We start from the raw sequence: 144,179 nt of genomic DNA, 5'->3' as shown, positions 1-144,179 counted from the left end.
GACCGGTGTTGCATGTTTATATCAGCTGCGGACACGCAGCTAAATACTAGTCAAGAACAGCACCAATGGTGCGGAATTTAGCACGGTTTTTGATTCGTAAAATCTGGAGATTTTTGCCACAGAATTTTCCACAAGTTCCTTAAAGAGTTACCAAGATGGTGAGCGGTCTACAAATCATGTCCTATGAGGAACAGTTAAAGGATCTGGGAATGTTTAGCTTGCAAAAAAGTAGGCTGAGAGGAGACTTAATAGCTGTCTTCAAATATCTGAAGGGTTGTCACAGTGCAGAAGGATCAGCCATATTCTTATTTGTACAAGGAAAGACTAGAAACAATGGGATGAAACTGAATGGGAGGAGACACAGATTAGATATTAGACAGTGAGGGTGATCAATGAGTGGTACAGGTTACCACGGGTGGTGATGAGTTCTCCTTCCATGGAAGTGTTCAAACTAAGGCTGAACAGACATCTGTCTGGGATGATTTAGTGTATTCTGCGCTGAGCAGGGGGTTAGACCCGACGACCCTGGAGGTCCCTTCCAACTCTATCATTCTATGATTTGCAGCTTTTCTGCTACATCTGAACACACCCTTAATATTCTTTGTCATGCAGCCCTGGATTGCATCTTTCCCATTCGTGTAGATGTCAGTCTTCACTGTGATGCTGATATTCTATTCAAAAACCAGGATTTTTAGTGCCGTAGTTTCTGCCCTGCTCTACTGCCCATGACGGTATTATTTCATCACCAGTATGTTCATCTCCTGTGATCACAGCTCCATGTCAAACTGTTTTAGATTCAAGCTTACGAATATGAGACTCACAATGCAAGTCTTCTGTGCCGTGTCCATTAGTTGTTTAGAATTGCCACATTCGCTGACACAGAGACAAGTGACAAGTATTTCCTTTCCGCCCACGTCCTGTACCAGTCTCAGATCCTGGCACAGACAGTATGGCATCTCTGCCGTGTGGGTTACTTGCGGTTTGCTCCACTGTCGTGTCATATGGAGGCCTCTCTAATTGATGCTGAAGCTCTATAATGAGCACCTGTCAGTGCAGCATGCCATGTTTACCAGGGCTTAGAAGTAATCTCTTCCTGACACTGGTTTCTGGGCATTAGAGGAACACTGGAGAATTGGGCACAAGAGAAGAAGAGGGCACAAAGAAATTTTTTATCAATTGTATTATTAAATAGTATTAATTTAGCTCCTTGGTCATACATATCTGGGGGTACTAGTGGATTGTAGACTAAACTGGAGTAACCAATGCCAGTCAGCTGCTGCAAAGGCAAATAAAGTCTTGGGGTGCATTAAAGGAGGTATAGGAGCGAAGGACGAGAACATTATCCTTCCATTATATAAGGCACTTGTCAGGCCTAACATGGAATACGGCGTACAATTCTGGTCACCGGTGCTCAGGAAAGATATTACAGTACTGGAGGGGGTTCAAAGACGGGCAACTAAACTAATACATGGAATGATGGACTGGAATACCCAGAGAGGCTATCAAAATTGGGATTATTTACTCTAGAAAAAAGAAGGTTAAGAGGCGACCAAATAACCATGTATAAGTACATGAGGGGACAATACAAGGATCTCTCCCATGATCTGTTTATACCCAGGACTGCGACGGTAACAAGAGGACATCCGCTACGATTAGAGGAAAGTAGGTTTCATCACCAACATAGAAGGGGATTCTTTACTGTAAGAGCAGTGAGACTGTGGAACTCTCTGCCGGAGGAAGTGGTGATGGCAAAATCCATAGAGGAGTTTAAAAGGGGACTTGATGTCTTTCTGGAGAGAAAGGACATTATAGGATACAAGTCTTAGGTTAATTGTCAATCCGGGTATACAGGCAGGTAGGAACTATTAGGAGTTGATCCAGGGAACAGTCTGATTGCCATTAGGGAGTCGGGAAGGAATTTTTTCCCCAAAAGGGCTAAATTGGTTTCTGCTCTTGGGGTTTTTTTGCCTTCCTCTGGATCAACACAGGAGGATAGACAGGCTGGACTAGATGGACATTGTCTTCATTCAGCCTTACATACTATGTTACTATATATCACACCCAGCACCAATCTAACGTATATAAGGTTGCCCTGAGTTTTCAGTAGTGGTTTCAGTTCTGTATGCTTAATTTTGCAGACTTAGTGATTCAAGGGTATGGTTTTGAGGGCATAGCATGGAAGGGTGGTCTCTTAAAAGGGGTGGGATATATGTCTGTAAAAAAATTAGACCATTCGTGATTTTTGGCTCAGTGGTCCAGAAAAATTGCTGACCCAGCAAACCTTGTCTGCAAAAATGAGAGGTGCTGCTCTGGCTTGTAGAGAGGGATTGCGAACAAGGGGCCCCTTCCACAACATCCGTATGTGGTAGGTGGTGGTATAGTAACTCAGGATACGATGCAGCAGATGGGGTAACCAAAATTCACAATAAGCACAGAAGTAAAAATAAAGGATAATGATATGCCAATAATGGTTAAACCACTAAACTTTTCCATTATTGTTGCCTTTGGCTAACTAACTCCTAGGATCAATAATGCTTTGTGCACAATGTAACAGAAGTACCTGAAGAACAATATCAATAAGGCAGCAGAAAGCTCAGTTCTGTAGAACAGAAATAGAAATCACGTAGCATGCCACACAGTTTGTTTTGGTAAGGGTCGACGTTCTGCTGTTATCAATGCGGTCTATTATAAACACAGCTTTCGATCTCCCTGTTGTTCTGTAAGCTCACACCTCTGCAATCCTGTCTCAGCCCGTGACTGGGAGCAATAAAAATTCACTAACAGTCCAAAGTCCTTTGGGACATAGCACCCTCCTATTCAACAGGCCTGTTGATTAAGCAGTTGCATCCCTGATGGTGTATACACCTACTATTTGGGTTTGAGGCTAGCCTCACCTACGGTTCCATTGGATGGGAGTCGTTGCTTCTAGCAGCCTGGGCTTGTCTGGGGTCAGAAATGCAACTCTACTCTATGGTCAGTGAATGGAGACGGAGTGGGAAAAAAACCGTTCTGGCCACCGACCTCCATTCACAGTAACTGGTGTCGTAAGGCTACCGTTTATAGATAAATGTTTGTTCACACGAGTCAACCATTGTTTGATGTTTCTGTCTGCAGAAACTGAACAACAAACATATTATAGTTTGCTTTTCTGCTTTTTCACAGAGCGATCATCTTTCGGATTCTCATGCAATACAGTGAGAACCGAACGATTATTTTTCAGTGTAAATGTATGTCCCGACTGAACGACGAATGAGCATGCAGAAAACGGAACGACGCATCAGCTGTCGTTCACTAACAAACGACTGCTTGCTTACTGTGAATGCTGGCGGGAATGATCCCCAGGCCGCTCCACGTTCATTGTCAGCAATGGTCTTTCCTGTGTAACAGCACAGGAACGATTATCGCTGGATGAGCTGTGGGGCATCTTTTGCCCAACCAGTCGCCCCATATAAAAACACCGTTACACTGAACGCAGAGAATAGATCCCATTCATTTCAATGGGTTCATTCATATGCTCTATTTTGTGCGCATGAAATATTGTGCAAAACTGTGGGAAAAAGAGCACATTTGAACCTCATTAGGCCGAATAGCCTTTTAAATGAGGGTGCGTGCCCTATGACCATGCGAACAGGTCCTGCGTGTGCAAAAAAGTACAGTAAAATACGCAAACACTCATGCAAAAGTGGCTCAGTCATAGCGCAAATACGTTGCGCTGAAGCATGCGCAATTGTGAATACGCCCGTGGGAACAAGCCCTTTAGAATCGGCTGATATTCTCTAAGCAGATTAGTGCTCTCCATGGAGAACAGACATTTCTGTGTTCTGCACATGGGGCACAATGTACATTACATAATGCATGGAATTGATTTGCGCACTGATAATGATGCATAGCGTTTCCACACTATTAGTAAATGTCAAGGATGAAGCAGCATTATGTAGATTCCAGCACAGGAGGGATAATTCTTCACTTAAAATTCCTTGTAGATGTTTCTATGGTTTTCTTCTCTCCTTCTCCCTCCTTATCAGTCTATTAGGCAAGCAGTTAAAACGCTGCTCTCACTCAGAAATATTATGTAGTATGGGCAACTGCAGACTAACAATAATTCTGTGTTCAGTGTAAATGTCACCATACGATTACATCGAGATCATTTTTTTTATTTTTGCCCAATAAAAACACTTTTAAAATAGTTTGTTTTTGTGTCACTGCAATTTTTCAAAAAACTTTGTTGAACTTTTTTCTTTTTTAGTCCCAGTGGAGGAGTTGAATATGTGAAATACATTGCAATGCCTATTATGTTAAACTAACAGGAAGCCTATTAGGTTATGCCTCTTGCAGGGCCTAACAGGCTATTGTACATGAAAAAATATGTGCGGAAAAAAAAGCATATACGTGCCCATGTGAATGAGTCTTAAAGGGGTTGTCTCTCGAAATCAAGTGGAGTTATACACTTCTGTATGGCCATATTAATGCACTTTGTAATGTACACCGTGCATTAAATATGAGCCATACAGAAGTTATTCACTTACCTGCTCCGTTGCTAGCGTCCCCGTCTCCATGGTTCCGTCTAAATTCGCTGGCAGCTTGCTTTTTTAGACGCGCTTGCGCAGTCCGGTCTTCTGCTCTCAGCACGAGCTGCTTCAGCCTGCTAGCCGCTACAGCTCTTCTGCGCATGCGCAGAAGAGCTGTCACTTCTCGGGAGCGCGCTGGAGCGGCCATTCTGTACCATCCTCTCTTAGAGAGGGGTGCAGTAACTTGAGCCGCCCAGCTGTCCCGAGAAGCCGCCCAGCCGCCCAGCTGTCCCGAGAAGCCACCCAGCCGTCCCGAGAAGCCGCCCAGCCGTCCAGCTGTCCCGAGAAGCCGCCCAGCCGTCCCGCCGCCCTGCCGCCCAGGTAAGTGATGGGTCGGGGGTGATGTGTCACTAACAGGCGTGGGCCCCTCTGGGTGTCCTAGCGCTGGGCTCCGGAACCTAGCGCTGGGCTCCGGAACCTACCGCTGTGGCCCAGGACCTTCACCTGTCTTGAGGGGACTGCCGCTGGGCCGAGGGGCCTTCGTCTGTTGTCAGGGTCTAGCGCGGGGGAGCCGGGTCTAGCGTGGGGGAGCCGGGTCTAGCGCGGGGGGGCCGGGGCCTAGCGCCGGTTACCTGCTGCCTGGCGGTGGGTGACTGTGTGCCGTGGTCGGACTCGTTCAATCCCGGGGTCCGGTCGGCGGCTGCGGGGCGTCTGGTTGTTAGGGAGACACAGCTGGTAGCGTCTCGGGAGCGCGCACGTCGGGCTACAGCAAGCGACGGGAAAAGAGCCGGCTGCCATCTTGGGAAAATTTTTATAAGTTGCTGAAACGCTGGAACTGTAAGTAGAAACCGGCTAGAAAAGTCATTTACAGGGGGGCTTAGTAATGTATGCTTAATAAGGGGGACTGGGCAAAAAAAAAAATTCACTGCTTCCTCGAGACAACCCCTTTAAGGCTGGGTCAATGGCCAAAACACTGTGGATGCACTTAACCTACCAACAGTCACATTAAAAGGGTATTCCAGAACTTTTCAAACTTCTAACCATTTACCACAGCCGGCCTCAGTGAAGCATTCAACAATACCATTTGTTTACCTCAAATGAAGGCTTCCATTTCAATCATGGTGTGTCATGTGACCCTTGCTGTCCTAATTTTTAAACTTCCTCTCTGCAGGAGAATGGGGTTCAAATCTTGGCTGAAACCCAACTTACTGATATTGTGTGTATATACAGGGTGGTCCAAAGGTATGGAGGCACCTGAATAAATGGAAAATGGTGCTTGGGAACAACATTAGGTGTTTAGCATGTTGCTAAGGGAAAAGGGACAAACCTGAGAAGGGTAGTGTTCAACATGGTGGCCATTTTGAAAAGCCTTCTTGGAACCAAATCAATATTTTCAGATAGTAAGGGGTCCATGTGACATATGTATCCAGTAGAGAATTTGATGAGGGATCCAAATCTGTACTTAAATTTCATGTATTTATTCTTGCCAATTTTTCCGTGACATAGAACACAACAACAATACACTACAGGATATGCTTGATATGTTCACCGTTATTTTGAATCGTTAAGGCTATCCTCTTCTCCCATTTACAATGCATTGAGAGCAACACCTTAACAGAAATCGTTGCACAGGGGTCCGGGATCTGCTGTTACATGTGCGCCACACTCTGGATTTTCACTGCGTAAATCCTAGACTTAGCATGACCTCACAAATAGAAGTTCAAGAGGATGAGATCCAGTGAGCATAGGGACCACTCCACCAGGCCACGACATTCAATCCAATTCTATCATCACGTCCATAATGTGGGGGGGGGGCACCATTCTACTGGAAGAACACTGGGAATGAGCCATCTTCATTGCACAGTGACAGTAACACTTCCTCACGTAACAATTGCCCATACTTGGCAGCAGTAAGGTTACCATTGATGAAGAATAGGCCCATTATCTTCATACCCCACACACCGCACCCCACCATGAATTTCTGTGCGCCAAGCATCTTGGAAGCATCTGTCTGGTGTGGGTTTGTCTCGGGCCAGTAGCGAAGGTGTAGTTTGTTCACCTCCCCATTCATATAGAAGTTTTCTTTATCACTGAACAGTACCGTCTTTGTAAAATGTGGATCCCATTGCAATTGCTCTGACACCCATGCCACAAATCAACATGGCGATTGGGATTGTCCTTATTGAGATGATGCAGCAACTGGATCTTGTGTGGGTGCCATTTGATTGTAAGCAGTATCCACCCGATGGTGGTTTGACTCGCCCCGCTCTCCTATGACAGCCACTGGGTACTAGGATGTGAGCTATTGCAGAAGGATACCAGGACTGTCATTGTTGTTGCTCGTCCTTTTATCTGTATATACACTCATTGTAAAAAAACAATCCCTCCCCTAGAAGTTGTTGGAATGGAAGGAAACTTTCTGTGTGATTGTAACATTGTTATAAGTAAGAGATTACAATATCAGAACAAAAGGTTTCGTTATTGCAGAAAACTGAACCCTTGATTGGAGGCTCTAATACCCTGTTGTCCCACATCTAGTTTGGATTCAAGATGTGACACGGACGGGGATGGTGTCACGTCATTCTGGGACCTGAACACTCTGCAGAGTCTTACCGGCACATGAACTGCAGAACTGCGAACTGGACATGAAACTCGCACACATGACTGAGAAACAGACATAAACCTTACGCCATTCACATTCATGAACTGGCAAAACCAGACCAAAAAGCAGAACTACGAAACGGACTTCATACTTGCTGACAGACTCAAACCAATGGCTGATATATGATCAAAACACGCAGCAAGCATACCCGCATGTATAAACAGATGGGATTGATAACATACAAGGTATAAGTTTGTATTTTGGCCAAGATACTTAAGATTGCGAGCCCACTTCATGGCTCCTTGTTGTCTCGCGGGTCGTTACACTAATGAGACAACTAACCCCAGGAAACCTGCCTGCAATGCGGGGTGATCGTTCAGACATGGATGACCCCGTGCTGGAACCTAGGGACCTACGTCGTTCTAGATGATAAAGGACCCACAGCAAGACATAGTTCACAGTGAACATCCTGAACGCTACACACACACCTCATTTTCAGCTATATGCACTGACACGCAGGAGCATGGCACTGTTCACACTGAATAAACCGTAAAAAGGCCAGCAGCCTTTAGCAGAGGAGCTGGTATATATGTGCGGCAGACCTGGGGGATGGGTTGGCTGGAGCAATGCACACCCAGCCAGCTTAACCAACACCACCTGTGAAGCTATGCTGCTGAAAACCATGTAGTACAACAGATCCCAGCAGCGAATACTTACAGTACCTTCCGCTGAAAGAGGGGCCTCCGGAGATATAGGCACCCCGAGTCAGCTCAATCAACCCCCACCTGTAGGGCTGAGCTACTGAAAACCCATGTAATACAACAGATCCCAGGAGCGAACCCTAGCACATGGAGGCTCTAGTACCCTGTTTTACCGCTTCTAGCTTAGATGTAAGATGTTTTACAGGTGGGAATGGAGGCTCTAGTACCCTGTTGGGTTGCCTCTAGCTTGGATACAAGATGTGATACAGTTGGCATGGAGGTTCTAGTACCTTGTTGGTTTGCTTCTAGCTTGGATACAAGATATAATACAGTTGAGCATGGAGGCTCTAGTACCCTGTTGTACTGCCTATAGCTTGGATGCAAGATATGATTTGGGCAGGCATGGAGCCTCTAGTATCCTGTTGGGCGGCCTCTAGCATAGATGCAAGATATAATACGGGTGGGCATGAAGGCTCTAGTACCCTGTTGGGCCATCTCTCGCTTGGATACAAGATGTGATACGTGTGGGCATGGAAGCTCTAGTACCCTGTTGGGCTGTCTCTAGCTTAGATTCAAGATGTGATACAGGTGGGCATGGAGGCTCTAGTACCCTTTTCGGCCATCTCTAGCCTGGATACAAGATGTGGTATGGGCAGACATGGAGGTATACACATTTTGTATGTTATCCTGCAGCATATCGCTCCACATTTGCTCTAACAGCTTCTAAATCTTGCAAAGTTGGCATACCAGATGGAGACATTCCTAGGACACCCTTGTGTTTGTGACCAAGCATTATCCTGCTGGAAAATGCCTCTTGGAAGCCGCCATGAGAGAAACACATGTGGCTACAGGATGTCCTGATCATATTGCTGAGCTGTCATTGTCCGTATCACTACTAGCAGTGACTGACTGTCGTATGCGATGGGCCCCACATCATGACACCAGCAGGGGTCATTGTGCCACTCCACAGCAAAGGCAGGATTGAGGCGCTCACCCCAAGGTCTCCAGACACAAACACGGCCGTTGTCACTGCCCAAACTAAAGCTGAATTCGCCACTGAAGACAACCTTTTTTCCACTCCTCAGCATCCAGTTTAGTTGTTCATGATACCACTGCGAACAGAGGTGACGGTGTGTTAGAGAGGCAGGTCATGTAATGGATGCCGTGAGACCAAATGTCTTTTAGCCAGGTACCTGAAAATGGTTCCGACAGACACAGGGTCTGTAATGATGGTGCGATGCATCTCTGGATGGTGCAATGAAACAGTTGGAGTTGCTCGTGCTTATTGGATAATCAGACCTTGTGTGATTGCGCTTATGCATCCACTGGTCCTAACACTTCCTAACAGTCTGATCAGAACAGCGCGCAATTCTTCAATGCGACCATCCAGCTTCTCACATTCCAAACTCTGTTAATTGGGTAAAATTTCTTGGATTGCGTCGTAGAGGCGTCTAGTGGTCAACAAGCTCTACAGAAGTGGAAGAAGAGCTCACTACACACAAGGAGCCTCCGAGAGCCTTATATAAGCCAAGGATTAGCACAGACAATATACGTCCCAAAGTATACCAGTATGCTTCGGGCCTTAGACTGACATAAGTTGTACCAGTCTTAGTCGATTTGGGTCATTGTCTGCTAACACTGGTCTTTAATGAGTGTCGCTCCCCTCACACTTTTATTATAGGCCCCCTGTGAACCACACCTTATTAGTCTGATTCTTATATTTAATGCAAGGCCCCCTGTGTCTTCTATACTCAGCTGCTCTTCCAGTCCAAGCCTTCAATCTTCTTTCAGGTACTACATTGTGTAGACTTGAGGACACACAATGTAAGTGCCCCACAGCACAGAATCTGAACCGCATAACACTTGAATGGTAGACCAACCACAATGTGGTAAAAGGTGACAGATTTACACACCCTAGGTCTGGGGCGACCTATTAAATCCATCAGAGGTTTACATGCCGCTCTTCGTACGTAGTCTACATGATTTGCTGTCCGTGTGGACTATTGTACGTTGGCGAGACAACTACAGAGGTAAAAATCAGAATAACAAATGATAAGAGTACGATCCGTACAAAGAAAATTGATTTACCTGTCACCAAGCACTTTGTGGAGGCAAGCCTTACCGTGAGTCAATTGAGGTACCGTGTGATTGATTCTATTCCAATGGATGTAAGGGGAGGAGCCAGGGAGAGAAAGCTGAAGCTATTAGAACTGAAATGGATTTTTGAGTTAGATACGTTGCACCCTGGGGGACTTAACCTGGAGTACAATGTAGCACCGTTTTTCTAAGGTGGGGTATTAATACAATATTCTGTGAATTTCATATGGGGCTTAGCTATTTATACTGCATTTGATATGCACTGTTTTTAATATAATTTATTAAGGTGTTAATTTATAAGGTGTTGTCTATAATAAAACTAGATTGAGAGGGTGATGTGTAGCGCTACTCCCGCGAGAGGTTTTGTTACTTCCCGAGCATACCCGATGAGTGTGGTGGACGCCGCATCGCTCCATTATGCACTGCAGGCGACAGCCAGTTTAAAGTTTAATCATCTACCTTCAAAACGCATGACAGCATGATGCATACACCCGGGGTCCCTCCTCGATGGCCTATCACAGTTCTCGTATGTGAGTGTGCTTTGTCGTCTGAGGCACTGATTGGTTTTGTGTAACTATTTATTGTGGGCTGATTTGTTATATATTTGAGCTTGAGAAAGGCCTGATGTGGGCTGAAACGTCGCTTTTTAATGGACATAATAAAGAGACATCTAAGGATGTGATGTTTTAATAAGAAGATTCCTGAGTGCTGCTTGTACCTCCTTTAGGGCTCATGCCTACAGCCTTGTCGGGCTCTGCAAGCAGAATACCACAGCGGAGTCTGTCATGCGCCCCCCCAAAGACCCCATACTCACCTCCAGATCCTCCGCGGTGGGCGGGGAAGCGTATTCATGCTATACTTCCGCTGTGCTACAATGGAAGCCAGACGCGTGTATTCCCTCGGCAAATAGGACATTCCGCAGGTAATTTCACGCTGCGGAATTCCGCAGCGTGGACATTGAGCTATTAGGTTCAATAGAACCTAATAGCTGCGGTGTAACGCCGCGGATTTCCGGCCGTGGGCATTAGCCCTTATTCTTTCAGTTGTGTAATATCCATACCAATATCAGCTCTGACAGTATCAGCCATCGTGTCCTTTGGCAGCCAGGTATTCTTTTGCTGCTGATCTGTCCAAGCATTATAGATTTAGCGACTCTAGAAGGGTGAGGCGATGCAGCCCTGTCGAATGCCTTTGGCGATCCCAAACCAATCTGTGTCCACATACTGTGTTCTCACATTGGCTTCTTGATTGGTATAAAGTGATTTCATTAGCTTGACTAGATGTGCCGATACGCCAAGCTGTTGTAGGGCTTGCCATAGCTTGCCATGGTCGACGCAGTCAAAGGTCTTGATTATAGATGAGCGAGTATACTCGCTAAAGGCAATTGCTCGAGCGAGCATTGCCTTTAGCGAGTATCTCCCCCGCTCGAGACGAAAGGTTCGGGTGCCGGCAGCGGGCAGGGAGCTGCGGGGGAGAGCGGGGAGGAACGGAGGGGAGATCTCTCTCTCCCTCTCTCCCCCCTGCTCCCTCCTGCTGACAGCCGCTACTCACTGCTCCCCCGTGCCGGCACCCGAACCTGCAGTCTCGAGCGGGGGAGATACTTGCTAAAGGCAATGCTCGCTCGAGCAATTGCCTTTAGCGAGTATACTCGCTCATCTCTAGTCTTGATGTAATCGATGTAGCACATGTAGATATTCTTTTGGTATTCTTAAGCTTTTTCCATGGTCCATCACAGGTTTGCAATATAGTCACGGGTGTCGCGTCCTCGCTAGAATCCTGCCTGCACATCAGGGAGCGCCGCTTCAACTACTGATCTCAGTTTTCCCTGTATAATTTTGAGAAGGATCTTGCTCGCATGCAGAATGAGTGCTATTGTTCAGTAGTTGGGGAAATTCTGGGAGTCGTCTTACTTTGGTATAGGGATGAACACAGATCTTTTCTGGTCCTGTAGCCATTGTGTGGATGTCCATACTGCCTAGCACAGTGCTGTGATGGTTTTAACTGCTACTGGCAGCAATAGCTCTGCCGGTATGTTATCTATGCCTGGTGCTTTATTTTTGGCTAGTTGCTTCATTGCCATAATCACTTCTGACTCCATAATGGAGGTATCCAAGTCCCCAGGCCTCACCCCATACATGGTCCAGGTATGTGGTTGCAGGCATATAGTTCCTCTGAGTATTTCCCCCACCTGTCCTTGATACTCTGCTTGTCATTCAGTTCCTTCCTATGTTTGCCTTTAAATGTGCCGTTGCTTGCCATGAAAGTTTTTTGGGCTATCTTGACCTGTGAGAATAGGCCACGCATATGACCTTTCATGGCTTCTGCTTCGAGTTGTTTGCAGCGCTCATTCAAGTTCATTTCCTTGTCGTTCCCTGAAAAATCGGCATTTAGTTGACGAACTTCATCTTTAAGGCGGCCTTTGTTGCTCTTCTTTTATCAGCTATTCTGAGGGAGGAAGGTGGGGGATCTGTAAAGGCAATTCAGGCATTACATTAATAAGGGAGCTGGAATAATACCTCCACAGTGCCACCTATTGGAGGGCAGCATTCCTTCAAGCCAAAGCCAGACTCTTTATACAAGTCTTGTAACAATGACTGGAAATTAAAAGCAAAGCTAGACTCCATGTATAGACAGCTGTCACCCTTATTTGCATATTACCCAGAGGAGCGTGAATTTCTATTTGAGTCTCCTCACTCACCGTTTAGGTGCTCTCCCTAAGGAGAAAAGAAGGCATTATGTTGTAATGCTCAGTGGCGCAATTTTGTCTGAGTCTTTCCCTAACCCTCCTTATTTATTCAGGTATGGGACCGGCGTATAGGAATGACTCCTATATGGCTCAGTTTTTATTGGAATAGCAAGAAGCAATATTGTAATAAAATATTACCAGCGCTTTAATAAATAACGCAAGGATCACAGTGACTCTCAGGTCAGCCTGGAGACCACAAAACATGCTGCACCCCTTCCCACCATCTGAAATGAGAGACCCCGGACTCGGCCATCCAGAAGAAGGCAAATAAAACCCCCCGGAGAGTTCTACTTCAGGGGAAAAAATCCTTCCTGACTCCAGATGTGGTGAAGGACATTGCCCTGGATCGAATCTGTCTGTCAGGACTGGGGTCCGGGATACTGGAAGTACCTGAAAGCCCGCAACCCCTGTACCTACCTACTTGACCCCCTGGGCTAAGCGCCAGGGCGACAACTGGGTAGCGGTCCCTACACTCACTAGGGAAACGGGACACGGGGGTAGACGGACACTGGAACAAACAACACAAAGGCAAGTCAGACTATCCGGGTCAGTAACAGGAAGGTACATGGTACAAAAGGGTAAGGCAAAGGCAAGTCAGGTCCAGAAAGTAGAGAGTCAAAGCGGGAGTCAAAACACAAGAGAACATGGGTGCAGCTGGAAGACTTAACTAACACTGGCAAGGATATGAGCACACAGACAAGTTTAAATGCTGTCAGAGGTCCTGTCCCAGCAGCTGATAGGGGCTGGGAGTTTGACAGCCAGAATACAAACAGCCCCCCCAGCCCTGCCGGACAGGCGGAGATCAAGACGCGAGGACACGGCACAGGATGGCACGCGCCGCATCCTTAACGACCTGGCGACGAGGAGGAGCGCAGCGGCCAGGGGAGGTAACCAGCAGCAGGGCTCACCTGCGCCGCATCGCAGCCGCCTGGGTGACAGGTCCGGTGGTGTGGGCACAGAAGGCCCGCGAGCCGCCGGTCCTGACACTGTGCTGCTGCATATTGCTGGATATCTGTATATAACTATTAGCTCAGTATAGCCGAGTCTGTAAAAAAAAGTGACATATTAACCAACCTGCTCCGAGGAGCTTACAGTCTAATATACAGTAGAAACCCTGCTCCTAAGAGTTTAGAAATTTATACATCTGCATGTCCAATTGGGACGTCATATGTTTAGTATGAGTTTTAGGGCCTAGCGCGTGGATTTTCCTTTCCAAGGAGCAAATTTTTATAGCGGTGATGCGCTAATTGCGTCACCTGCGACCTTACTGGTGGGGACCAGAGCCTCTCTCTGAAGCCTCACTGAGGTTATGACAAAATTGCGCCACTGCACATTACAACATAATGCCTGAAGTGCCTTTACAGATCCCCCACCTCCCCAACTGTAGCCGGCAGAAGAGGCCTACAGCACAGCATTTGTCACCCGTACCGGTCTTCTCTTTTCCTTTCTGGTTACCCCTCATGGCTGGGTAGCGGACTGAAGGGGGCAGGGCTTGAATTAGCGGCCACCAGTCACTGTATGCTGCTTTAACCTGTAAGGGGAAACGCTGCACAGCGCCATGCTCTTACACACTGCCATCTTCTCCTACTCCTCTATGAACATAGATGTTCAAGGGAAGGAGAAAAGTGTCTGCTAGATATCTCCAGCGGCCCTTGTCGCCCAGGAAACAAAGGATCGATAGTTGAAAACAACCCAGTTTGATCTTTGTTTCTAAGGACAAGACAAGTTGTGGATCTGTCTGCGGCTGCCGTTACACTGCAGGTTTTTTATGCAGTTTTTGAAGCCAAAATTAAAACCAAAATGAAACCAAAATGGCCACATTGCTTCTCTGAATACCTGATGCACACTGCTTATTAGTATACATCAGTAGTCTAAGACATCACATGCGGCTCTGATTGGCCAGTGCTGCTCACATGAGCAGCATTGGCCAATCAGAGCAGCATGTAGTGACTTAAACTACTGGTGCGTTAAATAGATTTGGGATGGCAATCTTGGTTTGGTTTTTAGGGTTGCACTCTTGGATGTTCTTGATTCTTTGGTTTGAGTGACACCTCCCCTGATGAAACTGCATGTGAGGCGGCGATATACATGTAGTGTTCTTTCCCACTATGGATTTATTCCTTGGAACCTTGTTTTGTATGGATATTTTCTGAACATCACATTTTTAGAAGTATTTACCTTGACTCTGGTTTATCCTTTATCCAGGGTCGCAACCTATTGTATAGTCTTTTGGCTATTATGGCCTTAATCTGCATAAATTCCATATTCTAGGACTTTACAAACTTCTAATCTTTTAGCACAGCCGGCCTCAGTGAAGTATTTAACAATGCCTTTAGTTTACCTGAAATGAATGCTTGTGCTTTAATCAGTGTGCCTCACATGACCCCTGCTGTCCTGATTCTGAGACTTCTCTGATGTAATGACCATGGTCAGGAGCTCCTATCTTCTGATCCTGACCATCCTGTCTCAGCCACATGAATATGTATGAGTTGGGCGGGCAGTCAGGAGCAGAGGACCACCCAGAGTTATGAGTAGGCAGAGTTGTAACCTTAGAAGAGGGCACTGCATGCTCACTAACCCAGCCCAGTGCTGCAGCCTTCTCCCTCTAGCTGTCACCGCTCTGATGGCTGCCATACGTTGGGCAGTAGAATGTTATCTATTCATAGATAGGAGATCATGTTTTATTCATGGACACAATTATAACAATGTGTAAATGAGCAATAAAGATGACATTTCTGGATGTTGTGCATGCAAATACATCTTATTCCACAGCATTGGTATTCACTGGAAAAAAGGATCTGGAAGGCAAATATGTATATTGGACTGTACGGGAAATTTGCAGCTGACAGTGTGTATATGTATCTGTATAATGCTGCCTTCAATACAAGAGACAGGGGTTCCACTCCTGCTGAAACATTCACAGTAGTTTTTCTGGAAGGATATATATTTATACACACATTCAGAACTCGTTAAAAACATTAAAGTATTATGAAATTTTAGCGTGAAATGCAACAATAGTCTTAATTTATGATTTTAACTAAGAAACATATTTCAGGGAACACATCAAGGATAGCTGCTCTGCAGTACAGGAAACAGATCATGGTTTGCAATTGGATACTATTCCTACAGGTGTCTCAACTTTTGAAGATTACTTTCAAACCCTCTGATTCTATATAATAAGTGTTGGAACTGACTGCATTACACCCTTTAGGGCATGATTTGGACAACTTTGCTCTTCAGGACAGAGCACATTGATATTATGATGGCAATAAGAAGACAAATAACCAAATAAGACAGACAATTATAACCTGTAGAAGTGTAGGACTGTCCTACTGAGAAATTGCCAAGAGAGCCAAGGCAGCAGTGGTACTATTGTACCTTGTCACCACCAGAAGCTAGGGGTTTGACAGGGCTTGCATGAAGGAACGCCTCTGTCACACCCCTAGCTCCAGATAAGGCGAATTCTGTAAGGTCCTAGCAGCAGCGTATGTATTGATTTTTGCCTGCCCTGGAGGGTTAGGGTTAGTTTTCCTGTTAGGCTTACAGAGTTAATAATCTAAGCCTAACAGGAAAACAGACCCTAACCCTCCGGGCCTGGCAAAAATGAAAACACACGCTGCAGTAATAAGATTCCCTGGAGCAGCTGTCCCCCTTCCATCTTCCCTGCTCAACCAGTAGCCAGCACCCCTGCTCACTGTGCGATCCTCGCGGCGCTGGAGGAATCCTCCTGCAGTGAGGCAGTGCCTCAGTTCCCTCTGTGCTCTGGCTATGATGCCACCGCTGACTGTGTGTCTCCTGCTGCTGCTGCCGCTGTCATCCTGAATGGAGTGCTGTGTCAGAACGGCACTTGGGGGATTAAACACAGCTGTGCCTCTCCTGCCGCCGCTCCTTCTGGACCTCCTGCTGCCGCCGCTCCGGAGGGAAAGTAGACGGACAGTGGGGAGCAAGGGACAGTGACAGCAGCAGTGGGGAGGTAACATCAGGGCCAGAGAAGACACGGGAAACACACGGACAGCGGGGAACCAGGGAGAGTGACAGAAGCGGGGAGGTGAAATCAGGGCCGGGAGCCAGGACGGGAGAACATTACTGGCCTGCAGGACTGGCATGGGAGGCAGCTCTGCAGCCAATCACGAACAGGGGGCGTCACCGGCTTATCAATGTTGTTTCCATCACTACTTCCAGTGGTGACAAGATACCGGCTGCAGTCAGTACAAATTTCTATACCATCAAAAGGAACTTGAAAACTGGAGGAAACTGAAAGGAAGAGGTCTTGCAGACCAAAGGGCATTACAAAATAAGATGGCAAGTTTTTGAGAGTCAACAGTTTTCTTGATCCGCACCTCTCAGCACAAAATCTTCAAGCACAGCTTAATGCAGCAAAAAAAATAAACACGTTTCCATTTCAACTGTGAAGTTTTGATAGGTAGCTGTATGACAGCTTGTATTTTACTGGATAAGTTCTAGTTTTTATAGAAGCTAGTTTTAGGTATATGTAATGTATTGGATACATTCTATAAAGTTTTTGTTAGGGGACAATGGGAAAAAAGCTATTTCGCCATTGTTTCTTGGGACCTATTTCTATGGCATTCACCATGTGGTGTAAGTGTTGTGTTAAGTCTATTCGACGGGTCATTACAATTATGACAACATTAAATTTATAGGTTTAATTGTTTTCCTACTTTTATGTTCAAAATGTTTTTTTTGAGACAGCAGTTTATCAAATATTAGTTATGAATGCACAATAAACATCATGGAATAGTTACATTACCCATTCTCTATTGGTAAGTGCACATACATGTTCTAAGAGGTACCTCTATTAGAGATGAGCGAGCGTACTCGCTAAGGCAAATTACTCGAGCAAGTATTGCCATTTTCGAGTACATGCCTGCTCGTGCCAAAAGATTCGGGGGCCGCCAGGGGTGAGCGGTGAGTTGCGAGAGTGAGCAGGGGGGAGGGGGGGGTGAGAGAGAGAGAAAGATCTCCCCCCCCCCCATTCCTCCCCGCTTTCCCTCGCCGGCCCCCAAATCTTTTGCTATGAGCGGGCATGTACTCGAAAATGGCAATGCTCGCTCGAGTAATTTGCCTTAGCGAGTACGCTCGCTCATTTCTAACCTCTATTTCTAATTTTGATAATTATAGATAATCAAAAAAGAAAACTTAAAACTAAGCCCAATTAATGGGAGAATTTGGGAATTGGTCCCAGTGTTTTCTACTTTTGCACAATATTGTTACGAAAAGACTTTTTTTGAGTCCTCATATTGCAAGATCACAGCATTTTTATTTTTCTGTCAACAGAACTACACGAGGGTTTGTTTTTATGGGATGACTTGTAATTCTTGTTGGTACCATTTTGAGGTACATACACAACAATTTGATTATTTTTATTCCTTTTTTGGGAAAGCAAGATTGATGGAAAACAGCTATTTTGGTGTTTTCTTCTGTAGTCTTTCTTTACAGAATTTACTGTGGTAGATAAATGTTTTATAATATGAGTTTTAATGGATGTGGCAATACCACATATGTACAGTTTTTTTGTTCTTTCTATTTGTGTAAGAGGAAAAAAATCTTTACAAAATTTCCTGTACAAACATTTAGGCGCCACATTCAGCAATGACTGCAGCATATGCAAGGTTAAACGGTGTAGAGGAGTAATTAGATGAGCGAGTGTTCATCTTTGCACAAGATCCCCATATATGACAATGACAGAGCAAATATACTGTCTGAACAATGGAGGAGTGATGACATTAAGAAAAGTCCATGTCACCTCTCCCCTGTTCCACTGATCTCTGTTACCTGCTTAGCTCCCTCCCCTCTCCTTTTTTCTCTGCACACACTGACTGAAAAGTGACAGCTGTAAATTCAAAATTCCCGGCCCCACTTCATGCAGCTGTAGCATGTTGATAGCTCTGATAGAAACAGAGCTACAGCTGTTTGAATTAGAAGAAGCTCAGTTTATCCAAAACTGTAATGCAAAACAAATAGAGCTTTTCCTAAACTGCAGGAGACAAATAATATGAGACATGTCGGTAGTAAACTGTCCGTAAGGCAAGAATCTAGTGGTCAAAAGAGTGCAAAAATTGGATTACCAAGCAGCGGAAAAACATTACCTGGTCAGATGAATCCAGATTTCTGTTGCACCATGCTGATGGGAGGTCAGAATTTGCCGCAAGCAGCATGAATCGATGACCCCTTCCTGTCAGCTGGTCAGAACACGTCAGCACCTCTATCAAATTTTTGGCAACTACAAGGAGCTTCCACATGGCCGGGTATTCGTACAGAAGGATTTTAATATCTAGTGGGATCTGCACCACAACCAATTGCTGCGGTTCTGAAGGACAAAGAAGGTCCAACATGCAACTAGATGGGGCTCTAATAAAGTGTATATGCAAAAATAGTTATAATGACCAATCCTAAAGGAGTTTGAGAGTATTACTGACCCCCTACTGATATGACCCCCTACTGATGTGTTGCACTGACTGTTAATAAGAAACATATCTCATTTAATTATAATAATTTAGGACTTATACATTCCTGGCTGTGCTCTAAGTCTGCATTGCACCACATCTACAGTAATTGCTCATCTTGGCAGGTAAATATAACCAGAAATAGAAGTCCAGGACTAGTTCAGCAGCAGTAGAGCTGCGGTGCTGTAACACAGGAGTGCTGCATGTAGGTCACTTCTCAGCAGGCCGTTATTACTTTGCTACCAAACATATGGAAATCTTGTTCTTCGTAATGTCCTGGAACTGCTTTATGAGTGCTCTGCAGTACTGCCGTCAATCACTCCACAGTAGAATCATGGGAGCATTTTCCAAGGTACAGGATGCTGCGTGTAACTGCTGGGTTTTAATTATGTTGCTTGTTTTATAATAGCCAGGAAACAGTTGCATCCTGAATGTATGATAAAAGCATCTGAAAACGATTTAAAGCGGTATTCTCAGCATATCCATTTATGTCATTGCAAGAGGGGTAAAGTTTGTTATATGTAAGTGGTCATATGTTTTCTCCAAAATTGTCTTTAATAGAAGGGGGGAATGAATGAGCTGAGAGAAACGGGAAAGTGAGTCAGAAGTTAGAGTGAAGGATTAAATTATTAGATGGGTGCAGTCTTGGAGTTGCCTACTGGTAGACGCTGCAAGTGAGGAAGCCTCAATCTATCAGACGTTGACCCCTGCGGTGATGGAACAGCGAGTCAAAATCATTTGCACAGTGACATTGAGCTACTAAGCGGTAACACCAGACAGCTGCACCACCTCCTTTCTTCTCGCTTAGAATAATAGAATGGTAGAGTTGGAAGGGACCTCCAGAGTCTTCGGGTCCAACCCCCTGCTCAATACAGGATTTACTAAATCACCCTGTCAGAACCAGCAATTCTCGGGGGCCCCGTGCCCACACCACCGGTCCTGCCACCCGGGTTACAGGAGTGCGGCGTAGGGGAGCCCCGGTTCTTGTGATCTCCCCGGGCCGCTGTCAGACTGGTCGCCGCCGGGTTGCTAGGGAGGCAGCAGGTGCTTCTCTAGGCACTTGACTACCAGGCTGGCTTCCCTAGTAACTGTCTGTGCTGCAGACTGGGGGTGTGTCCCCAGCACCTCCCTGATTAGCCCTGCTGCTGTCAGGCTCCCCGCCCCTATCGGCTTCTGGGGCGGGAGCGCTGACAGCATTTAAAAAGGTGTGTTTTCCTTTCAGCCCTTGCCAGTGTGAGTTTGGTCTTCCAGCTGCACCCGCGTATTCTTTTGACTCCTGTTTGTGACCCCGGCTTTCCTGACCTCTGCTTTTGGACCTTGACTACGTTTTTGCCTGACCCCCCTGTACTGCGTACCCTCCTGTTGCCGACCCGGATTGTCTGACCATTCTACCGTTGTTTGTCTTCAGTGTCTGTTTGTCTTCCCGTGTCCCGCTTCCCTAGTGAGGGTAGGGACCGCCGCCCAGTTGTCGCCCTGGGGGTTAGCCCAGGGGGGCAAGTAGGCAGGGACAGGGGTTGCGGGATATCTCAGGGACCCCCATATCCCGGACACTGTCCTGACAGTAACACTGGCCGAACGAAGGTCAGACCCTTGCATCCGCCCGGCAACTCTGAACCCCTCGATGGAGGCCATGGCAGCTTTAGCGAACCAGGTCCAGTTCCTTACGAACCTTGCCCAGGACCTAACAGCCCGCTTGCAGCGACAGGAACAAGCGGCAGCTGCAGGTCCCATGCAGCCCCCTTCCGCTCCAGGAACAATGACAGAACCTCGAGCCACGCTTCCGGATTTTTCTCCGGAGAGAGAAGTCAGTTTTTCGCATTTAGAGAGAGCTGCAAGCTCTACTTTGATCTCCGCCCCCACTCCTCTGGTACTGAATACCAGAAAGTGGGAATTGTAATTACCCGCCTGAGGGGAGAGCCCCAAAATTGGGCTTTCTCATTACCTGCTGGCTCTCCCGCCCGACTATCCCTTGACGCCTTTTTTTCCGCCTTGGGTCAAATTTATGACGAACCCGACCGTGCCGGCTACGCAGTCTCCAAGCTTCTGGCCCTGCGCCAGGGTTGCAAGATGGCGGAGGACTACTGTTCCCAATTCCGCCAGCACTGTACAGAATCCGGGTGGAATGATGCCGCCCTAAAAGACCTATTTTTGACCGGTCTGTCTGAGGGTCTTAAGGACCTACTCGTGGCCCACCCGGAGCCAAGAACCCTGGAGCAAGCCATGTCGCTGGCTATTCGGGCTGACCGACGTTTGAGGGCCAGACACGCCGCTCGGACCACTCCACTCCCCACGCCCACTTCTTCTACTGACCCGACTTTTCCACCTCCCACCACCGAGGCCATGGAGCTGGGAGCCATGAACCCCAAGCAACGACGGGAAAATCGCCTGAAGAAGAACCTCTGCTTCTACTGTGGGGAGCCGGGTCACCGCATTGCAACCTGCGCCAAGAAGCCATGGCAGGGAAAACGTCCGCTCCTAGGCAGTTGTCCGGAGGACTGTCTAGGAGCCAAGGTACTCCCTGTGTTGTCCAAAATGTTATTGCCTTGCACCCTAGAATTCCATTCTTTCCACCGTACTGGGCAAGCCTTCGTTGATTCTGGGGCTGCTGCTAATTTCGTTAACTTTAATTTCGTTGCTCAACTGTCCGGGGTTCTGTTACGTTTAGAGACTCCGATTCTTGTTTCAGGAGTGGACTCCACTCCACTGCAAGCAGGGGTAGTTAATCTGGTTACCCCCGAGGTAAGGTTTACTATAGGAGCCCTACATGTTGAAACCTGCACATTTCTGGTGATGAGAGATTTGTCTGTGGACGTCGTCCTAGGTCTCCCCTGGCTCCGGGAGCACAACCCGGTAGTAAATTGGGACACGTTGGAACTGGTAGAGTGGGGTCCCCGCTGTGCCAACCACCTATGTCCGGTGGAGGTGGGGATCTCCACCTGCGAGGGGATTCCCCTACCAGATTACCTCTCCGAGTTCTCGGATGTCTTCTCCAAGCAATTATCTGAAGTCCTGCCCCCTCATAGGGAATGGGACTGTAAAATCGATTTGATTCCTGGGGCCAAACTTCCTAAGGGCCGCATTTATAATGTTACGGTTCCAGAGAGAGAATCCATGAGGGACTATATCCAGGACAGCTTGGCCAAGGGGCACATCCGGCCCTCAGAATCCCCGGTGGGTGCCGGGTTTTTCTTCGTCGAGAAAAAGGATGGGGGTCTCCGGCCCTGTATTGACTATAGAGAGCTAAATAAGATCACAGTCAGAAACCAGTATGCCCTTCCGCTCATTCCTGACCTCCTCAACCAGGTCGCTGGTGCCCAATGGTTTTCTAAACTTGATCTCAGGGGGGCATACAACCTCATTCGCATTCGGGAGGGGGATGAGTGGAAAACTGCCTTCAATACGCCTCTCGGTCATTTTGAATACCTAGTAATGCCTTTTGGCTTGTGTAACGCCCCCGCCATTTTTCAGGGGTACATGAATTCTGTGTTTCAGGATATCATGGGGGTGTTTGTCGTTGTATATCTAGACGACATTCTGATTTTTTCCTCCGACTTGCCGAGTCACCGTACTCATGTTCAAACCGTGCTAGCTCGACTCAGACATAACAAGCTGTTTGCTAAGCTCGAGAAATGTGTTTTTGGGGTACAAAAGATATCATTCTTGGGGTATATCATCACGCCATGCGACTTCCAGATGGATCCTGGGAAGGTGAAAGCCATCACGGAGTGGGCCCGGCCAGGTACCTTGAAAGCTCTTCAACGCTTCCTCGGCTTCGCCAATTACTATCGCAAGTTCATCAAAGACTTCTCCGTGGTAGCTAAACCTCTAACGGACCTCACCAGAAAGGGAGCAGATGTGAGTACCTGGTCTTCTGAGGCTCTGAGGGCCTTCGATAACCTAAAGGCGGCGTTCTCTTCAGCGCCTGTCCTGGTACAACCGGATCTGTCCTGCCCATTTGTGGTGGAGGTAGATGCCTCAGAGTTTGGTGTGGGAGCGGTACTGTCCCAAGGGCCCTCCACACTCACTAACCTTAGACCGTGTGCCTATTTTTCTAGAAAGTTCTCTTCCACTGAACGGAACTACGATATAGGCAACCGGGAATTGCTGGCTATTAAGTGGGCTTTTGAGGAGTGGAGGCATTTTTTGGAAGGAGCTCGTCACCAGATCACGGTACTCACAGACCATAAAAACCTCACCTATTTAGATTCTGCTAAGAGGGTAAATGCTCGGCAAGCCCGCTGGGCCTTGTTTTTCTCTCGGTTCAATTTTGTTGTTACCTATAGACCCGGTTCTAAAAATGTCAAGGCAGACGCCCTGTCTAGGAGTTTTGGTTCTCCGGAACCTTCCGAGTCTGAGCCTGAGAGCATTCTCTCTCCTGGAGTGGTCCTCGCTGCTGTCTCCTCCGACCTTTCACCTCTCATACACGCTGCTCAACAATCCGCCCCTGAAGCCCTTCCGGAAGGCAAATTTTTTGTTCCGTTGTCACTGAGATTGAAAGTGTTAGAGGAGACACATGCTTCAGTCCTAGCTGGACACCCCGGTATCAGGGGTACACTAGAGTTAGTATCCAGACTCTATTGGTGGCCGCACATGGCCAGGGATGTACGGTTATTTGTGTCCGCGTGCCCGGTTTGCGCAAGGGGGAAGAATCTCAGGAGACGTCCTGAGGGTCCTCTTCTTCCCTTGCCCATTCCGTCCAGGCCATGGTCCCATTTGTCCATGGATTTTATTACTGATCTGCCATCCTCGCTGGGGAATACGGTCATTTGGGTCATAGTTGACCGTTTTTCTAAAATGTCACATTTCGTTCCGCTTTGCAAGTTACCTAACGCCAAACTTCTGTCTGAAATGTTCATCAAGGAGATTGTTCGGCTACATGGGGTCCCCGAGGATATTGTGTCAGATAGAGGGGTACAGTTCGTCGCTCGCTTCTGGCGAGCTTTTTGTAAAAACCTAAATGTCAATTTGTCTTTTTCCTCCGCCTTCCATCCCGAGAGTAACGGACAAACAGAACGGATGAATCAAGAACTTATCCAGTACCTGCGACTTTTTGTCTCTGATAACCAGTTTCAGTGGGCCAACTACCTGCCTCTCGCCGAATTTGCTATTAACAACCATGTTAACTCGTCATCTCAAGTGTCACCTTTTTTTTGTAACTATGGGTTCCATCCCCGATTCTCGCTTTCTACTCCCCTTGTCTCGAACAATCCGGCCGCTGACATATCCTCTGAGGAACTGTGCACAGTTTGGGCCCAGGTTCGTAAGAACCTTCAGGGCTCCCAAGAGAAGCTACGTAAATACTCTGAGAAAAGATGTACTATCTCGGCACCTTTTGTGGTCGGGGAGCAGGTTTTATTGTCATCCAAAAATCTGAGACTTAAGGTTCCCTCCCTGAAACTTGCTCCTCGGTTCATTGGCCCATTTACTGTGTCGCAGGTTATCAACCCGATGTCATATAAGTTGTCACTTCCGGACTCCTGGAAGGTCCACAAGGTTTTTCATAAAAGCTTGCTTAAAAAATACGTGACTCCAGTTCTACCCACCCAGAACCCGCCCCCTCCTTCTTTGGTACAGGGGGAACTGGAGTATGAAGTAGAAAGGCTTGTTGACGCCCGACGGGTTAGAGGTGTACTGCAGTACCTGGTCCACTGGAGTGGATTTGGCCCTGAGGATAGGACGTGGGTCCCTGCCAGGGACGTTCATGCCCCACGCCTAGTCCGATCATTCCACAGGGCCTTCCCGCTCAAGCCCGCTCCTGGCCATGGGGGTCCGGTGTCCCCCCGTAGAAGGGGGGGTACTGTCAGAACCAGCAATTCTCGGGGGCCCCGTGCCCACACCACCGGTCCTGCCACCCGGGTTACAGGAGTGCGGCGTAGGGGAGCCCCGGTTCTTGTGATCTCCCCGGGCCGCTGTCAGACTGGTCGCCGCCGGGTTGCTAGGGAGGCAGCAGGTGCTTCTCTAGGCACTTGACTACCAGGCTGGCTTCCCTAGTAACTGTCTGTGCTGCAGACTGGGGGTGTGTCCCCAGCACCTCCCTGATTAGCCCTGCTGCTGTCAGGCTCCCCGCCCCTATCGGCTTCTGGGGCGGGAGCGCTGACAGCATTTAAAAAGGTGTGTTTTCCTTTCAGCCCTTGCCAGTGTGAGTTTGGTCTTCCAGCTGCACCCGCGTATTCTTTTGACTCCTGTTTGTGACCCCGGCTTTCCTGACCTCTGCTTTTGGACCTTGACTACGTTTTTGCCTGACCCCCCTGTACTGCGTACCCTCCTGTTGCCGACCCGGATTGTCTGACCATTCTACCGTTGTTTGTCTTCAGTGTCTGTTTGTCTTCCCGTGTCCCGCTTCCCTAGTGAGGGTAGGGACCGCCGCCCAGTTGTCGCCCTGGGGGTTAGCCCAGGGGGGCAAGTAGGCAGGGACAGGGGTTGCGGGATATCTCAGGGACCCCCATATCCCGGACACTGTCCTGACACACCCCAGACAGATATTTGTCCAGCCTTTGTTTGAACACTTCCATTGAAGGAGAACTCACCACCTCCCAGGGCAACCTGTTCCACTCATTGATCACCCTCACTGTCAGAAAGTTTTTTCTAATATCTAATCTGTGACTCCTCCCTTTCAGTTTAATCCCATTGCTTCTAGTCGTTCCTTGTACAAATGAGAATAGGGCTGATCCCTCTGCACTGTGACAGCCCTTCAGATATTTGTAGACAGCTATTAAGTCTACTCTCAGCCTTCTTTTTTGCAAGCTAAACATTCCCAGATCCTTTAACTGTTCTTCATAGGACATGATTAATAGTTAGAGAATCTGGGAACGTTTACTCCTTGAAGTAACTTGTTTAATGGGCCCAGAGACTTTGTTTAGCCCAATGCAATGGGCAGGGGACATTGAATTTCCCTGTGTGAACAAGATTGAAAACTTATTTGTTCAGGCGTTGCAAATAAAACTGTTCCTGAGTTCCAGTAATGATGGTCCCACCTGGATATATTAGATTTCCACGGTCTCTCTGATGCTTGCCGAGCTTACTTTAACACCCATCCCTCACCTGAAGTTGTGTGGACAGAATTGAGCCATGAGTCTTTAGTGATACAGCTACAATATTATGTGGACAAAGGGACTTTAGCTAGTCCCAGCTCTCCCCATTCCCCATTCTAGCCAACCGAATACCAACTGGGTTGGCACTGACTCAGATGATCGGGAAAGTACTGGAGACTCAGCCTGCGGCTCCCTACAACATGTCTACAGGATGTACCCTAAAGGCCCCACTTTAGAAGAAAGTGGGTTCTGTGACTTTCCTATAGTCTGAATTGGAGTGGTGTCAGTGCTGCTCTTTTTTTTTAATCTCCCATAGCATTGTAGATTTCTGTTTAGCTGTGTCAGTTGCCTAGTTGTGTCATGACCGTCGCAATTGTGTCTGAGCCTCTGAGCTAGGGGAGCCCATAAGCTTGTTGAGAGCAGGAACCTACAGTCTCACAGCACCAGTCCCTTTCCATGTGCTGGTTGGTTTTTCAGAAAAAGTGGTATTTTTCACCCCATTTTGTGTGGCAAAACCCGCTGGGATCAAATGTTAGTTGTCAGTGAATAGGGAAGTATGAAATAGACTACAAACAGTGCATTTTGATGACTTTTTTTCACTCACTAGTTTTTTTGCAGTCGCAGCATCCTGAAGGTTTGGCATTTTTTCCTTCACTTTTGCACAGGCTTCGCTAAAAGCCGCAGGAAAAAACACATGGCTTATCATAATCCATGTTTTTTACTTCAGTTATTCTAGTGGCTGGAACTAATAACTGTACTGCCAGTGGTTGCTCCAATAGTAATAATGCCCCCAGTTGTAGCCCAAATAGTAGTAGTGCCAATAGTAATGGTCGCAATAATAATAGTGCCCCCAGTAGTGGCGTCAATAGTAATAGTGTCTTCAGTAGTGGCATCAATAGCAATAGTGCCTCCAACCGTGGCTCTAATATAGTAATAGTGTAATTCACAGAGGCAGAGGGATATAGAAGAAAGGCTTTCTCAAAATATTCACTGGGTATATCCCTTAAAATATAACTTTTATTAATCAATAAATATAAAATGATTGGGCCTCACAAAAAACAGACAAACTGGAACTAACAAACACAAAGCAAGAATTTTAAACCCTGGAAAAGGACCAGAGAAAATACATGCAATTGACACCTCTATTACAATGCAGAAGTATCCTGCAACCTGAGACACTCTAATGCACTCTTTTTCAGTCACCATTGGGGATGGATGTCACCCAATAAAGATTAGAGGACCATATTAGGATGCGTCCTTCACAAAAAGATGAAAGGAGGATGGTCGTTCCATCAAGGTAAGTGGTTTACGGAACACCTCCAATGGTGACGTACATTCGGGCTCCTATTGTGTCTCATCAACAAGGATCAAAATTATTAGAGGTGAAATGACAAGAGGCCACCAGGCCTATGTCTTCTTAGTACACAAACCCTCTTAAATAAGAGATAAAATCTGGTTCTTGACCAGGTAACTGCCCTATCTGGATAATAGCACCGGGCTAAAGATGCTGAAACAGTAGGACACCAGCAGCAGCCTATGATAGGTCCTTGTCCGTGATGAAAAAAGAACTGTATATAGTTTCGTTTAGAATGGACAAACCACAAGCAAAGCTTCTGCTGATGCCCCCCGAGAAAAAATACACAAGTGGCTGATAGATTATCAACCACAGGTTATCAATCAATGAAGAATCAAATTCTGCTAGAAATAACCAGAGAACCACCATTAAAGTACTGATGCGTTCTCATGCAGAATATAGCTTCAATAACCATTCAGGACGAGATTCAGAAAAACCTTCTGAGAGAATTATTAATGCAGAAATGGTTCGTACTGGTTCAACGCGTTTCTGTCATACACAGACTCATCAGGAACCGTAATCTATGATGGTGTCATCAAACACGAAATTGTCCTTGGTAGTTAAGAACTTAGCCAAGAGCCTGGAGATTTCACCGGGGGCACGTTGAGCGGTTCCTGGTCACGCGTTCGCCGTTTTCCAATGGATAATGGCGATCACGTAAAAGTTTTTTAAAAAATTGAAGTTTCATCTCCCCTCACTGATGCGATTGGTGAGATGAGATGAAACTTTTTACCGGAGGCCTCCGTATTTGAACCCCGACGCAATCCTCCTTCGTGAACTTACCCGGATTCTGCACATGCGACCACCGGCAAAATGCCGGACACATGCACAGGAGTCGGGGAACCCAGGAAACTTAAAATCTCCTTGCTCTCATCGACCAACGGTCGCAGAGAGCCTGGAGCAGTGAGGGGTGGCCTCGTTGAGTGGTCCCCGGTCACGTAATAAAAAAGTAGCGATATAACATAGGTCGGTCTCACATGACCGGATAGGAATTACAGAATCCGCATGCGTCTGATCCGCGGTATTACGCAGATCAATCGCATTGGATTACACAATTCTGCTCACATTAGTGGGTTGGAAATTGTGTAATCCACTCGCAAAAAAGAGAACACAGCAGGTTCTATTTTACCGCGGCTATCCGCAGCATAGAGCCCATTGTGCTCCATGGTCGTGGATATACCCGCTGCCCATACGCAACTACGTTGTATACGGGCTGCGGGTACCCGTGTCATCGCTAAGCGACGGTGCGGGAAATACAAACCACAAAAAAAATATTGTACTGCGAATGACCGCCTGTGTGAGTAGGCAGTTATGCGCAGTACATTACGCGGCCGTACACAGGGTCACAGCCGGGCTCACAGCTGGGATCCGCTGCGGGCCTCCGCAAGCGGATTCTGCATAAGGCTGCGTGAGCCCGGCGTTATTCAGACCCCTACCTGTAATACGTATTTTACAAGAAGCCCCGGGAACGCTTGCCTACCTGCAGTTCCCGGAGCAGCTTGTTGAGCGTCTTCTGTGCGAGACCGCCGCACATCCGCAAGCTTACGAAGACTCATGAAACGCTACTTTTTACACCCCATACCCGCCACTGAGGTCAAGAAATGACGCCCAAAAAGTATGAGAAGAGGAGGGAGACCTAGTTTTATTGTCCCATGTGCCCATTCCAACCAGCCTTGGTAATTACCCCTGTCTTCGGAAATACCACACAGTTCACAATATTACTTTTATCTAAGATTTGGGGAACGCCGAAAAGGGCGCGGAGGGGGGGGGGAATATTTTTAGGGAGTCAATTTTCATTCCGTACAAATGAGCAATGGGGCCTTGAAATTATTCAGTTGTGCCCTGCAAAGCAACGGGTGTTCCCTCCATTATAGGCCTTGCCATGGGCCCTGTAAGTAGATTAGGGCCACAATGGGTATGTTTCTGAACTCGGGACAAACGGGGATATCCATTTTGGGGTGAACATCTTCATTCCTATGTACACTGTACAAAAAAACTGTTTTTAAATTGAAAAAATTGTCAAAAAAATTGAAAATTGTAATTTTTTCCTTCTGCTTTGCTTAGATTCATTCAAATACTGTGAGGTCAAAAAGCAGTACACCCCTAGATGAATTCGTTAAGGGGTCTAGTTTTTAAAATGTGGTCATTTGAGGGGGTTACTTATCGTTTTGGCCGCCTAATGGCTCTATAAGTGGGCGATGGGGCCTGGAATTTATTCAGTTGTACCCTGAAATCCAACGGGTGTTCCTTTCATTATAGGCCTAGCCATGTGTCCTGTAAGTAGATTAGGGCCACAATGGGTATGTTTCTGAACTTGGGACAAGCGGGGGTATCCATTTTGGGGTGAAAGCCTTCATTCCTATGTACGCTGTACAAAGAAACTGTTTTTAAATTGAAAAAATTCTCCAAAAAATTGAAAATCATAATTTTTTCCTTCTGCTTTGATAAGATTCAGTCTAATACTGTGGGGTCAAAATACACAGTATAACCCTAGATGAATTTGTTAAGGGGCCTAGTTTTCAAAATAGGGGCCATTTGAGGGGGTTCCTTATCATTTTAGCTGCTCAATGGCTCTATAAGTGGGCAATGGGACCTGGAATTTATTCAGTTGTACCCTGAAATCCAACGGGTGTTCCTTTCATTATAGGCCTAGCCATGTGTCCTGTAAGTAGATTAGGGCCACAATGGGTATGTTTCTGAACACGGGACAAACAGGGGTATCCATTTTGGGGTTAAAGTCTTCATTTATATGTGTGCTGTACAAAAAAAACTGTTTTTAAATTGATGCAATTGCCCAAAAAATGAAAATCGTTATTTTTTCCTACTGCTTTGCTTAGGTCTATTCAAAAATTGTACGGTTAAAATACACAGTACACCCCTAGATGAACGCGTTAAGGGGTCTAGTTTTCAAAATGGGGTCATTTGTGGGGGTTCTCTATTGTTTTGGGTGCTCAAGAACTCTACATGTGTGCTATGGGGCATAAAAGGCCTTCAAGCAAAATTTATGTTCTAAAAGCCACCGACTGCTCCTTTCATTTTAGGCCCTGTTGTCCATCCAGACATAAGATTAGGACCAGAATGGGTATATTTCTGAAAACAGCACAAACAGGGGTATCTATTTTGGGGTGCAAGTCTTCATTTATATGTGTGCTGTACAAAAAAAGCTGTTTTTAAAATGACAGAATTGCCAAAAAAATGTTTTCCTTTTGCTTTGCTTGAATTCATTCAAAAACCGTGGGGTCAAAATGGGCAGTACACCCCTAGATAAATTTGTTAAGGGGTCTAGTTTTCAAAATGGGGTAATTTGTGGTAGTTTTCTATGGTTTTGGGTGCTCAAGAACTCTACATGTGTGCTATGGGGCGTAAAAGGACTTCAAACAAAATTTCTGTTCTGAAAGACACTGACTACTCCTTTCATTTTGGGCCCCGTTGTGCACTCCGATATAAGATGAGGGCCACATTGGGTATATTTTTGAACACAGGACAAACAGGGGGATCCATTTTGAGGTGTAAATCCTCATTTTCATGTAAACTATAGAAAAAAATATGTCTTTAAAATGACATATTTGCAAAAATACAAAATTTTAATTTTTCTCTTCTAAATTGAATTAATTCCTGTGCGGTCAAAATACTCATGACTCCCCTCAGTGAATACATTAAGGGGTGTAGTTTTTAAAATAGGGTCTTTTGTGGGGGTATCTATTATTCTGACACCTATGAGCCTTTGCTATCTTGGCTTGGTGCAGGAAAATAAAGTGTTCCTCAAAATGCTGAAAAGTAATGTTAAATTTGTACGTCTCCTAAATGGTTAAAAAAACATAAAAGTTTTTCAAATGTGCATTCAGAATAAAGTAAATAGATGGAAATATATATCTTAGCAGTATGTTTGCACATATTTGATATATTACAATTGAAAATGTGAAAAAACAATATTTTTTTCAAAATTTTCCCAATATTGGCACTTTTAATAAATATACACAAATTATATTGGACTATTTTCACCACCTAAATGAAGTACAACATGTGGCGAAAAAACAATGTCAGAATCACTTGGATATGCAAAACCTTTACGAAGCTATTTTATGTTAAAGTACATGTCAGGTTTCCAAAATTTGGCCTGGTCCTTAAGGTGCAAACAGGCTTGGTCACTAAGGAGTTAACATATAAACCCAAGTAAATCAGAAGAATTTACCCAAGTAGAGCAGAATTGATATCACATGACCAGCCGAGGAGGAGGAGGAGGCCAGGAGTTTCAGATAATTAGGAATAACTAACGAAGGTAACAATAACCGACTTATACATACTAGTGGGCTAGCTACATAATGAACCAAAAAAAATATTCACCAGACTGGCCCTTAAAAAAATTCTAGAAGACCCCTTTAAATTCACTTGATATGAGATGTAAAATGCAGCTAAATATTGGTTATACAGCTGGCAACCTTGATTTAGAAAGCAGCCTGCTTATATTGTATGGTGAAGGCTGTTGTTCACACCTTCATGTATTGCCATTTGTTCAGGTTGTATAGCCTGTGGCATTTGTCTGTTTTATTTCCAAGTCAAGGAGACCTATGGAAAGACGAAAAGCGTAGAGTACTTGAACCTCGCTGTATGAGATGACTGCGGAACGCACGAATGCATACACAGTACATAGAGTATTATGAAAAAGTATGTGCTCCCACTAATTCCTCAATTTCTCTATTGTTATGTACTACTCTGGTTTCTGTTCTTTCTACATAATGTAATAATTGGGTATAGGACAATAGATCAACGCAGTGAACACTTTTTCATACTTTTTTAGTTATGTAATATTTTTTAAAATTTCACTAGTTATTTTCTGATTGCATATTTTTATTTCTCAACCTTCACAAAGATGCTGCAAAACCATTTCAAAAGTTTTCTTTTACAGTTCAAAAAAGTTATCTCTTGACGTCAATGGAAGAATGTATTGAGCATGCTCCATGTATAGTACAGAGGTCACTGTTAAACAATTGTATGAGCCCACCGACTCTGGCAGGCTGCCCTCACTCTGAAGGACTCTGAAGGACTCCCACACTACATATGGTACCTGTACAGAAGGAGACTTTTACCTCTCCCTTTAAGGCTGGGTTCACACGGGTGAGCACAATATCAGGCTTCTGTGAAATCGCGATCCTCATGCATGTGTTTCACAAGCGTGATAGGATCGCAAGTGCTTCCTATTGACTTCAGTGGAAAATAACGCATCACACTAACATGCACATCTCATGGCAATGGCTTTTAAGTTCCCATTGAAAACAATGGTGCGAGGCATTCCGACAGAACGCCCAAAAATGGAATATGCTGCAATGAAAAGATCGCTCATGTGAATAAATCCATTCGAAAGAATAAATTTGATATTCATGCGAGTTTTGTGCACTTAGCATCACACAAAACACGCTTAAGACTATCACTCATGTGAATAAGCCCTTAGTCTGGGTTCACACGGGCATAAGCGAATTTCGATCGCGCAAGTACACCGCACAAATATGGCTATGACCGTGCATGAGCCCAAACAAAATGTCCTCGGGATAAGTAAGAGACAGATGACCAAGATGGAGGCATCACCGCCCCATAAGTTATAATGTTACTCTAGGGACCCACATAAATTAGATCTCTGTAAGGGTGTTTCCACATCAGCGCTAGGCAGTTCCATTTTCCTGTTCTGTTTGGGGAGCATGGAAATGGCGCCTCCTGACCAAACAGTCAACTCTGTTACTAAACCCTGGATTGTCTGACCCCCTGGAATACAATTTAGATTGACTGATTTGTATTCCAGCTATAGTGCTTCTGGTCACCAACTCCCAGCTAATGTTGATTCTGACCCCTGGGTATTACGCTGCTATCTGTTGTGGTTCAGGTCCCAACTCCCAGCTAACGCCCGACTATGATCCTATCCTGAACCCTGGATATTACATCTGGTATCTTTATTACTTCTAGTATGGAATCCCGTCTTGTTTCAGGCAGTACTCCTCTGACCTCTCAAGGTTCTCTGCCAAGTCCATCTCTTGTACGATCTCATTTCTACATACACTTCTGCTTCACCAAACCAACTGCCAAGTTGGCAACTATTCTAGGAGTTGTGACCCGGGGAACCTCTGTAGCCAAGACCTACCTTTCTTGTGGAAGACAACGGTAAAGACCGGAGGATCATATACATTCCACACCAAAGGTTAGTCTGCGCCAAGTTAACTGTGGTTACCTTGTCCTGAACTCAGAAGAGAAGAACATTACATTTGCCTTGTTGTGACTCACACAATTTGATCAGTGGGAGGCATATGCAGGTATAGTATGACTCAATAGAAGTTTATGTGCGCTTCATTACATCTTACTAGAAGTCAGAGGTTGTATGGAACATAATACATTAATGTGCATGAGTCTTAACTTTGTAGTTTGTAATGCACGGTATGTGTCTTTGACCTGACAGCTCCTGATCCAGGACCCAGTAGTACGTGAACATCAATGTTCCAACTTTTGAGTAATCAGCTTTGTGCGCGATCAATACCATCAGCCTGAACTATGACATGGGCTTTGTTAATGTAGGATGGAACATTATTTATGATGACATTTATATAATCTTATGTATTGTGCAAAGCAATTAACCTATAAATTCTGTCATTTGCGCTGTCAGCTGTTCATGAACACGATATACTTGTAATGGCATACTTCTTTATCCCACGATTTAAAAGGCTTCTTCACCAGTAGCTGGCTCCATATTAGAAATGTTTTCTATTTTCCTGCACTTCTTCTGTAGTAATGTAGTTGTGAAGTTTGTGCAAAAGTAGAATGAATGGAACAGGACTTTCAGAAGTGAATTGAGTCCATCAATGGGTTATTGGTGCAGGTACAAAATACAGGGCCCCAACATTCAGCAGAAAAAAAGGGACAGTATAGTATCGATATTGTGAAAAATGCATTTTTAACATACAATGGTCTTTCCTTAGCCATCATGATTTAAAGCCAGACTTGTCATACAATCCTACAGACAGTCCAGTTCTGTGGTGCACATAGATGGGACAAATTTTACCTTGATTCTGATAGCATAGAACAGAAAGTTATCTTATCATACGGAGAAATTGAGCTGAGCTGGAAGAAGAGACAGATATGCTTGGAGCAGGACAGAGGTTGACGCAGGAGTCTCTCCTGGTACACTGCAGTGTTGCAGTTAGAGTCCTGAGAATGGTTCCCTCCGTAAAAAAGAAATACAGCCATTGAAGAGCTTGCAGAGTGGGCAGACAGCAGCTAAACTGTGGTCAGAGCAAGAAGGGAATCTCTCCTGATTTGTACTGCAGGGCTGTAGCAATTGTCTTATGAGCAGTATTCCTCTGGTGATCAGGAGAAGGAGTACTGAATAGTGAAGTCAGTGCTACGTAGCTCCTATGTTCCCTCCCCTCTGACGACGTTGATCCCATGCCAGTGGGGTGGGAAAGGGTCATCCCCAGTTATCTGGCTATAGAGTTATCCCACATTATTATACTTGTTTAGTGAGGGAATTATTGTTTATTGCTGATCCCAGTCAATCAGACTAGAACTCTGATTAACAACCGTTCATAAAGACTCTTGAACTTTATTGACAGACTGGGGTATCCCGGAACAGTGAGTCACAAGTTACCGCTTTCCTGTTTAACAGTTAATAAAGTGTTTGTTCAGCAGTGGCGACTCTTGCACCCTGTGTCCATCAGGCTGACATTGACGAGGAAAACTTGGAAAGCCCCCAACCCGCTGCCTGCGGCCCCTTACAGTGCCCCTCTACAGTACAATGCAGTACTGTTCTTTACCTGTGCCAGGATGAGCTTCTGTGCAGATCATAGGGAGTTATTTGCAGTACCTCTTCGTATTGCCCTTACTGACTTACATATATAGGGATTTACTATATACAGGGAGTTCTGTTCAAACCTCCCAAATTTTTTCACTTCGCAAAGCAGAAAGTATGAATGATAGAAAAATGAAACTACAGGAAATGTAAGAACTCAAATTTGTTTTCACTAGTCACTAATAAACTTCTACATATACTCCATGGGTAGCACAAAAATATATAGCCTGTACTCAATTTCTTGCAACGTTCTCTTCAACATTTCCGCTGTTTCAGTATCCATCATTCTGGTATCCAGTGTGTATAAATATGCATGCCTCTTCAGATCCAATCCATTTAAGCCTGAAGAAGTACCCTGCGTTGGTACGAAAGCTCGCTATTATTACATCATGTATTTTTGTTAGCCATTAAAAGGTATCATATCTACAAGATTACGTTGTTTCTCTTGCTGAGAACAATCACAGTATCCATCATATCACAGATGCGGACTCTCAAATCTGGGAGATCATTCACTCTGTAATCACGAATAAACGGTCCTTCATGTAACCTCAGAGGAAAAAATTCAATGGAGTAAGATCTGGTGAATAGGGTGGCCCCCAAATTAGTCCGCCACGTTCAATCTAGTGATCTAGAAAGGTGTTGTTGAGGGAAGTCTGAACATCCATACTCCAATATTGATGAGCCCCATCTTACTGGAAGATGATGTTAACTTGCAGATTGACTACTTGTGAATACAGGAACTGTTCCAACATGTGAAGGTGTAGGGGGCCAGTTACTGTATGTTCACTGAAAAAAATGAGCAATAACCCTGTCCATTACACTGCACCAAACAGTCTATTTTGGGCTATCTCGGACATGTCCTCTGTAGATATGGAGATTTTAGGTTCCCCATAGATGCACATTATGCCGATTAATTTATCCTGACAAATAAAATGTGGCCTTATCTGAGAACACTATGGGGGGCATTTATTAATTGTGTACGCCAATATTCCTCGTGTAGAAAAGTCACACATTTTTGCACAAGCCCTGCATACATACATACATTCATACAAATGTATGTGGAACAACAAATTGTCAGTTTTTCATAGACTAAAGGGCTTACACCAACTGGCGTTTTTATTTGATTGCGCTGCGAGAGCAAGTGAAAACACTCGCCTCGCAGCGCAAGAAAAACGCGATATCGCCAGTGTTTTCAATTAGGCCAGCGGTAGCAGCACTAGCCCCATTGAAAACATGGAGTATATCATGGACTTCTGCCACAACTGTGACAGCTGTGGCAGAAGTCCAGGATGCTATCCCATTGCTTTCAATTGGGTCGGCGCTGCTGCCGGCCTCATTTAAAGCAGTGGCTTTGTGGCAACCCTCGCAGCATGATTTTTGGGGAAGGGCTTGAAATATAAGCCCTTCCCTGAAAATCATCCACAGCTGGTTAAAAAAAGAAAACAAAATCTTTACTCACCTCTCCGACGCTCAGATGCGTCCTACGGGTGGCTCCCCTGCACTGCTGTCCAGCACTTTCAGCAGGTGGGGATTTAAAAATCCCCGCCTCCTGAAAGGACTGTGCTGATTGGCTGATTGGCTCAGCCAATCTCAGGCAGCGCTTAGCTATTCATCCATGAATGGGGATGAAGGAAACTCCTGCCACAGCTGTGGCAGAAGTCCACAATATTCTCCCTATGTTTTCAATGGGTCTAGCGCTGCTACCGCTGGCCCCATTGAAGACACTGAGCGATATCACACATTTCTTCTCTGCGATGGGAAGCTCTGCTGAAACATTGCAAATGAGTATGAAACCATTGAAAATCATTGGTTTCATATTCATCGCTGTCACATCGCAGGGAAAAAAAATCGCAAGTGGGTGTCCACCCTTATGGTCACAAGTTATAATGCTTTGAACTTACAATAATTGCCCTGGAGCCAATTAATATTGTAACTAGATGAAACACAAAGAAATCCATAAAAGACAAACTATTCATTTATTAAAGTTATGCTATAGTTTCCCATGTGATAAAGTGATGACACATTGTTAAGATATGCTGTCACTGTATGACTGATGGGGTTCAATGTTTGGGACCTCCACCAATCCTGAGAATGAAAGGGCACAGTACTGATCTACTGCTGCATAGTTTTCTCTACACATTGAAACCCTTGACCAGACACTGCAGGAAAAAACTGTGAAGGGGACATAGCGCTAAATCTGCAGTACACCCCTTCTTTCTCAGGATCAGTGGGGTTCCCAGAGGTCAGACACCCATCAATCATAAAGTGATCTTTATGCTGTCATTTAATCAGATGGGAATACCCCTTTAACTAACTTACAAGTCAAAGCCTCCTTAATGCTGTGAACACAGAAAGATTGATGCTATGGACAACAAAAAGAAGGCTAATGTTTTCCCATATCGTTATCAGGCTAATTCACAAAACAATGTATGCAAATTCCAAATGACCTATAATAGGGGGGCCTTGAGTGCATTTCTATAATGACATTTAGTGGCTGGGCGGGCATCAACACCAAACAAACTGGGCAACAGCTAGAGCTCACTTGGCTTGAGGGACCTATGGAGATCTGAGTAAACTTGCTCCCAACTTGTCAAGCCAAGGTTGGGTGAAGAAGATGTTCTCTGGAACTGTAGTAAGCTTAGGGCCCACATACATCTGAAGCCAGTCCATTTTAGAAGTCTTAGCCATGTAAATATATGGGGGATCATCTTGACCTGTTATAGTACATGATTGGACATAACACTCCAAGGACTAGTCATATAATATAGAAGATGGAGACCACAGCAGATTTCTTCTGTTGGTTGTACCCCCTAGGGCTCCATATGTTCATGATTCAGCTCTCCAGAGGATCCAACGTTTTCTGTTACCTCTCTAATCACAACTTCTTGGTTGTCTCTGAATGTAATCGGAACAAATCCTTGTTCATCTTCAGTGAGGATGATCCACTTTGAACCTAAAGAAAACAAGAATATATTTCAGAGAGACCCTGGAAAACATATCAATTTTAATCTTTTAAAGATCTTTGCTTGCTGTTGTTCAATAGGGACGGTCATTATTTACAGTCACAATGGATATAAATCTGCCCTGGTCATGCAATGGACACATGGCTCATTATAATACAGTTATCAGAGCTGCATCTTGTAACGAGATGTGGACTTGTGTGTCCATCACATGACCAGGGTTTAATAGTTACCAATATTTTTGTGGGGCTTTCCCCCTTTAGTGATGTTGTATAAATGCATGTCTACTTATATGTAAGATGTGACCTCAACCTGCATGTATAGTAGAAGAAAAGTATTGCAGCAGAATGACAGTACAGTAGGTGGTGGAAAGGCTGGGATCCATCTAAAGTAATGTTCTACTCACAGCAGTGATAGTACAGGGAGCTGTGCGTTTGCAAGGTAACATCATTGCACCACCACTTGTTCCTGACGTGCATATAAAAAGTCTAAGGCCAGAGCGAAGTGTACAGTACGATGGACGAGCCAACTGAGAAAAGAGTGACCATCAGGACTGAAAGAAGTGACAGTATAGCACAGTGTAGTGAGAGAAACTGGAAGAGTGCACTTGTAGAAACGAAGCCACTCCAAATTGAACATGACCACATCAAGACCAAGGCAGAGGGAACACAGTAAGGATGCCCAGCTTTGTGTGCACACAAAAAGCAACCGGCAATTGAGTGCAATTAATCTCCATCAGTTATTGCCTGCAAAAGGAGAGTGAATAGTGTTGCATGCCTGACTTCAGTACTAAACTTTCCTGCAAAGATAATACAGATAGGGCTTCAGGGAAAATGGAGATTAATAGTTTCCTCTCCTCCTTTCATACTATGGACTTTGCAAATATCCCAATGGACTCTAAGAGAGAGAGAGAGTAGCACATTTGCTTAAAATCTGATACGTACCATGTAAGAATTAAAATGGAGAGTTTTGGTACCAATCTTCCATTTCTTCTAAATAGGCAATAAGACTGTATTACAAGGTCCTCGTTTGAAGTAATCTTAAAATACTTTGTTGCCGATATAAGGCTTACAATAGCAAGGAAGCATGGTTCCAAAGTGAATCTGCAACCTAGGGTACCGAGAGTACTGGTAGATAAAGATTAGAAAAGGGGTTGTTAAAAGGACATAGCTTAACTATGTACGTAATTTTCATCTATGTGTGTTATTGCTGTTCTGCATTAAGAGATAACCGTAGTGCCGAGTTAATGTCATTGGAAAGTTGTTAATTTTTAAATCATTAATTCTCATTAATCCAATTGCTAGTTAAAAGGCAAAAACATACACTGAGAAAATTTTGGTTCAACGACTGTCTGAGCCATATTTCTTGACCTGCTAGCATGTGAAATCTGCTCATACAGGACAGGTCTTTGTACACTGGATGCAAATAATGACAGTCCCTATTGAATTCCAATATTCACCCAAAGTATAGCACTCTGACAGGAAATATGCCAACTTGTTAGCTCTAACAAGAGTAGAACTCACTTGGTGTGATGGAAATGCTGGACGACACTCCCTCACACCATCAATCACAGAAGACCTTAAGATAATCAATCACTAATGATCTTCTCGCTCGGTCCACCTGTCTCAAATGGGCATGCAAACAGGAAAGAGCACTGGTTTTGTCCCAGTGATCCAAATGGTCCCATTTCAGGAATCACAGTGTATAGGAAGAGAAAAATATAAACCGGCGCTCAGTGATGTAAACGATTATAGTAATGAGAGGAGGCAAATAAAAAGGTTAGATTATCACTTACTTCATGGGGGGCAATAGTTCACTCAAACCCTCCATATCAAAGTTTTCTCATCATATATCCATTCAAATCCGGGGGTGGAACATGAGACCCACACTTTCTCAGGGTGAAGAAGCCTTCATTCGGGCATAGTCAAGAAATCAATGTGTTTCAGAAGACTTTACCAGCAAATTGCTTCCTTTTTGGCTTGAAAAAGGAGGAAGTTTGCTGCTAAAATTCCTCGAAACACATTGCTTTCCTGACTATGTCTGAATAAAGTCCAGGCTTCTTCCCCCTGAGAAGGTGTGGGTCTCATGTTCCACCCTCAGATTTGAATGAATAAATTTTGAACAAACTTGGATTTGGGGGGTTTGAGTCAACTATCACCCCCCACAAAGTAAGTGATAATCTAACCTTTTTTTTTTGCCCTCCAACCATTACTGTAATCAGTTACACTCCTGTGTGCTGGTTTATATTTTTTTCTCCTATAGGCTGTAGTTACCGTTCAATGGCAGCAAGCAGAGATCAAGAAAACCACAAGGAACTGATACAGAAATTATTTTGAAATGTTGTATAGCTCTTTGTACTGCAGTGAAGAAGTTTTATTTCTTGAAACTGAAATATTGAGCATAGCTGGAGGGTGTAACAGCTGCACTTGGTAACCCACATTGCTTCAGTATATCACATATACACTGTAAAATGGGGATATCTGCAGGGCCGATTTACTATTTTATACCATATGTATGTACAATGTTACAACCCAAAGTCTAAGCTATAATATATATTAGTATCAGAATCCAGTCCAATTTCCTGGTGACCTGCAATATCCTTAGAATTAACATTTATTGAGACATTTGTCAAACTGGGAAAAAAATAATCCAATGATAAGTAATCAGAAATGTTACCAAATTTCATTTCAATGGTGTTAAAGTGGAAGATCTCCTGTAATGTTCTTAAATGGAGCTTTCCATGGCATAGGAGAACAGCTTTCGCCTCATTTGCTCCATCATTGGATGAGTTCTTGGAAGAAATAAAATGAACAACCATTAAAAACCACTTAATAGTGGATAGGCAGATAGAAACTTTTGGTGGCTAAAAACCCATCCTGATTGAATACACCAACACCCCTCTGGCAGCAGCTTATCTCCTTTGGGATTAAAGGACCGGCATGTTGAAATCCAACATGCACGATCCTTCTGTTACCCAACATCTGCCATCAGTGGACAGTCGGAATACCCCCATACACACCAAAGTTGGCTGGGATCGTCTGATTTTCCTCTCATGTGTATGAGCACCTTTAGCAATGTTGAGAATCACTGGTTTAAGGGCGCGTTCACATGTCGCTGATATGCTGCTGATTATCTGCAGCTGAAAAAATGTGCAGCAAATTAACACCAAAACCTGCATTTGGTGCAGATTTTGGTGTGGATCTGCAACAGATTTCACCACTTCAACTGAAGGGGTGAAATCTACTACGGATCCGTATCAAAATCTGTGTCCAATTCCAAACAGTACAGATTTGCCGCAGATTTTTTTCAACCGCAGAAAATCCACAAAAAATGTGTGAACGCATCCAAAGATAGAATGGCACAAATTTCTCTGATAGCTCAACTTCACTGATACATTGTAACAATGTATATTGTAAGTATCTGTACATTGGTAGAGCTGCTTCCAGAAATTTGTATCACATCCATCTAGTCCTGTCGAGGAAACAGATTCAGAAATGGGACAGCCTAAATGACATGTAGAATAGAGATGAGCGAGAACGCTTGTTAAGGTCAGTTACTCGAGCGAGCCTCACTCATCTCGAGTAACTGCCTTCTCCTCCGAGCGTGCTCGGGGAGGGGGGGGCAGCGGGGGAGAGCAGATGGGAGTGGGCGGAGGGAGGAGAGTGCGAGAGATCTCTCTCTCCCCCCCGCTAACCCCCGCCCCCCCCCCCCCCGAGCACGCTCGGAGGAGAAGGCAGTTACTCGAGATGAGCGAAGCTCGCTCGAGTAACTGACCTTACCAAGCGTGCTCGCTCATCTCTAATGTAGAACACAGAGGGTTTCTGGCTTACTAAATGTCCCAGACAAGACAACTGATGGTGGTAGAAATGTAGGTGAGGCTTAGCATCTTTCCCTGATGTGCCCAGACTGGACCTGCCAAAAAAGCAGAGCACCTGCCCTGAAAAGGGTGACCCCACATTTGGAATCTAAATTGATTCCCCATTCCCTAGGTGTAATATTGAGGAGAGGGAATATATGAGGACAGGGAAAAACAAGCTAGACAAATAAACAAGCCAATGACAGCGGAAATCAGGCAGTTGTAGTCCGAAGTGCTTTATTAAAAGGCACCGAAAGAAACACTTAACAGCACAAAGCAAAACAAAACAAACCATTGAGCAGGACCAGGATACAAATGTATTACCAGAATCCTCTGCAAAGAGGAACCAGAATAAATACCCTTAGCAAGCTACTGACAAGCTGACAAACACGATAGTCAACTCAGCCAGCCTATCAGCTCTAGGGAAGGCAGAAATTTCTCCCTCAGCATCCAGCACTGAATGCCCCTGCACATGCATCAGCAAGCACATTATGTGGCCTGGTGCTGACATGATGATGTCACACTGGACTCGCGCATGCGCCTCATTCTCGTCGGCACCAGCAGCCCCATGACAACCTGATTGACATATCAGAAAAAGAGTCATAGGGAAGGCCCTGGGGAATGAAAGGCCCAAGCTCCACCAGAAGAATCAGTGATAAAGGTCACATGCCAAAACACCTTGGACAGTTTACCATTTTTATGCTGCATTTTTTGTAATTGTGGCAAAATAAAACATTTTGTAAGAAAATCAGCAAAGTTGTCACAATTTTGAGAATCACAACAAACAACATGCAAATGTGTTATGGCGTATGCACTTGTTTAACACTTTCAGTTGAATTCAAATGGGAGAGATGAAATCTGCAGATCTGCAACAAAACCCACAGCAAATCAGCAATGCGTGCCTGGCTTTATATGGACCAACTATCGTCCAAATAGCAGCTTAACAGAGTGAATGTAAGCAACAGTATTTCCGTATAAATCCGGCGGACACCAACTGGGTGAGAAGTGAGAATTCGTTTCCGAATTGCTTTGTTTCAGGACTAGCCAAGAACTTTGCAGGGAGGTGTACAACAGTCCCTCTTTGTAAAAGTGCAGAAGAAACTGTCATTCATACACTTTAATAACTATTTTGAGTGACTCTTCTGCAGATAGTTGCCCATGTAAACCCACCCTTAGATCACAGGAGCAAAACTAAGCCTATTAAGAGATATGTGAACTTGCCGCTGACCTATTTTTGCATAGTCTTTATGAGTAGGGGAAAATAAGTGATGCCGTAAAATGAGGGGGGAGGCACTAAATTATTTGCACTGTGGACATGTCTTTTCTAATTACACCCCTGGATCTGAAGATGCAGTATTTTAATTTGGCAGATTATCATGTCCAAGGGAAATGTTTAAAAGAATAACGGCACTTTTTTCTAAACTTTTGACACATATGAGAGAGACATGTCAAAAGTTTTGATCAGTGGGTTCCCGCTGCTGATCGCTATAATGAGGGAACTGCAGTGCTTTCCCAAGCGCTGTGCCCCTTCAGCTTTTTTCATTGCTTGCCTGCTTTTCTCGGCAACTGAAGACGGATGCATAGTGGTCTATAAATATATTCTGTACACCTCTGTGCATCAGTATTCAGCTGCCGAGAGGAGCCGAAGGCAGCAAAGACAAGCTGAAGAGCACAGCGCTTAGGTAAGCACTGCAGTACCCTTGTTACGGAAATTAGCGGGGTCTCAGTAGCGGGACACCCACTGACCAAAAAACCTTTGAAATGTCGCTCTGACATGTCACAAGTTTATAAATAGTGCAGTTATTCTTTAAATGATAAATTCAGCACCGCCATTTTAGCATATGGGAACTGCAATGTCCAAGATCTCGAGGTAATTTACTGTGACGTCACTCTTTGACCAAGCATAGTGACGTCACTATAGGTTTTAACAAAGTGACAAAGTTGTAGGGTCTTGTCAGTGATAAAAGGACAGCAGAACTCTATTTGTTTAGCTATAAAAGAATTATCACAATGTCATAATATAAGGAATACCTGTTGACTTATAGATATATAAGGTGGATCATCAAAAGATGGGTACGGCAACCCCCTTGAGGACATCTTCCAAGAATCTTTTGTTCCTGAAGGGTGAACTTGAAAATCAGTTGTCACCTCCGTATCATTCTTTCTGACTGTTGGAATATAATTCTCCTTTGTTTCTTGAGAGTCATTGTTAGACTTTTGAGAAAATGTTCTGTACAGTCCTTTGTTAGCTGTACCCCTTACTGGCCTCCGTACTGTAGGTTCAGTCTTAAGGTTCTCTACAGTTATAGGAGATTCTCCTAGAAGCTGACTGTCATCATACTCATCCAGACTTGATGCTGTGCTCTCTCCACTTATCCCACCAACAAGATCTCTAATTTTCCGTCTCATACGTGGAGATTTGTTTCCGATATGGTTTGGCACCCAAAACTCTTTGCCAACACTGAGGTCATCTTCATATGCTTTGAAACCACCGATGTTCAAACCAGATTGGTTAGATATCATATTTTGTCCACAGCTTATCTTGGATGGTATATATTCAAGGGGCATTATTGTCCTAGTCGTTAACTGCAAAGCATACTTTTCAGAAGCCAGTATATGCAGAAACCCAAAATCACTGGACTTTGGTCTACCAACCAAGATTAGTAGCAATGTATCGGTAAGAAAAGTTAGTCCTTTGGCTTTTTCATTCTCCTCAAGACGAATTTGTTGAATGTTAGGCATGCATGATGCAGCAATGGGATAAATCAACACCAGGTTGCAAGTGTTAGACGCTACTGCAACTCTTTCACCACGAGAATCGAGAGCTATGATATCTGGGGAGGAAATGCCCGGTATTGACACTCTTCTTGTGGTTGTTGAGTTCTTCTCGAAAGTGATAAGCAAAAGATTGGAGAATTCAGGTTTGTTTTCACCTATAAGGCTCCTCTGCTTTAAATGAATGAGTGGACTGGGATCAGATTTACGATGTCTGGCAAGGATCTGAGACATTTCTGAAGACATTAACGATGAGACCTTCAACATATCAACTGGCTCTGATTTACCTGAATCTATAGAGACCCTTCTGCTGCTCCTGGATAATTCTTCATCCAACATCAACAGAGAAGATTGTAACATTGATCCTTCAGAATCCTTGTTATGGCTATATGGAGTTTTAGTAGAAATTTCAGAAGTCACAACCACTTGGTAATCCATAACGGGTTGAATTGCAACTATTGTTGCATCAATATTAAATATAGGGCAAAAGGAACAAGGACGTAAAGTCTTTAGGTCATCATTCCATACGTAAGAGTAAAGAGAGTCGTCCATAGCTACCACCACACGGCTTCCATCCTTTGTCCAGCATGCACATCGAATGACACTGCTGCATGTAATGTCCGCTTTAACACTACTATTGTTATTACACACTGTATACAAAACCGAGACATCCCTTTTAGTAAGAACAACTAAGATGTCTTTTTTTGGGTGCCATATGCATCCTTGAGGCAGAACAGGGAAAGGATCTCCATACTCACAAGTCTGGGAAACGACCAGTTTGTTTTTTTCCAGTGGGTTGTAATAGAGCTGCCATATAGTGACATGTTTCTTATGTTGAACGGCTAGCAATGCTGGAAGATCAGTTGCAGGTCCCCAGTATAGTCCATGAACATGTTCAAACTGTCCGATAACCACCGAGCTGCCAAACTCTGCATCATCCTTTTGGAGGTGCACAGCTGTCAGGATGACCTGCTTGCCATCTGTCCAGGCTAAACCATGGATGGTATGAACGGCATGATGAAGGGCATTCGTCCCACATCTCAGGAGCTTTGCTCGTCCCAAGTCCATGTTTTGTTCTCTTAGGAAGATGTTCTCTTAGCAACTTGGCGTCAGTATTCCTTAAGACCAAACACTTCAGTTGCCAGGTGGAAGAACATGTCCCAAGTTGTTTTTGGAATAAGCCACCAGGAATACTGTAGTGTATACCTTCTTCCTAGCATGCTCTGCTGCTCTCTTCATGCTTATCCCTGGAAGACTTAAACCCCGAACATTCAAGGAAGATTTAACTAATTACGTTTTACTTAGGAAGTAAATCTGTCTGGTGGCTTTAAGTACTGACATTCCCTCTCTAAATATAACTTTTTAATACATTAACCCTTTCTTGAAAGACGATTTCTTATGTAAGAGATTATGATATAACCTACTAGCAGAAGTCAAGCGGTAATGTGAGTTTGCCTGTAGATCTTCTTATTTATTTGTTTAAGTACCTATTTATTTTGTATCTATCTATTTATCTCATATCTATCAAATTATCAATCTATCACTTATCTATATATATAAAGACGAAAGCCCTCACTGACTCATTCACTCACTGATTCACTGACTGACTCGCCACTAATTCTCCCACTTCCTGATATCGTAGAAACATGAAATATGGCACAAGCATAGATTATGTCCAAAATAGGAAAAGTAAAGAGGTCCCAACTCGATTATTCAATTCTAGCGCAAAAGAACTAGCGTCTAAATTTTACGTACATAATCTAATTCTCTCACTTCCCGATGTTAAAGAAATTTGAAATTTGGCACGAGCATTGATTATGTCATAAATAGGAAAAGCTAATGGGTCTCAACTCGATTATTCAATCTAGCGCAATAGAATTAGCGCCCAAATTTTTCATAGGAATCTAATTCTCTCACTTCTCAATGTCATAGAAATTTGAAATTTGGCTCGAGCATTGATAATGTCATAAATAGGAAAAGCTAATGGGTCCCAACTCGATTATTCAATTCTAAGCGCAAAAGAATTAGCATCCAAATTTTATGTACGGAATCAAATTCTCTCACTTCCTGATATCATAGAAACTTAAAATTTGGCGTGAGCATTGATTATGTCATAAATAGGAGAAGTTAATGGGTCCCAACTCGATTATTCAATTCTAAGTGCAAAAGAATTAGCGTTTAAATTTTACGTACGGAATCTAAATTCTCTCACTTTCCGGTGTCATAGAAACATGAAATTTGGCACGAGCATGGATTATGTCATAAATAGGAAAAGCTAATGGGTCCCAACTCGATTATTCAATTCTAAGTGCAAAAGAATTAGTGTCCAAATTTTACATACATAATCTAATTCTCTCACATCCCGATGTCATTTTATATGAAGGAAACTTTGCATGGTTACCTCCACATGGTGTTTCCTGGGTAACGCAAAGAACCATGCAAAATGGTGAACATATTTTTTGTCCTCGGTATCTCTAAAGATTTTCCGTGTGAACACCAGATAAACACCAGTACCAAATTAACTTGGGCGAAGCCGGGTATATCAGCTAGTCTATCTATATATCATTTTATCTTAAATCTATAAATTAATTGATCAAAACTATTTATTGATTCATATCTATCTATCTAGCTATCGCATATCTTTCCGTTTGTCTATTCAACTAAATTGGTCACTTTTTGATGCAGATTTTGCAGCAGATTTGATGTAGAATCCATGTGAATTCACTGCAGACTATGCATCAAATCCACAACAAAATCCCCTACTTATATCTTATTTGTAAATATTGCTATAAAGATAGATGGATAAGAGATAGATAGATGGATAAGAGATAGATAGATGGATAAGAGATAGATAGATAGATGTGAGATAGATATGAGATAGATAGATATGAGATAGATAGATGGATAAGAGATAGATAGATAGATAGATAGATAGATAGATAGATAGATAGATAGATAGATAGATAGATAGATAGATAGATAGATATGAGATAGATAGATATGAGATAGATATGAGAGAGATAGATAGATAGATATGTATCCTTTATTTTTACAAGCTGGAGTAAAATATATGATAACCTTTGAATAGTCTCATGAATTATCAAAAATGTAATTCCCTTCTGTATGGCTCCAGAAGGGCTGCCTGTGACTTTCCAATAATCTAATGCATATGAGATGAGAAACCAAATGTCATATCAGAGATATCATAAAAATAAAACATTATTGTGAGATTCTCCTTAAATTTGGATGGAAAATATTTCCGGTTGATTCTGAATTGATCTAGGAAAATGGTTTAGCCTGCATGCGAATAGTAAACATTCAACTTGCTCATGTCTGCCATCATGGGGGATTCCGGTTACCGTACATGTCTGCAATTATTTTGGAATGGAATATATATATATCCAAAATATGGAGCATATCTATCTATCTATATACATATGTATATTGTATATATATGTATGTGTGTATGTGTATATATATATATATATATATATATATATATATATATATATATATATATACAGTATGCAATATGTGTAATGTCACTGAATCATTGCACATGATATATGGGGAGGGGGCTGGTGCAGATTTTTCATCACGGTTCAAGAGCTTCAATCTGCGCCTCCGCTTACATTCTCAACTACCCGTGCTCCCATCCATCAGTCCTGGGGGTTGGGGGGTCATGTCAACACTTCCAAATTGACCCTTGCAATTTATATTTCTGCATAGAGATTTTCCCCTTGAACCTAGATCTTGACCTCCACTTCACCTCAATCCCTTAACATCTTGTAAATGCCCTATTGCCCTTATTATTCCCTGTAGCTCACCTGGACTATTGAGAATCCTGAAGATTTTCCATCTTAACCTTTAGCTTTCGGCCTCTCACCTCATATATGTTCTGCTATCCATGTTATCTCAGGGGTGTTGGACAGGTGCATAAATAATAACTATATCTGTACTTTCCTGGACCTGAGGACCAATTAATGTATCCCGAATCCAGGGAAAAGTGGAGAATGTACATGTAGGCTATGATTAGCCAGGTCGTTATATCTGGGCAACTGGCAGTACAGAGAATCTTATTAAATCCAGCATCAACAAGACCAGAGCGGGAGGTGTAGGATTATCATATATGCTGGATTATTGGAAGGCTTACTTTGTAGGGTAGTGAACCTTCAGGACAATGGCCCACAATGAACTGTCCACTTCTGGGTATCCATGTTCCGTCTACCTTGTGATCTCTGCGTTCAGTCACTGGTGGCAACCGTACCAACACTAAGACCGTGAACTGGACAGGGTAATCACGTTATTGTGCTACCCAGAAGTGAGTGGGGGACCAGAGCAGCGGCGGGAACGAAAGGGGTGAGTATAGGCTGTCTTGATACAAAATTTGGTACTATACTGTAATTGGTTCTCTCTGCTCAGTCTTTCAACTCTGGTCTTATGGAAATCCACATACAGCAGTGCCAGATAATTAAATACCACATTAGAGAAACCTCTCTGTTTATGGTTCATGTCACACAAACATGGCACCAACTATGCAAACTAACAACATGGTCTTCTTCTAAATCCAATTTGCAAGACATTTTTGAGACCCACAACCAATCCACCTAGATATCCTCACAAAACCTCCAGGCAATGCCCATTGTGAGGCATACTAGATAAGCACTGGCCCTTTTTAAAGTCCACTTTGTAGGACAATCATGTGAACATAAGCATGGTTAGGAGGTATAGACTTCTTATCCCTACTTGCTGAATGAAAGCAATACTTGACCATGACCAGGACACGGTGTTAGGATGTGGTTGCTAAGAGTACCATTGGGAGGAACGGGAGACTGAAAATATGGCACCTAGGGATTAGTGGGAACTTGTCTCCCAATCGCCCAGGGTTTGGCGAGACACTCCCAGATTTTTGAGGACTGTCCTACCATCTCAGGAAGTAGGACACCCCTCCCTCAGGGGCTGCTGTGAATGGAATAAAATAAAATACAACCTATACTTACCCACTTCATGCCCCATCTCATGAGGGCCGAATGCAGACAGCCGGGTCAGATTCCGACTATAAGAGTCTCACAGCGGAATGCAACCCTGTGCCCCTGCAGCGACCTCTGGCTTACCTATCTGGTGTCTTCACTTTGCGCTGTGGATGTGCCGGCTGGCACACATGCACAGTGCAGAGCCGGTGCGTCAGTGATGACGCGGCTGTGCGAGACTCTGCGAGGACATGCTGCGATTTCCACCCTATGAGCTGAATATCTCAATAGACTGCGTTTATTTCCTGTTGGTTTTTCTTCATCTGCCCTTCCTGTCGGTATTCTACCCTGTTCCATCTTGGTACGCCAGTCTCCCCTCTCGGTCCCTAGTGAGAGCAGGGACCGCCGCCCAGTTGCCCACCTGAGGGTAGCCAGGAGTGGAGGCAAGTAGGCAGGGACAGTGGTTGCGGGTAAGTTCTAGGGCAACCCGGGCTGGTGTATCATCGGGTAGGAAACCGTAACATAATAACTGGCCTTTAAAATTGCCCTGTGGGTTTTGTTTGCTCTCCAATGGAGACTATGAGTGTCCTTGCTAGTCAGTTGCAGGTTCTAGTGGGCGTGATCCAAGACCTGTCCGGTCATATGGTGGCCCAGGAGCAGGGGGTGTTGGTGCAGGTTCCTGCCTCCCCGTCTATTCCTGAGCCCAAGTGTCCTCTCTTTTCAGCAAACATGTAGACTATATTTCCGGATGCGGCCTGGATCCTCCAGCTCATAGTCCCAGAAGGTGGGATCAGGGGTGTAACTATAGAGGATGCAGGGGATGCGGTTGCACCCGGGCCCAGGAGCCTTAGGGGTCCATAAGGCCTCTCTTCTCCATATAGGGAGCCCAGTACTATGTGTAAAGGATTATAGTTGGGGGCCCCGTTACAGGTTTTGCATTGGGGCCCGGGAGCTTCAAGTTACGCCTCTGGGTAGGATTGATTATGTCCCTACTGCGGGGTGCCTCCCAGACATGGGCCTACTCCTTACCCGAGAGTTCGGCTTGCCTGCAGTCTGTTGATTCGTTTTTTCGGGAACTAGGAGGTATTTTTGATGAGCTGGACCTGGCGGGGTTAGCAGTGTCTTACCTCATGGCTTTGCATCAGGGGCAGCAGTGTGCTGAAGACTATTGCTCTAAGTTTAGACAGTATGCTGGTGAAACCTCCTGGAACGTAGAAGCTCTCAAAGATGTGTTTTTGTTGGGTCTTTCTGATGCTGTCAAGGATATAATTATTTCCCATCCCGCTCCCGCAACACTTAATGAGGCAATGGAATTGGCAGTAAAGACTGACAGGAGACTGAGATCTAGAGAAAAGGAATGTCAGGCCTGTAAAACTAGGGACTTCTGCAGACCCGCTCCCACTTCTCCCATGCCAACTCCTGGGGACGAGCCTATGGAAGTGGACCAGCTAAGTCCCGGGGAACGGCGATTGGTTGACTCACAGTCTTTGCCTCTGCTGTGGGGAAGTCGGACATCGGGTAGCAACCTGTCCACAGAAGCAACGGCAACATCGATCTGAACCGGCGGAAAAACCACAGATCCTAGGTGATTGTTGGGAGGATCGCCTAGGATCACAGGTATTCCCTAAGTTGTTGGTGGCTTGTCAGGCTTCCGGAATTTTATGTGGTCCGGTCAAGCCTTTATTGATTCGGGGGCTGCTGCCAATCTGATTAATTTAAATTTTATCAGACCTCTGATGACTGAATCCTCAGCGTTAAAGGTTCCCATATGCTTCACTAGTATTGATTCTACCCCTCTGTCTGCAGGTGTTGTCCAACGGAGGCCTGCCATTCTACTGTTCATTGTGGGTGCTCTCCATTCTGAGAATCTGTTTTTCCTGGTTATGGAAAAGATGTCTGTTGATGTGGTACTTGGTATGCCCTGGTTGGCACTGCACAACCCCCAATTTGATTAGTCCACCTGGGAATCGACACATTGGGGGTCGTCCTGCCATAATCACTTAACTACTATATCCATGTGCTCAGCAGATACCGTGCTTATCCCGGAGTATTTGTCTGGTTTTCAGGACGTATTCTCAAAGAAACTGTCAGACTTTGCCTCCCCATAGGGAGTGGGACTGTGGTATTGATCTGATTCTTGACAGTTCCATCTCTAAGGGAGCCATTTTCAATTTGTCGGGGTGTGAGTACGTAGCCCTTAAGTCCTATATCTCAGAGTCTCTGGCCAAGGGAGATGAATGGAAGACGGCGTTCAACACCCCGTTAGGGCATTTTGAATGTCTGCTCATGCCCTTCGGACTCTGTAGCGCCCCCGCTGTGTTTCAGGGTTTTATGAACACGGTCTTCCACAACTTCCTGGGATATTTCTGGTCATATATCTTGATGACATTCTGGTGCATTCTCCAGACTGGGATTCACATGTGCGGCACCTGAGGTTGGTTTTGACCTGTTTGTGCGAATATCAACTTTTTGTCTAGTTGGTGAAATGTACATTTGGTACTAAACAAGTATGTTTCCTTGGTTATGTGATTTCACCCACGGAGATTCGGATGGAGTCTGATAAAGTAGCAGCAATCTCCCAATGGGTCAGACCAGACAACCTTAAGGCTCTCCAGCGGTTTTTGGGTTTCGCAAACTTTTACCGTAAATTCATTAAGAATTACTCAGTTATCGCTCAACCCTTGACCGATCTGACTAAGAAGGGGGCTGACTTGGTAAAATGGTCAGCTGCGGCCCTAGAGGCTTTTAGTCATCTAATTCAGCCAGACGCGCGACAACCCTTTTTCATTGCGGTAGATGCGTCTGAGGTGGGGGCAGGGGCTGTATTGTTTAAGGAAGTCAGTGGGTGATCCGGGTATAGTGCATGTGCGTTCTTTTCGCGGAAGTTTAGTTCAGCAGAACGCAACTACAACGTGGGTAACCGTGAGTTACTGGCGATTAAATGGGCTTTAGAAGAGTGGCAACACCATTTTGAGGGGGCTAGAAACCCCATTACCGTGTATACCAATCACAAGAATTTGGTATATCTCGCCAATGCTCAAAGATTCACAGCTCGTCAAGCCAGGTGGGCGTTGTTTTTCGCCAGGTTTAATTTCGTCATGACATATATCCCCGGAGAGAAGAACGTAAAGGCGGATGCTCTGTCACAAAGTTTCGGGGCGTCGGAAAGTGAGACTATGACTCCCGAGAATATCTTGGCACCTGGGGTGGTGGTGGCGGCTGTAGATTCTAACTTCGTCCTTCAACTAAAGAACTGTCAGCAGGACGCTCCTTCAGGGGTGCTGGAGGGCAGATGGTTTGTGCCAGAGACCTTACGTCTCAGAGTCATTGAAGAATCTCATTCGTCGGTTTTCACAGGCCATCCGGGGTTTCAGGGGACCCTGGATCTTTGTTCTAGACACTTCTGGTGGCCAGGCATGTCTCAGGAGATTCGCGACTTTGTTAAGGGATGCTCTATCTGTGCACGCAATAAAAGTCAGCGGCGTCCCCTGAAGGGTCCTCTGAGACCGTTACTGGTACCTTCTCGTCCATGGTTGCAGTTATCGGTAGATTTTATCACTGATCTACCGGAATCCCAGAAGTTCCCACTATCTTAGTGGTTGTCGAGTGGTTCTCAAAGATGGCACATTTTGTGGCGTTAAAGAAGCTAACTTCGGCAATAGAATTTGCCAAGATTTTTGTAAAATAAATCATTCGCCTACATGGGGTTCCCCAAAACATTGTATCTGATCGCAGGGTTCAGTTTTTGGTGCAGTTTTGGCAAGCCTTCTGCAGAAATCTGGGAACGTCGCTTTCCTTCTCGTCAGCATTCCACCAATGGTCAGACTGAGCGGAAGAACCAAGATTTAGTGCAATATTTACGGTTGTTTGCTAGCGAAAAGGCTCATCAGTGGGAAGAATTCCTGCTGTTTGCAGAGTTTGCGCTAAACAACCGCACTTGTTCTTCCACTGGGGTTTCTCCATTCTTTTGTGTATACAGTCAGCATCCTCGCTTCCTTACAGCGATTCCTAGTCCCTCTGTCTGTCCTGCAGTTGACGTCACCATTGATGCACTGCAGGGAGTATGGAGGGACGTGCAGAGGAACTTGGAGGCAACAGGAGCTCGTATGCAGTTGCATAGTGGAAGGAGTCTGTCAGTGTCTGAACCTTACAGGATGGGACAGAAGGTATACCTGTCTTCTAAAAATCTCAAATTAAGCGTCCCGTCCTTGAAGCTGGCGCCGTGTTACGTGGGGCCCTTTGTCATCACACGTGTAGTGAACCCTCTCGCCTATGAACTGGGTTTGCCAGCTACATGGAGGGTTCACAGGGTTTTCCATAAGTCTTTATTGAAACCTTTTGTCCCTTCGGTTTACTGTGAGGGGCTCACTAAGGGGCACTATTGCTGTGAGGGGGTTACTGAGGGGCACTATTACTGTGCAAGAGTTTCTAATAGGCACTGTTACTGTGAAGGGGACACTAAGGGTCACAATTAGTGTGAGGAGGTCACTAAGTGGCACTATTACTGTTCGAGGGTTACTAATGGTATTGTAAGGGGGTCACTGAGAGGCACTATTACTGTGAGGGGGTCACTGAGGGGTGATAATGCTGTGAGGAGGTCATTAAGGGGCACTATTACTGTGCAAGTGTTACTAATGTTACTAATGGCCACTATTACTGTGACAGGGTCATTAAGGAGCATTACTGCTGTGAGAGGGTCACTAACAGGCCCTTTTACTGTAAAGGGACACAAAGAGCATGGCTTACTGTAAAAGGGGCGTGGCCTAATGTAACAAAAGTGCTGCAGTTACACATGTTGCAAGTATTGTTCCTCTTTTCATTGTTCAGTAGTTGGGAGGCAGTGTAGTGTGAAGGTGGTGGAATGGGCAAGTAAATGATTGATTTTTCAACTATCATACTGTACTTCGAAGACTAAGAAGAAGAGCGAGAGGTTGGGGCAGTTGCATTCTGAAGACCCTGTGTAGGGCATCATGGGAGCTCGTCTCCCTCCTGTATGAGGCGGACTGTATTGGAAAACAATGAAAACGCTGCCAGATTTATAGATGATGATCATTAGGATTACAATTAATAGCTAGCGTCCACCGGGCTGCTGCGATGTACAGGTAGCGGAGCGCGGGCCCGATCTAATATTTATACCCCGCAGTAAAGATGAAATGTCAGCGTTCAGCAGGGAAGAGCTGTTTATTTAGAGTATTGATGAAGCCTGTATGCTGTGAATTATAGGGCTGCCCCAGGAGATGACTCAGGTGAGGGGTAGATGTCCATGGGGCGCAGGGACGCACGTATATATGATCTGCAGCCAGCAATTTAATCAGACACCTGAATGCATCAATACAAACATGGTTGGATATATACAGTGCATGATATGAGGATAGATGACATTTATGTACTGTATGTATGCACCTCACAGTAAATTATAAGGAAATTAGAGGTCAATAAGAAGATCTTTGTGTATTATGATGTTCTGCATTGGTTGAGGTATGTATAATGAGGATTTGCAGCAGCTGAAATGTGTATTTCAAGGTTCTGCAGCATATGAGACATGTATTCTGTTGTTCTGCAGCATTTGAGGTGTGTATTAACCCCTTGGGGCTCATGCACACGGGCGGATTTTTGCTGCGGAATCCGCGGTGGGTGTCTGCCCGCAGATTCCACAGCGATGTATATCCATAGCATACAATGGTTAAGTGACTTTTCATGCACATGAGCGGAAACCAGTTGCGGTTTCCGCTTGCAGATGAAAAATGGCGGGATGCACTATTTCAGAGCATTTTCCACACGGACGGCTTCCATTGAAGTCAATGGAAGCCGTCCAATCAGCGGTCCTTCTGCAGTCATCATTGCGGAAAGTCCTCGGAATCCGTGCCATCTCCTAGCGACGTCGCGGGGAAACGTGTACTGTGCATATGCGCTGACGGCCCATCCGCAGTACAGAAGAAAAGAAGAAAGGACAGGTAAGCACGGTCACCGGCAGCAGGCCTGGGCAAATTCCATGCGGGATTCCCCATGCGGAATCCGTGTGTGCCAGTGTGCATGAGCCCTTCGTGATGGCCAATACGCCTTTTTAATGGCCTCACTAATGGGATTTAAACCTGCACATACATCTTTTTAAGGGCTCCTTCACACTGGCGAGGCCGTTATCTCTTGCTCCCCAAACTACCACCTCATCCTGTTCTTGGCAATATATTGTCGTTTTTTTTTCAGAAAGTAGGGCTAAGAAGACCATACCTCCTAACCATTCTTATGTTCACATGATTGCCATCCATGTGAAGCCCGTAGATGCGAGGTGTTTACATGTGAAACAGCCTTGCATCACTGCGGGGCTGAAGGATTCTGCCGCCGGCCCCATTAAAAACAATGGGTGATCTTGTAGAAAGCTAGGACGCTCTGCGATTTTTTTTCGTACATAGCATCGCATCATGGTGCCATGCAGGAAAGCATCGCTAATGTGAATGACCCATTCAATAGAATGTGTTTCATATATGTGCGAGAATTGTGCGTCTTACAACGCACAAATCTCACACAATTTTCTCGCCAGTGTGAAGGTAATGGATTAGCTGACTACTGACAGCCAGGCTCTTGCTCTAACTGCCAGGAGCGTAGAAACCCCAGATCCTGCAAGTTTAACCCTTTACATGCCACAATCAATAGCAACTGCATCATATAAGCAGATGATAGGGGAGGGGGCTTCGTTTGTCACCCACCAGCACCTTGCACATACAATCCCATGGCAGCAGGAAGCCTAACAAAGATCTCCATGCCTGCCATGTGACTCAGTCTACTAGACCACATCTCCGGCAGAATCTAATAGGCTGCTATCATAGGCTTAGTAAAATGCACTACATAAGTATACTATCCTAGCGTTTGAACTATCACATTTTCAAGTCCCCTTGGAGGCTTTAGTACCCCGTTGGGTCGCCACTAGCTTGGATGTAAGATGTGACACAGGCGGGCATGGAAGCTTTAGTACCCTGTTGGGTTGCCACTAGCTTGGATGTAAGACGTGATATGCGTGGGCTTGGAGGCTCTAGTACCCTTTGGACCACCTCTAGCTTGGATACAAGATGTGATACGGGCAGGCATGAAGACTCTAGTACCCTGTTGTACTGCCTCTAGCTTGGATACAAGATGTGATACGGGCGGGCATGGAGGCTCTAGTACCCTGTTGTACCACCTCTAGCTTGGATGCAAGATGTGATATAGGCGGGAATGGAGGCTCTAGTACCTTATTGTACTGCCTCTAGCTTGGATACAAGATGTGATACGGGTGGGCATGGAGGCTCTTGTACCCTGTTTTACCACCTCTAGTTTGGATACAAGATGTGATACAGGCGGGCATGGAGGCTCTTGTACCCTGTTGTACCGCCTCTAGCTTGGATACAAGATGTGACACGGGTGGGCATGGAGGCTCTTGTACCCTGTTTTACCACCTCTAGTTTGGATACAAGATGTGATACAGGCAGGCATGGAGGCTCTAGTACCCTGTTGTACCGTCTCTAGTTTGGATAAAAGTTGCGATATGGGTGGGCATGGAGGTTCTTGCACCTTTGAGGGACTAAAGAATAGTATCAAAAAAAAGTTCAAGATAGTTAAATTTAAAGAAAAAAAATGCAGTTTACAAAAAATGTGCATTTTTGGCAGAATTTCTTTTCCCACCAATCCCCCTAAACAAATATAATAAAAGTAATACAATATATTGTGTGGCAAGTTGGGGTTACTTGCCCGGGATCTCCTACTTATTTTCTCCTGCCCAGGGGTGGCAGCACCGCAATGATGTCCAGAAACAGGGTAAAGTCCAAATGCCAGTTCCCCCAGCGTTTATTTCAGCATAGGTATTCAGTTTACAAACAGTCCAGCATATCATATGCAACTGCACACTGTTGTCCACCACAGTGCTCACAGCAACGCACACCGCTTCTTCTAGTGGACCTTCCAGGAAGGTGACTTCACCCGACAGGCGATGAGCTAGGGGCCGACTACCCCCTATCTGCTCCGTGCTTCCAGGTCCCTCACAGACCAGCACCAGGTCTACGTAGACCTCAGGCCCCACAGGCGTCAATGGACCTAAGCTCCACAGGCTTCAAGGACCCTGAGTTTGTGAGGGAGGGGAAATTTAAACTATGTAGCAGCACCCTTATAGGTGCAGGTTAACTAAATCAAACACAACGACTGTGCTCAGAGGCCCTCTACAGGCCACTCTTGCTACTGCACAATTGTATGTACCAAATGATAATGCCATTAAAAAATACAACTCGTCCTGCAAAAACGGGCCCTCTTACGGCTATGTCGACGGAAAAATTAAACGTTATGCCTCTAAGAATGTGACAATGAAAAAAAATAAATTACTGTCTCATTAAGGTGCAAACAGGCTTTGTCACTAAAGGGTTAATGCACCCAACACGTAACAGACAAAGTCCTACTTTATATCTATACGCACACAGAAAGATCTGCATAATGTTCTCTCCTCCGCATTCAGTGTGCTGGGACCTTATTATATAGAGATGGAAATGCCATTTCCTTCAGCATCCTCTATAGAATAAGCAATGATTAGAAAATCGTATTGACCGAACAGAGAAGATTGCGCCTCCAGCCTCTGGAACGTGAGTGATCTGCTCACCTGCTGTGCTGCGTACATCTCAATGAATAATGCATTTTCCATTACTGATCTTCAGTCGTATAAAATACACAGATTTATTCAACAATAAAATACACCATTCAGAGAATGGCGCTTACATATGATATATCATGCGTGGCCAGCAGTTAAAAGGAACCTAAACCATATACTCGTACACGTAGAGCCAAGCAATGATAGTTGTTCTCGCTATCCCTTTTTATAATCAACATGTAATCTGTTTTTCGTGTGTTCCTGTGTTATATGTAAATTAGGCGGTATTTTTCCACTAAGCATTTCTATCCTGAAGAAGAGTCTAGTGTATTCACAACGCTGCTTGGGTGACCGGTCTCATGACGTCCTCAACAGACCACCAGTAGTGAGGATTGTCTGATCATCCGATGAGCAACAGAAGCTCCAACTGTTTTGTTGTCCATCATCTAGAGTCGGGTGGTGCCATCATTATACCCCCGTGTCTGTCGGAACCATTTCCAGGCACTTGACTAGATGGCATTTGGTCTCATGGCTCCCGTTACATGTACGGCCTTTGGCACCCACTGTCGCCTCCGTTTGCAGTGGTGTCATGAACAACAAAACTGGATGCTATGGAGTGGAACCGGGTTGTCTTCAGCAATAAAGCCAGGTTTCATTTGAGCACTGATAACAGCCATGTTCATGTCTGGAGACCTCAGGGTGAACACCTCAATCCTGCCTTTGCTGTGCAGCAGAACACTGCCCCCTGCTGGTGTGATGGTCTAGGGGTCATCACATACGATAGTCAGTAACCCCTAGTAGTGGTACGGACAATGACAGCTCAGTGATATGTTCAGGACATCCTGCAGCCACGTGTTCCTCTCATAGTGGTTTCCAAGAAGCAGCAGGATAATGCTCGGCCGTACACACAAGGGGGTCACAGGAACCCCCATAATATTGTCACACTTTAATGGCTGCCCGGTCACCAGATTTATCACCAATAGAACATGTATGGAACCATCTTGGACACCTACTTCGACAACCTACGACTTGCACGATCCAGAGACTCAGTTACAGCAAATGTGGACCAATACGCCGCAGGATACTGAACCTGTATGCCTTCATGTCCATCTGTATCACATCTTGCATCCAAGCTAGAGGTGGTACAACAGGGTTGTAGAGCCTCCATGCCCACCGTATCACATCTTGTATCCAAGCTAGAGGTGGTACAACAGGGTTCTAGAGCCTCCATGCCCTCCGTATTACATCTTGTATCCAAGCTAGAGGTGGTACAACAGGGTACTAGAGCCCTCATGCCCTCCGTATCACATCTTACATCAAAGCTAGAGGTGGTACAAGAGGATACTAGAGCCCCCATGGCTGCCAGTATCATATCTTGTATCTAAGCTAGAGGTAGCCCAACAGGATTTAGAGCCTCCATGCCCGCCCATGTCACACCAGATTGTGGATGAGTGGGGACCAGATGGATCACCCCCCTTATGTCCACCCAGCATGATTATCTTCTTTCTTTGTGCGTAGCATCTTGTGGAGCTACATAAATCATCCTCCTCCTGGCTCTGTCTCTTACCCTCTGATGTTCCAAGACACCACTGTCATCCAATCTGCGCCTCCTCAGTAAAATTGCTTAGTTCTGCTACTGTATTCATATTAAATGCTTGTTTCTGTATTTATGTGCTGATCTTGGTTCTGGTGCTGCATTTAGGTGATGAACTGGATTCTAAGCCTGTATTTATGTTATGAGCTTGGTTCTGGGGCTGCATTTAACCCATGAGCTTGGTTCTGTTACTGTACCTATGTACTGAAGCTAGTTCATGCTGTATTTATGTTATGAGTTTGGTTCTGATGCTGTATTTATGTGATGAGCTTGGTTCTGTATTTATGTTATAAACTTGGTTCTGGGGTTTTATTTATTTTATGAGCTTGGTTCTGGTACTGTATTTATGTTATGAGTTTGGTTCTAATGCTGTATTTATGTTATTTGCTTGGCTCTAGTTTTTAATGTATGTTAAATGCTTGGTTCTGGTGATGTATTTATGTTATGAGCATGGTTCTGGCTCTTTATTTATTTTATGAGCTTGATCCTGGTGCTGTGTCTATGTACTGAAGTTAGTTCATGCTGTATTTGTTGAGTTTGGTTCTGTATTTATGTTATAAGCTTGATTCTGGGGTTGTATTTATCTTATGAGATTGGTTCTGATGCTGTATTTATATTAGGAGCTTGGTTCTGGTGCTGTATTTACTGTATGTTATGCACTTGGTTGTATTGCTGTATTTATGTTATGAGCTTGGATCTGGTACAGTATTTATTCATTGAGCTGTTCTGGTGTGGATATGGTGCTAGCTTTTTGCATAAGCAGAATAATTAGCTATGTATAAAAAAAATTCCAACATGTCCTATTCTGGCTCAATAATTTGGATTACAAAAATAATTAATGCGCACACAGATGACATGCGTTGTCTGTTTTCTGGATGCAAGAATATCAGATGACACATGGAAGTTAAAAAAAAAATGGACAAACGCATGGATACGGACACACAGACATACACACGGGTTACAGCTAGTCTGTTTTTTGCAGATTGAATTCAGTGTCTAAACCGGATATAATATCAGTGATTCTATACCGCATCAGCACCTGTTCGCCATCATACAACGCCGACGGCTCTGAAGAACATGCATATAACTAGCAGGCGGATTGTAAAAGCCTCACAACATGTCAACAAGACAATTTCTCAAATCAATATAGCATTTCACAAGCCCGTGTTAGATCAGCTTGGCCCCGAGCTACTGATGACTCACAATCATAATGCGCGAAGAGATTTGTCTTCCTAATGTGAGACCCGGGAGAAGAATAAACACGTCAGTGTCAACAAATGTATAAAATGAAATCCCGCTAATACAGAGGAATAGGGACGCCCTAGGCTACAGACAGAAGCAAATCTGTTGTGAACACCTATCTCACATTGCCAGTCCTGTGAGGTTTTTCGTTATTGCAACCCACTAGTTTCCGTAGACTCCCAAACAAGAGACACCCCCTGCTTTATCTTGCTCTGTTCATATCTGCAGCTCTAAAAAATAAAATCTGCCATTATCTGTTGGACTAATCCAATAAATAGCGGTCTGTATACTTATGGCCCTTTTACACGGAACGATTACCAGAATCGTTCAGTTTCCGGCGCTCCCGTGGGAATGTGGACGATAACCGTCCTGTGCAAACGCATGCAGCGTCTGAACAAAAATTGTTCAGCCATTAGGTTTCTGTATGTAGAAAATTAAACGACATGCCATTCAGTGTAAACAGCAGTCGTTCACTTTCTAACGACTGTCTGTTTACTGTGAATGAAGGTGGGCGGGGGAAGAACGCTCCCCGGCTCTCTCCACCTCCAGGTTGGCAGCGCTGTGAGCATTGCCAACAATATTCGCTACTGTGTAACATAACTAGATAGAGCATCACTGCGACTAGTATCAACATCGTTTGCCTGACAGCTTGTAAAAGGACCATTATCCTTAGGGTGGAGTTGGAGTCATGTCATTGGAGTTGGAGTCCCATTTTGAAGGAGTTGGGAGTTGGTAGAGTCATTTTAAGATCCGCACCACACAGATCTGTAATAAGGCCATGAGCATAAGCTCTTATGATAACCACCCTAGTTACATTAGATACATTTGGAAAATTGATTGTACAGACGTACATCTGTAAATGGAGCCCAAGACGTATATAATGCCACCACAGTTCAAAAGAGTGATTGCAAGCACTTACAGTAACACTAACAGGGCAATTTCTTATTGATGGGCACTTAGTTAGAACAACATTCTAGTTCGTAGGAGTGTCATGGCGGGGATGGGGGCAGAGGGGGGAACCAACGAGCTATCCTAGGTATTTCGATACAAGGCTAGGGCAACAAACACTATTTGCCAAAGTGAAGAAAACCCAAGTTAAGACTTACGGCTTCATACTTTATAGATTATGGTGAGTACAGAATTGTGCTAGAAGACCGAGCACTGAGTGGCCGGGCCCTATATGATAGGCTCTCCTAGAACATTATATATTTACAGCAGCAGACCTGGAGTTTATGGTTTATGGTTATTAATGTTCGGTGACTCATTTGTTGCCAAGAGACAGAGAAAAATAAAACCTTGAAAGTCTTGAAAGGTTGTGGCTCTGCATAAGTTGACTTTTCAGGAATTCACGCTCTGTACAGTGAGTCTTGTAGATATAATAGCTCTTTTCTGTCCTTTGTACCTGGAATTATTTCATTGAAATCCATTGCAAATTGTATAATTGTGGGAAAACTGGGTGAAAAGCATTAGTGCACCTTTGTAGACCTCATAGGACTTGTCGTCTAGCTTTATTGCCTTCCTTTGTACTAATTCGGCAACAATATAAATGGGGAAGGTTGAAAACATAACTAGAGAGTTCTGCTATTAAGTATCTTAACTTGTAGATGCTGTAATGGTGGCCATATTGATTCTTCTCACCCTTCTTTCCCAGAAACAATGACATCTTCTAAGGCCTCACACAATATTAGGCCAGTTTCAGACAAGTGTATTGTAAGACGTAACATGGAGGTGTCACAGATGATGTTACAATCATCAGTACACTCGTTTGATCTGTATTTGCCTCCATATTTGCTGCCATTGGTTTTATTCTGTACTGGGTAAATACTGATCCGTATTTGCCCAATAGAAGATAATACTGTAGCATTTCAGAGTGGGAGAAGCTAGTTTCACGGTGGCTACAGTCCCTAACCTCCCACCTGGCTGCACTACAGTAAATGATGGGGGACTTGATGATATGTGCTGGTCTCTGCTCTTGGGATGGATGTTATATTGTAGCGTGGTAAAGGTCCCCCAGGGTAACGGAGCTCCAGGAGCCAGGAAGGGGTTAACTGGTTAACTGCAAACCAACTCACATTTATGGTAGCTTCCAGAGAAGTACAGGGTGTCCTTCTATACAGTCCATTTCCATACATCCAGCTCAGGAGTTGGTTACTAGAGATACAGTGGTATATCACAAAATACCTGCACTGCTTATCCAGGTTTTTCACTGGGGCCCTGGGAAGAGTCCTACAATCTTGTATCTGGCACCTTCCTCAAGAATGAGGCTGTAGATCACTTTCCTTTAACCAGCTGTCTGCACTTGTTGCTAAACCTCATGTGCTCTCTTCTTTCTGAAGATTCTGGAACTAAACAGGAGTTTTTATAAACTTTAGGGGTCCTCTAGCAGTATACAGCTGAGGGGCTAGACAAATAGAGTAGACAGATGCTGAGTAATACTGAGTTACAGGGGCTACTCTGTCCCTCTGATCTGATCTCCCTGAACCACCAGTCACCAACTCCAATAAAGACATCAATTTGGCCAATACAAAGAGGATATTAAAGAATACCAAACCATCATAACATGGAAACCATTTAAACCACATATATCCTTTTCTATTTTCTCAGAGCAAGATGAATACTTAGTAATGACAACTCTGGGTCACTACATTACCAATGAATGTAAATATGGAGACACAATGTGACTGTTCTCAGTGAGCGAAACCAAGTAATCTTGGAGGTATGATACCTTTTAATGGCTAACAAAAATACATGGTTAGGCTTCATTCCCATGAGCGTATGTCGGCCGCCGTTTTCACGGCCGGCTGATATATGCTACCTCCTGGGGCGTAAAAGCTCTAATGTTTGTGTGCCCGTTCACACGGCATTGGCCCCGGAGCATATATGCCGAGGCTGCCATGCCGTTGAGCCTTCCCTCTCCATCCACCTTGCCGGCTCACCTCTTCTCTCCTCCCCTCTGGCTGATTGCTATGGGAAGGGAGGGGCAGGGCGGGACGGAGCTAAACTCCCGACCGTCTCCGGCAGCTGTCATTGGCTCCCATAGGAGCCCATACAGCGACCAACGTATTCCGGCCCAAAAGATAGTTCCGGGACTATTTTTTGGGCCTGACATAAAAACGCTTGGCCGGCCAGAAGCTTTTATGTCGCGGGAATATGGCCATATGATCTGATGCATTAAAATTCAATGCATTAGATCACAGCGTATATTACGCTCGTGGGAAAGAGCTCTTAAAGTGAGCTTTCGGACCTCTCAGGATCCTTCCTCAGGCATAATGAAACAGATCTGAATGGGGCATATATATATATATATATATATATATATATATATATACACAAATGTACACAGATGACAAGGCACAGACATAGCGAGACTAATTTGCACTTAAAACAATAGCAGACAAGATGAGTAGAAAAGTAAATACTAAATTTGTCTACTAGTAAGCAATTTGACCGTTTTATGATCTCTAAATTGGTGTTAGGGGCTCACAGGCCTGTGTGTTATCTCTCCTTCAAACCTGCAAATAAGGAAGATGGAACAATACCTCTGCACTGCCACCTATTGGAGACAAAAACAGACAAAATTAACAGATGGCCATGAAAAATACATAGCTCTGTATTATGGTCTGCAAGGCATGGATCAAATGCAGATTTCAAATATACTCGTCAGAAAGCGGTCTTAAAGGGGTTTTCTGGGAATATCCTGAGGATCGTTCATCAGCCTCAGATTAATGGGGATAACAAACTGATTTGCTGACTGAAGTAGTCGTAGCGCTTCAGCAAGTGCCATGGTAACAGGGGTCTTACTAAGCATATGCACAATATTGTATGGTTAATGTTTTCTTCCCTTTTGTTTTCTACCAGGGTCCTGGTTACTGGGGGAATGGAAAGAGTTGCAGGCTGTAGAGATACAGGTACAGTATAAAGGTGCACACACAAATGTGTGCACAATAGTGACCCACTACAGATAAAGCCAGTAAGCGGGTAGTTCGATTCAGAACTGAAGCGGCGGATGCAGGAGGAAAATTATACAGGCCTGCCGAAGCGTGCTGGTGTTGTGCAGAGCTGTGGTGAAGACGGGAAAAACTGTGCAAAGTCTTGCATTTCAACTATGGAGACCTATTAAGTGGTGAAGTGACCCTGCCGAGAGCCTGTCCCTCAATTACCAAACCCTGGTGCCGGACTCTCTAAGGTGATGGTGACTGTACTACCGGCGCTGTATCATTGATCTAACTTAGTTTGAAAATTAAAGTTCTTCCCCATCATACCTGCCTTTGTGTCGATATGTAGGCACAACCCCTAACGTCCTCTCTGCATCAGTCCATGGTAAGGCAACCCTGCTTTCGGGACTTCCACTGGCAACATCCTGTTCAAAGCTACAGTGTTATCGCTGAGTCAGGCTTAGTTAGAGACCCTTAAGACCATGTCCTCTTCATTGTTAATCAGGCACAGCACCATACATTTTGTAGTGGCTGTACCTAGTGCTGTGGATCTCCATAGTTGAGTCCAATTCAATAAACTGGAACTGTGCTGCAGTACCAGGCACAACCAATACCAAAGGGACAGCACTGTGTCTCATAAAATATGTAGGTAACATGCCACTCATTGGAACACCATGGCCAGTTCAGCTAACTGATTGGTGGGGGTGCCAGGAGTTGGATTCCTACTTATCTAATATTTATGGCTTATCCTAGAAAGCAGCTTTAAACTGTAATAACACCGTAGCGTTGCACAGAGCACTATTATAACTGCATATGCCTCCAGATTCAAAATTGTTTGTTTTGTTGTGTTCGGGTATAAAATTTCATGGCATGCTCTATCACATGCTGTGCTTCCAAACTATTCTCCCCTAGGAACATTGAACTAGGGTACAATATCTCTGGCACATGGTACCCGATGGAGCAGCATACATGGCCTCATACTTGCTATTGTATTGCAATCCACCATATTTCTTATATGTTAAGCATATAGTAGAAAGACATGAAGGAGGTGCTCAATGATGAGCTGTGGGAGAGTACCATTACCCACTGTTCTCCATGTCCTCCACTTCTCCAGTTTGAGGATCTTATCAAACAACATGTCATGTTTCAACTTCATATTTGGAGTTATTGGAGTTAAAGAGGTCACCCAAGTAAATCAAAGTTTTGGAAAGCCGCTCAAACATAAAAGAAGACATATTTGCTGCACCCTATTCCCCCTGCTGCTACCTTTCCATTGGTACGCCATCTCCCACTACCCTCTGCTTCCCCCTGCAGCAGTGGCGATGATGTGCAGACAAGAGAACATGTGACTGCAGCAGCAGATCACTGGCCGACAAGAGGGCAGTAAAACGGGAGTGACGAGAAATCCTCTATGACTTCTATGAGTCCTGCGATGTTCTTCACTCAATGTCCACTTACTTTTAGTTAGTACCATTTACTTTTCCACCCCTTTGTTGCCTTTGTCCCAACTTATGTGAGATGTGTTGCTGCCATCATTTTCTAAATGAGTTATTTTTTTAATGAAATGGTAAAGTGTCTCACTTCCCCCTTCTGATATGTGTTCTATGGTAAATAAAATATGTTTTTTTTTAAGATTTCCAAATTATGTTACATTTTTACACAGCACCCCAACTTTTTTGGAATTGTGCATAAATGGGCAGGGCATATGCTCCTTTTCAGAATCTCCCTGATGTCCCTTCTCAAAAGTTGGTAAGTACAATGGAATGATAATTTGGCGCGGTCCTGCAAGAATTTCAGCAGAGGTTTTTCTTGTCAGACATAGAAATAACATTAGCTATAATCAACAAAGAATTAATCAGACTCCTAACAACAAGCGTTATACAGCTGCTGAGATTAATTATGTAATAATTGAGTGAATCTAGAATTTTCTCTTAGGCTAGGTGTAGACTAGCTGTAAATGCAAGTTGCACCTGATGGAGTGTAACTCACACCGGACAGCACATGGAACGTAGTCTGTATGCTGTCTCATATACACGGACCCAGTCCATTGACGTGGATTAGCATTTCCTGTTTCTGAAATGGATAGGTAAAGGGCGTGCCATGAATTTTTCACAAGGACCATCAGTCCATTTGAAGAAACATCTATACAAATAGCCTCCTTGGGGTCATGTGCTGTCCATGAATTAACATGGAGAGCCTATGGCCCCAGATACGGTACTGTGCTTATAGACACATAATGGGCATGTCCTTTTGCTGGAAAATGCCCACAGAAGCACCACCTTCGAAGAGATGGAGTGTAGAAGAACCCAGTCACATAAAGCTAGTTTACTAGGTTTGAAACAAGAAGCATTATGGAGTGAACGTATTACTCTAAGCATGTTATCTGACATTGATTCTGTTACATCCACGACCACAGAACTTGTATATGACACAAAGAAATAATACTGAGAAGAAGGAAAATACTCTGCATCGGAGCAGCGTTACTGCACACGCTCCGATGGGAAGGATACGGGCTGCAATGGGATGCACAATCAGCGTCAGATTTCCATCTCAGGAGCCTGTAGGAACAGATTGCCTGGTCTTACTCTCCGCCCATCAAGTAGGCCAAATCTTAAGTCATGTAGGGATTTAAAATGTTTATATGTTCTAAAACAATAAGGGTGCCTACCCACTAGCGATTTTTTTTCTTGCGCTGCGAGAGTGAGTGAAAACACACGCCTCGCAGCGCAAAGAAAACTCTGCGATATCGCTAAATGCTTTCAATGGGGCCGTCAGCAGCAGTGCCAGCCCCATTGAAAACATAGGGAGTATATCGCAGACTTCTGCCACAGCTGTGACAGCTGTGGCAGAAGTCCAGGATGCTATCCCATTGCTTGCAAAGGGGTCCCATTGAAAGCAGTGGGTTGCAGGCAACCCCCACAGCAATGATTTTTCGGGGAAGGGCTTAAAATATAAGCCCTTCCCTGAAAATCATCCCTAGCTGGTGAAAAAAAAATTATATAATCACCTCGGTCCCCGCGGGGATGAAGGGAGCCCCTACCACAGCTGTGACAGCCGTGGCAGAAGTCCGTAATGTACTCCCTATGTTTTCAATGGGGCTAGCGCTGCTGCCACTGGCCTCATTGAAAACACTGAGGTATATCAGCGCTGCGAGGCTGCAGTGAAAAAACGCAAATGAATATGAAACCATTGAAAATCATTGGTTTCATAATCAGCGCTTCCGCATCGTAGGAAAAAATATCGCCAGTGGGTAAGCAGTAGGCACCCTAAAGCAAAGCATTGCAGCCCCCTCTGCAGCCTTCATCTTGTCACTCTCTGGGTGTCCTCCTGTCATTTCCACAGCATTATGGGGTACCTTAATTAACACAAAAATGCACATAGTTTCCATATATGTGTGGATGCACAGTATGCAGTGCATTGATGTGTAACTTTTACTTTCATTAGGCCTCCTTCCTCCATAGGTATCTTACCCTCATCATTATAAATGCTGCCTCGTAATCAAAGTCCAATTCCTAATAATAACAACCGAAAGCTGATAGAAGGAGGATTAATGCGTTTGAGCTTTGGTGCTGGTGAATGCTGCTGCGTATGCCCTAGACGGCGAGAGTAACAAACAGAGAAGTCCTGAATCATATAAGACCCAATATATCACTGGAGGGGTTAATGACCGGGCTCAGGCTCACAGAGGACAAGATGACCGGGCTCAGGCTCACAGAGGACAAGATGACCGGGCTCAGGCTCACAGGGGACAAGATGACCGGGCTCAGGCTCACGGATTTTGGCCATGTTATGCGAGCAGAGTTGCTAGAAAAATTTATAATGCTTGACAGATAAGCGGCAAAAGAAGACCCGGCTGCCAAAGAACACGATGGCCGATATTGTCAGAGTTGTTACTCCCATGGATATCACACAACTGAAAGCAATGCAAAACCGAAAAACATATAGGGAGCTCGCCTTTAGGGTCGTCAAGGGTCGTGAACAACTAAACGGCTAACAATAACAACAACAACAGAGGGAATCTTTCACCCTACTACATTGCAGCAGGTAGACACAGAGAGAAGAACAGTTCCAGACCAGCAAAAGAGGTGAGTCCAGGTTCAGTTTCAATGGGGACATCAACAATAGACGCTTTATTATTGTGGGTATCAATGGCAAGCACCTTTTGGGGCATCAATAATTTGGGACTGGCATCAATACCACGCATGGTTTGAAGGGCATCAGTAGTAGGCACTTTATGGAGGCATCAATAGTGGTATGCATTTTATGAGGGCATCAGTAGTAGGCACTTTATGAGAGTGTCAATATCAGGAATTCATGGAGCTATCAATGGCAAGCACTTTATAAGAGCATGATTAGCAACCACCTTACCATGAAAAGAGGTGAGTGCAGGCAGGGTTTTTATGGGGTGCATCAGTGGCAGGCACTTTTTGGAGGCATATGTGGCAGGTACGTTATGGGGCATCATTAGTAGGCATTTTATGAGCACAACAATGACCTAGGTTCTTGGAGCTATCAATGGCACTTTGTTCAAACATGATTAGCAAGCACTTTATGGAAGCATCAATGGCAGGCACTTTATGGAGACATCAAAGGAATGCATTAGATGGAGACATCAGTAGTAGGCACTTTATACAGCATCAATGGCAGGCAGCTTATCAAAGCATCAATAGCAAAAATCATGGGCTGCATCAATTCTCCGTATCTGAGGCGTAACTTGAAGCTCCTGGGACCTAGTGCAAAATTTGCAGCGCGGTTCTCCATCTACCATGTGCCATATGCAGCACTGGTACCTTCCTACGTGGCAGAGGAAACTTTGAGCCTCCTTAGGCATCGGCCTGGGTGCCACAGCTTCCTTTGCACACCATATAGCAACGCCACTGTCCTGTAACATCCGAGCTGCAATAAACTATCACAATCTTCAGTATCCGACAAAGCTGGAACCTGTGAACCCAACCTATGAGCCTGCTAGTATGTGCAGTGATGGTGAAGCACCTGCTGTCTGATGAATCCCATCCTCCAGGTTATCTTCATGTAACAATGAAAGTAGATTTATACAGAAACTTTCCCTACAGGGAATTTACCGAGTGAATTGAGTGGTAGGGATTTTGCAGCCAGTAGATATAAGCAGTACACCTTCACTTGGCCTTTGATGTTGTGCAGCTTCTACTGTATGTGCTCCTTGGGGAGCCGAGTCTTCATTTATTATGAAGGAGCTTCTCAGTCATGCATTATAGAAGAGGTCACGCTCAACATCCAAGTAGAGATCATTCTGGCGCTCAGGATGAAATACCGCACAATTAGATCTTCAGCTTTTAAATTTGGAAATATTTGAGATCTCGGTAACAAGGATGTTAAGGTTCAGTGTTTCTGAATAATAAGACTCCAATAGATGTGTATAAGTCCTAGGACATTTTCTGGGTGCCAGGGGGGTACCAATATGTGGAGACATACAAACATCTGCTAGCAACCGCTAACGTGTTTTCAACCGTTTCATGGATGAAAACAGACTGAGCAAGATTTTAAGAACACACAACAGGAAATGACAAAGCAGGAAGTGATATCATAGAGTAACACATTGAGTGCAAAACGTTACAACAAATGATTTAAAGAAAAATAAGATAAAGCGAAGTAATACGTAGCCACAAGAATAAAAAAATGAAAAAAAACAACATTTTAATAAATGAAAGACAGATCACTCCTAAAATTGAGACCAAAACATTATCTAGTATTGAAATTAAGAATCCAGAAAGCCTCTCTTGCATGTAGTTTACAGGACCAATCCTGCCTCTTGTTGGGCGTGATACTTTTTCCAAACCCACTACTCTGAAAGTCCACATGTCCCCACTGTGTGTCTTTACAAAATGACGTGCTGCATCTGATAATGGACGTTTACAGGCTTTATGGGAGGCAGCCAAAATCGATTAAAAACATGCTCAGAAATCCTAATTTTCAATTTGTGAGTCATGCAACCAGTGTAATAGAGGTTGCAGGATGGGCAAAAAATAGTGTAAATGACATAAGTTGCATTACAATTAATAAAAGAACGTATGGGTTGAACATGGGAACCACTTGGAAGATATTTAATTTGGTAGGTTTTAGGCCATAAAGCATATCGATTGCCCCCGCATTTGAAAAAAACCCATGTACTTAGTCAATTTCTGTTACTGGAAAAAGAATTGTCTATTTTGGAGGAGACTTTCTTAGAGATGGTGTTAGCTCGTTGGGCAACATTCCGCACGCCATTGTCCAAGATAGTAGCCAAAGTATCATCCTGCCGCAAGATGGTTAGGTATTTTTGGATAGTTTTGGTTATGTTTCTAAAATCATGGCTGTACTTTGTAGAAAAAATAATGGGAACTGAATGCCCAATGCTTTGTATAGTGCCAGTTTGTTTGTTTTTGTATGTAGCAAGGTAATGCGAGCGGGTTTTACACTCTGCCCTAAAACTAGCTCAATTCAGGATACTCTGGGAGTGACCCCTACATTTAAGATGTTGTTCCATGGAGGATCGCTCCTTAACACAATTAGAGTCTAGGGAGTACGCCGTTCTAGCTCTAACAAATTCGCCTACCGGAAGATTCCAAATGACATGGTGCGGGTGATGCATAAAGGGAAGTGTTTCCCGAAGTTGGTTTGCAAAATAAACTCATGTTACTTTGAGCAGTATCAATAATACCCATTAATGGAAGATCTAGAAAATTGATGGAAGATCCCTTATTACTGCAGACAAATTTTACATTAAGATTATTCAAATTGAGATATTCAAAAAACTTTTGCGGAGGCATTTTGGAAGATTGACAGATAATGAGGACATCATCGATTACCTATCATACCAGGCAATACATGAAACAAAAGGGTTGAGATTAGAGATGAGTGACCATACTCGTTAAGGCGATTTACTCGAGAGAGCATCGCCTTTTTCGAGTACCTGCTGGCTCATCATTCCGGGGCCTGCGGGGGGCGAGGGGTGGCGCGGGGCAGCGGAGGGGAGCCGGGTGGAGAGTGAGAGAGATCTCTCTCTCTCCCTCCCGATACCCTCTGCTATCACTTCAATCAGTTGATTGTTGGAGATCCCGAGCAGCCAACCCCTACGATTAACTATTGATGACCTAGGCTGAAGATAGATCATCAATAGGTTAGTACTTGCAAACCCCTTTAAATTTTGAATGCTGCCAGAATGGAGCCATAATCCATAATATTGACATTACAAATTGTCTCCATTATGGCTCTCTGAACAGTGCTTCAAACCGTTTTTACCTAGGTGCTCGTATTTTTTTTTAAACATTTTAAAAACTCTAATGTTGGCTAATTTTTATGGGTTTTTTTACTACAGTTTTTAATTAACGTCTTTTTGGTACATACATTTTTAATGCCGCTTTAAGGGCGAGCACCCACTGGCGTTTGCGTTTCCCGCGGGAAAAAAACGCAGCGTTTTCGCCGCGTGTCCCGCGTTTTTTCCGCGCGTTTTCCGCGGCGTTTTCGTGGCTTTGCCATTAATTTCCATGGAGAAAAATAAGTACACATATGCAACTGACAGTTCCTATGTTAAAAACGCAAACGCAATGCAAAAAAAACGCCAGTGGACAGCAACACATGTTATCTCTATGCCTGTGCAGGAAAAACGCAAAACGCAAAACGCAAAACGCAGGTAAAAAAACGCCAGTGGGTGCTCGCCCTAAAACAGTATTTAAAAAAAAAAAGCTGATGTCAAACAACTGCTATTGAGATGGAATTATACCTTATTAAGACTCTCCTGAATTTATCCCAAATCCTGAATGCTAGAGACACTGTGGTGGTACTGGCTTGTTAGAACACATTTTCTGGAGCTGCCCCCATATCCACTCCTATAGGCAATTGGTTTTTGGATTGGTAAACCAATTGGTGTAGCTCTACAATTAGCTCTTTTGCTTCTAGGAATTGATACATTCAAACCAGATCATAGAACCCTTATTTGCCAAATTCTTCATGCTGCTCACCTTTTACTCAATAGGCATTGGAAGACGGGCAAGATTGTTGCACTGGAAGAACATAAATCCTTAGTCTCAGCCAATTGTTAATATGAGAGAATGATTTCTTGCTACAAAGGGAAGATAAAAATGTTCTTAACTGATCTCATCATACCCACTTCTGGCAAAATCCTCATCTCCCTCATCTACATCGTTTTCCTGAATCCCCATGGGGTTACCGCTCTTTCCGATATTGTAGATAAGGAAGTTTTTGAGACTTCAAACAACTGCAGCTCCGTTTAATCTCCTTCATAATTCAATCTTCAGATGCTTCCATAGTAGTTTTTGGTATTGTTAGGTGGACTGACTATTCCTCTTACGTTATCTCTACTAAATGGTCTGGCTAAGATGTCCAACCTTTTGAAACTCCTCTCTAGTTTTTATAGGGACCTAACATAATTCTTTGCTCCACTGAGAGAAAAGGGTCTTCAAAAATGGGAGCTGGATATCACAGACCTGGACTCGGATAATGAGGGAGATCTTTTGGCTAGCTCGTGCCCTCCACTTGTCAGTGCAAAAACTAAACTTATACAAGTCAAATTCATCCATAGGATATATTATACCCCCCTTCAACTGTATACTATGGGTCTGTTTCCTGCTATGGACTGTCCGAAATGCCCCAAGGGCATGGGTACAATTATGCACATCTTCTGGGAGTGAACAGTGATGCAGGATTACTGCCATGATGTGCTTGTTTTCTTTGAATACAACCTGGGAGCGTCTAGAGTCTTACATTCCAAGGTGTGTCTCTTTGGAACCGTGGGCAATATCCCGGTGGACATAGCAACCCAAACTTTATTAAGTTATGACTTTTCTATGCAAAAAAAGTTATTCTTTTTAACTGTAAGCACCTTAAGAACCCTAATAGGAATGCCTGTATACGCGAAGTTAATAGCGTAGTTTCCATGTATAAGAAGACATATATGGCCTGTGGTTGCCCACATAAATTCGGTAAAATATGGGTTCGTTGGGTGGATAACCCCTCTACGGTATTAGGGACACTGGATTAATTGCTGATCCTATATGGCTCTGTTGATGTCTCCCTTTATTTATTTAACACCTCTACTTTTAATTCTAACAGTCACACTGTAAGTGTGGCTCCCTTTTCTTTTTCTTCTTTTAATTGTTTGTTATTTTTCTTTTATTTCCCTGTTGGGAATAATGGTTCCCATTTTGTTGTATATAAAATTAAAGGTAACTGTACTTTGGAGATGTGTTGGAGTGCATTTTATGTGCTCTCTTAATACTGTACCAGCTTTATACCTACCTACCTTTCTGTGGGTTTGTCTATTCTTGTTTGAACTTATAGTGTACAATCTACCTAATAACCCTTCCTTTAAAAAAGGATGAAGATGTTCTTGTCTAATTGGGGTCCAATGCACCCATACATTCTCCAATAATCTGGTTTGCTATGTTTTTTCTAGACTTTACTTGCTAATGTTTGTGTTACCTAATATACTGTAGCTTATTCCTTTTCCTTTTATCTTTAACTTATACACAGAAATATCACCTTCCCCATACCTAGTCCTGGTATTCCCCAAGTTAATATTCTCCTTATGTTAAACACAAGTTAGGCCCAAGACAAAACATAGAATGGCAGAGTTGGAAGGGACCACCAGGGTAATCTGGTCCAATCACCTGCTCAATGCAGCTTGTATTGTGCTATACCTAGCTGTTAACAGTGTATTGGCCTGTTCAAGCTATGTTTCTACATGTATTTAAATATGTTTAATGGTAGTTACTTTTTTATATGTTACACTTATTCTTAAATAATAAAAATTATCGTAAAAAGAATAACAAGCTGCATGAAAAAACTGCATGTGTGATTTCAGCCTTAGGGCCCATTTACATGGGACGATCTGTTGGGTGCAGATGCTTAACAGATCTTACCAGAGATAGTTGTTCCTGTGCTTTTACACAGGAACGATCATTGCTCAGTTTATATAGGCGAGCGGGTGGGGATCCTTCCGGCCTCTCAATTCCATTCACATTAAACAGGCCTTTGCTCATAGATGAATGATTGCCTGTTTACACTGGCCGATATGTCCTTCAGTTTACACATACAAAAATGTACATAGATAAGCCAGTATGAAGGAGCCCTAAGCCTTTTTAATGCCCTGTGATCAATACACTCCAAGGCAAACGATGTCTCTGGGACGATGAAGAATGGTGACATAGAAGCAGAGGAATGGAAGCATGTGACCCAAAGAAGCAGGAGGATCAGGAGCCAGCCAGCACCCATACTGCTCAGTAACCAGTACCAGGTTCTCATGCAGGGGGACCTGGAACTGGTTCCTGAGCAGAAGGAGAAAGAGGTAAGTAAGAAATGACTCTACCCACAAAGAACAGGGAAGAGGAGAAAGAGGTACAGCAAGAAATGACTCTTCCCGCAAAGAAAAGAGTCCAGGAGAAAGAGGTACATCAAGAAATGACTCTACCCACAAAGAACAGAGCAGAGGAGAAGGAGAAACAGCAAGAAATGACTCTACCCACAAAGAGCAGAGCAGAGGAGAAAGAGGTACAGCAAGAAATGACTCTACCCACCAAGTACAGGGCAGAGAATAAAGAAGTAAAACAAGTAATGACTCTACCCACAAATAACAGAGCCCAGGAGAAAAAGGTACATCAAGAAATGACTCTACCCACAAAGAACAGAGCAGAGGAGAAAGAGGTACACCAAGAAATGACTCTACCCACAAAGTACAGAGCAGAGGAGAAAGAGGTATAGCAAGAAATTACTCTACTCACAAAGAAAAGAGGAGAAAGAGGTACAACAAGGGATTACTCTACCCACTGTGTAATAAGCACACAGAGTCCTCTTAATTGGAGAAAAAGAAGTGCTGTTGTGAAGAAGAAAAGGAGAGTGGTGGTTGTGGGGGATTTCCTATTGAGAGGAACAGAGGCCGCTGTGTGCAGACCTGACACCTCATGAGAAGTGTGCTGTCTTCCAGGTGCACAAATCAAAGGTGTGTCTGATAGGCTGTCAAGACTCTTCAGTCCTACAGAACATCCCCCATTCCTACTAATACATGTAGGGACAAATGACACTGCAAAAAAGGACCTTGCAACTATCTGCAGAGATCCATCTTCTCAATGGATGGCCATGGAATTAGAAGATGAAACAAGATTCTAGAGGTGGACAACTGGCTACATCGATGGTGCCATCATCAAAGATTTAGATTTCTAGACCATGGAATGAGTTAACTATATGATGGGTTGCACCTTACAAAAACAGGTAAGCATATATTTGGTGGGCGCCTTGCTTCACTTATTGGGAGAGCTTTAAACTAGAACAATATGGGAAGGGGAGTGAAAGGCCAGGTACAAATATACAGCTAATTAATACATTTGAGAACTTTGCTATTGTAAGTGGAAAGAAAGAATAAAGACAAAAATTTTGAAGGAAAGTAGAGGAGCAAGAGACACCGATCACAAACTAAAATGTCTTTACACAAATGCACAGAGCATAGGAAACAAACAAGGAGAATTGGAGATCCTAACACAGGAAAAGAAATATGATGTCATTGGCATCACTGAAACTTGGTGGAATGATACACATGATTGGAATACAAGGCTTGAATGATACAACTTATTTATAAGAAACAGACCTAAAAAAGGGGGAGGAGGTATTGCGCTGTATGTTGGGAAAACATTCATCTCCACAAAGATTTGAGTTTCAGAGCATGGGAGTTCTGTAGAAACTGTTTAGGTAAGAATACAAGGAGAGAACAACAGAAAGGACACCATTGTAGGCATTTACTATAGGCCACCTGGACAAGCAGAAGATATTGATGAACTTTTTCAACATGAGGTGGCCAAACTCTCAAAAAAGCATGACCTAGTGATTATGGGAGATTTTAACTATCAGACATTTGTTGAGAATCTCTCTCAGGTAAAGTAATGGATCCAACAAAATCTTATCTGCTCTTGCTGACAACTTTATGTTCTAAAAGGTTGAAGAGAAAACAAGGGGATCTGCTATCTTGGACCTAACTCTTACCAACAGGGAGGGAATGGTTGAAGAAATAAGGGTGGCCAGGACCTTAGGAGGCAGTGATCTTGTTATCCTTGAATTTTGGATAGAAAGGGGAAGGAAGACCTGAGAAAACTCAAACCGCAAGGTTGGATTTCAGAAAGGCAGATTTTAATGAACTCGGAAAGAGGGTAGGAAGAATCCAATGGCTGGATGTTCTTAAGAACAGAAAAGTCCAAGAAGGTTGGGAAATATTGCAAAATGAGATTCTCAAAGCACAATTGTTAACAATCCCTAAAAGAAGGAAGAATGGGAAGCATTTAAAGAGACCAGGATAGATGAACACAGAACTTGCACACATGTTAAAAAGGAAGAAAAATATGTTTATCAAATTGAAAGAGGGGGGAATATCTAAAGAAGAATATAATACAGTCTGCAGAAACTGTAGGAAAAGAGTCAGAAAAGCTAAAGCTAATACTGAATTGAGGCTTGCAACAGAAGCCAAAAGCAATAAAAAAAAGGATTTTAGGGGTATGTCAAAAGCAAAAGAAAAGTCAAAGATACTATTGGATGATTATAAGATGAAAGTGGTGAATTGGTTAAGAATGATGTTGAGAAGGCCGATTTTTTAAATTCCTATTTTGTATCTGTTTTCTCTCAGTAAGTAGATGTAACATCAACTGATCTTCCCTATGCTATTGGAGGAATAAAAGAATGCAGGCTATCTATAAGCAGAGAGATGGTGAGGGAACACTTAGCTAACTTAAATGAATTCAAGTCTCAGGGTCCAGGTGAATTACATCCTAGGGTACTAAAGAAAGTAGCAAATTGCTGACCTACTCGCCATAATCTTTGAAAATTCCTGGAGAGCAGGAGAAGTCCCAGAAGATTGGAAAAGGGCAAATGTTGTCCCTATCTTCAAAAAAAGGAAAGAAGGTGAATCCAGAAAACTACAGGCCTGTGAGTCTGACTTCTATACTGGGAAAGATCTTTGAACAAATTATTAAACAGCATGTATGCAAGTACTTGGATAAAAATGGAATAATTAACCAGAGCCAGCATTGGTTTGTAACAAATAAGTCATGCCAGACTAATCTAATTTCCTTCTATGACAGAATCACCGACTGGGTTGATCAGGAAAATGCGGTGGATATAGTATATCTTGACTTTAGTAAAGCATTTGACAAAGTATCTCATATTATACTTATTAAAAAATGATCAAATATGGGATTGACAAGGCAACTGTTATGGATTCACAACTGGCTGAGTGATCGTACTCAAAGAGTGGTCATAAATAGCTGCACATTCAAGTGGAAGAATGTATCAAGTGGGGTACCACAAGGCTCTGTCCTAGGCCCAGTGTTGTCCAACATTTTTATGAATGATCTGGAGGAGGGAATTGATGGGAAACTGATCAAATTTGCCAATGACACAAAGCTAGGAGGGATAGCTAGCACTAGGAAAGAGAGAGAGAGTATGCAAAAAGATCTAGAAAAACTTGAACAGTGGTCGGCGACTAACAGAATGGTATTTAACAAGGACAAATGCAAAGTCCTACATCTGGGGAAAAAAAGGAAAGAAGCACATATAGAATTGGAGGAATGGGGCTAAGCAGCAGCACATGTGAATAAGACTTCGATATACTAATAGATCATAGACTGAACATGAGTCAACAATGTGATGCAGCAGCCAAAAAGGAAAACACAATTCTGGGATGTATTAAGAGAAGCATAGAGTCTAGATCACGTGTAGTAATTATCCCCCTCTACTCTTTTTTAGTCAGACCTCATCTGGAATACTGTGTCCAGTTCTGGGTACCCCACTTTAAAAAATACATAGACAAACTGGAGCAAGTTCAGAGAAGAGTTGCCAAGATTGTGAGCGGTCTGCAAATCATGTCCTATGAGGAACGGTTATAGGATCTGGGAATGTTTAGCTTGCAAAAAAGAAGGCTGAGAGGAGACTTAATAGCTGTCTACACAGGGTCTTATTTTCGGGGGAACACGGTAGTTGAACGGCAGCCTCTTTAAACAGGTTCATAGACTCTGACAAGTGAACAATTTCTTGCACAGTGCCCTGTCAGTGGCCGCGTGTACCCAAGACTATTTCCAGTAATAATTCGGGTGATAATTACCCCATGTAAAAGTACCATTAGTAAACTATTGACTCCTAAGCTTAGGAAGGTCAACATTCTGAAGCTTCACCCAAAACCTTCAAGCTGCCATCAACTACTTTATATTGGAAGGGCACAACTGGCACTTATACCACCTGTTACGCCATTTTTAATAAAATGCAGAACCGGAGTTCTCGATGGTTACTCCATCAAGCCTATCCCTTTTAATTAGACAGCTCGTGAGCGGCTGATCTTCGGGTTTGGGTTGCTAATCTGAACTTTTTTCTGTATCTTTGTCACTGCAGCATACATGGTGACAGGTTCTCTTTAACATGCTAATTTTATGATGTGCCAGTTACTACTCTCACACATTAATTTATGCTCAGTTGGTCCCACATCAATCAATGTAACTAGAAGAAATGTAGTTTGCACAACACTTCACACTTGTCTTAATCTTACATTAATTGACTTTACAAAACCCAGCAGTCCAGACATGACTGTTCCATTTATCTTACACAAGTAGTAGCTCTCCCTCTTGTTTGCTGATGTAGGGAGCCGCAATATGTGATGCAATTACACCATGTCACAGTATAATCCCAAGACATTTAAACTGAATATAAATGCGAGGTGTTAGTTGGTACATTGGCCAATGAACTTAAACTGCAAGCCCCCGCAAGGCCCCTCATATCTTGCAGTCCCTGAGGACTGGAGTTAGGGGCCCCTGTATTAGAGGGCCCTAGGGGCTAACCTAGCGCAGACATAGCAAAGAAACTCAGCAGACCAAACTGACACAAAATAAACGTACAAACGGACATGAACAGCAAGGCACAGATCACACAGCAAGCTGCAACAGAACAGAGAACAAGTAACAGGACACATAACACAGATACATCCAAACAGTACAAGACCAGCTTCAGACTGATCAGGAGCTGGGTTTATATGTGAGCACAGCAGGAAGTACCACACCCAGCCAGCTCAATCAGTTAACCCTGTGAGGGCTGTGCTGCTAGGAAGCTTAGAAATACAGATCCCAGTAGCACACGTAACAAGTACCCTCCTCAACACTGAAACTGCAACACCAAGAAGGAAAAGTCGTAAAGTTATGCAAACTGAGGAAGTTGAAGGTGAGATATGCAAATGTTCAAATTTTCAAGCACCTACCCCCAATCTGCAGCATGTGGGCGGAGCTTTAATGGTATAAAAGCTAGACTGAAAGTTTTTTTCAGCAATACGAAACCTCAAAAATACGATAAAGTCTTGTGCTATGACGGTGCGATGCCTCCAGTTCGTTGACGTGCTGGTTATCGCCACTTATTGCAGACTGAGAGGGACAGAATCCATGAACTAACACAGCTTGGATTATCACTTCAGCAGATAGTTCCGTGTGTAGGCAAAGATGACAAAAATGTTCAAAAGTGCCCATGGAGCGATATAAAGCTAAATTTCTGGTTTAATACAGCTCATTTAGAAAAATATGTGTTGCTTCCGTCTTTCATCGCAGCAACATGCATTACCATTCAACCTGCTTCATTTGCAAAGAACAACGGTTGCTTATATTCGCCTTATCGAATATAAGCCTTATTGGACGCTAGTCATCCCATGCAAAGCCACCACTAGTTTTGCAGGTCCGGTCTGGATTATTTAAACCGTATTGCGAACGGCATAAAAAAAACCTGCGAAATTGCTTCTCAGCTCCCCCAAAATTACTAAAAGTTAATCAATATATGTACCCCAAAATGGTTTTATTAAAAAATATGACTTGCCTTGCTAAAAAACTAGCACTTATCTGGCTACATCGACGACATAAAAATTATTTTGCAAGGTGGCAACCTAAATATTTACTTTTCCTATAAAAAATATGTTATTATTGTGCAACAGTAGCAAAATAAAACGATGCATATTTTTTATTAGGCCTCCTTCCCACGAGCGTGACGGGCTCCGCCGCGTAATATTACGCTGTGAAGCCCGTCACGGCGCCCCCCAGAGCCCCTATACTTACCTGCGGGAGATAGCGTGAAATCGCTTCCCCGCCCACCGCCGCGCGTCACCGCCCGTCACCGCCCACCGCCCTCGCGTCACCAGCCGTGTCACGTGCACGGCCGGCCGTGTCACGTGACGCGGCCGGACCGCGTCATTTGGCGTCATATGACGCTCGGCGGTGGGCGGGAAAGCGTTTTTTCACGCTATCTCCCGCTGGTTACAGCGGGAGATAGCGTGAACGGACGGCTTCCATTGACTGCAATGGAAGCCGTCAGTGCGTACAGCCCGTCCTCACCCGCAGAAAATAGAGCATGCTGCGGGTGAGGACGGGAGAAATCGCGGTGCGTAATTCCGCGGTGGAATTACGCATCGTGAGCATTGTGCTATTAGGTTCAATAGAACCTAATAGCTGCGGGCAACGCAGCGGATTTTCGCCGCGAAGTACGCGGCGGAAATCCGTTCGTGGGAAGGAGGCCTTAATGTAATCATTCCGACATGTAAATATGTGTCCGGCCAATATGGCCGCATGCACAGGCGGGCGAGGGTTAATGTGCCTGGCAAGAGTCTGATTGTTCCTTCATTCAGCATTCCCTGCCTACAAATCCAGCCCCTGCCAGTCCCTTCCCAGCAGCAGCACTATTGGCTGCAGAGCAGACAGCCCCTTCCACCATATCCAGAGCACACAGGCAGAGAGCCATACACACACAGGAAGCCCAGACCTGTCCACAGCTCACAGCACAGCCATGGGAGTGGAGATAGAGACCATCACTCCAGGAGACGGTACACCTGCATGATACCCCTCTCTATAGCCGTGCATTAGATTGTAAGCTCTTATGGCCAGCAGGGCCTTTGTCCTTTCATCGGTGCTTCCTTTGTTGATCCCGTTAGTCATTTTTCATGTAGTGGAGCTGAATTTGTCATTGAACTGTTTCTTTTGTGTAGCGGAACATCTTTACGTAAACCACAGACAACGTGTCATGACATAACGGGTAGTGGCAGATGGCGAGTTTGGACTTGCCAATATATGTATGCTGCTTCCAGGGATTCAGAATATGTTGGAGGTCTAAAAACATAGGATAATATTATTTAAGCGTAGCGAGTGGCTACCACAAAGCACCCGCAGAGAGTTACATATTGATACATTTCTGATACTATTATTGTCCATTTAAGGTATTTTTTTACAATTCTTCATTCATAAAAATGTAACCTGAACGCAACATTTTGCTACGCAGAACTTGGCATATGACTTGCAGATGTAGCATTTCTTAACATGACTGGCACATCATACTAAATGGTTGGTAAATTATCATAATCCGTAAAAAATGTCAAGTTTACGTTTGCTACATCTGTACCTCAATCTGATATCCTAATGTGCGCTTTTAGAGAAATACCCACTAAATTATTCCAACAGATGATAAATTCAGCCCCCCTCATCAGATCGCTCAGTAGGTTTATCTGCAGTCTTATGCAGAATTGCAAATCCTATATTGTGATGTCTTCATAAAAGCTACCAAAGAACCAACTCAGCTCTGCTACATCCATACTTATATATTTTCTTTTGATTCATTCACAGACTAGCTGCTGTGTATAGAAGGTTTCGGACTATTCATTCACATGCACTACATTACCTACACCTCTCTGTAATACATAGTACCTCGGCATTTTCTATATCTGTCTTCAAGGCATGAACTAAACAATTCGCCAAATTACCGATGGGAAAGTTTATTTTCTGAGTTTCTCTTAGTCCTAACCTGCTGTTCACACCCAATGGTTGACAAAACTGATTAGCGAATCTATACGGGGGTTCACATGAGGTAAATTTGGTTGCGGAAATTTCTATGACTACTCCGTCCGTGTGAATGGCGTCTGCAGAAATCCATGTGCTTGCTGCAGAAACAACCTCATTCAGATGAATGAAATCTGGGATGCAGAAATTTCTGCAGCGTGTGACTATTCCATAAGGGCGGTCACTCACGGGTGTATACGCTTTTGAGCGCTATAAATTTGTGGGGTTTTTTGTGCGCGTATCTGCATATTTTGCTGTAGTTTTTGCGCACCCAGGGCATGTTCATTAGTGCGCGGCACATGAACACGCCCTGATTTTAATCCAGGTAATCCAAGTTCCACATTACGTGTGCATTTGTGCACCTCCAATAGACCTTTATGGAGCAGGTTCTATTTTTTTGCGCACGTGAGAAATGTGCACGCAAAATTGCTCAAATGAGAATGAACCCATTGAAATCAATGGCTTCTATTCTCTGCACGCAAATACGCCCGTGTTTAGCCACCCCTAAATCTAGTTAATTGGATTGATGTGCTGCACACATTTACAGTACATTTATTGACTTGGCTATAGACATTGTATAAATGTAGCAGAGCTGAGGTTGTTATTTGCTACATCCCTTTGTGATATGATGTGCTTTTCATATAGGACTTCGGCATTGTAATAGGCAGTTATCACAATTCACATTAATGCAGCCGTTCACCTCTGCTACATCTCTCTAGTTCTCTGTACATGTTCTGCATGCGTTCTCCCTTACATCCCAATTGACCATTTGTAGTCCTACTTCATTCCCTCATCTGTATGCTCAGCATCATCTCGGCAATTCCTCGCTACACCTTTGTGTTTCCTCGCCATTGCGCTCTCCCGTGTGCATGTGATCATTGAATACTCGCATGAACATATGCGGAATATTGCTGCTCAGCTATTTCTTGAGCAAACATATCATCTTATCTTAGGACGCATTGTCTTATGTAATTTTCCAGATGGAGAGGAAGTGTGCGTGTCTGAGAATTCATTGCATGTTGGTAATTGGACAATTTGGGTAGATTTGTGGTTGCAGAACTACTAGTCCAAGCACGATGCTCTGGATAGTCCTGCATTGGACATAGACCTATGTTATTAGTCCCTTAATCTAAGTTCTTAACCCCAAGCTGTGGTATGTGTAGCCAAGGAGGGTACTTACAACTTGCCCAACCTGTACAGCATGGTGTAGGATCATAGTCATGGGGGTACTTTGATGTAATTTCTTAGACTAGAGGGTCATTGAGAAGTAGTGTCCTGAACCTTCAGCTAACCACTGACACTAGTGAAGCCTTCACTCCCTATATAGAACTTCAAAGAATGTAGAAATAACCTGTTAATTTCACCTACTGAACCACCAATAGAACCGTAGAACTTCTTGTTGATCAAAGATTCCCAAAGCTTAGTATCTTCAACACCCTAACCAGCTCTGAAGGGGTTCAGATACTTTTCAGAGTGCCTGGAACCCTTGACTTGGGTTATTGAAGCTAAAGGAGAGCTCATCTAACCAGTCTTTATCATGTGATGGATTTGGAGTACTTATGGAGGGAGGTGAACTAAGTGGCCATCAAACTAGTGCTATTCATTTCAGAAACCATTTTAGCCATTGGAACCATTTTAGCCAGAGGTCCACCTAAAATTGTCATGTTATGTGCTACATATAGAGATCTTAGAATATTGGATTTGTGCGACTTTGTGAGCTGGGACTCGTTTATTTCTAAAGATTAGAAGCCATGGATCTCTATTCAGCCTCTCCCCAACCCCTATGGCTTTCCCTGAGGGATCTCCGTCATTGATATTCTATTACTTAACATAGAAATCGAGGAGAGTTCCAGTTCATCGACCCTTCTTTGTAACATCTATATGGCTTTTCAGAGGAGGATTTGGGGTTCCATTCCCCTTTAAATAGACTTTGGGCATACAGTACCTGAATTAAAGGGTTCCTTTCTCCACTTTGGACAATGCCTACTTGTTATATAGGTCCACTAACAAAAAGCTTATCTTAAAGTATCCCCCTGCTGGTACCTCCAGTTATCAGATGTAATTGGTGGGTCAACCTAGCAGTAACTGTTTCATTTCTCTGAAGCACCTCCCCAGGAAAATTTTAGCATTACACAGTGCTCATTCAAGCCAATGAGTGACCTGTTTAATCCAGGATAGAATGGGTCCTCCAGAGCAAGAGATGCTCTTTGTAACTTCAGTCTGGTCAAGACATTAGGATTCTAAATTAACTCTCTATTAACTCAGAAATCTCTAATAGAGCATATAAAAATAGGTTTTCTAAACTAGACAACCCCTCTGAAGAGCAAGCAAAACTGTAGAAAAGCATAAAAAGGACAATAAATTGCAGACTTTACCCATTTTATTGGTATTGGGTGATTTTCTCTAGTAGGACATTGTGCCGGGTTTGTTGGTGTGGGCTGTAGCTATGGGAAATAACACGACTCAGTCTGCGAGTGTCCTCTGTACATATGACATTCACACTATGCTTCGGGTGTAACTGAAGCTGGAGACTAGGGAGGCTCTTCAGAAAAGGTCAGGCGTAGGATGTTTCTATGTTTAAACCCTTTACTCTAGCACCAGATGGGTTAACCTTTTACTCCAAAACCAGATGGCACATAGACCCGGGTATACTGTACATGGGTGATATTGTACATGACGAGCAGGTGGTTCTGAAATCCAATGATGCCACGACAATTATTTCTACACTGATTGCTCCATATGATGGAGAACATGCAAGATGGTATGCGCATTGTCCTACGTAGTCGGATGTATGTGACTACATGCGTCAATTGAAAGCAAAATTTGTGTAAGGATGCAGTAGGTGGCACAATATTAGTGTCCAGTTGTACTGATTACAGTGTGCTTCATAATGTCAGGGTAGTGGCTGGAGGGATAGTGGAGCATATGGCCTGGGTGCTATCAAGGGCATCAACAAGACTCTGTTCCTTGGATAGGGTGTTTAGGTACAGTAACTGAATCTTTGTCCCAAGTGAAGGAAAGCCTACCTAGGCTCCTGTTTAGAAAGAACTATAGTATACTGTATATTTCTATGTGGGTGGTTTGCTGGGCATTTGAGAGCATTTGGCTGGTTCCTGGGGTCCTCCTGAGGTCTTCCAGGATGGCTGCAGTGCTCCTCTGACTACCTACTGCACACAGAGCACTGTAGTGTATTGGCACTTAATACATGCAGTTTCAGTCTGCAGAGACATCTACATACATATGTGACTGATATTTTGGCTTTGGGCTTTTATGTTGCGAAGTATCATCCACAACTGTTGTCCTTTTTGTAGGTTTTTAAGTATTAAAGTGCAATATAACTTTGCAGGCAAAGCACGATATAAGGTTGTCGGTGGAGTTTTTGTCACATAGGTCATTACTCTTCAACGTTTTTTTCTCCTATATCTTCATTTCAGAGTTGCCATTAATAGAAAATGTCTTGTCCTGTGTGTTAATGATACATTCTCTGGCTGTAAGGGTCATAGATTCTTCTCTGCCTGGGGTGACGGTTGGGGTGGAGGTCTCCTCTCTGCAATGCTAATGAGCTTGGTGCTAAATGCACCATTCACCATTACCTAGCAACAGTCAACACGTAGAAGAGCTGACTGAGGAATACGTTATCTGATAAATGTATGAACTTGGTGTTTGTGGAATTGAGATTCTGCCGTAGGTTCTACAAACCACTGACTATCCTAGAGGGAAACACTAAAGAATGGTGTTCATGAGAAATTGTGAAGAAAGGGAACAGAAAAATGAACAAATACTTTTCTGAGTACCACATGCTTTTTCCCTTACGTTTCCATCCCCTGTACGACACGAACAATGAAGATAAATTCTAGATGCAGGACCAGTCCCCAATTCAGGATACTTATCTACAAAGTGTGTCTTTCGTTCTGGAGGGTCTATCATGTTTCCCCTGTGGTGGTGCTACAAGGAAATTGAATACTGCTAAGTTCCCTATAAGTTTAATGCTGATGCATGGGAGTCTTTTTATGATCCACTTATTTTCAAGGGTCTTTTGTAATAAGTATGGTTGTATTTAAAGCCAGAGAACCCCATGAACATTGTTATCATAAATAAAAATGTTATAGATAGAGATGCCACTGGCTTTAGGTGTATGAGAAATGGGCCTACTATTGACTAGAGATGAGCGAACGTACTCGGTAAGGGCGATTTCGCAATCGAGCACCGCGATTTTCGAGTACTTCACTACTCAGGTGAAAAGTACTCTGGTGCGCTGTGGGTGAGCGGGGGGTTTCAGCGGGGAGTGGGGGGGAGAGGGAGAGAGAGAGGGCTCCCCCCTGTTCCCCGCTGCTACCCCCACTCCCCTCTGCAACCCCCCGCCCCACAGCACACCCGAGTACTTTTCACCCGAGTAGTGAAGTACTCGAAAATCGTGGTGCTCGATTGCGAAATCGCCCTTACCGAGTACGTTCGCTCATCTCTACTATTGACTGATAACTTGGTCAAAACTGAGAATTTCAATTTTGGATCAAGTTCCATAAGTAGTTGATGCTTGGAAATCAGTGATCTACCTGATCAACTAGGAACCTCATGGCAGTTCCTCTCTACATGATCAATTAGGACCTTCTACGGGGTTCTATCTACCAGATCAGCTATGAACCTCATGTGAGGTCCTATCTGCATTATCAGATCTATCAGACCAGCTAGAGGCTTTATTTGCTAGCATTGTCTACACCAGTGGTTCTCAACATAGGTGTTATTGCCCCTTGGGGAGTGTTTTTACTTCTCAAGGGGGCGATGGAAAGAAAAGGGGCAGCAGGGGGGAATTGGAATATAAAGGGGGTGGCAGGGGGGCAATTTGTGTTTGGATTTTTTTTTTCATCTAGTAACTACATTTCTTTTAAAAAGTACTAGTGATACCTCGGTTTTCATCAATAATTCGTCCAAAAACAATCGGTGAAAACCAAGGCTATTATTTCCATATGAATCACTTACATATAATGGGAGTTGTGTGCAGCCTGCGTGCCTCCATTATATAATGTATGACTTTTATAACTCCATGAGTCCACTACAGATCAATCACACTTCATAACACTGGATAAGCTACAGCACAACCTAACTCATTGTATTCCATAATGTCGCTGATTGGCTGGAACCGCTTCAAATTTTCACTTGCATGGGTCTCTGGGAGTTTTAGTGGACGCCAAGTGTCTTTTCAGAACACTGATATAAACTGCAACTCCCAGAGACTCACAGAATTGAAAGTTAATTCATTATATGATAGAGCGACATAAGCAGTGTATTCTTGAAGAATACTTTATAAAAATAGCTGAGCAGAAGAAATGTCAATATTTAAATGAATACTTGAAATACGAATTCATCCTACAAATGGACAGCTTCCCTTGTGCCTTGTTTGTGAAAAGCCATTTTTGAATGAAGTTATGATGTCTTTAAAAATGAGCGATCACCTTGCAAAAATGCATTCAGACAAAGTGGGTAAGCCTATTTCATTTTTCCAATGTTTAAAGTCAAAGTTTGAGAAACGCAGCACTGTAGGCAAGCTATTTGTCTGCTCTGAATGCTGACAAAGGCCTCCTTGCTTCCTCTAAAGTCTCTTTATTAATAGCACAATGTGGCAAATCACATAGTTGGGGAAACACTTGTGTTACCCACAGTTAAAGAGATTGTCAGTACTATGCTTTGGCCTGACACGTGTGCCATGGTGAAATCGATTCCTTTGAATAATGACACCCTTTTTCAAGAAGAATTGATGAGATGGCTGCTGATGTGGAAGAAACTCTTTTGGATGTGTTAAAGAACACAGAATTTGGAATGCAAATTGACGAGTCAACAGTTAGAGACAATGAAGAATTACTGCTAGCTTACATGAGATGGCTGTCAAGAGGAAAGTGTTCACATCGCTTCTACGAACTTTTTGATACAGTAGTTGAGTTTCTTCGGCCGATTGACCCAAGCCCTTGTGATGCAATTGAACTACAATGTCTTGACATTGCCTATTTTGTAGACATATTTGACAAACTCAACGAGGTCAACACAAAGCTGCAAGGTATAATCTCTTCCTTCATTGACAAACTGGACCTTCATACCAATAACCTGAGTCAACGTTTGCTCTGTCAGTTTCCGAGTCTTCAAGAAATTGCACGTGAAGACTGAGACAAACTTCAAGATGCAGACTTAAAAGTTTTTTGCTCACACCACAAAGAAGACATGAAAACTAGGTTTCAAGATCTATGTACCCTTGAAATACCAATGTGGGTACTCAATCCATTTTCAGCAGAATTTCATCCCAGATTACAAGAGCGGTCGATGGACTTGAAATACAATAGCGAAGCCCAAGCACTTTTCCAACAATGAGGCTATGAATGTTTTTGGGTCAAAGTGAAGAATTCCTATCCTGTGGCAGGAACACATTGCTTGTGTTAGCTTCAGCGTGGTTCAACAGCTCCAGAAAAAAGAGAAACAAACTTCAGATATGTGTAAGGGGCGATTTAAGACTGCGGTTGATGAAGTTAGAAAAATTTATCTCGAAATTGGCGTTGGCTCATCAAGACCAAAGCAGCCATTAATAACACAGATTGATTGTGGCAAACATTATTAGTCGAATTTCATAGTTCTTGCATTTTAAGGGCTTGGTCAGACGAGTATTGTTTTTTTTGCGCACCCATTCAATGAATGGCGGAGCGATGCCTGTAATTGGCTAAGCGCTCAGCCAATCAGACCTGCAGTTTCTGGAGGCAGGGATTTTTAAATCCCCGGCAATCAGAAAGTGCTTCAGAGCAGTCCCGGCATGAAAGAGAGAAGACACGCCGAAGACCTGACAGCGGTGTAAGGTAATGCATATATTTTTTTTTACACCAGCTAGGGATGATTTTCAGGGAAGGGCTTATATTTCAATGGGGTCGGCTGCAGTAGTGCCGGCCCCATTGAAAGCAATGGGAGAAGATTGCGATCCTCTGCCACAGCTGTGGCAGGGCTTACCTTCATTCCCACAGGGGGGCCCTTGTCACTGAACCTTGTGACAGTGTTCAGTGATGAGAGGACTCCCTGCTGGGATATTTTATGCATAGCACGGGCCTTGCTACTGCATGGATAGCATATCTTTTGTAGGTGCGAGTATTTTGAGCCTGTAAAAGACCGACAAGTGAACACTACATAGGGAACCAATGGTTCTATAAGAGACACTTTTTTTGCGCTCATAGGCGCACGCAAAAAAACCCACTCTTCTGACTTCGCCCCACTTATTCTTCTGACGATTAAGGTGTATCTTGCAATGGAAGTGTAATATGAGATGAAGTGGTTAACCCCAGCCATTATATCACTGCTTGCTGGTTTTCAATGGTGATGATTGCAAACATAAAAGATTCTAAGGTCAGGTTTTCCATTGTACATGGCAATTTCCATGAATACTGTTTACAGGTGTATGGGATAAAATACCATTATAGATAAATGGGCACTTATCTGAAATCTGTAGCATAAACCCATTACATACATTCTATATGGAATCATTCCAAGTATTCTACTTATAAACTCTTCGCAATGCAGTAACATAGTTACTAAAACATGCATGCTCTTAATTTGCATTAATTTTTTCTATTTTTTTTTTGTATTTATAGGAAGGACTTTCCCCAAGAAGGGTCAGACATGTGTTGTCCACTACACAGGTAAGACACTCTGTGGTTCATCACCTGTGTTCAAGTAAGACATCCTCTGACTCATATATTTGATTAATATATATTGGGTGGGAAGAATTCTTGAGTATGTAGAGGAGGTTTCTTAAAATCTTATCCACACACCGGGTATTGTTATCTGTTGTTGAAATCCACAGGTAAAATCCTATGCATGTGCGTTCCTTTAGACGTAACATTACCATGCAACCATGGGTTCTTGGGTGCCAATCTGACTATGGGACATCTGTGTAGAGTTTATATGTTTTCTTCATGTATAGAGGAGTTTCCTCATGGTTATTCAGTTTGTGCTAACACTCCAAAAACATTTTGGTAGGGTAGTTGGACCCATTAATTTTCATTGATTGGGCAAGAAGGTGTTAAAAAAATGTTACCGGTAATTTTAGCTCTTGAGAAATTCTTGAAGGAGCAGGTTATAGAGGGAGATCATTAATAGTTGGAGAAGAAGCACAAGGGTGTAGATGGACATTTTCTGTGCCCAAGGACTGCAAACCTTTGCCGTAGATGACCTATACATGTTGTACAATGTATAGGGATTGATGAGGCAGTAATCTACATTCCGTATACATTTGGTTTTTGCATCAGGGACACTTGAGAGTGGTCACTGTCATGTACAGTGTGTGTAGGGCCTGCTCAGCTTGCAAGCACCAGATCATATTCCTAGGGTGTTCCTGAGCGATGGTGTAAGTGCCTGGCTCAGCATTATCTCACTGTAATAAAAGCCACCTGGAGGTTCCCAGCTATGTGCAGCTCTCCCGGCCAGCGCCAGGCCTTCGTTTTTGATCGTAGTCAGCTTTCCGGGCAATGCTTTGCATTTCAAGAAGTGCTAATTTATCCATAGTGATGATTCCCTTGTAAATCGCTTATATTGTGTCCAACGGCTCATGCTTAAACTTTTTAAAACAGGTCAATTAGACATATTTCATTGGCCAACACATTTTTAAGGGGTTTACTGAAACTGTGGAAAAAAAGTTTTGAGCTAACAAGAAAAGAATAAAAATAATACTCTCTTATTAAATGGCTCTCTGGATCTAGCGTAGCCACCCTGGTCCCATCCAATCTGGTTGTGGAAGATGCTGCAGCAATCACATACCATTCATGGTAGTATCACCGATGTAGCTAGTGATTGTCTACATGACCACTGCAGCAACTTTCAGGTCTGGAGCAGCGGGAACCAGGGAGCCTGTGCTGCACCAGGAGGGCCATTTAAAAGGTGAGTAGTGTTGTGTTTTGTTTTTTTTCACAAACTGCGCCACTTATGTCCATAGGCTATCTGGTGTGAAAGCTCAAGCTCATTCAAGTTAATTGAAATGTGCTGCAATGCCAGACACAGCCCATGGACAAGGGTGGTGCTATATCTGTAAAAATAACATTTTTTCTAATCCTGGATCTCTGGACAGACTACCAATATGTTAATCCCTGTGGCCTGGCACATGTCCCAAATTCAGTTTGTGACATCTTTAAAATGACTTCTTTTTCCATGTTGTTTGGACCCCAAAAGGAATTTTTTACCTGATCATTAAAACATACAGCAATGTAGAAAACCACTAGCCCAGCTGGAACGTTATCATAGAGATCAATGTTTTCTGGACTAGTAGTTGTAGAATAAAGCCCAGGTGGACAAATTACTGTATTTTATCATTCATTTGAGGTGCCCATAAACCTTCAACAGCTATTGACTGAATGCTCATCTAGCAGATAGCTACTTCTCCCGTATTCCCCGTACACGTGATCACTCAATGTTTTCAGTAGGAGCTGTAGAAAGATCTCAGGGGGGACAGAAGGATTGGGCATTGAATTCAATATGCCCAACCTTTCCTTACCCCCAACATCATCTTGCAGGGGAAGTTGTCCAGTTCCGCCAAAATCAGTAGGTTTGGACAGATGTAGTCTAATGTATTTGGCAGCCTTTAGACCAGGGGTGTCCAACCTTTTGGCATCTCTGGGCAACACTGGAAGAAGAGGAATTGCCTTTGGCCGCACATTAAATACACAAACACTAATGATGCAGGGCATTATCCTGCAAACAACCCCCATCCTCTTCCACAGTCCTCCAAATAATCCTCCTTCGTTCTCAACAGTCCTCCTAACAACACCCATCATGCACCAAATAACCCCCACTGCCACCAGGCAATATAGACTCCAGACTGGACCGCATGCAAGCCTGGACACAGCCACTTGACCAGGCTCACATGCCTTCATGGCCACGGACCTGTTTCTGACACCAGGGAAGGGAAATAAAGCATCTGGCCATGATGAGACCACTCGTCCTCACCTTAACACCTGATAAGGGTGGTCAGGACTCTAGAGGACAGGGGGGAGAATTGCCACCACCCGCTAGATTGGGAGTGACTGAGTCAGATAGTCATAGAGCTGCAAGTCCCGCCAAGTGCCTCATTATCTGTATGAGCCTATTTATGAGCAGAAGCTCACAGCCCGCCACCGCCAGGTACCATCCATGGCCTTACTTCCTACAAATTCAACCTGCATGAGTCTCCCTCCCCTTTGTATTCATAGCCATCCTGAGTTGCATATGGGTCGTGGGTTGGACACCCCTGCTTTACCATTTCAGAGGCCAGTTTAGGAGCCAGACCTCAAGGCATTAGCAGCAAAGGTAGAGTTAACTACTTGTCATGTGATTGATTGAAAGCTACTTATGACTAGTAGAGTGGGACTCCTCTTATCCCAAAACTCCTGCATAAGTGATTTGTATGGCCACCTTTAGATTATCAGGGTCCACTTCTCCTACAGAACAATCCATGAAATGAAGAAGTGGCACTGGGGTTGTCCCGAGGACCTGTACACTCTCCTATGTGTACTTCATATAGTAAAATGGTATTTTGAGTAGTATACCTTATGAACAGTAAATCTGCTTGTGATTTTGATCCTAATTTCCTCATGCGATGTTCGTCACATAATTCCAAACTATTATTGAAGCTTTTCTAAAAGCTGTGGATGTCTGCACATTGAGTATTACCGGAGCCTTGGTACTTATCCATTTCGTACACTGCAGGGGTTTCATATGTCTGCAGATAGGAATTCACAGGTCATAGTCAAGTGTCTGGATGCCGCATTCACTCACACACCCTTTGGCCAGAAATGTTGTTAAGTAAGCAGTGCTGCCTGTCTGTAAGTGCATCTTCAATGTAAAATACTATATGCAGAAACAAAATCCAGTTATGGTAAGAAGGGCGGGTGCCAGGTGTATGTTGGCCCTTTGGCAAAAGCTAGAGTGGCCCCTGTCTACCCAAGCATTGGACCAAAATTGCCTAGATCTCCAAGTCTAAGGTGGCCCCTTTCTTTGCTTGGGTAAGAGGTCCTTGGAAGGGGTTCAAAAGTCAGCATCAGATTCCTCCAACAATTGGCAGCCCCAAATGACTGAAGAACAGTCTGTCACAGGGTTGGCAAGCCATTGAGTGAGGCGGTAATGAAACACATTCTGATGGTTTTGGTACTGTGATATGCCTGTGTGATACTCTTCTTTATACCTAATGCTCACACATGTGATTTGTATATCCCCTTCACCTGGCAGCACAGGATTGATGGGGGGAGAGGGTCCCAATACTTTTGACTTATCATCTGCCCTCAGGATAGGTGATAAAAATCTGATCAGTGAGGGTCTCACTACTGGGACCACCACTGATTCTAAGGATGAAACTCCTGTGTCCCCCACTCCTCCTCACTGCATCCTAAGCAGTGAAGAGTAGCTTGAATGGAGCTTCATTCAACTATATGGGACTGTCAGAGATAGCCGAGCTTGTACTTTGCTATCTCCAGCAGTCACCTTAAAATGAATGGAGCCACAGCGCATATGCTCACCTGCCCTGCGGGGGTGCAGTTGGTTAGAAAAGGGGACATGGGACCCTGTTCTCAGGATTGTTGGGGTCTCAGAGGTGATCACCTATCCTATGGATCTTTATTAAGGGGTGCATGTCTGAAAGTAAGGTCTTGATTTGTGCCTATTTTTGCCTTTTTCTGGCTTTAAACTTGCACACTAATCTTTATTTGGATGGATTATTTTCTGCTATGAAATGACCTTGTAGATGAACATTCTTGTCAATGACCCAAAGATTTGAATCGTAAGAGGATCTCCCATGTCACCTTGTCTATAATTTCAGTCCCGATTCCCTTGAGATTGTCCAGATTTAGAAAAGAGGTTCTGCTTTTTTCTTTTCTATAAACAGCCCCACTTAACTATGGGCTGTGTCTGGTATTCTATTTCATCCTTCTTCACTTCAATGAGGATGAGCTGTAATACCAGACAAGCCCATGGACTTGATGAAAAAGAGCTTGGAAACCACTTTTAAAACAATGACAGTAGATTGTGATAAATACTCGCATGTCTGACTGTTCGTAAGGGTTGGGTTTCTTAATGGTCTTCTAAGGTTCCTTCCAAATCCATTAACTTTACAATGACTGTAATATGTCATAAAATATTGATAACAAAGTTTTATGTGCACATGGACAATGAGCATAAATTGTTCTTCGTACAGATGGTGGTTTGCACGGGAATTGGCAAGAGATTTTACATTCAATCACAGGATGCTGTGGGATGTAATTGGGCGGGCGTTATGGATTTGTTTGTTAGAAATGCAGTTCAATCAATTCTGATGAAGGGGTTCTCTGTCCAAGAAGGAAAGCAATTTGGCCAGACACAACCGGAGGTCTACAATTAATCTTCAATGTAAAGAATTTTCTAGTTTCTGACCAACCACATAAAAAAATATTTTTTTTCTTATTTTTGTTTAAAAAAATGTTGTCAAGTTTACAAAACCCATTTCATACATCCTGTTATGAATTCGGAGTTAATAGAGAGGGGGTCCTCCCCGGATCCTCATCTCTTGGCCGGAGTGGAGACTAGCTACAAAGATTGTCTCTTGTTCTGAAGAACCTGAGAACCTGTCCTGTTCAGCATTCCACACATAACCTATTAATATGAATGGACACTGTAGAATGTTTTTTTCCCCTATGGTGGGAATTATGAGGCGTTAATAGTTTATTTTTGTCAAAAGCAAAATGCCAAGTGAGTAAACAAAAGAGATCTAAATCAAATCAATATTCAGTGTGACCACCCTTTACCGTCAAAACTGCATCGATTCTTCTAAGCACACTTGCACAAAGTCAAGGATTTTTCAGAATTATTGTCAAGTGTATGATTAACCAATTATACCAAATAGGTAATAATCATTTGCATGTGTGGGTTGAAACACAGTGATTAACTCAACCAGAAAAAGGCTGTGTAGGAGGCTTAAAAGTGGATGAGGAACGCAAAAAGTCTGCTACAGAAGTGAGGTTGTGAAGGACAGTTTCATGTCACAGGTCATACACCATAGCAAGACTAAGCACAGCAATGAGACACAAGGTACTTCTACTGTATCAGCAAAGTCTCTGCCAGGGAAAGATTTCAAAGCAGACCGGAGTTTCAAGATGTGCTGTTCAAGATCTTTTGATGAAGCACAAAGAAGCAGGCAACATTGAGGACTGTAGATGCAGTGGTTGTCCATGGAAACTTAGTGCAGCAGATGAAGACCCCATCATGCTTACTTCTAGAGATGAGCGAGCATGCTCGTTCGAGCAGTAGCATACTTGAAGGTGCTTGTTACTCAAGCGAGCACCACGTGGTGCTCGAGGAAATTTCCTCCTCTCCTCCCCACATGTTTAGCCATTTTCTTTAGCCAATAAACATGCAGAGAAGGCTTTGGCACCTCCTGCTGTGACGTGCCAACCCTGTGCACGTCAATAGCAATGACTCGCTGGCCTGATCAGGTGACCTACGAGTATAAAAACTCCGGTCACCTGAGGCTCGCCTCACACGCATGCTGCATTAGTGGAGGGACAGAGCTGCTGCTATTCAGGGAAAGTGATAGTGTAGGTTAGAGGTTGGGGTTAGCAATGGATCCTTGTTCCAAGAACCCAACAGTCCTTTCTAGGACTACAACTCCTTTCATTGTGTGCATCAGCAGTTTGGTTGGCTGGGAGCAGTAGTGCGCACAAAGTATTTTCAAGCATCCCGGCTGTATACTGCATACTATTACCAGTTTTATTCAGTATACTGCTAGTGATGTACTAGATAGGAAGGAACAAAACTCCTATCATTTTTAATTTTTATTTTTCTTTTTTTTGGGGGGGGGGGGTTCAAAGCGTACGCTATATACCAGTGTGTGGGTCCTGTCAATCCACGCTATCTAACAGTATACACTGTTTAAATTTTTTAAGGGGAGGCAGCAGAGGGGCGGCTGCGGTGCGTTGACTCCAGTGTGCGCGCCCCCACTCCTTCTCAGCGCTTTGAGAAAATAGGTCAAAGACCGCCAGCTCTCCGCCAGTACTCCCAGGCAAAGGTTTTTGACCTGAACGCCTGGGACGAGAGGAAAGGGCCGCTCCTCTTTCGCGTGCCACTCCGCACGGAGGCGGCGTCGGTCCATCTAACATCAGGAGCAGAAAGGACCGGCCTACAGTGTCACAAAGCTTCCGTCGGCGAAGTAGGCGAAGGGGTGCGCCTTACCCCGTCTGGAATGGGGACAGCTGGACGCTGTGCTGGGAAAAAATTTCAGTACACAAGCTCGTGCGGGGGAGTGGACTGCAATGCCAGCATTTAACACAGGAGAAGAGGCAGTGGTGTCATCTGCAGGCGGTGATTGGCCTTCGTTGCACCTAGTGTGGTGCTTAGCTAAGATGTGCCAGCGCGTGTGCGTTGCTAATTATGGTCTGTCCCAACTAAATTGTTAGGGGGGGTGACCACCAGGCTCTTGCCCACAATTTGGCTTAATAGTGCGACCTGGGAGCCTCTGATGCATCCATGCATGCTGCCCCTGCCGTTCCCTATCCGTTTCTGTGGTGCTTTCATCACTTTCTGATGTTTTCAGGTGATTCACACAACCTCCCCTATGCGGAGCATGGGTCACCTTGAAAAATGTTCGAGTCTCCCATTGACTTCAATGGGGTTTGTTACTCGAAACGAGCTCTCGAGCATTATGAAAGGTTCGACTCGAGTAACGACCACCCGAGCGTTTTGGTGCTCGCTCATCTCTACCTACTTCCCTTCAAAATCAGAAGATGTACAGCAGTGCTATAAGCTCAGAACTGGCAACAACTAGTGGGACTCAGGGACACCCATCTACCATTTGGAGAAATCTGGCCAGAAGTGGTCTTCATGCAAGAATTGTGGCAAAAAGCCATATCTTCAATGTAGAAACAAGGCCAAGCAACTCAACTATGCATGAAAACACAGGAACTGGGGTCCAGATATATGGCAGCAGGTGCTCTGGACTGAGGAGTCAAAATGTGAAATATATGGCTGTAACAGAAGGCAGTTGGTTTGCCGAAGTCCTGGAGATTGGTACAATAGTGAGTGTCTGCAGGCAGCAGTGAAGCATGGTAGAGGTTTCCTGTAAATTTGGGGTTGTATTTCAGCAAATGGAGTTGGGGATTGGTCAGAATTACTGGTATCCTCAAAGCTGAGAAATACAGGCAGACACTTATCCATTATACAATACCATCAGGGAGGCATCTTATTGGCTCCAAATTTATTCTACAGCAGGACAACAACCCCAAACATCCAGCCAATGTCATTAAGAACTATCTTTAGTGTAAAGAAGAACAAGGAGTTCTGGAAGTGATGACATGGCCTCACAGAGCCCTGATCTCATCATGATCAAGTCCGACTGGGATTACATGAAAAGAAAAAAGGATTTGAACAAGTTGACATCCACAGAAGATCTGTGGTCAGTTCTCTAAGATATTTGGAACAACCCCCTTGCTGAGTTCCTATAAAGTGTTCAAGTGTATCTAGAAGAATTGATGTTCTGAAGGCAAAGGGTGGTCATACTAAATATTATTTGATTTAGATTTGTTCATTCACTTTGTACTGTGTTAATTGACAAAAATAAACCATTAACACTTCTATTTTTGAAAGCATTCTTACTTTGTAGCCTAAAACCTATGCACAGTACTGTATACTAAGCAATTAAAAATTCCTGTGAAAGAAGAACTGAATTCCTCCAGCTACAATAGCCACTAGGTCAATGAAATGCACAACAAAATTTTCTTGTGTAATGTACAATATGAGCAGGTAACCGATGTCTCCCAGCTATTTGCCCCTTCTTTACCCATGTGCAGCGTCCGAGAAGCAGGCCCACTGCCGAGGTGACAGTGGGGTAGATTGAGGCCTTGTCACTGGGCTCTACCATCTCTTCCCCAGGGGGTAGCTCGAGATCCGACCAAGTTACTGCTGGGGGAATTTTTCCACAAGGTAACCCAATATACGGTTTACCTTCAGTCCTTTTTGTCACTTGTGACTTCACCGTTCTATCCTCTGTGGTGAATCCAGAAGTTGGTAATAAAGTAGTCCACACACAGAGATAACGTTATGAGCAAAACCCGGAACGGTCGGTAGAGCTCCTTTACTTGCAGAAAATAGAACTATGTACAGTCCAAACTTTACATACGCCAGCAGGATAATGGAACAAACACAGTAGTGGTGTGACAGAGAGGATTCACAGGATGACAAACGAGTCCACAGTCCTAGTTATCTGTGGGTTTCTGTTCCCGGCCACTCTCCTTCTCTCTCTCTCTTTCCAGCTGTCTACCAATCAACACTCACATTTGGAAAATGGACACTCAGCGCTGCATGGTGGCTCTTCTTACTCTCACCCACTGCTTAGGGGTAAGACTGGTATAGCCTGGGTAGGCTGGTTCCAGGCAAAGCAGAAGGGAATCGCTCAGCTTCTTCCATTCTTTCCACACACAGACCAATCTGCACCTGTGGGGTTCATTCACTGGCAGACTAGGCTTTTTCATGCTTGCAAGACTGACTAACTTTTGCCAGAAGACCCTTGGCAAAACTATCTCTTAAACTGACTCTAGCTAACTCCCTCACTTAGCATGCTTACATACACATATATAAAACATGATCACGTGATAAACAAGATACATTTTCCAGACATAACCCAGATGTTAACCCATTCAGTGCTGCAGAGGTGCAATACACCTCGAATTCATGCACATAGAAGACACTGACCACCAAATGCACAAGACAAACACATCCATACGAGGGGGCTTGCTAACTCTTGGCCACTACATATGCACCCTGTTGAGATCTGATGTCAGCACTAGGCAAACCTTGGCAGATGCCTGGGACCCGCTTGATTTGCAAGGTCTTATTATAATCTGAGTAAACATGTCAAGCAGATGGTCCCACAATGGCTCTGTCACCGCAAGGGTCCCATAAACCCTTAAACATGTTATTGCCCTCCTTTTATTAGTACTTCTTTATTATTACAACGATCAATTTTGGAGCTTGCTAAATCAGTCCTAAAACACCATGTACCCATTACCATCAGCAGAACCAGCAAATACAGAACCCTCTGTTCTGTCAAGACGGAGGAGCCCAGTAAACTCCTTGCAATCTGGTAACTTCCAGATGGCGCATATTTCTTCATAAAGTAATAAAACCTATTTTAAAAGTTTTGATATTTTGGATCTACATCCGATTCTTTCAACAGACATTAACCAAGGACTATCCCTCATCATTGGAGGTTTGTACAAGGGTTCCACGCCTATGATCCGCCACTGTGCCATGTGCTACTGTAGCTTTGATGATCACGTATCATTGTTAGTGTTGGCATAAGAGAGACGAATAAAAAATGCTTGTGATTTCCATGTAAGAACATTACTTTGGTACTTTGGTGAAGCCTTTGTGTTTTTGATATTTACATGTTTTCTTATATATAGCTCCTGTGTGTGTGTGTGTGTGTGTGTGTGTGTGTGTGTGTGTGTGTGTGTGTGTGTGTGTATGTGTGTGTGTATATATATACACGAACACATTTTTTTTTGTTTTGCTTTTTAAAAGAAATGTGAAAGTGACTAGATAAGAGAATCCGTATCTTGTTGTTTCCCTGTAAGCATAAAACGGACGGAAACACAAGACTTCTAGTGAACTAGACGAGTTCCTGTTCTACTGTTTAAAGTGACCTTCCAGTTTTGGGACAAAATTCGGTCCCAGCATCGGAGGGAGAAGGGGTATATATTACCAGTAGTTGTTGCTTTCTGCTGTACTTCTTGTTCACCATTTCCAGGTCATGTTTTTGGTTGTCAAAGATGGCCGTTGCAATCTTCAGACTACCTAATCCACACAGCGTGCTGCTAATGTTAGATTACCAATGCACTATATCTGCACTCTGATTGGCCACAGGTGCTTACATAATTAAGGCCGCCTGCAGACGGCCGGGTCGGATCCCGCTGCGAGACTTCTCGCACCGGGATGCGGACCCGCGACCCGGCAGAGGCCTGCGGCTCACCCGCTCTCGGCATCTTCATTCTCTAATGCGCCGGCTGCCGGACAGCCGACACATGAGCGGAGCCGGCCCGTCACTACTGCCATTTCTGTGTGGGCCTCTGAGAGACCCGCACAGAAATAGAACATGCCACAATTTGTTTTCCGCGTGTGTTTTCACGCGGACAAATCACGGCTGTCTGCATAGGATTGTGCTTTGTAATGCAATCCAATGCAGGCGGGCACGAGTGGAAATTCTGCGGTATATTCCCCCATGGAATTTGCGCCCATGTGCAGGGGGCCTAACACTGGGCAATCCGAGAGCAGTACACAGTGTGCATTAGGTAGTTAGTAAATTGCTATAGCCATCTTGGATGGCCGCAAACCTAGGCCCATAACCGGTAGATTAGAAGGGCGGCAGATAAGAAGAATGTAGCCCCTCCCATTCCTCTCCTGGAACAGAATTTTGTCCTGTAACTGGAGGATCGCTTTAAAGTGTTAGCACTATTTGAAGGGGGCTTTTTTTCTTAAGGCAGAATCGAACCCCAAAATTAAAAGGGTTGTTCAAGATTAGAAAAATATGTCTGCTTTCCTCAAAAACTAATTCACAGGTTGTATGGGGTATGGCAACTCGGCTTCATTTAGCGGTCAACCCAGGCACAAGCAAGATATTCAGCCATATGTTCTACTCCTGGAAACCTCTTTGGGTAGGATTTTCCTTTAAGAAAAAAAAGGGCAAGATTTATATATTAAAGTTTTGACTCGGTTAGGAAGCCAGGAGCATCATCTATCTATATGAATCCTCACAGTGAGGATGAGGGAATTCCTTTATTACCATTGCGGCACATCGAATGTGCTGACATTATTTCATGTCTAAGACTATATAGAACTGCGTCTTTACGGAATCTGCTTTGGTATTTTCTTTTTAACAGTAAATGTGCTAGAGGAGAAGTTTTAATGAGCCAACAAGAGGCGTGAATTGATATGTACTTATATGAAAAGATCCCCCAGAGCATCTGGAATTCTGCAAATTTAGTTTTATTTCTATGTAGCGGCGGAAAGAAATCCTATAGGGATTAATAGAAGATTCACTGGTTGGTACCAACATATTAAGAGTCCGCTATAAACGGTGCAGCCGACAAATGCTGTACCTCAATTATGTGAAGCAAAAGAAAAAAGAACTGGGCACCCAAGGGGAAAGCCTTGAAGTAGAGGTGGTACACACATGTGCCATGTTTATAAGGTCAAAGCAGGATAGGTACTGCTGGCCTAGAACGTTGGTCAACCAGAGTGAGCCAAAGGCGCAACCTGTTGGCAGATGATTACTTGAAAAAGGATAAATTTGATGGTGTTCATTGACTATTTAGTTGACTATTTGGGATTTGACTCTTCTGTCAGAAGATAGCTATGGGTCCCCTGATTAATGGGGCTCTTTAAGTGAGACATTGAAGCTGAGGTTGGGTTTGTGCCACTACAAGCAATACTGGTAGATGTATTTTCAGATTTTGATTAGTGTCATCTTAAATTTTAAGCTATTTTTCCAAATGCGTAAGGAGGCATTTTAAATGTATTGGGGTCTTGCAATGAGACATCTTTTGAGACCTTTCTAAAGTGGAACAGCTCCTTGGTAGAGCAGTGCAGATGCATACAAGATAAGTGTCATTTTCTTTTTTTTCACTTTAAATTGATTGTCTGATTACAAACAACACCTTTAATGGAAATCAGCTATTGGCGATCATCTGACCAGTGCTGGTTCCTCTTTGAGGCCCCTGTCAGCTGATTTTGTCAAGGCTGCTTATTTTCTCTGCAGCAGGGACTACAAGTGAAATGTAGAATTACATGCTGCCATCCAAATGAGACACATCTGCTAGTGGCTGTATGTACTGGCTCATTTAAGAGGGTCCCGTTGAAGGAAAACCCCTCTATGATATCCATATCCATATGGAAAGGGATTGTCATGAAGAGAAAAAGCCTTTAAAAGAGAACAATGCAAATGATTTGCAACAATCATGTGCCTTGGTGGTAGAACAGTAGCTACCTCCGGGAACTTTGTAACAAACAAATCATGCCAGACAAATCTAATTTCCTTCTATGGCAGAATCACCGAATAGGTCGATCAGGTAAATGCGGTGGATATAGTATATCTTGACTTTAGTAAAGGATTTGACAAAGTATCTCATACCATACTTATTGAAAAAAATGACCAAATATGGTGGATTCACAACTGGCTGAGTGATCGTACTCAAAGAGTGGTCACAAATAGCTGCACATCCAAGTGTAAGAATGTATCAAGTGGGGCACCACAAGGCTCTGTCCTAGGCCCAGTGTTGTGCAACATTTTTATAAATGGTCTGGAGGAGGGAATTGATGGGAAACTGATCAAATTTGCTGACGACACAAAGCTGGGAGGGATAGCTAACACTAGTGAAGAGAGAGTATTCAAAAAGATTAGAGCTTTGCGTAGCGCAGAGTGTAAGCTCTTGCTCACAACCTGAAGGTTGCAAGTTCAATCCCCGAACGGTTCAGGTAGCCGGCTCAAGGTCGACTCAGCCCTCCATCCTTCAGAGGTTGGTAAAATGAGCACCCAACCGGTGGGGGTTAATAAATAAAAATTACCTGAAAGTGCTGTGTAATAAGTTGGCGCTATACAAATAACAAGATTTATTTTATTTATATTTATCTAGAAAAGCATGAACAGTGGGCGGTGACTAACAGAATGGTATTTAACAGAGAAATGCAAAGTGCTACATCTGGGCAAGAAAAATGAAAACGGCACATACAGAATGGAAGGAACTGTGCTAAGCAGCAGCACATGTGAAAAAGACTTGGGTATACTAATAGATCATAGACTGAACATGAGTCAACAATGTGATGCAGCAGCCAAAAAGGCAAACACAATTCTGGGGTGTATTAAGAGAAGCATAGAGTCTAGATCATGTGAGATATTTATCCTGGTCTACTTTTCCCTAGTTAGACCTCATCTGGAATTCTGTGTCCAGTCATGGGCACCACACTTTGAAAAAGACATAAACAAATTGGAGCAAGTTCAGAGAAGAGTTACTAGGATGGTGAGCGATCTGCAAATCATGTCCTATGAGGAACGGTTAAAGGATCTCGGAATGTTTAGAAGGTTGAGAGGAGACTTAATAGCTGTCTACAAGTATCTGAAGGGCTGTCACAGTGCAGAGGTCGTAGTCTCATTTACACAAAGAAAGACGAAGCAATGGGATGAAACTAAAAGGGAGGAGACACAGATTAGATATTAGAAAAAGCTTTCTGATAGTGAGGGTGATCAATGAGTGGGATGATTTAGTGAATCCTGCACTCAGCAGGGGGTTGGACCTGATGACCCTTGAGGTCCCTTCCAACTCTACCATTCTATGAACCATGCTTATTGGAATAGCATTGGTCATATTACCTTACTTGGTTTCCAGTAGCTACTGTATCCAAGTGCAGAGTAAATGGAGAGATAGCTGTCTATACGGCCACCACCTATTAGACATTATATTATAGAGGTGGTTGAGATACTAAGCCCATAGCTTGCAATATAGGGAGTCACAAAAAGCTTTGGGTAATGTAGCAGACCTCTGATTTGAAAGTTGTACACTACAATAAGAGTCTCATTTCAGAGTAAAGATATTATAGATTCATTTGTTAATCTTGTAGAAACAAAGAACTTCTTCCATTGGCGCCAAAAAAAGGAAGAACCTCTGAATAGAAACCCGGCACACACATAGTGCGGCTCACAGAGTGGAATAAATGATGTACGTATTGATTAGACTCCATATCTGACTAAGTGCAACTACATCGGACGTCCTTAGCGCATGTATTGTATTCTACCTATCAATACATAACCCACATCCATTTGCATGGCGTTATTGGATGACATCCAGCCGTTGCTCACAGCTCTGCAAAAGCTAAAGTTTAACCCTCTTGTGGTCATTGACTTTGACAAAGCCAGTATGTGTTACTTATTTCCCCTTTGCCTCACATGTACAGATGCATTTTACTTTAGCTTGGCTCTTAATGATGTGATATCATAGTGTGCTGTACTATCAGGGTGGTTTTATTTATTCTTTGAATTACATTACAATGGGTTTTGTGGTGTTTAGATAAGAGAACCATAGTTTTTTTTTAATGGTTTGACAGAGGTGTCTAACCCACGGCCCTGGATGGCTATGAGTGCGGCCAAAGGGGAGGGGGCTGAATATGGCAGCGACAGGCTTGGAGCTTCTGCTCACAAACAGGCTCATACAGTCTCATCAGGGCCAGCCAATGCTGGGTGTTCCTCCCCTGGCACAAACTGAATGTGAGCCTGGACAGGCTTCTGTGTCCAGACTTTCATCCAAAAGCAAACACTGAGTTGAGTCTAGAGCCCATATGGCCTGGTGGTAACAGGGGTTATTTGGAGGATAATGGGATTGTTTGGATCCCCCAAACCTCCCTCTGTGTAATAGATGCAAGTCTCAAATAAAGTACCCCCTCTAGTATGCCTGTGGGACCCCAGAAGGCAGTTAGATTGAGAAACTGAGCACACGTAATGGTAAACAATAAAAGACTTTACTTGGCAGCTGAATTAGGGTGAATTAACACCTGTGTTAGGGCTCAGTTCAGGGTTTCCATCTGAGAAATGAAAATAAAACAGAAAAAAAATGTGTTTTTTTTCCACATCAATTTCAACGAGAATAAAAAAACAAAAAAAAAAACAATTTGCTTTTCTTCTCCTAGGTTTCCGTTTTTATGGACGGAAAAATTGCACAGTCTGGAGCGCTATTTTCCATCCAAAACAACAGAAAACCTAACTGAACAGGAGCAAACGAAAACCTTACCATTTGCATTCCATTTTATTAAAACCCCATTGAAATCAATGGGGGAAAAAAGCATCTGTTTTTTTCGTTCAGTTTTACTTGCGTTTCTCTGCTCCAAACGTGGAGCCGAGAGATGGAAACCCTGAATAGAGCCTAACGCAGGTGTGAATTCACCCATAGCAGTGCAGATGCTTGAACATGTCGGTTTCAAAATGTTGCAACAGTTTCTATACTTTCAACACTGTCCTGGCTTGTCAGGCCTTGCAGGATTAAAAGGGGTATTCCAGACATTTATCCCCTTGCAGTATTGAATAGTTGATTGGCGGGGTTCTACCACTCGGGAGCCCTGCCAATCAGCTGATCTCAGCCCTCATACTCACTGCAGCGGCCCGGATGTTGATGGCTCCATCCACATTTGGGTCAAAGATGGAAGTGCAATAGAAGATATAGTTCCTACTGAAATCAATGGCAGCTATACCTTCTATTGCACTTCTACCCCACCGCACTGTGTGGGGGCTGACATCAGCTGATCACCAGGGGTCCCAAACAACGGACCCCTGCCGAACTGTTGATCACCTATCCTGAGAACAGATCAATTCTACAAGGGGTTAAATGCTCAGAATACCCCTCTAAGGCTGATCAGTATCCTCACTGAGCCTGTAGTAACATCCCAATCCACACACACTGTGTATTTTTGTTGTTTTTATTTTCCTCCATGAATGCGTATTATGTGAAGTAGTATGAATGTATACAGAGTGGTAAGACCGGGTATTAGTAATGGAGGTGTGTGGGCAGCAGATATTACTCGGGAGACACTGTAGGAGAGTGGAGGAGGCAGATCTGACTCAGGGTACAAAGGGATGAAAGAAAAATAGCAGACAATGGACTATGTGCATAATGTTCTCCAAATGTGCACTCCATTATCCTGGCTAGAAAAGAAACAGCAAAGTAATAAAACTGATAATAATGAGCAGCACAAGTTCTAATTAAGCTCTTTACAAGGACGTTCACACTTGCAGGTAAATTATATGCCTAATAATAGGATTTCTTCATTTGTAGAACAAACGTTCCCAGAATTCACTGGGAGAAAATTAGAACATTTGCAAAGCAGGTGAAGTGATGGGACGATCTGTCCTTTAGCTCACAGACTTATGATAAGTGCCTCTCTAGCATGGGTTACCAATCTTCCTTAATGTAAGTGCCACATAAGAGAAGGGCCACTGCTGAATCATCAGTTGGCACTTATGCCACTTCTTTCTAAGCTTCATTGGCTCCTGGAAGTTGGGGGGGGGGGGATTGTTTAGTGGAAGTTCAATCTATCTTTATTCGTTTAGTCTGGGCCGACTCTTGGACACTTTATGGATCCGCGCTCTCCATGCAGTTCTGTTTTGTAGGCTTCTTTCTGTTCGATCATTTGCATGTTGCTGTCAGCTTTGATAGTATGGAGGCAGCACGTTCTTTGGCGGCCGGATCTTCTTTTGCCGTTGACCGCTCCAAGCAGTATCAGTGTTTCTAATGAATTAGCTCACATTATGTGGCCCAAGTATGAGACTCCTAATTTTGCCCTCTAATGAAAACTTTGGTGTATGAAGTCTAGGACTGTTTTGTTTGTGATCTTGGGAGTCCAAGGAATTCTTGGGAGTTTACTCCAGCACCAAAGTTTGAAGGCATCAAACTTTCTTCCAGTCCATTTTCTTCAGTGTCCAACTTTCGCATTCATAAGCTATGATTAGGATGACTATCCGACATTTCCTTGCAATGTTTATGTCTTCATTTTTCCTGATCTTATCCATACTTTACATTACGCTGTGAACTAGTGTGATTCGTAGTCTTATTTCAGGTCTTGATTCTCCATTGCAGTTAATCTTCGATCCAAGGAAGATGAAGTCTTTGATTGTTGATTTTTTTTTTCCTGTATGGTTACCAGCTGTTGTCATAATTGTAATATAGCTATGTGCCTGTCCCAAGCCTAGAAAAATTGGGAGGGGAGGAGAAAGACGTGGTGACCTACTACATTGTATACTATATACCTACTACACTATATCTCACTTGAAAAGACATTGTATGGAATGGATCTATAGCCGGTAGTAGGTTATAAGTGCTTAGGTACACACTCACATTAACTTTGAGTTGCGCCTAAGAGACTAACGTGCAACTCGCATTGGGCAGCACATGGACACCAGTCCATGCGCTGTCCAATATTTACAGACACCGCACATTCACAAGCATTGGCACATCCTATTTCTCATTCATGAAATGAACAGGAATAGCACATGCCATGAGTTTTTTCGGACGGACCAAGGGTCCATGTGAAAAAACATCCATGTATATGGCCTGGAATTACACGGACAGCACACAGCACCAAAATACGCTAGTGTGCATCTAACCTTTTAACAGAGGCTTAATAGCACCACTCATATGTGACCAGTAGGCATATCAAATGACTGGGACATAATGCATGGCATAATATTCATATCTCCCACCATCTGACTCTCTGTTCACGGGACATTTTAACCCCTGCCCTTGTTCCCCCACTTTTGATCACATTTGTTTGAGGCACAACCAAGGTTGCCTGCCAGCTAGTAATCCACCTGGCCAACCAGTAATTTACTCTAGAGCCCGATCCTCCTAATTATTTTTTTTTCCAGCCATATTAACAGCTGGTAAAAATTAATTACCTGGTGCAATCCCCTCCAGCGCGGCAGCAAGTCTGTCATTAATTGCTGTAACTCACTCCAGTTAGGAAGGAACATTGCTGCAGTGCTCAGAGAAGATCCTCGCTTCCACCTTGAGGTTTTCACTATGTACGCTAGGGGGCAGGAGTGAGGATCTTCTCTAAGTGCTGCAGTCGCATCCCTTCCCAACTGGAGCTTTAGAGTGAGTTACAGCTCTTCAGCCAGAGATTTCGGGTGGGGAAGGCACTACTACCGAGGCCACTAAAAGAAGCATTATTACTGTTATAACTGGGGCCAATAAAGGGGGCACTATTATTACTGGGGCCATGAAAGGAGGCACTATTACTATTGTAGTCAGTTAAAGGGGAAACTATTGCTATCGTATGGCACTTACATATCTATATGTCCTTCCTGATCGTCTAGGGGGCCAGTGTGGCCGTTAAGTTTCACAATCACTGCAACCTATGTCCCATTGCTGAAGTGAGGCCATAGATTGAACCAGATCTGAATAAGGCCATATACAAGTTGAACCTGCGATTCTCACATGTCCATGTCCTGTCTAATCTCTGTGGCCATTGAATAGCCATTTTATGTCCGTTTCTTGTTTGTAATATGGATGAAAATTGGACAATTTTTTTTTTTTTCACACGCACCATCGATGGATCACGCAAAAAACACACAGACCAAAAATACATCCCTACGAATGGGCCCTTATATCTACATAGACTTTGTATGTTTTCCCAATTCTGCATACATTTCCTTCCATATTGATTTTCAATTCAACTGACCCTGTGTACTTGATAGGGAAATCGGATTGTACGCCCCACTGTGGAGACATACCTCTTATTTTCTATACATAAGAAAACAACATAAATCATACCAGCATATCCCCTTGCCCGGACATATGTCACCGTCCGACATAGCAAAGCCTGATGTGCACACAATTAACAGATGTATTTTTACTCCCAGACAGACACGTGGTCCCAGGATTGGGGCAGATGGATGGGGGTCTAGTGTTTCTGATGCAGTTGCTTTTTTCCATTGCTAAGTATAGCCGGACAGAGGAATCCCACCACCTCTAGTTACATCGGGGTGGTAATATTGCTTAATGGGCATGATCTGGTGGGATTCGTAGACAGCAGACATATTAATGATTTGTAATGCCCAGACAGATTACTGCTATATTACATTACACACAGCTCTGCTGCGCTACGTGGGCAGAAATACCAATGAGGATCCGTGTCTTATGGGAGGTTACGGCAGGCGAAGATTTCACATGGGTCCAAATCCTGTTTATTTTTCAGAATTAACACCCTCGTTGGACCTGACAACTGGACTTTTGACTTTTTAACCATCAGGTCGTGTATTGCAATAAATATTACTGGGACTCATTTTTCCATCACCATCGCTTTTTAGAACAGCGTATATTAAATTACAGCAAAGCCCTCAAATGAGCGTGACATTAGGGTGAAATTGATATTTCGCTCACTTCAAATGCCAAGATAACATGACATTTCACATTATTATAGCAGGAGATTACGACTTATTGCTGCCTGCAGTATTTCAGACTTTAATAGGGAATTGCTTAAATGGCTGTTTCTAGTATAGTGTTACAAGAGTGACTGCTATTTGTTACAGTGGCCTAATAATATAGGTATTATGTAGGAAAATCAGGGGGAAAAAATCTGACTTTCGGTAATTTTCCATAGAATCCACCGTTTTTTGGTTGGTTTTTTTGCTGGGAAAGTTGCTTTCAGCTACTCATTCTCCTTGCAGCGGCCACTGCAGGTCAAATTTAGTATTGCATGCAGCCATTCAAATAAATAGCCATTGATGTACTCCAAGGACAGACAATCTCTGGCAGTACAAAATGCACTGTGTGGCCAAGGATGCCCTCTATGGCATCCATATGCTCTAATGAAGTATACGAAAAGAGGTCAAGAAAAAAACAATCTTTTAAAAAATAGACACGGAGCAACAATGGGGAATATTTCCTGCTTGTAAAGTAACTGATACCAATAATTGCATTATATCATGGCAATGATTCACAAGCTGAGTGCCATGGCTTGAAAACTTGCTAGGAGTGCCACAACACAGCAGGTGAGAAATCTGAAAGCCTAGTAGACAGGTTGCATGTCAACGGGGTATTCTAAGCAGTTACTATTGATGACCTGCCTTCGGGATAGGCCATCAGTAGTTGATCAGCAGGGATCTGCCTCTCAGGATCCCTGACGATCAGCTGATCCTCTGGGCCCACTGTCAGGGCAGCGTGGCCGCATATCTGCATCGGTGGTCAGAGATGGAAGTGTAATACATGGCATCAATGGGAGCGATGCCTTTTTTTTATTACACTTCCATCAATCAAAAACACAAAAAAGACGCAATTCTGGAATCTAATGGTAATATGGTGCAGGAAAGGAAGCCGCCTCAGCCACGGATGGATCCCATTCCAAAAACCAAGGTTTCTTCCAGGGCTCATATAAAGTTGAAAACACATTTTATTATAGCATCCATAAAAACATTCTCATAGAAACAGATGGTAAAAAAAAGGAACAATTTACATGTTTCAAGTCTGGTTTGTGAGGCTTGAAACATGTAAATTGTTCGCTTTTTACCATCTGCTTCTATGAGCATGTTTTTAAGGATGCTATAATAAAATTTTAGTTTTAAACTTGCTGTAAGAAATTTTGGGTTTTGGAATTGGTGCAAAAGAACATGCAGCACGCTCTATTTTTCTTCACGTATGCAAAGGGAAAGAACATTTTGAACTGGTGAAACTACTTGGCCATTTCAATGGCTGAGAGCATCTTTGCATGCTCTTTGTGCGCGCAATTGCTCATTTTGCGCTTGTGTGAATCCGGCCTTAATTTGCCACAAAATCCACAATAATTGGGTTTTGTGACACACATTGACTTCAATATTGGCAAGAAATCTGCAACTAATTGGCAACTAAAAAAGTACAGGCTGTAGATTTAAAAGTCTGCACGGCAAGTCAATTTCCGTCGTGACCTTTTCCGCAGCCTGTGAATGACCTTTCTTAATACTTCATCCACTTTGCTGCTACTTTATTTAACGGCAGATTTTCCATGAGCAAATTTGCGCAGAAAATCTACATATTTTGTATATGTGGATGTTTCCCTAATACTGCCCCCTATAGATAGGAATACTATTCCTATCTGTCTGCAATCAGGATTCGACTTGTATTCTTGCCGCAGGTCGAGAAATGCTGCTTTATAGCGAAGCCAAGCCGCGTTAAAACAGCAGCGAAGGGGTTTTGCACATAAATCTGTGCTGGATTACCGGGTAGCTGTAACATTTGTCTCCATCCATACGACAGAACACCTACTTGCTCAGTGACTAACAATTATGTGGGTCTGTGTGACGTCGGAGCGCTTTAGAGTGACAGGCACAAGCAGACTGTGCCATTGTTCTAGCTGTTTCCCCCCTCGCTCCAAAGCTCTAACCCACACACTGCTCTGCATGTATTGGCATATGTTATTATATTAACATGCGCTTTCTAATCCCGCTAGAGCAAGAAAATGCATTACTGTTAATTAGCAGCTTTGGGTTCGTGCCTTAGAACCGGGTCCCAAATGATCTTTTAGAAAATTAATAGGCGTAATGAGTACGGATAATTTTACAGCTAGGATGCATAGGGAGAATTGGTTTCTATATACAGAACATATTGTCTTATTATGTAACCCAAGTCTATGTGTATTTGTTCATTATTAAGCACTTCATGATGGGAGGCGGTGGTTGTTGCTTTTTCATGGAGGTGACATGATGGGTAAACACTGTTGGAAGCAACATATTAAATTCTGTACTCTGCACAGAAGACTCATATATGTCCTGAAACAATGGTACTGATTTTTTTGTGCAACAGGGCCCTTGTGCTAGTTGGTATGATGTGTCAAGCATCTTTGTACAAATGATTGTAAGCAGAGCTGTATTTGCTACCAGCACTGGAGGGCCAGCGCCTAAGGCGTTCATCTGCAGGCAAGGGCAGGCAGCCCTAGGAGCAGACAGAAATACTTTTTAAGTTATTTATTTCTTCAACTTCCTGACTTTGTGGGGTAATGTTGAATAGGAGTAGGATTGGGTAGGCAAAAAGTATGGGTTATTGTGGCAGCGGTATAGCAAAAAGTGAGACCGAAGGATCCACAATGGACTGTTTTGTACTTAATTTTATGGGGGGTTTTTTATTGGTTTTGTTTTATTCTATTTAGTAATACATTTTTTATTTGATTGAAGCTTAAAAGGTCACTGACTTTTCAACCAACTTGTGCTTATATGATACACAGTGTAATAATTAGAAAAAGTGCAAATCACTTTATCTAAAATGATGTTTGTGTGCTGAAAATCCCTCTAAATTTCTGCCTATTAGGGGGTCTCCATTGCTTTTAATTTGCTGCCCAATGACTGTTGTCATGTAAAGTCTGGCTCTGGTAACAGATGTTAAGATGGATAACACTAAGTGTAGGAGAGTGAAGACTCATGCTGCCCATAGAACCTTATGGAGAGGGAGGGGGAGAGAACCAAACAGACCAGTGCTAGAGCTTACGTCTCCGGCACATTAGTGTGTCTTCAGTTTGTGTGCTATCCGAATAAAAAAAAGGACTAGACTTGGACAGCGCATGGCCCCATATTAGTCAAATATGGATGACTTTAACTTGTGTAGAATATTACAACAATCACAAAAATCAGAAATACACCTCAATTATAAAACACACGGCGGTACCACCAAATATTCCAACTCAGCAGTGGCGGTCACTCGCATACAAGTCCAAAGGTAACGCAAAGATAGTCCAAAATCCTGTCCGCAACTGGCGGATGAATATGTAGTTCCCTGGCGTTGTCTCGAGCTTGCATAAGTTAACTGGCGGGCCTGCGCTATAGTCATTAACTGTGTGCACATGTTTTGTTTTTTTTTTCCGAGGGTCCACCTCCCTTGCGTATATATATCCAGCACGCTTGGTACCGTAGTGTAGGAAAACTGTCTTTGGATGTCTGTTGGTGGTACTCCGATGCACAAAGATGCCGGACAATGAGGACTCTCTGTAGCAGAACAGTGGATATCTACAGAATGGTAGCGAGGATAGGAGAAACCTCTGCTATATCCCGCACCCATTACAGTCATTTCTGAGGAAAGGTCTATTCGGTGCCATTCTGTTTCGTCATAGGAAGGATCTGTTCCAGCCGGGGATTCCTTTTTTCCCAAAACTCTACTTTTACTTTCTGAAAATACCTTTTATGCCTGTCTACAAAATTTTCAACATATTGAACTTGATTGATGTTACCATATATGCATAGATCACCAGTACATAGACTTGTTTTCAGTTGTATTGAGTGAATCACCTATGGCCACCCTTAAAGTTAATGTCCCACATTTCTTTTTACCTATATACATGCAAAATTCTGTGCTGATCAATTAATATATCTTTATAGTTGCTGAAACTTTATTTTTCCAATACAGAGCCCCAAATTTTCTGCATAAGTGTATTGTTTCAACTTGTGGAGACCACCATAGCTGGAATAGGGAGTCTTTATAAGCCAGGCAGTGCCTTCTGGGGAAAAATGTATGCAAATTAGCACTTTTCTTGGAAAAAGAAAGCTGATTCTTCAGTGCCATCCACTAGAAAATAGCTATTCTATAGGTCAATGTCTGACCCATTAATAGGACTTTCAAAATGACTAAGGATATTAGCCAAACAAGAATGTTCTCCCAGTGGAAAATACACACATCCACAGAGAACTGTTTTGGGGTTCAAGCCCCTCATCAGGGAAGATTCACTGCACAGACATAGAATTAAAGGGAAGGGAAATACTTTAACAGTCCAGCTGTGTCGGAATATCCACTTCCTGCTAGGTTTTGACACCGGGTCACATGATGGTATGGCCCTTCAGTGACCATTGGATTGGGTAAGTATTTTGCCTCCCTGGACAACCCCTTGAAATAATAGAATTCTAGCAGCCTACAGACATGACTAAAAGGAAACAATAATAAATCAATATCACATTAGAACCCCAGTGTATATGACAGAAAGTTACAGATGTATACATCATATCTATTCATGTAGCACAGTTTACACAATTGAGAACTCCCATTTGAAATTGATTAGGCTGGTATACATTGCTATATCTTTTATTCTCTATACTATAGAATGATAAACTACAGTATTCTATGCAGAGGCACCCCACAGAAAAAGTATACTAAGCGGTATGTTTTTTATTACATGGGAGCCTATGGGCCACATATGCTACTATAGTATGTATGTCAAAGTCTTCTATTAGAGATGTACAGTACAGTGGGAAAACCCGACTGATATAGAATACATCCGATGAAACATGAACAAAACGTTGTGTTATTCCTTGCCATCTGTCCCACACTACAGAGACGGGTATGCACTGATATACAGGTGCAATTCCATTATAAATCACCTTACTAGTATCATAAAACTAATATAAGCCTTTTATTTCTGGGCTACAGATATGTATCTGTAGAGGCCTGTAGGATATTGTACTACATTAAACAGGTTTGTGTATTTCGTCACCTTGAATAATAGATAATAAGTGATGCGCGGCAGCACCATGTTCAGATGCAATCTGTGCACGTAACAAAACAGGCATTCTGCATTACGTTATTTTCGAGGAAACTTATTTATAGCTAAAACCCCAAAATCCATATTATAGCCTTTTAGAATCATAGAATGGTAGAGTTGGAAGGGACCTCCAGGGTCATTGGGTCCAACCCCCTGCTCAGTGCAGGATTCACTAAATCATCCCAGAGAGAGATTTGTCCAGCCTTTGTTTGAACACTTCCATTGAAGGAGAACTCGCCACCTCCCCTGGTAACTTGTTCCACTCATTGATCACCCTCACTATCAGAATGTTTTTTCTAATATCTAATTTGTGTCTCCTCCCTTTCAGTTTCATCCCATTGCTTCTAGTCTTTTCTTGTGCAAATGAGAATAGGGCTGATCCCTCTGCATTGTGACAGCCCTTCAGATATTTGTAGACAGCTATTAAGTCTCCTCACAGCCTTCTTTTTTGCAAGCTAAACATTCCCAGATCCTTTAACTGTTCCTCATAGGACATGATTTGCAGACTGCTCACCAGCTTGGTAACTCTTCTCTGAACTTGCTCCAGTTTGTTTATGTCTTTTTTTCTTATATCGGGGTGCCCAGAAGTGGACACAGTATTCCAGATGATGTCAGACTAAGGAAGAGTAGAGGGGCATAATGACCTCACGTGATCTAGACCCTATGCTTCTCTTAATACATCCCAGAATTGTTTTTGTCTTTTTTTTTTTTTTTTGCTGCTGCATCACACTGTTCACTCGTGTTCAGTCTATAATGTATTAGTATACCCAGGTCTTTTTCATGTACTGTTGCTTAGCTCAAATCCTCCCATTCTATATGTGTTGACCAACACTGGGCCTAGGACAGAGCTTTGTGGTACCCCACTTCGATACATTCTGAAAGGTAAAACACCATTATTTTTTCATTGGTGTTGTTGTGCGAGGTTTTTTTTTTTTTAGTTCCAAAATGTATTTCTTAATTCTATCTAGTATAGCGGCTAATGTGTATAAATTTTTTTTGCCTTCCACTAAAAAGCAATTTGCATTTCTTTTTTCAGTTTTTAAAAAATTTCTTTTGGTTGTCTTTAAATGGGTTGTCCAGTTACTGGACAACATTCACTTCTATAACTGCAACTGCATTAAAATAACAAAAAGAGCAGTACTTACATGTTCTCTGCTATGGGGATATAGTGCTGCAGCCCTGCCATCCTCCCAGTGTCTGTTATAGAAGATGTCATCACAGGAAGTCACCTGACCACTGCGGCTAATCAGAAGCTGCAGCATTCTCCTGGCATTAGCACTCGCATGCTGGTAGCCATGATGCCAGGAGTTCAGAATAGCGACCCTGCAGCCTCTGATTGGTGCAGGTCACTTCCTGTAACAGCATCTTCCACCAAAATCACAAAGAGGACAGCGGGGCTGCAACACTGGATCCAAACGGCAGAGGACGGATAAGTACAGCCCTTTTTGTTTTAACACAATTGTAGCCATCAGGGAAATGATGTCCGGTAACTGGACAACCTCTTTAATACGTTGCCAGAAACAAATATGTGTATTGGGTTTATACTTTTTAATTTGTTTTCTACTTATGCAATTTTTTTAGCAGTTTATTGTATTCAACTTTATTCGAAAAAAAAAATTTTTTCCGTCCTACTAGGAGATTTTCATGTATAATTTTTATTATAATTCATTGGAATTTGTGCTTACTACTTGCATCCCTGGGGTTCTGGATTAAAATCCGACCAAGAACAAGATCGGCATGGCGTTTCTCTCCCTATCTACATGATTTCTCCCTGCATTCTCTGATTTTTCTCCCATACTCTAAATGAAACACACGGATAGGTTAAAGGGTTTATCCATCCTCTAAAAACTGATAGCCTATCTTCAGGATAGGTTTTTAATATCTGATTGGTGGGGGTCTGCCACTTGCGATTCCCAACAATCAGCTGATTGCAGAAGCTGTGGCCCTCGTGCTTACATTTGACTACGATTGAGTTTGTACTCAGGGCACCATATTAATTATTGTGGCCATTATAAGTACTACGGGCTTTTCCCAGTTAAGCAAATGTAGTACTCACTTCTCTTGACATGGATGGACTCCTCTTAGGTTCTACTGCCTTTGCTGTAAATATGTCAGGCTTGCATTCCTCACCCTTCACTCTCAACATGATGTTGGACTCCATTGCCAGTTAGACATTACCAATTGAGAATGAATGGGGAGCACAACCCACTTGACACATTGACGAATCCAAACCTATGAAGAGCCCATCCAGGCAAAGGGAAGCGAGTATGAAAAAAAAATAACAATGGTGTCAGTGGGGCTGCAGCTGCAGAGCTATGCAGGTAGCCCTGCTGACTTTATAAAGTCATACGCCCTCTTTAATTAACTTGTTATATAACTTGCCCCAGTGTACTTAATGGGGGTGAGGTAACCCTCAGGAAATGTTTTTTAATGATGACGATCCTATATTGTAAAACTTATCAAGTTTCTGTGCCTTTTAACGCTCACTGTGCTGACGATTCCCGCTCGAGAGGGGAGTTACCTGTTAGACGTGGGGGTTCTAGCTGTACCGCGGGTATATTGGGAGGAATTAGAGGTGTAGTGAGAAAGAGAGAGTACGTAGAGTGCAATACTGTTGGCTTTAAATGCATCTTGTGTGCAAAAGAGGCTGAAAGAGAACTGTACAATGTAGATCAGACAGAAGGAAAATTGAGAGCACTTATTACCCTTGACTCTTCTCAGGGAACAGTGCGTAATCAGTGCTGCTGAAGAGTTCCTGTTACTGATTATTAAAGTTGGTATTTGAGCAGCAAGATGTGAGCGAATAATAACACCGCCTAACAAAAAAATCTTACTAATTTTGGGGTGAGAAAAACAAATATTACAAAGAAACATTTTTAATAGCTGTAGTTTCTGTGATATACAATTGGTGGAAGTATGTTATTTTAACGGATTAAGAGAAAGTGATACATTTTAATTACATATGCTAACAACATTGAAAGTGCATTTGAAATTTTTTTTAATGCTCTAAATTGATGGAAGAATTCCTGGCAGGTGGTTCGGTGTGAAGAGAATCATGTGGTGACTTCATGAGATCGTCTTCTTTTGGCTTGCTTCTTGTGAGTTCCGGAGCATCCCTACACACAGACCAGCAGTAATCCGCAAGCATTGCTTCATTCCAACGCCCCTGATATCTTTGTACTATTACAGAAATATCCTGGTGGAATCTTTCCCCGTGTTCATCACTGACAGCTCCACAACTAAGAGAGTAAAAGTATAGGTGGGAGTGGAGACAATGGATTTTAAGGGACATGTTGCATCCAAGTTGATGGTATTTTTCCAGAAGTTCTGTCACCAACTGAGTGTAGTTATCATCTCTTTTGTTGCCTAAGATTCCATGAATAACTCCCTTTAAGGCTCGCCAAGCTTCCTTTTCTTTTCCCTCCAAAACTTGGTCAAACGCAGGATCCTTTACAAGTTGTCGAATTTGTGGCCCAACAAACATACCTTCCTTAACCTTTGCATCACTCAATCTAGGAAATTTGTCTCTTAAGTACATAAATGCCTGTCCTTCCTGGTTCTTACCTTTGACAAAATTTTTCATTAAACCCAGCTGTAAATGAAAGGATGGCAGAAGAACATCTTTTGGGTCCACAAGTGGCTTGGCAACGACATTTTTCTCGGTAGAGTCAAGATTTCTTGCAGGCCAGTCCGCTTGAATGTAATGTGATTTCCTATGCCTACTGTCCCACATACATAAAAAGCAACAGTATTTAGTGTACCCCAGTTGCATTCCTAAAAGTACAGCGATGACTTTTAGATCGCCACAGATTTTCCACTTGTGTTCAGCATATTTAATTGAGTCGAGGAGGGCTGTCATGTTTGGATAAGTCTCCTTCATGTGAACTGCATGACCAACAGGAATAGAAGGAAGACAGTTGCCATTGTGAAGTAATACAGCTTTCAAACTAAGCTTGGAGGAGTCTATGAATAGCCTCCATTCAGTTGGATCATGGTTCAAATTCAAACATTTCATCAAGCCATTAATGTCGCAGCAAACAACCAGTCTGTTTTTCTTCTCAAAAAAAGGAAGCAGATCCCTCTGACGTTCTCTGTACTGTGAGACCCTGACATCATGTTGGAGAAGATTCCATTGCTGTAGTCTTGACCCTAGAAGTTCCACCCTCTCATTTGACAAGTCAAGGTCTCGAATGAGATCACTCATTTCTACTTGACTTGCCTGTGCGGTGTATCATCTTTTACCTCAAAGTCATGGTTATGGGATGTGGAAGGCTTGTTGGGTTCTTCTTTTCCCACACTTTCTTCATTTTCTTCTTCAAGCTCATAATGTTGGGGTGGAGTAGGAACTGGTAAACTATCTGAATGTGAAATAGGTCGAATAGCAGATGGAAGATTCGGGTATTGAACTGTTACTATTTTCTTCATTGACAATCCTGCCTTTATACAGTCATCTGTATGGTTTGTAGGCTCACGCCAAACCATAGGCACAGCAAAAGACATAGATCATTTTTTATTTTTCAGCCATTCTCGTAGTTTAACTAAGCAAGAGTTACAACATGTGAAGCCCATGACTTATCCTGGTCTCATACCTTCATACCAAAATAATGATGAGGGGCAGTCTTCACAAGAGGCATCAGATTGTGTTTCTGTGACGAAAATGTAATTTCACCACAAATATAACAATTATTCACTAAATTTACACATTTTCATGGCATTTTGATATAGCAAATTTTACACTTCAAAAGCACTCCAAAATCTGAAATTCTGGAAAAAAGAAAAACAGAAACTCAGTCATAGCAACATTTATTATATTTATAACCTACAAACATATGGAGAACGTTGTGTTATGTCAGTTAAGAGGTGTGACATCCCCCCCCCCAAAAAAAAAAAAAATCCCACAAAATAAAAATGTCAACTCTAAAAAAGAAAATGACATGTCACTGTATCTCCAAAGCAAGAGCTAATCGGTCATTTTTATGGTGATTTTTGAATTTAGCAGATGGAAAAACATAAGAATATGCTAATATTGAACCCGAAACAAAATAATCATTGGACAGTGTAATCTATTGCAAGACTTGCAGATAAAGCAGATCCAGAGTACCCTGGGCCAGAGCGGGAACTACTCTGCCTTCTTCCAATCTGTCATTTTGCAGATACTTAATGACTCTCCCATCCCACTCACATCAGTGGAAGGCCGATTCACTGTCTCTGGGTCCGCCATACACGTGTGAGATAGAGAAACAACAATGTGAACCACAGTGGGGATAAGGAATATGTGAGTGTTGACCGTGTCTGTATAGTGCAGCGGAATATGTTGGCACTGTATAAGCAATGTGAAATAATAAAAATACCTATGTAATTACAAAAAGAATATACTCCTGGATAGCACTTGGCACCAGAGGCGTAGCTTGAAGCTTCTGGGCCCCAATGCAAAACCTGTAGCAGAGCCCCCAACTATAATGCTTTATTCATAGTACTGGGCTCCCTATATGGAGAAGAGAGGCGTTATGGGCCCCCTGAGGCTCCTGGGCCCGGGTGCAACCGCATCCCCTGCACCCTCTATAGTTACGCCCCTGCTTGGCACCATTACTAAACTCCATTCTTTCCCTTTAAAATGGTCAACCATGGTGATCACAATGCCATGACTGATGATGGGATATAATAGGGACCAGTGGTTAAATATCTGAGAATGCCCCAACAACCACCCTGTTGGTGATCATGCAAGCACAACAGTCCAGGGTGTGATAATTGCATAGGGTTCAAGTCTCGGCAACCAGTGTTGTACATTTATGGAAAACCATTAAAGGAGCAAGAACTTAAAATACCTCGTTAATTTTTCCAAACATTAAAGTTTTTGACATTTTTGTGTACCCACTTTTTAGTTTGATCGGATTCTGAGAAAACTGGGTGATGGCTCATATGTTCAAGAGTCCTGAACAGCAACCACAACTACTGTATATAGGCGCAAATGAATGTATCCATGTACCCTGTATATGTTTTTTAACATTTTTTTTCTCTTTACTTCCACAACCCTGGTTACTACTGATTTGTTCTTTTTCGGAATGTCAAATGAATATGCATTTGAGCCGCCCCCTTTGTGTTGCACAGCCTTACAGATTGCATTTCTGCTTCTCCGCTTCCTTTACAGCACAATTAGCATAACAATTTACAACCTTTTCTTCTACCAGAAGTCGAAAGAGGGGAAAAAAAGATGCTGGTGTGAAGCTGTGTACTGTAAGGGAAACATACAAAAGCCTTTGATTTTATTGTTGGGTCCCGCTGCTTCGAGTCTATGCTGTGTACCTAATTATTCTCAAGCCAAGTAGCTCAGAAAACACCCCCCTATAGAGTACAAGTGCGAGGAACACTGGCTAATTATACTGAGCTTGATACATGCTTTCCATGCTGAAATCTCCAGACCTTCCGCACTTAATGTTCCCCCTCTACTGAGGCCTATTGAATAAGGCAGCATGAGAGCGCCCCCGCTGTGTACAGTCCAATGGGTTTTCTTTAAAGCTTTTTATTCTGAAACTGTATAAAAACTACATTCAAAGTTACACCCTTGGAAACAAGAAATTTGGCAGATTTTATCTCATGGTGTTTGCATTGCTAGACATTAAAAGGGAATTTATACTGCTGAAAAAAATTGGGCTTAGAGGGGGGCTATATTCAAATTTTGAAAATTAGAAGCATATTCTTTACCAAACATATATAATTTATCATATCTTTTTACTATATCCCTGTAAATATGGCTCAGTACGATAGTAGTTACATTCTTGTACATAAGGGACAATATTATAGTAGTTATACTCTTGTCCATAGGAGGCAGTATTATAGTAGTTATATTCTTGTACATAGGGAGCAGTATTATAGTAGTTATATTCTTGTACATAGGAACAGTATTATAGTAGTTATATTCTTGTACATAGGGGGGCAGTATTATAGTAGTTATATTCTTGTACATAGGAGCAGTATTATAGTAGTTATATTCTTGTCCATAGGGGGCAGTATTATAGCAGTTATATTCTTGTACATAGGAGCAGTATTATAGTAGTTATATTCTTGTACATAGAGGACAGTATTATAGTAGTTATATTCTTGTACATAGGGGGCAGTATTATAGTAGTTATATTCTTGTCCATAGGGGGCAGTATTATAGTAGTTATATTCTTGTCCATAGGAGGCAGAATTATAGTAGTTATATTCTTGTACATAGGGGGCAGTATTATAGTAGTTATATTCTTGTACATAGGGGGCAGTATTATAGTAGTTATATTCTTGTACATAGGGGGCAGTATTATAGTAGTTATATTCTTGTATATAGGGGGCAGTAATATAGTAGTTATATTCTTGTACATAGGGGGCAGTATTATAGTAGTTATATTCTTGTACATAGGGGGCAGTATTATAGTTGTTATATTCTTGTACATAGGAGGCAGTATTATAGTAGTTATATTCTTGTACATAGGGGGCAGTATTATAGTAGTTATATTCTTGTATATAGGGGGCAGTAATATAGTAGTTATATTCTTGTACATAGGAGCAGTATTATAGTAGTTATATTCTTGTACATAGGGGGCAGTATTATAGTAGTTATATTCTTGTACAGAGGGGGCAGTATTATAGTAGTTATATTCTTGTATATAGGGGGCAGTAATATAGTAGTTATATTCTTGTACATAGGAGCAGTACTATAGTAGTTATATTCTTGTACATAGGGGGCAGTGTTATAGTAGTTATATTCTTGTACATATTTGGCAGTGTTGTAGTAGTTATATTCTTGTACATAGGGGGCAGTATTATAGTAGTTATATTCTTGTATATAGGGGGCAGTAATATAGTAGTTATATTCTTGTACATAGGAGCAGTATTAGAGTAGTTATATTCTTGTACATAGGGGGCAGTATTATAGTAGTTATATTCTTGTACATAGGGGGCAGTATTATAGTAGTTATATTCTTGTACATAGGGGGCAGTATTATAGTAGTTATATTCTTGTACATAGGGGGCAGTATTATAGTAGTTATATTCTTGTACATAGGAGGCAGTATTATAGTATCTATATTCTTGTACATAGGGGGCAGTATTATAGTAGTTACATTCTTGTACATAGGAGGCAGTATTATAGTAGTTATATTCTTGTACATAGGGGGCAGTATTATAGTAGTTATATTCTTGTACATAGGGGCAGTATTATAGTAGTTAAATTCTTGTACATAGGGGGCAGTACTTTAGTACCACTTGAAGATAATAACACTTGAGAGACTGGAATGTTGAACATTTTGGGTGATGTAACTTTCAGGAAGTAGGGCTGTTTTATCACAAATAACAGAAAGGGGTGATCAAGGAAATTTCTTAAACATTAGTAACCCCAAAATGTGTATTTTTTTTTTTATAGAACATAACCTACACATTATATGTACATTAAATGCAATAGAAAGTGTTCTAGGCACAGAAGATACCTTACTCCTAGAGTTTGTCCATTCATGATCTCAATAATACACTATGTTGACAAAAGTATTGGGGCACCTACCAATCCTGTGCTATGCAAATCCAATGTGTGAGCATTAGGTATAAAAGAGAGTATTAGACAGGCATATCCCAGCAAAGAAACCATCAGAATGCCACCAGATGTAGAGTTGACTTGCAACAGCTTATGGTGGTAGGTTGTCACCTGAGCAACCAATCAGTATGGGACTTTGCAGTGCTTTGGAGCCTTCTAAAGTCCACTTTTGGCAATGTTATTCAGAAATGGAAAACATCTGATGTAAGCAGTGCAGCCACGTTCAGGAAGACCTCATAAACTGACAGAACGTGGACAACGAAGCTTTATACGAGCTCTGAAGCATCACGCACATCATCTCCAAAACATTCACTCAGGAGGTCTTGCAGGCCATTGGAACATCTATTAGTAGCAGAACCATTTATAGGAAACTGCAGTCCCAACATCACAGCAGTGAATGCACAGAGGCACCTGTGCTGGTGCTTGGAGCTTCATTCTTCGACTGTAAATGAGTGGAAACAAGTGCTGTGGACAGCCTGGAGAGTGGTATCTAAGCAACTCCATCATCCCAACAGTGAGATTTGGAGGAGTTTCTGTTATGTGTGTTAAGGGGTTTCTGTTGGAAAGGACTATGTATAGGAATATAACTACTCTAATACTGTCCCCCAATGCCAATGGGTACTGACAAATTCTGTATGATATGGCATTGCTTATCCTGTGGTAATACTTTGGTACAGCTACTTGTCTCTACCAAGAAGACCAAGCACCATGTCATACAGTGTTGAGGCTTGGTTTGAGAAGCAGAATATGTGCTAACTTCATTGGCCAAAGTCCAGATCTCAAAACTATTAAGCATCTTTCGGAGAAACTAGAACACTGTATCCAAGCACTCCTAACACGCCCAGCATCACTATCTGAGGCTCTCTGCAAAGAATGAAGGCAAATCCTTCTACACATCGATCAGAATTTGGTGGAAAGCATGTCTAGCATGCCTTACTGCAGTCATTGAGGTGCATGGGGGACCACCACCACAGTAAAAAATTTGAATAAAATCAAATGTCATCACCTTCTTCCTGATCAACTTTAGGGAGGTAATAGGCTGAACTGGATGGACATTATGTCTTTTTCAGCCTATCTTACCTTCTATATGTGTCCCAATACTTTCATCAGCATAGTGTATATACATTAAAAAGTTTCAAAAACATTATGCCTCAAAGAATTATATGAATAATATAATTTATTGTTTCCTTCAACATTGAATATCCCATAAGTGATCTAAGATCCCATTACTGTTGTTAATATCTGTCTCTTTCCTTGGACTATCCTAAGTGCTGTTCAATTACGTTAGTGTCTATAATACACATTTTCTAGATACATTTAGAGAAGCGTTATTAAATTGTGCAAAAGGTACCACAGAATTAATCTCATTTGGTTGAGTCTGCAAGCATTGTGTTGTGGGACATCATATTCTTTTCATTTATATCCTGGATCAATTGCCCTATACATGGGCACATCATGGCAGTTGACCATATGGTAAGGTCATATCAAGAATGGCTTATCAGACCATTCACATTATTCCATAGGGTGTAAGTTATCAGAATAGTGGGTAGCTCACTCCAATATAGGAGAAAGATTCTCATTACTTACATCGGACCTAGAGTGCTATTAAAAAGTATTTGCTCCTCACCCAATTTCTTCTATTTTTGCTAATTTATTACAATTTATATGTTTTAGATCGTCCAACTAATTTTAATATAAGATAAACACAATATCAAATAATAAAATACAGCTTTTAAATGATCATTTCATTGATTTATTCAAAACCTGTATCGCCCATGAGAAAAAGTAATTGCCTCTTAAACTTAATAACTGGTTGTGCCATCCTTGGCAGTAACATCGGCAATCAAACGTTTGCAACACCTTGGAGGCTTGGTGCACTCTTCTTTGCAGAACTGTTTTAATTTAGCTACATTGAAGGGTTTTAGAGCATGAATTGCACGTTTAAGGTCTTGCCACAACCTCTTAATGCGATTCAAGCTGTTACAGTACTAGTGGGGTGCCTAGGTAGGCATGGCGCGGGGCTCCCTGATCTTCACCCACACAACTGTCCCTTTCTGGAGATAGCCCTGATGGTGGACACTTCCAGGCCGCTGACTCTGACCCTACGCTTCCTAGGGGAGGAGAGGCAGGGACCACTGTACCTTTGCAAGAGACTACTACCCACTAGCACCGATAGAAAAGCCAGATGACAAAACCAACACGCACAGTAGAAACAGGACAGAGGCAGATGGTAAAGCCCTGGCTGATAACAGCGAGTTCTAGCGGACAAGCTGCCAGAAGCAGGATACCAAACAAGGCAGAGAAGCTAGCAGACTGAGGGAATAGCACAAGGTACTAGGACTGACCCTCAGCAGTTCAGAGTAGCTGGAACAACTCAGCAGACACTGAATACTGAACAATAATCGGCAACTCCCAGGCAGCCAGAGCTGGATAATATAGGAAGGCGGGAGGAGCCAATAGGTAGATAGACCTGTCAATCACCAGCACACCTCTCAGACACATAGCAGGGTAATTAACCTGACTGAAAGGCACAGGAGCTGTACACCCTGGCTCGTGTGGACAGAACAAGGTGGTCTGGCAAAATTAACTATGAGCTGACAGGCGTAACACAAGCCAAGACATTGACTTGACCACTACAAAACCTTAATTTTTCTTTTCTTTAGAGTAATTCAGAGGTGGACTTGCATGTGCGTTTTTGATCATTATCTGCTGCATAACCCAACTGCACTTAAGCTTTAGGTAACAAACTGATGGGCAGACATTCTCCTCCAGGATTTTCTGGTAGAGTGCAGAATTCATGGTTCCATCAATTATGACAAGTTGTCCAGATCCTGAAGAAGCAAAATGGCCTCAGACTATCCCACTAACACCATGTTTGACTGTTGATATGATGTTCTTACTGAAGAATGTGTTTTTTTTATTATTTTTTTATGCCTCATGTGATGGGACTCAAATCTTCCAAAAGGTTCCACCCTTGACTAATCAGTGTACAGAATGATTATCCCAGGAGTCTTATAGGTTATCTTAATTATTTATTGGCAATATGAGAGGAATATCTATCTTCTTTTTTGTCAGCAGTGATTTGCGCCTTGCAACTCTACTATGGATGCCATTTTTGCTCAGTGTCTTTCTATTGTTGAACCATGTACATTGATCATAACTGGGGCAAATATGGCAGTTTTTTAGATGCTTGCTTGGGTTCATTTATGACCTCCTGAATGAGTCATTGAAGCACTGTTGATGATATTTTAATGGGCCAGCCACTCCTAAGAAGGATCACCTCTATTCCAAGTTTTTTCCATTCGCTCGCATCGTTATTTGCTGGAGTCCCAGACCATTAGCAATGGCTTTTTAACCCTTTCCAGGCTGATTTCAATGTCTTTGTTTTGCAACGTTCTTTAGAACGTGGCATTATGTGTGACTTTTTGAGACCTTCACATTGTAGACAGGTTTTTTTCTTAAGTGATGTTTAGACTGCTCTTAGGTGCAGGTCTGGCATTAGTCGGCCTGGATGGGTCAATTGAAATTGAACCTTAATGTCAATTCAGTTTGGCTAACTACTTAATTTAGTAGCTAAGGGGACAATTACGTTTTGACATAGGGTCAGGTAGGACTGAACACCATTTTTTTTTCCTTCTGCATTTCGAGGCCGGAGCAAGCAAGATGTCTGAACTAACCAATGGTCCTTTTAGCATTGGTTATTACGTAATTCCATAGAGAATATTAACCATAAGGGTATATATTACCATCCAACTCTTCTTTGAGATATCAGCATTTGTCTCGAGTGTCACTCATCATAGCAGCCTGGACAGCTGTGGTCCTGATTAGCTTGAGGACACAGCACAGTTGCCGGAGCGGTTCTCAGCCCTGACACTCTCCTAATAAACATTCCTAGACTGTACATTCCTTGGCGCTTCTTGACTATTTTTAACCGTCTTATCTTATGCAACTTTTTTTTTCTTTATTCTTATCAGCTTCCCATAAACCTATTACGACCCTGAAGAATAACTAATGACAATCCTATACTCTTAATATTTTCTAAACGTTAGTGAATAAATAAGGTCACTAGTCCTTGAAGAACCCTCACTCATCTTATGCCAATTTTACAAGCTCCTTATATCCCCACACCTACATTTGCTAACCTTTTGTTCATGCATAAAGCACCGCAGGACAAAATCCAGATCTAATATTTACTTGTCACTTCCAATACGGACGATGGGGGTAGAGTGAAAGCAGGATATTGTGCTGTTGATTGTATTTGGCTGCCAGCTGTAAGAGAGTCATCTACTCGTCATGGGTCCAATATGATGACTATTATCGTGAAGAGCCATCTGAATTTCTCATCCATCTAGTTGTGTTTTCTATGGGAAAAATGTCTTTGAGGTTAATATAAAAAAAGAAGCTCAAGTTTTGCCGACATTCCTAGGGCGCAAATGCTTATTATTACTGTTATTCATTAATCAACATTCACTTTCGTAGCACTTTACATAAGACAAAGTTGTGGTAACACTTTGTGACACTCACAAAAAAATTGTGGGATATAGACGAAAGAAAATAGTGTCCAGGAGATTTCTTAGATGGGAGTTCAACGTATATGAGCTTACAACCTATAGGTAACAGTGAGTTGATACAGGAGATCAGGGAATGGAGTCTGCAGCTGTAGATATCTTGGGCAGGGTTATAGGCCACTCGGAAAAGATGAGTTTTCAATTATCTTTTGGAGTGATGGAGAATGTTGGATGGAATGAATGCAAGAATGCCAGAGAAGAGGGGAAGCACGAGAGAAGTCTTATAGGTGAGAACAAGGAGGTGACTAGAGTGCTAGAGAGTAGGTTGACACAGAGGTGAAGGTTTTGTGTAGGCTGTAATCAAAGTATCAGCTGGAAAAGACCTCAATCTAGTTGAATAGGTTAAAGAGGACCTAGAGAAACAAAAATAGAAGTCACGACTAGATAAAGAAAAAAACTGTCACATCCTTTAAATAGTGTATCCCACCCATTGATCTACAATAGCTCCTGATCTCCACCACCCAGTTTCAGTGTTTGACATTATGTTTTGTTAGGTGGAGATCACCCATTTGACAGTGCACTATTGTTGGGACTTGATAGCAACATAAAGGCAAATAGGGGTAGGGTGGTGATGTAAGGGGCTTCCTTGAAGGGTTGCAGCAAAAATTGCACCAAATTCAAGTGTTGTGGAAATTGGCATGCATGAAGGACTGGTTGCTGATAGGCTGAGAGTTGTGGTATAAAAGGATGATTTTCTGCTGCACCACAAGCAAAGCGCATAGACTAAGTAGATGAGCATAGGTGTTGCCTGCAAATTGTGTGGAGTATAATAGTCTGCAGGGCTGAAGAGTAATTTCTGCAAGAGGGACAAGGACTGCAGAGAGAGAGACTGTAGTGTTGGCGGCTGCTTCATCTTCTGAGAGCCCGCTGGGGAGTCAAAGCAGCTTAAGAGGGCTAATAAACCCTGTGACTAAACTGCAGGACAACCTGACCACAACCAGAAGAAGACCTCTAGGAGTTTATTGACATATAGTCCTAAGTGAGGTTGGCCTCAATAAGAGTCGACACATGCGCAAACGTCAAAGGACCGTTATAGCAGGCCTGATAGTGAAGATGGTGTGGCTAGCACAGACACTGGACTTATTATAAGGTACTAATACTTGAATCCAGATGAGGGACCGAGTCATTTTAGAGGAGCTTAGCTGGGGTAAACTGTAGCGCTTTTTCTAAAAGGACGATTTGGGGACACTAATTAATAAGGAGCATGGTGGAGAAAGGAGAAAGTGGGTGATTTTAGAAGAAATAGTGGGGAGGTGGATGAATCGAACAGCAAGGTTTATGATGGATTAGAGGTACTAGTTTGCTCCTTGGTAGAATAAAAAAAGTTGCAGTATAGCAACCGGGCTATACCAGCATATCCTAAATGCCTGTACTCCAGTCTCCACTGTTAGGAAGGAAAGGTCTTGAAAATGAGTTTGTGTTGAATGGGAGATAGTGGCGGTTGTGATATAGAAGGGACATGTGGGATACATTCCTGTATCAAAAAAGCCTAGTAGACGGGGAAGTAATACATAAAGGGCAAAACTTCCTGTTGTTGTCTTCTTAGGAACTTCAGAACAGTTTTCTGGGAAATCTTATTTGCTGAACACTGATCTATACGGATGCCAGAATAATTTGGACATTCATTCTCAGGAGGAAATAGGTCTTCAAGGATTGGTTTTCTTTGCATATTATTGCTCTTAAAGGGGTTGTCTAGGACATAGTAACATAGTTTGTTAGGCTGAAAAAAAGACATATACATAGTAACATAGTTCGTTAGGCCGAATGAAGACATTGTCCATCTAGTCCAGCCTGTCTATCCTCCCGTGTTGATCCAGAGGAAGGCAAAAAACCCCAAGAGCAGAAGCTAATTAGCCCTTTTGGTGAAAAAATTCCTTCCCGACTCCCTAATGGCAATCAGACTGTTCCCTGGATCAACCCCTAATAGATCCTACCTGCCTGTATACCCGGATTTACAAATATGTCCATCCAGTTCAGCCTATTTTCCCCCCAATTTTGATTTTAGAGGAAGTAATAAAAAAAGTCAATGAGATAGAAGCCAATTTTACCCAATTAAAGGAAAAACATTCTCTACTTGCAGTGCTATCCATGCTGACGGCAGGCTTGTAAATCAGCTGATTGGCGGCCGTCCAGAGTGGCAGATCCCTACTGATCAACTATGGATGACCTATCCTGAGGATAAGGTCATGAATAGTAAAAGTCCTGGAGAACCCCTTTAGGGTCCTTTTACATGGCTCAATTTCAGCAGTGTAACAACCATCCATTTACAAGATTGGTCTGTGTAAAGTCCTTATAAATGAGCACCAATGTTCTCTTCCTGATCACTCTTCCCAATACAATAGTATCATTGTCAGTAGCACATGCCCCATTCACAAGGCAAAAGGTGCAGCCGATAATGATGACTTTATCGGCTATCCGGAAGATGTGATCTGGTGAATGAGACTGAGCTGCAAATACCACATACAACCTTTGGACAGCTGTGGCGCTGTTTTTAGAAGAAACAAGTCATATTTTTCTAATCCTGTAGAACCTTTTGAATTTTTGACTATAGTCTAAAGTATGTTTATGGGCAGTTTTTTCAGCAGAGGCAATGTAGTAATTCTTTGGCTACCTGTCCACGGGCGTTGCGATATCCCACGGCGGATCTCCGCCGCCGGGGAGCAGGAGCAATAGGGCGGATCTCCGCGGTCAGCCTATTTGACACATAGCCTCACCACGGAGAATGGCAGCAAATTGCAGCATGCTGTGGTTTGCCGCCCGCGAGCGGAGAATCTCTATGGTTCTCCGCTCGTGGATAGGGGGGCTGCGCTTTCCATAACAACGCAATGGAAAGCATGCGCTGCACTCCTCGCGGCCAGATTAATGCTGCGGGGAACGCAATGCAAAAACGTCCATGGACAGGCAGCCTTGGTGTTTTTAATACATCTATTAATGGCTTTAGTATAAGTGTACAAGAAAACTATGGAGCAGCTGGGGTGATTTCCCTAATCGTTCTACACAAATAATGCTGAGTTCAGAATTCGCCTCACTGTGACTGGGTTATTTGGTCAACTTCCTGGACGGAAACTTCATAGTCTGTTATTCAGGAAGATGTTGTCTGGCTTACCTCTCAGGATTGTCTGCCAGGCTTCATAGAACTGTAGTGAAAGGAGGAGCGGTGTGCTGCCACATGCTGCACTGCAAATGGATGACAGGAGCCAGAGTCGATGGAAAATGTGACACTAACAGTGATGGATATTGTAATGTCTTCCAGTGTAAACCTTATAATGAGCGAAACGTGATTCATCCACCTTCTGTAAAAACAGTGCCGGGTAATATATACTGTGTTTCCTGAGATTTCACGACTGCAAAATGTCAAATGGTGCCGCCTGTTGGAAATATGTATCATTACAGTCACTGAATTCCATTGTTACACACAATGGAGCACTTGGAAAATATAAATATATTTTTTTAATGTTTTTGTACATAGGAGCAGTATTATAGTAGTTATATTCTTGTACATAGAGGGCAGTATTATAGTATTTATATTCTTGTACATAGGGGGCAGTATTATAGTAGTTATATTCTTGTACATAGGGGGCAGTATTATAGTAGTTATATTCTTGTACATAGGGGACAGTATTATAGTAGTTATATTTTTGTACATAGGGGGCAGTATTATAGTAGTTATACTCTTGTCCATAGGAGACAGTATTATAGTAGTTATATTCTTGTACATAGGGGGCAGTATTATAGTGGTTATATTCTTGTTCATAGGGAGCAGTATTATAGTAGTTATATTCTTGTACATAGGTGGCAGTATTATAGTAGTTATATTCTTGTACATAGAGGGCAGTATTATAGTAGTTATATTCTTGTACATAGGGGGCAGTATTATAGTAGTTATATTCTTGTACACAGGAGCAGTATTATAGTAGTTATATTCTTGTACATAGGGGGCAGTATTATAGTAGTTATATTCTTGTACATAGGAGGCAGTATTATAGTAGTTATATTCTTGTCATAGGGGGCAGTCTTATATTAGTTATATTCTTGTACATAGGGGGCAGTATTATAGTAGTTATATTCTTGTACATAGGGGGCAGTATTATAATTTATTCTTGTACACAGGAGGACAGTATTACAGTAGTTATATTCTTGTACATAGGGGGCAGTATTATAGTAGTTATATTCTTTATATTCTTTTACATAGGGGGCAGTATTATAGTAGTTATATTCTTGAACATAGGGGGCAGTATTATAGTAGTTATATTCTTGTACATAGGGGGCAGTATTATAGTAGTTATATTCTTGTACATAGAGGGCAGTATTATAGTAGTTATATTCTTGTATATAGGGGGCAGTATTATAGTAGTTATATTCTAGTACATTGGAGGACAATATTATAGTAGTTATATTCTTGTACATAGGGAGCAGTATTATAGTAGTTATATTCTTGTACATAAGGGGCGGCATTATAGTAGTTATATTCTTGTACATAGGGGGCAGTATTAAAGTAGTAATATTCTTGTTTATAGGAGCAGTATTATAGTAGTTATATTCTTGAACACAGGGGGCGGTGTTATCGTAGTTATATTCTTGTACATAGGAGCAATATTATAGTAGTTATATTCTTGTACATAGGGGGCAGTATTATAGTAGTTATATTCTTGTACATAGAAGCAGTATTATAGTAGTTCTAGTATATAGGAGGCAGTATTATGGTAGTTATATTCTTGTACATAGGGGGCAGTATTATAGTACGGTAGTTATATTCTTGTATATAGGAGCAGTATTACAGTAGTTATATTCTTGTTTATAGATGTACTAGTCATATTCTTATACACAGGGGGCAGTATTTATTGTAGTTATATTCTTGTGTAATGAGGGGATAATTAGTGTTGGTCTAGTATCTTTTCTGGTAATATTTACCAGTGTTATCTTTTTGACTGATGTCTTGTGAGACAACACTCCTGCTGCTATTTTCTAAATGGTGAAATTGTTTTTTTAAAACTCGAATTTCCTAAATATTTTTTTTAATTTGATTATTTCAGGTATGCTGCAAAATGGGAAGAAGTTTGACTCATCCAGAGACAGAAACAAGCCTTTCAAATTTCGGTTAGGACGGCAGGAAGTGATTAAAGGATGGGATGATGGCATTGCACAGGTTTGTATGGTAGATCTTGAAAACGCACAACTTCACTTTGTAGATTGTGTGCAAAATCTAGTAATAGGCTGCTTTGAGTATTGGCACCAATTTTTTGATTTGCACTAATCTAGATCATACACATGACTGTCCATTCTAGCCAGCAATACAGTGCGGAATATTGAGCTAAATTGGCATCCTCCCCCGGACTCTGTATATATTCTCTTCTGGGTGCATTGCTTCTGAGAAAGAACATCTCCATATATACAGTGTGTGACATAGCCTGTGCTCCAGTGCACGGAGAATGCATGACTCCATCTGGAAGGAACTACATGCTAATGTGCAGGAGTCCTTATATAGGGAAGACTAAGCTTCGTTCATAACATGCTGTTATTGACAGAGCTGAATGCCTCAATCACTTTTGGCTTTTTTTGTGTCCGTTATTTTTGATGTCTGCTGAGCTGTGTGAAGACAGCAATTTGTACTGTGTGTATATATATAGAGAGAGATGGCTGCATGCCCCCGTCACCAATGTGGCACCAATATCAATTATGCTGCTATTTTTGCATCATAATCTAAAATATTTTATGTGCTCCCTATGTGTATTTTCATTTTAGCATCACTATAGTCTAGACGTATCCCGCTAACATAAGCAGCCTATGATTCATGGGTGTCGGACAACCAAGGTACTTTTAATAGAAAGTCAAACTTCTTCAGCTATGGAAGTACAAATTCAAGTATAGATGATGGGGAAGGGAAGTATTGACTCAATTGCCTAAAGGTTACCATGGTGTAAAGAGCACTTCCAACTAGAGGTATTTTCATATACAGATGTAGTGAATGTTAAATGTTTGGTGTGCTGCATTAATTGTGTAGTGCATGAATGCTATTGATATGCTATTCGCATAACATGACTACTCCAACAGTATAATTCCAAGTGAATAGGGATGAGTGAGTATACTCGCTAAGGCACTACTCGCTCGAGTAACGTGCCTTAGCCGAGTATCTCCCTGCTCGTCCATAAAGATTCGGAAGCCGCCGCAGCTGACAGGTGAGTTGCGGCGGGGAGCAGGGGAGAGCGGGCGGGAGAGAGGGAGAGAGAGATCTCCCCTCCGTTCCTCCCCTGCTCTCCCCCGCAGCTCCCCGCCCCGCGGAGGCACCCGAATCTTTAAGGACGAGCAGAGAGATACTCGTCTAAGGCACATTACTCAAGCGAGTAGTGCCTTAGCGAGTATACTCGCTCATCCTTACAAGTGAATAAACGGCACTCCATGTAAATAGAATAGGTGTGCTACATTAACACTGCAATGTGCTGTGAACGTGTGTTTAGCATGGCTTCATCTGTACTGTATATATGTTTTATACTGAACATATTTTTTAGGTGACTATCTGTATGAAAAATTTTGAAGTTTTCCTGCTTCCATACTTGTTATTGAACTGCACACTAAGCTGTCTTTTCAGCTTTCCTGTGTAGCCTGGGACAGAGTCAGCAGAGTCATGTCATTATCATTAGAAAGCAGGAGATTTTAACAGCAGCTCAGTTGTACTGCAACAGGCCCAGCTAAGGCAGAATAGTAACACTCGACTGTATTGTATTTCCTGGCCTCTGTGGAAGGGAACTCTACTCCATCAGTCCCTGAAGACTGTGGTTATCTATTATTTATATATATATAATAATCAATATGGCCACTCCAGAAAAATGTAATTCATGAAACTAATATTACATACATAAGAATTTTACTTATAAGAAATTATACAAATACAGTAAGGACTGAAAGATGGTGAACACTGAGTCATTTTTCTTGTCTTTCTTTTCCTTCAGATGAGTTTGGGTCAACGAGCAAAATTGACCTGTACACCAGATGTTGCATACGGAGCCACTGGACACCCAGGAGTCATCCCACCCAATGCTACCTTGATTTTTGACGTGGAGCTTTTAAAAATTGAGTGAATGTACAAAAGGGCAGGCTGAAAAAAGATCTCCAAAACCATTATCCACCTCTTCCTTTAACTGACCACCTCCATCACCACCATCTTCACCGCTGGAGAAGTCGAAGAGATTGAATAGGGCCACTTCAGCAGAAAGGGGCCACACAGTTCTTCACATTACACCATGGCACTGTCAAAGCAGACTGCATTGGCTTCCCTTGCAGTCTTCTCTGGCATTATTATGACAGGACTACATGGAATTTATGGTCTTCTAACTTAGGTCAATTTTAGCAATGAATCCAGGCAGGTTTTTACCAAGGTCATTGAGATATGAAGAACTCATTGATCTCCCATTGCATCTTTCTTTTCCATCTAGATCAGTGAAGCTTATAAAACTTGTTCATGCTCAAGATAAAATGAAGACCTTCCAAATCACATACATTCCACCAAGTTTCTGTACACAACTTTTCACTGTTAGAAAGTGTCCGTAGGTTTGTGATATATTGGTGGTGTTATTCATTGGCTGTTTATAGGCTGGAATTCATCTACCACATACTTACATGACAAAACGCATACAAATATGAATGTATTTAATGTGTGGCCGGTTTGAAACCAGAACTGAAAACCATCTGCTGCTGATCTTTAAAGTTGTCCTATTCTTGGCAGCTAAAAGAGGCAGTCCCAAAAATTGGAAATCAAATGGCATCAACTAGTGTAGTTGAGCAGGAAAAGGTCTTCAAAAAATGTATTTTATTATTATTTTTAATTTATCTATTTTTTTTTATTAAAACGAAGCCCTTTAATATAGAAACGATATTTAAAGTTTTTTTTGTTTTTTTTTTGCTGTATAAAGTTGGCTTATTTGCTTTAAAATTGCCCATTTAAAAAAAGGTCATTTTTCTTATTTATCTTCTATTAAGAAATTTTACAAAATTGTTGAAGAATAAAAAAAAACTTCAAAAATTTGCCAGAAGGGCTGCCTCTTTAAAGGGCCTTAAGGAAAACTACCTATGTTACTTTTATTTAAAAAAAAAAATGTTTTAATACATTCATCAAGTATCTTCCCAGATCTTGGCCTCAGCCGAATGAAAAACAAAATTTAATGAAACAGAGAAAAAAACATATACAAAAAAATTATCCGCTCCAGAAGAAGGGGGCGCTCATTGCTGTTATTGTCATTTTAATTTCTTAAGTGGTGTCTGTGTTTTTTGTCTTGAAGCTTAAAAACTTTGTTGATTTCTAAGAAGACAAGCAAAGGGAAAAAGAAGAAACGACAACAATCACAAATAAGTCTGCTGTTTTAGCTATAACACTCTCTAAGTTGTACATTTTGTTAAAGCATTTCCTTCCAGTGGGGTAAATGGTTTTTCGCAATCGGGTGTTAACGGAAGTAGCCATTTTGTGTGGTGAACCAATCCTCGTGAGAACACAAGCTAGCTAGGGCTCCTCTTACTTTGATACGTAAATGCAGGCCAAAAACACCACCTTTTAGGGTTTTTTTTCAAAAACAGCGCCCCAATGATTGATCGGCTATGACTGGTATTGCAGCTGAGGCCCATGCAAAAGAAACTAGTAGAAAATATGGGGAAACCAAGCCTTCCCATGTGCTAGAAATAATACCGTAACTTCATTTCTCAGGGTTCAGTGATTGAAAACTGCTGCTCAACCATGAAAATTGGCTCGGCAAACAAAATTGCTTCCTCCAAAGTGTGTGGGAAAGGGACAGAATTTTTTTTTTCTGACTGTAAAGCTTCGATGGGCTATCCGGAAGCAAGAACCTTTAATTTGCATGTGGCATAACTCACAGTACAAAAAACAACATAATAAACAAGATAAAGCCCACTGCCTTACAGTACACTTAGGAAAGGAGGTGCTCAGGGGAAGTTCTCAGCACATTCTGCGCACAAATGGGCATTAGCTAACGGTTATCTTCTGTATCACACCAACTCAGTCTTGTAAGTCTTGCTTGCTGCTGATCTAAAGAGAGCCTCTCCTTTAACTATGTATACACAGATCTATATATATATATTACAAAGAAGAATAAATTTTAAGAAAATCATCATTGCTTTGTGTGGTTCTTGTTTTGTTTTTAACTTTGTTTTACTTTCCGTAATTGAGCATTACATTTGGAACAAGGTATACTTAGGACACTTCAGTTCCTTCTGAATAACCACCCTTTATAGTGGCATTTCGCTCTGTCTATGGGTGGGTATTCCCTATGTCTTTGTTTCTTTCTTAATTTCCTCAAAATGCTCTGGAAAGGCATTTTGAACAAGTGTTTTTGGAGCACACAAACTCTTAAACCGGTTGTTCAACTTCTAGCCATTAATGACGTATCATTATAGCCCACAACCTAGGACCCCTGGAGATCAACTGTGCCCCCTGGGCCAGTATCTTAGCATACAGAGCTCTGCACATTGCACAGTGGCTAGGGTTGGTATTACGGGCTGAGTCCCTTTCACGTCACTGGGACTCAGCCCTAGTACCAACCTCAGCCGCCAAACAATGTGTCTGCTTCAGGCAGCAAAACTGCTCCACACACTAAGACACTGGCCTGGGTGAACAGCTGATCACTGGGTTCCTAGGTGGTGGTTCCCTATTGATGACCTATGCTTAGGACAGGTCATCATTGGCTAGAAATGAGACATTCCCCTTAAAAATGTGTTAACCATCCTAGCACAGGAGAGCCTCAGATGAATCATTCATTGCTGGTAATGGGGACGGTGTGTATCCTTCTGAAGGCTATAGTTGTATAAACTTCAGTTAACACTTTAGTCAGAGTTACAAGTATAAGTTGTTAAGGCCTAATATCAAAGTGCCCCAGCAGAGTAATGGCTCTTTTATATGAGCTGACAGTCTTTTAAATGACTGTACGAGCGATGACGTCACCACTAAGGTCGTCAGCTCTCGGGCAGAGCCTTTACACAAAGACTTGCTGTTGGATCACGGGATGCTCGTCTGCTTCTCTCAACGCTTCACCTCCTATGTGAAGCGCTAAGCAGAAAAGCGTTTACAAAGGACAAGAAGCCAGCGAGCCAACAAGGTTTTTTAAGCTGACTGAAAAGTCAGCGTAAGAAACTGCGAATGAATAGTGAACGATTTTTGTGCATTTACATTGAACGATTATCGCTCAAATTAGTTTGTTTGAACGAATTTTGAGCAATTAATTGTTGCGTGTAAATGGGCCATTACACAGTATCCTCCAAGCCTCCAGTGGGCCCAGGCGCTAACACAGTAATAGGTCTCAAAAGTACAAAAGGAGACAATTACATTTGGATGTTCACTTTGTAGCCAATCACTTACCACTAGGGTCTATTCATTATGGGATGAGTCATGACAGACACATATATGGAATCTGATAATCCCATTATAACTCAATGGGGTCCATTGAGCACTGGTGGTATCCATCATGGGACAGATCTAAGAGAACATTGTGACTTTTGTTATCAACGTAAGCTACACTGCAGATGTAAATAGAGCCAAAAAATGGATCTTCAAATATTTTATATAGATGGAAGGTGGACCCTCAGAATCAGCTCCTCTGGTGGGCCAAAGGTACCCAGTCCAGAGCTGTCAATGTAAATTGTTTACTAGGCACTTGATTTGCTCCCAAAGTGCTGCCAAAATGCCAAGTCATGTTTCATTTCAACAGAAGATACTAAGTGGTACCAGGATTTTTTTTTGTAGTATGGACCAAAAGAGTGCCATCCTATGAGCATACTTGGAGTCTATGAATGTCTCGCAAATGAAGCCATATTTGTTTTGAATGCATTTTTCACTTTTCAAAGCCCCAGGTATCCTGAAAAAACTCACAAAAATGATTTGAACAATCGAACAAGAAAAAACATTATAGCTTTCAAACCAAATGGGAATATGGAACAATGAAGCACGCATGGCCTTATTAGTTGCCCAAGGAGAAACAATATCCTTCCTGAGCTTTCAAACTTGCATAAACTTAAAAAAGGGGAAAATGTACAGTGTTGAAGGAGTTAATCTCATCTCCCATTTCTTAGAGTGTGTTCACACATTGTATTAGGTCTATGGCAAATGAGAGGTCAGCAGCAGATTGAGGATATTAGCTTGCTGGCACAGATTATGCATTGACGTCACTGCATCATGCCACTTGTGCCAGGTTGTAGACAGCAGAAACAGGATTAGGACACAGCAGCTTGCCATCAAAATGTGGTTCGGTGAGTGCTAGGGGGGCACTGTTAATGTGTGTGTGGGGTGGTGGGGGGGGGGGGCATGCACAAAAGGAAGCATTACTACATAGGGAGCACAAAGGAAGGCAATAAGAGGGGCACTATTTCTTTATGGAACCTAAAAGGGGCACTATGATTGTGGGGGGAACCAGGTATTATACTACTACTATCTGGGGAACTGTAGAAGGGGCTGGGAAACTGAAGAGCCAGAGAGGTCTGTGTGGCAAAGAGAAGATGTGGATGGAAGCAGTCTTCATAGTGGTCTTAACTTGATGGACAACAACAGGAAAAGTGAGCGAATACAATCAAGAAGACTTTACCAGTTAAATCAAGTGACTCACAGGTGAAAGTTTAACATGTCCGGGAGCCTGGTCTATGTTTCCCCCTGTTGTCCCTCCTCTATGTGGGGTAGAATTTAAATTGAAGTTGCTCTTCCACCATCCTCTTGGTTCCTGAATTTTGTTCTCCTGCCCTCCCTCCTTTATGCTGTGAAGTTAATTTTTGGGTTCTCACTTGAGGGTGTCATATGTTTTGTCATGCATCTGTATATTTAATGGATTTTGTTAGATTTTGGTTTTTCTCTTTTGGATATTCAAGTCACAGCTGGTGGAAACTGGAGATGTTGGAAACCTGTGGAAAAGATGGACATGCTCCCCGGGAGTCCTGTGCTCAGCATATTGTTTCCTGCTCCATGCTTACTATATAAATAGTAAAAAGATTAATACTGAAAGTGTTGGCCCTTTAATAAATAATGAAGGAGAAATTGTAGAGCGTGATGAGGAGAAAGTAAATCTATTAAACAGTTTTTTTTACATTGTATTCACTGAGGAAAAGGAAATGTCAAATGAGATGCAGAATGATAATGCAAACTTCCCACTAAATGTCACCAGTCTAACTTAGCAATAAGTGCAGAGCCATCTTAAAAAGATTAAAATAGACAAATCCCCGGGGCCCGATGGCATACACCCACGGGTTTAAGGGAATTAAGTAATGTAATAGACAGACCCTTGTTTCTTATATTTAAGGACTCTATAGTGACAGGGTCTGTTTCACAGGATATGTGCGTAGCCAATGTGGTGCCAATATTCAAAAAGGGGTGAAAAAGTGAACCTGAAAACTCCAGGCCGGTAAGTCTTACTTCAATTGTGGGTAAAATATTGAAGGGTTTCTAAGAGATGCTATCCTGGAGTACCTCAAGGAAAATGGCTGTATAACTTTGTATCAACATGGGTTTGTGAGAGACCACTCCTGTCAAACCAACCTGATCAGCTTCTCTGAGGAGGTAAGTTCTCGACCGGACTAGGGAGAGTCACTGAATCTTGTGTTTCTTGACTTTTCCAAAGTGAGAATGCTTGGTCTGGGTGAGAATGTGTGTAAGTGGGTAAGTAACTGTCTCAGAGATAGAAAGTAGAGGGTGGTTATAAATGGTACATACTCTGATTGGGTCTCTGTTACTAGTGGGGTATTGCAGGGGGCAGTATTGGGCCCTATTCTTTTTAATATATTCATTAATGTCCCGGTACAAGGATTGTGCAGTAAAATATCAATATTTGTAGATGACACAAAACTATGTAAAGAAAGTAACAGGGGAGGATGCAAGGAGATTGAAAGAGGATCTGGATAAGTTGGGGGTTTGGGCAGAAAGGTGGCAAATGAGGTTTAACACTGAGAAATGTAGGGTTATGCTCGTGGGCAGAGAAAATACATGTCATTACACACTAAATGGGAAACCACTGGGAAACACTGATCTGGAAAAGGACTTAGGGACTTTAGTTAACTGTAAGCTTAAAGGGGTTGTCCCGCGGCAGCAAGTGGGGTTATACACTTCTGTATGGCCATATTAATGCACTTTGTAATATACATCGTGCATTAAATATGAGCCATACAGAAGTTATATACTCACCATCCCTGCGCTGGCGTCCCCGTCTCCATGGTGCCGTCTAATTTCAGCGTCTAATCGTCCGATTAGACGCACTTGCGCAGAAGGGTCTTCTCCCTTCTGGTCGGTCTGGGCATGAGTGGCGTTCTGGCTCCGCCCCCTTCTATGCGTCATCGCGTAGCTGCGCTCCGTCACGTGTGCCGATTCCAGCCTCCTGATTGGCTGGAATCGGCACACGTGACAACCCCTTTAACTGGAGCAACCAGTGTCAGGCAGCTGCTGCCAAGGCAAATAGGATCATGGGGTGCATGACAAGAGGTCTAGGGACACATGACGAGAACATTGTTCATCCTCTTTACAAATCACTGGTTAGACCACACGTGGAATATTGTGTACAGTTTGGGGCATCAGTACTCAAGAAGGACATATCAGAGCTTGAGCGAGTACAAAGGCAGGAAACTAAAGTAGTAAATGGAATGGGTGGACTACAATTCCCAGAGAGGTTATCAAAACTGAGAAAATTTAGTTTAAAAAAAAAGATGGCTGAGGGGTGACCTAATAACTATGTATAAATATATCAGGGGACAATACAGAAACCTCTCCCATGAACTGTTTATACCCAGGATTACAAATTCGATAAAAGAGTACAAGAGGGGCCTAGACGCCTTTCTTGAATGTTAAAATATTACATGTTATAGTATTAGAGCATTCTGCTGGGATCTGTTGTACTACATGGGTTTCCAGCAGCAATCCTCCACAGGTGGGGGTTGATTGAGCTGGCTGAATGTGGATTGCTAAAGCCAGCCTATCCCCCAGGTCTGCTGCTCATCTATACCAGCTCCTCTGCTGTGGCTGCTGGCCTTTCCTCTGTTTGTTCAGTGTCATGTTCTGTGCATGTGGCCGGACATGAGCTGCAAACAGGCATGTTCAGTTTGTTTAGGTGCCAACAGTGTCATGTTTCTGCGTGTCCGTGCAGGTTTCATATGTGTGATATGAACTGTGTCTTGCTGTTGATCCTTTATCATCTAGGATTAGGTAGTTCCTTAGGTTCCAGCGCGGAGTCGTCCCTATCAGGACAATCGGCCCACATGCAGCTAGGTTTCCTGGGGTTAGTTGATTCGTTAGAGTAGGGTACCACAAGATGAGGACTTTGAAGTGGGCTTAAGTATCTTGGCCAAAATACGAACGAATACCTCGTACATGCTATACTTATTCCTTCTAGCTATGTCTGCAGGTATGCAGGTGAGTTTTTTGAGCACTTGTCAGTCATTGGTTTATGTCTGTTCGCTAGTATGAAGTCTATTTTGCAGTTCTGCAGTTACGTCTGAGTTTGCCAGTTTGTGGTTGTGAAAGACGTAACAGAATATACACATTTCAGATAAGAGGCATGCGTGTCATTTCGGCCCCTTCTCTGTGTGTTTATTGCCTTCCTCTGGATCAACAAAACAGGAGGCTAGACAGGCTGGACTAGATGGACATTGTCTTCATTCAGCCTCACGAACTATGTTACTATGTGGTATGTCTGTCCATAAGTCTAGTTTGCAATTTCCATGTTCCGTCTTCGTTCCTGTGTGAACTGGATGTAACAGAATGCACAAGTTTCAGGTAGGAGGAATGCAATAATTTGCACCTGATGCCTGTGTGTGGGTTGCGCCTTTGTTCTGTTCCCTCTTATTTGTCATGCGTGTACATCTGTGATCTGTGTTTTGTGCTCGGCCCATATGGATAAGTCCCATGCGTCATTTTGTCAGTTTGGTTTATGTCTGTTTTCCGTTTTGTGTTCTGTGTGTGAACAATGAGGTGTTCTTTGGTCTGTTCCAGCGTCTAGCCTTCTGGTGCTATTTGCAGTCTGTCAGTTCCAGCGTCTAGTCCTTGGTGCTATTCACAGTATGATCTGTTCTGTATGTCTGTCCTTTGCACCAGACCCCTGTGTGTTAGGTACCAGTGTCTCTGAAGGGCCCCTCTTAAAGGGGGAGGTACTGTCAGACCTTTCAGCTGGGATTTGTTGTTCTACGTGATTATACAGCAGCAATGCTCCACAGGTGGGTGTTGATTGAACTGGCTGGGTGTGGATTTCTCTAGTCAGCCAATCACCCAGGTCTGCTGCTTATATATACCAGCTCCTCCACTGTGGCTGCTTGCCTTTCTCTGTGTTTCTGTGTCTTCACGTTCCACACACTGAAAGCTGCCCAGACAGTGTCATGTTCCTGCATTTCTGTGGATGTGGCTGGACGTGGTGTGAGCGGGAATGTTCAGTTTGTTTACATGTGAACAGTTTCTTGTTCCTGCACTCTGGATCAGCATTGGGAGTAATAGGCTGAACTGAGCAATCAAAATGTTATATGTTCCCAAAAATTGGATAAATGAAGACTAAAGTTCATCTTGAAAAAAAACAAGCCCTTATAAAGCTACATTGATGGAAAAATAAAAATGCTAGGCTAAAAATAGTATTTTTTGTGTACAAAAAAAGCAAAACATTAATATATTAACTTGGTGTTGCCGGAATCGTGCTGACCCGGAGAGTAACATCACATTATTTATTTTGAACGCAAAAGGCTTACTCAGACAGGCGTATATTGGTCGGGTTTTCACGCCTGGCCGATATACACTGTCCCTCCTTGCAAGGGGAGGAGGCGGGCCTGGCCAGGAGCTAGATTACTGAGCTCCCGGCCCCCTCTCCGATGTTTGCAATGGGAGGTGGCGGGACGGGGTGGAACTTAGCTCCACCCCTGCCCCTCCCATTGCAA

At 43.0% G+C, this 144,179-nt stretch overlaps 2 protein-coding genes across 2 annotated transcripts; one reads left to right on the top strand and one right to left on the bottom strand.

Moving 5' to 3' along the window:
• Nucleotides 1–37,940: 37,940 nt before the first annotated feature.
• On the bottom strand, nt 37,941–45,990 carry LOC136618400 (WD repeat and coiled-coil-containing protein-like). Its single transcript, XM_066594333.1, has 3 exons — nt 44,179–45,990; nt 40,968–41,082; nt 37,941–38,284 (listed from the first exon to the last, which is right to left on the bottom strand). The coding sequence occupies exons 1-3, from the start codon at nt 45,988–45,990 to the stop codon at nt 38,142–38,144; spliced, it is 2,070 nt and encodes a 689-aa protein (XP_066450430.1). The 3' UTR covers nt 37,941–38,141.
• Nucleotides 45,991–81,970: 35,980 nt separating this feature from the next.
• Nucleotides 81,971–137,410, top strand: FKBP1B (FKBP prolyl isomerase 1B). The gene is made up of 4 exons (XM_066596675.1): nt 81,971–82,120; nt 90,743–90,790; nt 133,331–133,443; nt 135,245–137,410. The coding sequence occupies exons 1-4, from the start codon at nt 82,084–82,086 to the stop codon at nt 135,371–135,373; spliced, it is 327 nt and encodes a 108-aa protein (XP_066452772.1). The 5' UTR covers nt 81,971–82,083; the 3' UTR covers nt 135,374–137,410.
• Nucleotides 137,411–144,179: the final 6,769 nt, after the last annotated feature.

This window comes from Eleutherodactylus coqui, chromosome 1 (assembly GCF_035609145.1).
Source record: "Eleutherodactylus coqui strain aEleCoq1 chromosome 1, aEleCoq1.hap1, whole genome shotgun sequence".
In the NCBI taxonomy this organism is placed as follows: domain Eukaryota; kingdom Metazoa; phylum Chordata; class Amphibia; order Anura; family Eleutherodactylidae; genus Eleutherodactylus; species Eleutherodactylus coqui.
This window is presented reverse-complemented; position numbering and strand designations above follow the sequence as displayed.

Bases quoted from the DNA above. Each gene is read 5' to 3' on its own strand.
- LOC136618400 (XM_066594333.1), bottom strand. From the start codon at position 45,990: ATGGACTTGGGACGAGCAAAGCTCCTGAGATGTGGGACGAATGCCCTT. The intron at 41,083-44,178 runs GTATTCCTTATA...ATTTCTTCCAAG, and splicing joins ATATATCTATAAGTCAACAG to AACTCATCCAATGATGGAGC. The intron at 38,285-40,967 runs GTAACATTTCTG...TGTTTTCTTTAG, and splicing joins CACCATTGAAATGAAATTTG to GTTCAAAGTGGATCATCCTC.
- FKBP1B (XM_066596675.1), top strand. From the start codon at position 82,084: ATGGGAGTGGAGATAGAGACCATCACTCCAGGAGACG. The intron at 82,121-90,742 runs GTACACCTGCAT...TTGTATTTATAG, and splicing joins GACCATCACTCCAGGAGACG to GAAGGACTTTCCCCAAGAAG. The intron at 90,791-133,330 runs GTAAGACACTCT...TGATTATTTCAG, and splicing joins ATGTGTTGTCCACTACACAG to GTATGCTGCAAAATGGGAAG.